This window comes from Oxyura jamaicensis, chromosome 4 (assembly GCF_011077185.1).
Source record: "Oxyura jamaicensis isolate SHBP4307 breed ruddy duck chromosome 4, BPBGC_Ojam_1.0, whole genome shotgun sequence".
In the NCBI taxonomy this organism is placed as follows: Eukaryota; Metazoa; Chordata; class Aves; order Anseriformes; family Anatidae; genus Oxyura; species Oxyura jamaicensis.
Window position 1 is genome coordinate 94,627,341 of NC_048896.1, and position 138,123 is coordinate 94,765,463.

At 55.1% G+C, this 138,123-nt stretch overlaps 4 protein-coding genes across 6 annotated transcripts in view; 2 read left to right on the forward strand and 2 right to left on the reverse strand.

Annotated features, from left to right (window-relative positions):
* Nucleotides 1-3,093, reverse strand: part of LOC118166899 (homeobox protein not2-like) — a 21,297-nt gene extending 18,204 nt beyond the window's left edge. Inside the window, 5 exon segments of the mRNA XM_035326079.1 lie at nucleotides 1,364-1,530; nucleotides 2,263-2,447; nucleotides 2,854-2,890; nucleotides 2,892-2,928; nucleotides 2,960-3,093. Of these exon segments, the coding sequence (XP_035181970.1) occupies nucleotides 1,364-1,530; nucleotides 2,263-2,447; nucleotides 2,854-2,890; nucleotides 2,892-2,928; nucleotides 2,960-3,093 (560 nt within the window).
* Nucleotides 3,094-11,628: 8,535 nt separating this feature from the next.
* RAB11FIP5 (RAB11 family interacting protein 5) lies at nucleotides 11,629-36,979 on the forward strand. Its single transcript, XM_035326081.1, has 6 exons — nucleotides 11,629-11,781; nucleotides 11,819-12,077; nucleotides 19,643-20,079; nucleotides 21,125-21,836; nucleotides 34,938-35,133; nucleotides 36,115-36,979. The coding sequence occupies exons 1-6, from the start codon at nucleotides 11,667-11,669 to the stop codon at nucleotides 36,322-36,324; spliced, it is 1,929 nt and encodes a 642-aa protein (XP_035181972.1). The 5' UTR covers nucleotides 11,629-11,666; the 3' UTR covers nucleotides 36,325-36,979.
* A 7,350-nt stretch (nucleotides 36,980-44,329) lies between these two features.
* Nucleotides 44,330-121,275, forward strand: SFXN5 (sideroflexin 5). Of its 3 annotated transcripts, none has more exons than XM_035326076.1 (14): nucleotides 44,330-44,478; nucleotides 52,252-52,320; nucleotides 62,493-62,570; nucleotides 77,575-77,601; nucleotides 78,382-78,436; nucleotides 80,196-80,221; nucleotides 84,815-84,868; nucleotides 86,077-86,133; nucleotides 87,038-87,103; nucleotides 98,501-98,591; nucleotides 102,224-102,339; nucleotides 104,115-104,200; nucleotides 112,562-112,703; nucleotides 112,971-113,193. In XM_035326076.1, exons 1-14 carry the CDS (start codon nucleotides 44,422-44,424, stop codon nucleotides 113,154-113,156), a joined length of 1,110 nt encoding a protein of 369 aa, XP_035181967.1. In that variant the 5' UTR covers nucleotides 44,330-44,421; the 3' UTR covers nucleotides 113,157-113,193. The 3 variants fall into 3 exon arrangements, with proteins under 3 accessions (XP_035181967.1, XP_035181968.1, XP_035181969.1); XM_035326077.1 differs by lacking the exon at nucleotides 112,971-113,193 and adding an exon at nucleotides 121,252-121,275 and having other exon boundaries at nucleotides 44,331-44,478; nucleotides 112,562-112,679; XM_035326078.1 differs by lacking the exons at nucleotides 112,562-112,703; nucleotides 112,971-113,193 and adding an exon at nucleotides 108,006-108,173 and having other exon boundaries at nucleotides 44,331-44,478.
* Nucleotides 121,276-136,863: 15,588 nt separating this feature from the next.
* The window catches only part of EMX1 (empty spiracles homeobox 1), a gene marked incomplete at its 5' end in the record, with an annotated part of 7,131 nt that continues 5,871 nt past the window's right edge, over nucleotides 136,864-138,123 (reverse strand). The window contains one exon of the mRNA XM_035326399.1: nucleotides 136,864-137,649. Within this exon, the coding sequence (XP_035182290.1) occupies nucleotides 137,482-137,649 (168 nt within the window). The remainder of the gene's footprint in view (nucleotides 137,650-138,123) is intronic.

A 138,123-nucleotide genomic window follows, 5' to 3' on the forward strand; every position in this document is an offset into this window, starting at 1 on the left:
CTCGGGGTCACAAGGAGCCAAAGGCTCTCTCCCAGGTGATTTTATCCAGCCCCAAAACCTTGTCAAGCTCTCGGAGCATTTGAAAAAGTCAGTCAAGCCCACCAGTTTTAATTAAAGCCGTTTCCCCAGTCGGATGCTGCCTGAGCTGCAGGGGCATCGCCTGGCACAGGGACGGGTCCATAGGGCCCCATCCTGCCTGATGCCGAGCACTGCCAGCTCCCAGGGGATTAAACGTGTCCTGAGAACAACTTAACTCTCTCAATCAGCTCGGCCCCCGGCTGGGCGATATTAAAACACCCCCGTAAGCCCTGTTGTCTCGGGGATGATTGCAATAAACCCACCGGCACGCCAGATTAGCGGGTCAAACCCGCCGGCGCGCCCTGGGCTCCCATCAGACATGTGAAGACATTAGCACAGTTTGGGCTCTTTGAGACACGCCGGCTAATCCCGGCTCTAAAAACAGCTGGAACAAAGGGCAGCTTCCGTCACGTCGTCCCCTTCTCCCTGCATCATCCCCTTCTCCCTGCGCTGCTCCTCTTCTCCTTGCGTTGTCTCCTCTCTGTTTCTCACCTGCCAGCAGAAGGGTCCCATCCTGCCCACCCCCAAGCCCCAGGGTTAACAAGGACCCATTGCCCTTCTCTGCAAAGTCCAGGGCCCCTGGAAGCCTCTTGCTTTATGCCCTTGCAGGGAGCACCCCAGGGAATCAGCCTTGGCTCATCTCCAGGCCAGCATTTTCCGTTTTTCCCCCATTTCTCCAATTTTCCATCACTGCAGCCCCAAGTCCGTGCTTGATGCGAGCTGTAGGCAGAGCAGGGCATTACAAGGGAACTCTGCTGGCAGGAAGGACAGACAGGTGGATGGACAGCGGGACAGAAGGGCTCTGCAAAGGTCCTGAGTGATTTTAGAGCCAAAGGAGGCATCTGAGCACCCCAATGCCTTTGGGATGAGCCCAGGTAAGGGGGCTGACAGTGGGTGGGGTGTGCGGGATGCCCCCAGAGCTCCAGGACTTGCTCCCATGGACAAACCCCTTTCACATCCCCCTACTCCAGGGAAGATGAGCCCCCACAGCCAGCAAGGGTTAACCATCCACCCCACAGCAGGGCAGGGCTCCCAGCCCCACAGGGAAACCCATAAACCACGACCACTTTATCCTCTAAACCCAGCCTCGCATAAATAATTTATTTTCGCACTGCAAAAATAACCGGTGCCCGGTATATATTAGATACGCTCCTTGCCAGCTATGATACAACAACATATAATACACGGAACAAAACCTCCCGACGGGGCGGCTCAGCAGCATTTCGCCACAGTCTGTGCATGGGGGGCCGCAGGTGGGCTCAGGGCAGAGGACGTGGCCTCCTCGAGGTCCTCGCCCCCCGCTGGGAAGTCCTGGTCCTCCTCGCCGCGGTGGCTTTGCGAGTCGGGGCTCCTCTGCAGGGCGGCCAGGCCCATCTTGGCCAGTTTGGCTTGCTGCTGCTCCAGGCTTTGCTTCCTCCACTTGATCCGCCGGTTTTGGAACCAGACTTTCACCTTAGGAAGAGACAGAAATTGGTGCACGAACCTGGCTTCGCCATGAACCAGCAACCAAAGGCAGCGCCCGGGCCCTACACAGCTCCCCCTGAGTGCCTGGGCCCTACACGGCTCCCCCGAGCCCTATACAGCTCCCCCTGAGTGCCTGGGCCCTATATGGCTCCCCCTGGGCCCTATACGGCTCCCCCTGAGTGTCTGGGCCCTATATGGCTCCCCCTGGGCCCTATATGGCTCCCCCTAAGTGCCTGGGCCCTACACGGCTCCCCCTGGGCCCTATATGGCTCCCCCTGGGCCCTATATGGCTCCCCCTGAGTGCCTGGGCCCTACACGGCTCCCCCTGAGCGCTATACGGCTCCCCCCAAGTGCCTGGGCCCTACATAGGTCCCTGGCTGTCCAGGACTTCTGTCCCCTGCCACGCTCTGTCCCTGAGGTGACAAAAAGCTGTCCCCCAGCATCTGATCCCACCCCGATGAGCTGGAACCCGCCAGCGGGGGATAAGACCCCAATCCTTAAATTTGACACGAATTCAACCCCTCCAGGCGGCCGCTTCGTGACTCAGTTTCCCCAACCCTCCACCCTTCTCGTGTAAATTTTAGGGAACGTCCCCCCCCACAAAAAAAACCCACACCCCGTGGATGAGATCCTGGTGGTTTGGGATCCCCCCAAGCCTGCCGAGGGGAAATTTATTTGAGGGGGGGGGCTTTTGGAGCTGGGTGGTGCCCGGACCCTTACCTGCTCCTCGGTGAGGTGCAGGGCGGAGGCCAGCAGGCCCCGCTCGGCGCCCACCAGGTACTGCTGCCGCGCAAACTCCTTCTCCAGCCGCGCCAGCTGCTCGCTGGTGAAGATGGTCCGCACCCGCTTGGCTTTGCCGGCCTTGGCCTTGAGGATGGGGAAGCAGCACTTGGAGAGGAAGAAACCTGGGGGGGGGGGGGTTAGGAAAGGAGAGGGGTGGGTTGGTGGGGGGGAATTGGAGATCCTGGAGGGTCCCCCCCTTGGAGCGAGGGGCTCCCTACGGAGGCAGAGGGGCTCCCATGGGAGGCAGGAGGGATCTCCCTGTGGGGAGCTGTCCCCTCTTGGGAGCAGAAGGGGTCTCTCCATATGTCGTCCCCCCCCCCATTTTGAGAGGATCTCCTCACACCCCGGTCCCCCCTGAAGACCTGGGGGGGGGGTCCCCTAGAAGAGACGGAAGGAGCTCCCCCACCCAGAGATGCCCCCAAGGGGAAGGCGGGCAGGGGTCCCCAGGGGGTTAAGGAAGGAGGTGGCCATTTGGGGACCCCCCCCTCCCAGCCTCCCCACAGCCCCCCGGGGGGGGTCAGACCCTACCTGTGGCTCCCAGGCGGGCGGCCCAGGCTGGGGGGGGGTCCGCAGCAGGCAGCGCAGAGCGGCCGGGGAGGGGTTGTGGGGCCGGGGGGGGGGTTCCTGGAGGGGTCCCCAGGGGGGCAAAAGCGGAGCTGGGGTCGGGATTGGGGTGGGGGTCGGGGGGGGCGAGGCTCGTCCCAGCAGGGCTGCGATGGTGAAGGCCTGGCCGGGCCGGGAGGGGGGCGACGAGGCCGGGGGCGGCATGGCGGGGGTTGCTGGGGCTGCAGAGCCAGCCTTTATAGGGCCGGGGGGTAGGGGATGGGATGGGGTGGGGTGGGACGGGATGGGTGGGATGCAATGGGATGGGATGGGATGGGATGGGATGGAGCGGGCGGGGACGGCCCCAGGACACCCCCCTGCGGCCATCCCCACCGTGTTCGTGCCCCCCCTGCCCCGCTTCAGGATGCGGCCCCCCGGGGTTTGGGGGGGGGGGACACCCCGAAGCCATCAGGACACTGAGGTGTGTGGTTGGGGGGGCAGATCTTGGCCCCCCTGTCATCCACAGCTGGCTGCCACCCCTGGTTTTGGGGGGGGCACAGCCATGCCCGGACCCTCCAGGTGAAGGGACTCGACCAGGGACACCCGGGGATGCGGTGGCAGAGGTGGGTGCCCCCCCCCCCACCCCCCCAGGCAGGGCCCCGCTGATGGGATTCAGATGGTCATTAGGGCCTGAGATGCTTAAAACCGAGCGGCTTTCCCTAATGAGCTGGGAAAAGTCACACCTCGGGCCCAGCCCGGCGGGGGAGCGGGTCCCGGTCAAAGGACGCCACCGGGTTTATTGGGGAGGAAATGGGGTGCGGGGGGAGCCGGGGGGGGGGGGCAGGACCCACATCTGTGGGGCACTTTGAGCCCCCCCCCTTTCCTCGGTGTTTCCAAGGGAGCCAGGATCCTGCTCTGGGATTAACGGGGTCATCACTGCGGCACGGAGGAAAAACCATTTTGGGGGCTCTGAGCATCAGGAAGCACCCCTGGATCTAAAGCTGCATGGGATGGGGACCGTGGGGTTGGGGTCACGGCTCTGTATGGGGCTGGGGACCGTGGGGACAGGATCACGGCTCCCTACGGGGCTGGCTGCTGAAGGCTCCCTGGGTGTTTTATAGCAAAAAAATAAAAAATAAAACCCACCATGAGGCCACGATCCCCCACGGCTTGCCCCACGGACACCACCCCGCAGCCCCTGCGGCCAGGGACAAATAAAGGCCCTGGGGGGTGGGGGGGGCAAATAAAGGCCCTGGGGGGGGGGGGGGGGGGGGGCAAATAAAGGCCCTGGGGAGGGGGACAGAGATGAAAGGGCGGCAGATTTGGTGTTATTAGTTCTTAATTACGGCCTTGAAAGGGCCGAGATAAAAAGGCAGGAGGCCCCCGCCAGGACGAGGTGCGTGTTTGGTTAGGAGGTGCTTTCCCTTTTTTTTTTTTATTTCCCTTTTTCCTCTCTCTCCTGGCAGTGCCGTGTGATGGCTCTGAGCAAACACCCCCCAGCCCCAAAAGTGGGGGTCCCCGGCCCCCCCGGGGCTTTTCTTTGCCTACAGGACTCAGAGCATCCGGGGGGGTGGGATGCAGGTGACAAGGGACCAAAATGGGGACACTGGATGGGACACACCGGTGGGAAAATCCTGGCCTGGAGAGAAGGGGGGAGGCTTTTAGGGCTTTTTGGGGGGGTCACTGCCTCCTTCAAGCGGGTCTGGACCCAGGAATGTGAGCAGGACGTGGGCGCTGCACCTGGCTGGCTCCTGCCTGATCCTGAGCCCCAAGGCCCTGCTGTCGGAGGGGGGAAGCTCCTGAGCTAATTAATATCAATGCTGGTCATTAACTCAGGCCCAGCTGTCTGGGCACGGTGTGGATTGCCCCGTCTGCCCACCGGGACGGGGGCCTCCAACCTCACCCCACCCCGGCCAGGGGACATCAGGAGTGGCCCTGCTGGAGGCCGGGGACACCCCATTTTTTAGGGAAAAGTGGAGTTTTAACCAGTGCAGCTGAAATTCCCAAAAAAAAACAGAGGAGAGCCAGGGTGCCCGCTGCCACCAGGTGCCCGAGGAGCTCTGCTTGCGGTGACAAGCCAGGATGTTTTAAAAATTGGAAGGAAAACCCTTTTTTTATATATATACCCCGCTAGTTCTAAGGGGGTCCCTTAGATGGGGGCCATCTAGACCTAAACCATCCGGAGCTATGATGCGGGCTAAAAGATAAGGGGAAATCACTGGGGGGAACGAATCACGCTCAGGGCATGGTGTTGGGGTCCCCGGCAGCAGGGGCTGGGGGGTTTGGTGCAGGGTGGTTAGAGGCACCCCCAGCGATGTGCCTGCCCGGCTCGTTTGTCCATAACCCCCCTCGATTTCTGTTTCAGGGCTTTTGTGGGGTTGGTGGCTCAGGATAAGTTAGTGGGCATCCCATTTGGGGGGCATCCCAGTTATTTGGCTTTCCGGTTGGTAAGCATCCCAATTAGCAGGATCTCCTTGAGTGGGGATGTGTGCTGATGAGCATCCCAGCTAACAAGCATCCCAGTTAAGAGCCATCCCAGTTAGTACAATCCCAGTTAGCACAATCCCAATCAGTAGGGTCGCAGTCAGTGAGGATCTTGGTTAGCAGGGATCCCAGTAAGCATCTGTCAGTGGGTGGGGATCCCAGTTACCGGGGATCCCAGTTTGCAGCTTCCTATTTATCGGGTTCCCAGTTAGGAAGCATCCCAGTTAGCAGACTCCTTAATTTGCAGGATGCCAATTAGTGGGGTCCCAGTTAGTGGGGTCCAGTTAGTGGACATCCCAGTTAGTGGGATCCCAATTAGTGAGCATCCCAGTTAGTGGGGTCCCAGTTAGTGGGGTCCAGTTAGTGGGGTCCCAGTTAGTGAGCATCCCAGTTAGTGGGGTTCCAGTTAGTGAACGTCCTGATTGGTGAGCATCCCAGTTAGTGGGGATTTTAATTACTGGGGATCCCAGTTAGTTGGGATCCTGGTTGGTGAGCATGCTGGTTAATGAGCATCCCAGTTAATGGGGATCTTAGTTACTGGGGATCCCAATTAAAGGGGGTCCTGGTTAGTGGGGATCTCAGTGAGCATCCCAGTTAGTGAGCATTCCAGTTAGGGGGGATCCCAGTTAGTGGGGATCCCAGTTCGCAGGATCCCAGTTCGCAGGAGGATCCCAGGAGCGGGGTCCCGCTGGGTGCCAGCGGCCGTTCCCCCGCTGTCCGCCAGAGGCCACTGCGACACCGCGCTGCGACACCGGGCTGCGACACGGGACGGCACGGGGGGGGACACTGCGGTGGCACCCAACGGGCCTGGGACACCCTGGGGTGGGACAAAACAGGAGGGGACATCCCGGGAGGGGACAGCGGGGTGGGACACTGCAGGGCTGGGACATCCTGGGGTGGGACACACCGAGATGGGACGCGCCAGGATGGGACACACCAGGATGGGACCTACCAGGATAGGACAACAATGGGATGGGACATCGGGATGGGATACATCGGGATGGGACACACCAGGTTGGGACACCCCCAAACCAGGCATTTTCTCCCAAGACACTTCATGGCTAGAGGGGGTCCCAGTGGTGGGTGACACCCAGCCTCTTCTCCACGCACGGGTGCCACCATCGGCCCCCTGCCCTCCGGCTGAACCCCGGGTGGCACCAGGAGGGTGAGGACCACCTCCAGGAGGAAGCTGGGTGCAGTCCCACCACGCACCACAGCAAGCCAAGGGTGACCCAGTGATTGTGGTTGTGGCACCCAGGGGTGCTGTCCCCCAGCGAGGCTGCTTTAGGGGCACGAATGGGGACTCTGACCCCTGTTTGGGCTGGAACCTGCCCCAGAGCCCACCTCGAGCTTTGTGGCTTCACAAACCACGTGGGGACAGTGCCCCACATGTCAGCAGCCCCCGCGGTGGCCACATTCAGCCCATCACTAGCCAGGACAACATCAGGGTTCCTGGCAGCTCTGAAAAAATCCCCAACCAGCCCTAAAAAGGGACACATCCTTGCTGCCCATGGGGGCAACATCAATTCAGGACCATGGGCTGATGGCGGGGTGCCTTCCTCCACCTGCGGGCTATGGGATATTGGGGCCAAAAGTGGCAAAATACACCCAGGATCCCGTTATTTATTCCTTGCTGGGGACCAGCGGGGTCTCTGCATCCTGGGGTCCCCCTGTGCAGCACCCCAAAAGAAGAAGGGCTGGTTCCCACCCCGTCCATCTGCCCGGAAAGTCAAAAGCAGTGTCACTGCCGGGCCCCGGAGGCGCAAGTAGAATTGATGGCGGGGGATTGCTGCCGAGCTTTGTCAACACAAGGGCAACCAAGAGCCCCGGCCCCCCGCGGCCCCCCGCTAATCCCCGCAGCGCTCGCAGCTCGCCGCGGCGGGGGCGGCGGCGCCGGGTCCCCGGGGACGGGCGGCAGCGCGCTGGGTAAGCCGGCGGGCGAAGGGCGGCATCGCTAACGGCGGATTGAGGCGGTTTCGAGGCGATTGCCCTTCGCTCGCCCTAATCCTCGGCCGTGAATGGGGTTTTCAGCTCGTTCCCGCATGATGAGCTATTGATTGACTTGTAGGAACGATGGAAGGAGATTTCGGCTCTCGTTCCGCGCAGCCCCCCCCCGCCCCCCGGGGGCGGCTGTAACGTTTCGGGGTCCTTCGGGAGATTCTGGGACCACTGAAGGATTTTTGGGGTCAGCCCTGTGGGTTTTGGGTCTCGCCTGCTGGGATGCGGCGGAGGACCCCCTCCGTGCCGTGCCTTGCCCCGGGGGGGGACAAGGACACGGAGGCAGCAGCGTCTCCAGAAAGGTCAACCCGAGCCGTGCCGCGCTGCAAAACCAGCACAATAAAACTGAATTATTTCTCCCATTTCCCTTGCCAGATTAACGATAAACCGTCCATCCCCTCCTGGCCCCGATAATGCCTCGAATTTCCCTCGCAGGCCTGGAAATGCCATTTCCAGGCAGCGCAGGGCCGGCCAGGTCCCCTCCCTGCCAGCCTTTGATAGTTTTTTTCCCCTCTCTCTCTCTTTTTTTTTTTTTTTTTTCTTGGCCTTTTTTTTTTTCTTTTTCTTTTTTTTGATATTTTTTTCCCCTTTTGGTTCGGAAATGCCCCCGGAGCTACAAACAATGCACAATAAAGCAAAATAATATTTTAGTCAAAATAGGCAGACGGCGCTCGCAGCCAACTTTCAAATTAGCATTTTGAGGGCAAATATGCAGACAATTTGAGATAATGAGGCCTGATTATTCAATCCAATGAATGTTAAATAGGGAGCGAGGGCGCCCGCGCCTTATCTCCCCCGCTTTCGATTTATTATTTTATTTTATTTTTAATCGTTCCACGTTTGAACTCTTTATTTGCCTTAGCTCCAGCCCCCCCCCCAACCCCCTACCCCGGGGGGCAGCCGGCGTTTTGCAGCTGGGTTTTGCGAGGGGGGACTCGCCGGCGCGGCCCGATAGCGGGGGGCACTTTGCAGTGTCCCCAAAACTGGGACCCGTGGGGGTCTGTGGCATGCCCTGGCCATCTGTCCCCAAAATTTGGGGCGGTTTGGGGGCATTTTCCAAGGCAGCAGGGCTATGGGAGGGGTGCGCATCCCATGGGCAGGGGATTTGGGGTGCTCCCCGTCCCTGGACGGAGATTTGGGGTCCTCCCCCGCACATCCCTTGCCCCCATTAATCCCAGGATGGATTAATTAATTAAATTCACATAAAGGCAATTTCTTTCCCCCCCCCCCCCCCCCCGCCGTGGAGACGTTCCCCTGGTGACCCCAGTGTCTCCGTGGGGCGAGCAGCACCCGTCACCCCGCTTTTCCCAGCAGCTTTCCCAGCTCAGGGGATGGATTAATAATAATTATAAAAAGCACTGATTCGGGGTAATTAAAAACCTCTTTATGCCCCAAATATGAAGCTGGTAGGATATTTTAAAATTTATTTATTTAAAGATGAATAAACGAGAGCTGCAAACCGGGCAGGGCAGGGGCTTGGGGGGCACAAACACAATTACGGGGCAATGACGGCGGAGGGGGCGCAGCGAGGGGAAAGATAATCAGCAGGGGAAAAAAAAAGAGGGGAAAAACAATCAAAGGAAGGAAAAATAAAAGGCAGATGCTGCGCAGGGATAAGAGGCGGCGGCGGAGCGGGGCCGGGCACCGGCACCGGAGGTATAATTGGATTTTGGTTCGTCTCGGCGGCGATAAGAAATTCCCTGAAAAAAAAAATCTATTTTTTTTTTGTTGCTGTCCCCGTTGCAAGCATATTTTAGTGGGAAATTTGCATGGGGGCCAGGGCAGAGAGAAAAATAAGCACAAGGCAGGGTTGGGGAGGGATCGGCCCCGTGCCCCACCGCTGGCCGAGCGGAACGGCGATGGGGCCGATAGAGCAGGGCCACGGCCCCGTCCCGCTGACCCGTGCCACCGCCGCCAGCCTTATCTCGGTGGCATCGGTGCCCTGGCCCCGGGGGGCTGCGATCGCCCCGCGATAGCGCCCCGAACACCCCAACCAGCACGGCGTGCAGGGTTTTTCGACGTGACCTTGCTTGAGGGGTCGGGGAGAGGCGGATTTTGCCGTGCGGTGAGGTTATTAGGCTCGCCGGGGAGGTTTTTAATTGCTTATTAGGAGCGGGGCCGGGTGCGCTCTCCCGTTTGCTGCGTGGGAAATGGCTCCGGGTGGTTTGAGGAAGGGGGAAGTGGTGCAGGGCCTGGTGGCACCCCGGCTGCGGAACAGTCCCGCGGGGCCACCGGGTGCTGCTGCCACCGGGGCTGTGTCCAAGGGCACGGCGCTGTGCAAGGCGCTGCGGAGGCTTTGCACCGCTTGGTCTGCTGGTCATGGGGTGCTCCTGCTGCAAACGGTGCACGCTCTCACAAGCACATGCATGCACAGACAAGCGGGTGCATGCTCACACATTAACAGGCATGCCTGTGCATGCACACACTTGCACGTGCATGTACACACGAGGAGGTGCATGCTCACACAAGCAGGTGCATGCTCACACAAATGTGCATGTGCACACACAGACAAGCAGATGCATGCTCACACAAGCAAGCACATGAATACACTTGCCTCTTCATGCCCATGCATGCACACACATGCATGTGCACACACAGACAAGCAGGTGCATGCTTACGCAAGAAAGTGCATGCTCGCACATGCCCATGCATGCACAAATATGCACGTGCACGCAGAGATGTGCAAGTGCATGCTCACACAAGCAAGTGTATGCACACACATGCCTGTGCATGCACTAATATGCACGTGCACACACAGACAAGCAGGTGCATGCGCACACAAGGTGTATGCTCACACATGCCTGTGCATGCACAAACAAGCACACAAATGCCCGTGCGTTCACACGCACCCGTGCATACACATGTCCACACATGCACAAGCAAGCCCATGCATGCAAACATATGCACGCCCACACGTGCACGCCCAGGCCTGTGCATGCCCACATGTGCACACACAAGTAGGTGCCTGTCACATATGCACACACAAGAAGATGCATGCTCATATACGCTGCACATTCACACACACACCCGTGCATGCCCACATGTGCCCACACTTGCACACCCAAGCATGCACGCACACGCACACACAAGCAGGTGCATGCTCACACATGCACACACAAGGTGCATGCTCACACACGCTGCACATTCACACACACACCCGTGCATGCCCACATGTGCTCACACTTGCACACCCATGCATGCACACGCACACACAAGCAGGGGCTTGCTCACACGTGCACACACATGCACACCCATGGCCGTGCATGCACAGAAGAGCACACACACGCAGGTGCATGCCCACCCATGCCCGTGCACGCACACATGTGCACACAGACGCACACCGTGCAGCAGGCAGCAGGCATGAGCACAGAGAACGCTGCCAGCAGCAGCCCGGGGGTGTGCAGGGGTGCACCGCAGGACGCAGGGACACATGTCGGGACCTCCCACCCTGTCGCGACAGATACCCGACAGCCGACACCCGCCCTGCGGCTGTGCCCTTGCAGCGCCTCCGTCCCTGTCCCCCTGCACCCAGCCCCGGGGCCCCGCCCCTTGCAGCCCCCTCCCGCCCGCGGGGGGCGTGGCCGCCGAGAGGGGGCGTGGCTTCTGCAATAGGCGCGGGGCTGCAGGGGCGTGGCTTTGTGATCGGGGGCGGGGCCGCGCGTTGGGGCGGGGCCGAAGCGTGGTTTAGGGATTGAGTGGGCGTGGCTTAGGTGGCGTGGGCGTGGTTTGGGGCAAGAATGGGCGTAGTTTGGGGGTGAATGGGCATGGGTTGGGCGACGTGGGCGTGGCCTATGGGTGTAAGGGTGTGGCTTAGGGATATGTGGGCGTGGCCTGGGGGCGAATGGGTATGGTTTGGGTGTATGGGCGGGGTATGGGGCGTGGTTTCAAATAAGAGGGCGTGGCCTTGGGCGAGACTGGGCGTGGTTTCGGGGGCCTGCGTTGAGCTTTGGCGATATGGGAGGGGCTTGGGGGACAAGTGGGCGTGGTTTAGGTGCATGGGCGGGGCCTGGGAGTTGGTTTTGGGGGCGTGGGTGTGGCTTTGGGCAAGGACGGGCGTGGCTTTGGGGCGTAAGAGGCGGCTTTGGCTATATGGGCGTGGCCTAGGGAACAACGGGGCGTGGCTTAGGGGGCGTCCGGGCGTGGCTTATTTGCATGGGCGTGGCTTGGGGGCGTGGCTTAGGGCGGCTCCCGCTGCGGCCCGGCTGCGGCAGCGGCAGCGGGGGCTCGGGGCCCGGCCCGGCCCAGCCCGTTCGTGCCGTACCGAGCCCGTTCGTGCCTCTCCGTGCCCGGCCGAGCCGAGCCGAGCCGTGCCGGCCATGGCGCTGCTGCGGGCCGCCGCTCTGCCCGCCGAGCCGGCGCCGTGCTGGCTGCCCACCCACGTCCAGGTGACGGCGGTGCGGGCCCGCGGCTTGCGCTGCAAGGGCGGCGGCGGCGGCGGGGGGGAGCGGCAGCGGGGGCAGCCCCGCAGCAGCGGGTCCCGGGGACGTGTACGCCGTGCTGGAGCTGGGCCGGCAGCGGCACCGCACGGCCGTGGCGGAGCGGAGCGGCGGCAGCGCCGAGTGGCAGGACGGCTGCGCCTTGGAGCTGCCCCCCGGGCCCGGTTCCTCCCCTGCCGTCCTCACGGTCACCGTGCTGCAGCGGGCGCTGCTCGGGGCCGATCGCTTCTTGGGGCGTTGCAGCCTGGCCCTGCCATGCCCGGTCCCCCCCGGCCGAGCTGCGGAGCTGGGGTGGGGCGGGGTGGGGGCTTCATGGGTCCCGAAATGGGGGTGGGAGGTAAGGAGGGGTCACCAGGTCTGTGTGGGCCCCAGAAGGGGAGTCAGAGGCAATAGGGTCTCCTGCGGTCTGTGTGGGCCCCCAAAAGTGGTTTGCAGGGAACGCCAGTTTGCAGGCTCCGTGTGTGCCCCCAAATGGGGGCTGCAGGCAACAAGGTGTCATCAGGTCCGTGCGTGTCCCCAAAAAGGGGGTTGCAGGCAATGAGGTGTCACCAGGCCCGTGTGCGGCCCTGGAAAGGTGTCCCAGGGGGGAGGGTGTCACGGGGTCTGTGTGTGCCCCCCAAAAAGGGGATTGCAGGAGGTGGGGTGTCACAGGGTCCGTCTGAGCCCCCAGAAAGGCATCACAGGGCATAGGGTGCCACGGGGTGGCTGCGTGCCCCAAAAGGGGGTTGCAGGCAAGGAGGTGTTAGGGGGTGCATGGGGACACCCAGAAGGGTGTCACAGGGGACAAGGAGTCATAGGGCCGTGGGTGCCCTGGGAAGGATGTGGCGGGGTCTGTGTGTGTCCTGGGAGGGGTGTCGCGGGATCAGGGCCCGTGGATGCTGCACGAGGGGCACGGCAGGGCACAGGGCATCCCATGTGCTCCATCACACAGCAGGGCACGGGGTGTCTGGGGGCTCCCCATCACCCCACACCTAGTCACAGGGCTGCAAATACCCCAGGATCCCTCCTCCCCCGGGAAGTGGGGTGCCACAAGGCCCCCCGCGGAAGCTGTGGCGGGGATCCATGCAGGGTCTGGTGGCTTTGCATCCCGTGGGGACATCGCTGCCATGCCCCAGTTTGTCCCAGTGCAGCTCCCCATCCCATGGTCCTGTTCCCAGCCCCGCCAGGCGCTGCCTCCAGCAGGGATCCCCCTGCGGGGGGGGAGGACTTGCCGTCCTTCCTCCTCCTCCCAGAAGGGTTTAAAAACAGCCTGACGCTTCCCAGCGCTCTGCCAGGCAGCAGAGAGGCAGGAATGCGGTTGGAATTCCTTCAGGGAAGAACTTTCTCAGCCTGGCTCCACGCACACCCAGCTCCCCCGTGCCCCAGACCCGAGGAACTCGTGAATCCCTCGCCCTCCTACCCGGGGCACGGCCTCGCTGCTGGGGGTGCAGCGGGGTCACGAGCGCTTTCCTGTGGCTCGTTTGTGTCTGCAGCCCGCTCCGGCTGGCCCTAAAATGGGCCAAAAAGGGACAAACCCCGATGCTGCTGTCTGAGCGCTGCCTCCCCGGCGTTTATTTTGCTTTTATTAGCGGGCGGTGCCGGGGAGAAGCTGGGCCTGGCTCCCTCGGCTCGGCCCTAATTCAAACCAGCGCGGCGGCGGCCGTGCGAGGAAAGGGGCCCGTGGCGGTCCCCCCAGGGTTGAAGGGGCCTGTGGCGGCCCCACCACGGTTTAAGGGGTCTTTGGACCCGGGAACGGGCTCGTGGCAAAGGTCTGGGCGTCAGGGATCGCTGCTCTGTGGGGCAACGTCCGCCCCGGGCAGACCCTGTGGGCCTTGGGATGTGAGGCCGTGGGGTGCAGGGCCGGGGGTGCCCAGTTTTTTTTTTTCTATTTTCTGCAGTTTGTCTCCCTCCCTTCCTGTAGCTCTGCTTGCATAAGGAGAACCGACTTCCCCTCGCAAGAGCTCTCGAGGCTTTTTATCTTCACCCGTGGCCTCCGGGATGGGAGCGAGCATAGAAAACATGGGGGGGGGGGGGGGGGGGCCCTCAGGCTGCACCCCGGGCATCTACATTCACGTGTACCCCCAAAGCGGAGCGTGGACATCGAAACCATTTGGTTTTTGGCAGATATTACAAAAATCATCTCCTCGCTGTCGGCCTCGCAGCGTTGGGGCTGTGAGGCCGGCCGGTTTGCACGCCGCCGGGGCTGCGTGTTTTTCACAGGGGGAACCAATTTCTGCCACCTCACCCGGCCCCGTCACCAACAGCTTGTTTAGGAGAAGATTTTTACCTAAAAAAAAAAAAAAAAAAGGAAAAAAAAAAGAACGCAAAATGAGCCCAGGCTCCCCACCTCCATACGCAGGCTGTGCCATGCAGATAACCCCGGCGGGGACGAGGTGGGGAAGTGGCAGGGAGGGAGCTGGTGAATGCCGTGGGGCTGAGCCCCGCTCCTGCCCCTCGTCCCCTGCACGTTTTCCTTTTTTTTTTTTTTTTTTCAGTGTTTGAGGCACCAGGAGCTCCCTCGGTGCCCCCTTGGTTTTAGGGCCCTTGCTCCGAGGCACGAAACTGCTGCGGGCTTGAAAAGGGCCCAAAAAAGAGGAGGGAAAAAATAAAAAACCAAACCAACAAACCCAAACAGGCCTTGATTGTCAGCGTGTTGACCTTGCTCTCGTTTCACTGCTGAGTTTTGTTGGGCGGAAACTTCCCCGGTGGTGATTTTTCCTCCTTGTTTTCAGCCCGATGGAAAAAGTGCCGTCAAACTTGGACCCGTGGCTCGCAGCGGGGCCGCGGGCCGGCGTCCGGTGGCATTTACGAGCTGCCTCGTTCAGCTCTGAACATCTCTGTTTTGTCTGGGGGGAAAATCTGCTCCCGGAGCCGCCCAGGAGCAGCCCGAGGGCTCCCGTGGCCTTTTCGGGTATCCCAGGGCTTAAACCAGGCTCCACGGCTCGGGGCTGGCGGCGCAGAGCATCGTTCCTCGCTTCTGACTCGTGCTTTTATTTTTAACCCCTGGCTTTAACCCTGTTAGCATCCTTGCTCCATCCCTGCCCGGAGCCCTGGTGCTAAGTCACCCGTGGAAGCATCCCTCGTGGAAGCAGCCCGAGGCCAGGGGCACAAATCCTTGCTGCGGTGCCTTTCCTCTGGGTGCCCACCCTTCCTTAGCTGAAGCCCTTGGGGCACCCTGGGGGACGCTGCCCTGAGCTCGATGTGGCCCCGGGGTGCTGGAGAAGACCTCGAGGAGGTCACGTCACCCTGCCGGTGGCCGTGACGGGGAGCTTGGGGGGGGGCGAGGAGCATCCTTGGGGTGAAGGGATGGGCCCCAGATCCCTGCGGGGCTCCCTGGCTGGCTGTTGGGCCTTCCCCGGCTGCTGGTCGTGTCCTTGGAGCGGGTCTGGGAGGTGAAACGTTGAAGCGGGGGTGGCCGAGAGCAATGGTGAGCACCTCGGATGCTGTGGGCTGTGACGAAATCCTCCTTTTGGGGCTGGAAGGGCAGCCCCGGGGGGTCATTGCATCCCCACAGCGGGGCTGAGCCAGGAAATGCTGCGCGGTGTCGAAACCCCACGGGGCAGGAGGAGAGGCCGGTCACTCCGTGAGCCCTTCCCCTTGGATTTACAGGAAAAACGTGCTGCTCCTGCCCACCCCCACCCTCATTTCCACCTCCAGCTCGGCGCCCCAGCATCTGCAGGTGCACTGGGGGAGCCTGCCCAGCAGCTCCTGGCTTTGGGATCCCTCAGAGTCGGCTCGGGGCTCGCTTCTTCCTCTTCTTGGTGCTTTTGGGGCCAGCAGAGCGGTCCCATCCCCTCCTGCCTGGCGTTTCGGGGCATCTGCAGGCACGGAGGATGCAAACCTTGGAAGCTCCGGAGCGTAAGCAGATAAATAGAGCCCGGTTGCCGTCTCCAGCTATTACCCTCTCCTCTCCACTCATAAATGTTTCACCCTCCTTTTTACAGCTCCTTCAATCTTCCCTGCCCTCCTCTTCCTCCCTGCCCATCCTGTGCTGGGGGAAGTCTCCGAGCTGCTCAGCATAAATTGATGTGAAGCTGTGCGTGGTTGCTCCTCTCCATCCCTGCTCTCTGTCCCGCTCCCTCCTCCAGCTCCTGAACGTGGCAGGCACAGATTTGGGGCCACCCCAGCCCCCCAAAACCAAGGGGAGGTGGTGAGGACGCTCAGGACCTTGCTGGGGCAGACCTCGTGCCCCGGGCGATGAGGATACGTGCTGGGCTGGTCTTGTCGGAGCTGGACCCGCGGGATGAGCAGGGCAGAGTCGCCTCGTTAGCATGCCCAATTACCTGATGAGAGTTTGTTGCAGCTTGTTTCCGAGCTCTCGGAGGAACAACACCCAGAGAGATGGACTTCCCCTTCCTTCCCCATCTGGGGGGGGATCAGCCTGGGTTTGTTTTCCGTCTGCGCTCTCGGCAGCTCGCAGGGATCACCTTGCAAAAAGAGGCCGTCCAAAACCACCACGAAACAAACCAACAGGAAACAAACCTACCCGGCCTGAAAGCTTCCCTGCGCCTGTGGGGGAAGCTGCATCGAAAACACAGGCCCAGACGGGGAGCCCAAACTCCCCGGGGCCGGCTGGGTCGTTTCCCACCCTCTGCTTCCCCTCTGGGCTTGGTGAGCTTCCTCCCCGTGGTCCCTCGGGAGAAGGAGAGGTGCCCCTTCTGCAGATGGGTGGGATTTTCCCCTGGGTCTCCCCTTCTGCACTCACCTTTCCCCCCCCTCGGGGCCCTGGGCTGCCCCCAGCCCCGTCCCAGTCATTAATTAAAGACGTGGGGCTCCTCTGGCAGCGGGGCTGACCTTGGTGCCGGGATGATTCAGCAGTAAATGCCGGGCTGGTGCGGCCGGGGACGAGGCTCTGGCTCCGTGCTGGGCTGTCTGGCTCCGTCCTGCGGCTCGGGCGGCGGAGCCCTGCGGGGCAGGAGCACTTCAGCTCGCTTCGAGGCAAACCTCGGCCACCCCGTCCACGCCAAACGAGCTTTGGGGAGGAGGCTGGCTGCTGGAGAGCTGCAGGAACCCCCTGTCCGTGCGGCTTTCCCTGTCTGCATCCCCACCCGTGCGGGTCTCCGAGTGACTTGGCCACCCAAGGAGGCTCTCAGGAACCCGCCGCTGGCGAAGCGCTGGGACCAGTCCGGCAGGGAGACTGGGGCACCGCTGCCGCAGGTACCCGGGGCGCGTGGGAGGGCTCTCAGATCGGATCTCTGCGGGAATTTGGGACGCCCACCCGCCAAGGTGTGCGGCGTGGTGCTGAACGAGCCGTGGGGGGACGTGGAAGGGACGAGGGACGGGAAGCCTGGGCTCGGTCTCCCCTGGGATCCCCTCTGCGTGGTTATTTCCATTAAGGCTTGGCTCCGTGCCCCCCGAGCCATCTTGGCAGCTGGGGGACAGCCCGATGCAGCCAGGTGTCTCTCAAACCCAAACACGATTTCTCCCTGATGGATCTGGGGGCGCCCGTGCTCCTTCCCCCTGGGGTTCGGATACCCACCGGGGCGTTTTTAGGAGCGCCGCCTTCGCGGGGCGCTCCCCGTGCCGCCTGTACGCGGTCACCCGTGGCCTGACGGAGGACCAGGAGCTTCCCCAGCCGTGGGGACAGCAGGCTTCGTGTGACATTTATCTGCTGGCTGCGAGGAGGGAAATTCTGGTCTGTGCCCCGCCGGCTCCCAGCCTCTTATCCGGGTCGCTCGTGCGTAGGAGCGGGGAGGGCACGGGCCAGGCGCTGACCCCGAGCTCAGCATCCTCGGTGTGGCCGCCTGCCCCCCTTCACCACCAGCTCCTCCGCTCCCTTTCCACAGCAGGAGAATTTATTTTATTTTTTTTCCCTTTGCTCAGCACTTTCTGATCCCAGACGCCGCTGGGAGGGAGGATGGGGGCAGCTCGTGCCTTTCGGGGGCAGCGCGCTGCTCTCCGCGCCTCCCGCTCGGCTCCGATCGATCCCAGCAGCAGCAGAAAATAGCTGCCGGGCTCTCCTCCCCGATCCTTTTGCCTCTCGCTGCTCTCCTTGGAGGAGGTGAGTGGGAGGAGAGCGGAGCCTCGGCACGGGGAAGGCTTCTGGATGCGCCGCAGAAGCGCGCCGACCTCCATGAGCGCACGTCGCTGCCAACGCGCGGCGATCCCGGAGCAGGAGGAGGGAACGTTTCGCGTCCCGAGAGCTCGACGGGTCCCCCGTCTGCTTCTCCTTTCCGGGGCGTCTGCAGGCAGCCAGTTCTCCGTTTGTGGTTTCCTCTGCTGGGCAGCTCGCTGCGCCCTCCCCCTGCGCCGCCCAACCCAGTGCCCAAGGGGCAAACGCGCTCCGTGGGGCCGGGGGACTCGCGGCCAGGCGCAGGGCGCGAGGGAAGGAGCGCGATGGGGTGCCGAGCGGGCCTCTCCAGCTCTCCTGCAGCCCCCTTTAGGCCTCTGGGGGGGGGGATTAAAAAACCCAACAAAGCCCCCAGAACAACCCCAGTGTGGAAAGGCTCGATCCTCCCAAAGGCGCAGCGTGTGCCACCCGCCGAGGTGTGTTCCCGACCGGCTGCTGCTTGGCTCTTGGGAGCCCAAAATAGCTCCGTGGTCCTGTGCCAACGCAAGCAGAGGTTTGCCTTGAGCCGATGGTGGTTTTTTTTTTTTTTGAAGCAGGTTTGAGGCTTGTTCTTTTTCAAGGCGTCGCCGGCGAGCAACCAAATGAGGTTTAATGACTGCAGCGTTAAAAGGGACGCACGGGGGATGCGGTGCAGGGCTTCACGGGCTGTTTCATCTCCTCCTCCTCGCCCTTCCTCGCGTTCCCCCACCCGGATTTTCTCTCTCGCCCTCTTATTTTTTCTCCGCGGGGTGATGTAAGGTATAAAAACGCCTCTCGGGATGTTTCCCGTCCGATGAGTCAGCCGCACGTCGCTCGTCCCCCGCTCCGAACCTCTCCCAGGCCTGGCTGCGGGCTCCGTGCGTCTTCCTGCAGCCCCGGGTGTTTCCAAGCCTAACGCTTTGGTGCTGAAACCTTCAAATGGGGCATCTCGTGGGGGTGGAGGGGAGGAGCTCTGGCACAGGGCTGGCCTCGGGGAGGATTTCACCCCGTGCCCCGTGCAGTGCTGGCTCCTGATTTGGGAATTCAGGAACATTTTGGGGCCGTGGTTTGAATTTCCTCCTCGCCCCGGTGGTTTCAGCAGGGTCACACCCGTCCCCGTCGCTTCACGTTTTTTTCCTGCCCTGTCTTTTTCCTTTTCCAGTCAACGCTAAGGGTGGAAAACTCGGCGGGGATTTTCAGCCGCTGGGAAGTCACCAGGACGGGGTTAACGCACCTCTAGGGATTTCATCCAGCTCCTGGAGGACCCTGCAAATCCCCGGGCTGGGTTTTGGGGCCAGCAAAGCCTCTGCCTTCTCGCCCTCCTCCGCCCGGGGGGGTTTGGGAGGAAATCTTTGCGGGGACAAACTCGGGACCGACCCGGTCTCGTTGCCTTCCTGCAGCCGTGTGATAAGCGGCGGCGGTGTCATCGGGTCCCCGTCCCGCGGCGCAGCCTTATCGTGTCCTTGGGGCACACGGGGGATGCCCCGGGTGCGGAGATCAGCCCGTCCTGCCCCAGGACGCTGCAGCGCCTGCGCTCCTGTGCCATGTCAGCGCCGACCCCGAACGGAAGGATTTGTTCTGAGGCACTGCCTCTAAGCGCCAAAAAGCCGGCACAAAGCTGCCTTTTTTTTTTTTTAACACGGGCTCACGGCAACCTTCCAGCTGGCAGAGGAGAAACTGGGCGCTGGTGACATCCCCCTGAGATGCCCGGGGGTGCCTGATGTCGGCCTGCGCCCGGCTGCGGGGACGGTGGCGGAGCTCTGCTGCCCTACGACCCCCCCCGTGCTGGGGTTCGCAGCGCTGGAAGACGATGGGGACACCTTTCCTTTTCTTCTCTCCTTGTCTCCAGGTGGCACAAGCTACACTCCAAGGCTGGGAAGAAGGAGAAGGAGCGGGGCGAGGTCGAAGTGAGCGTCCAGTTCACGCGCAACAACCTGACGGCCAGCATGTTCGACCTGTCCGTGAAGGACAAGCCGCGCTCGCCCTTCGGCAAGCTGAAGGACAAGGTGAAGGGCAAGAAGAAATACGACCTGGAGTCGGCCTCTGCCATCATCCCCAGCAGCGCGGGCGCCCTCGACGTGGAGGATGACTTCGACGGCGGGGCCAAGAAGTCCAAAATCAAGGGCTTCCTGAAGAGCAAGCTGCGCAAGTCGTCCCTGACGCAGTCCAACACCTCGCTGGGCTCCGACAGCACCATCTCTTCGGCCAGCCTGGGCCCGGCCGCCAGCGCTGCCGAGGTCACCAAATCCCCGAGCCGACACAGCAGCCTGTCCACGGAGCGCTCTGGTAAGAGGATCACGGGTTTAATTCTCCCCCCCTCCAGCATTTTTTCCCCCCTTTCTTTTCTTTCTCGCAGTCGCGGCTTTCCTGCACGCCTGTTAACTAATCGCTTACCTCAGGAGCAGCGTCCTGCACGAGCCCTCCGAGGTCACCTCCGTGCCTGCCGGATTGGGGGAAAACATCCCAAATTTGGTTTTAATGCCAAGCCTGCGTGCAGACGGCCTTGCTCTGGGGCTCGGACGTGCCACCAACCCTACAGGCAGCGGGGCGCGGGGGTGGCGTGGGGCCGTTTCTCCCCTGCCACCCCAAAACCGGTCGCAAACACGGGCTCGTGGCAGCGACCCTCGAGGAGGGAAGCAGCGAGGTGCTGCCTAACGAGGTGCTGCCTAACGAGGTGCTGCCTAACGAGGTGCTGCCGGCAGGGGGGCCAAGCAGCGACCGTGTCCCAGTGATTAAAGCAATCCCAGCTCCTGGTGCTGGGAGGGCGGCGATTTGCAAACAAAAAAGGCCCTTGTAGGGAGTTAATTCTTGCTGCCCCTTGACAATAAAACATATAATTAAGTGGCTTAACGGGCTGGAGACAGCGAGTTCCCGGACGGGGTGGGAGTCCCGGGGTACGTGCCGCTGGGTGACGTCCTGGGCACGGCTGGAGCCGGCGGAGGAGCAGGCGCTGCGGCGTCCTGGCTTGTGCCGCGCGGAGCTCGGGGGCTCGGCGACTTATATTCAGTGCAAACTCTTAAACCACGCCGCAGCGTGAGCCCCGTAAGGAGCTTTTGGGTGGTTTCTCGCGTTTATTATAGATCTCGGATCCTCTCAGAGGGTTTTGTCTTGCAAAGACCTGGATCCCGCAGCAGGAGGTCATGTGCGCGTGCCGTGTGGCCTGTGCAGCCTCGTGCTCGGGACCTGTGCTTTGTGTTTCCAGTAGCTGGCAGAGCCTGGGAGGGAGAAAAACCATACAGTTTTACAAACCCATCCGTGTTTGAAGTAGCAGATAAGGCTGCTCGTGCCCTTTACACGGGGGCCTCACCTGTTTTGTGTTTCCTCCCCGCAGTGAGGGACTTCCTGCCGTCCCCGAGGCTGACCCACAAGAGAGCGTTCAGCGACGACGTCTCCCAGGTCAGCCCGGTCCTGGAGCCGAAAGCCATCCAAAACCTGCAGCCAAAGAGCGACCCCGTGTCCCGCTCCTCCCTCTGCATCAACGGCAGCCACGTTTACGGCGACGAGGCTGCACCGCAGAGCCCCGTGCCTGCCCCGCGGAGCTCCGCGCCGCTGCCCGTGCCCGGCGGCCCCAGGAGGCCGGAGGAGGGCTTCGGCTTCGCCCCCCTGCACCCGGAGCCCCCCGAAGCTCCCTGGGGGGGCTTCGAGAGGACGCAGCAGAGAGACGAGCCCAGGTTCATCCCGTCTCCTCCCAGCTTAGTCCTGCAGGAAGAGCTGAAGGTGTCCACCAAAGCCGTGACCCTCAGCAACCACCTGGGCAGAGCCAGGCTGGAGGAGGGCGGCCGCTCGGAGAGCAAGCCCACCCAAGCCGCGGCGCCCTTGGTGTTCTCCGCGGAGGCGAGGCAGGAGAAGCAGGCGGAAGAATCGAGGAAGGAAGAGAAGAAACCCAAAGGCGGCTTCTTCCACCACGGGGGCACCAAGAGCGACGCGGGGGGCAGAGGCCAGGGAGAGAAAACGGGAGGCTCGCCCGCGGCAGGCGACGAGAGGAGCAGGGCCGGCGGCTGGTTCGCTTCCAAGGAGCCCAAAGAGAGCCCCCAGAAAGCCAGGTCAGTGCCACGCGGGTGCCGGTGCCCAGGCTGGGATCCTCCTGCCCCGGCCTCGTGGCTGTGCTGGGAAATGCTCTCCAGCGCCGCCGGAGGATCGGGATCGGCCCCCCTCGCTCAGATGGGATCGTAGTGGGGCGGGGGGGGATGCTCCCTTGGCATCGCGCCTCTCAAAGGGAGGGATTTTCTCCTGGATCCTCCCCTCTCCCGTGCCACAAAGCCCTGGCCGGGGAAGGGGAGGGGAATCCCCCTGCGGCGTGGTCGTGCCCGGTGTTTCCGTGGCCTGGAAGGCAGCTCAGCAATCCGTTCCCTTGTAATTAGCTCCCTGGCGTCCCGAGCAGGACGTGGGACGCAGCGCCCTGCAATCGCTTTTTTTCTTGACGTCCCACACCCTCTGCAGCGCTGCTCCGGCCCAGGCTGCGGAACTTTGTTAATCGGAGGTATTAATTAATCTTCCTCAAGTAACGAACCCCAGCCCTGCTCTTTCCTCTCCCTAACCCGCGCGGCCCCCCCCCCCACCGAGCCTTCCCTGCTCCCGACCACAAATCCCCGACTGTTCTCCCTCCCCGTGGAGATTCGTCCCCCCCAGGCCTTCCGTTCAGGGCACAGACGCGGTGCCCGTGCCCTTTCCGCGCTGGGTTTGTCACAGCGATGCCCACGTCCGTCCCCAAAGTCCCCCGCAGCTGAGCTGGGGGCCGGGGGCTGACCGAGGGCACGGTGCCGGGTTATCCTCGCTCGGCGGGGTTAGAAGCAGCTGGTGGAACGCAGAGGGCTGCTTCCTTGGCGGGATTTTCTGATCTGGGCTGATTTTAACCTCATTTGTTAAGCAGAGGGATTTTTCGTTCCGTCTGAGCCCCTAACGGGGAGGTTTCCTCCACCCAGCCAGCTGCACGGGGCTCTGAGCAGCTCCGGGCCAGGGACAGCCCCCAGATTTGTCACCTTCTCCACCCGCAGGAGGGTTTTGTAGCCGTCGTAGCCTTTGAGGCCAAGGGGCAGCAGGAGCCTGGTGCCAGCCCCTTCCCTCCCTCACATCCTCGTTGTCCTCCTCCCGGGAGGCTGCGGGTTCGCTTCTGGACGAGGCCAAACGAAGCTGGTGTCTGGGGAAGGACGGAATATCACCGCTCGGGACTGCTTTACTTTATTTATTTTGTAATTCCCAGCTGAGCTGGGGCTCGGTTTGCTGCGGCGTGCCCAAGCTCAGCTTTGCAGGTGTGTGACGAGGACTCCATCAATCAGCAAGGGGCTGTCTTCAAAGGAGAAACTCCTCCGGCTGCAGGTTTTGCTCCCCAGAACAGGAATCCCTCTGAAGCAGCCCGGGCTGGAGGGAACAGATTCACAGGGGGCCCCTCCTGGGACGTTCCCAAGCATCCGAACGGGCTCTAATTGCGCCTGGCAATTTTCAGAAGGGGAGCAACGAGCTTAAAGCGCAGCAGGGGAGGCTTACACGAGACACCAGGAGGTGGAGGGCCTTTAGCCCGGCTTTCCCGAATCTTCCTCTTCCTCAGGCACTAATTACAGCATCGTTACTCAGGAAGATCTCTCACTTTGCTCATTTTCTTCCCCTTCCTCTCACCGGGTGCCCTCGCGGGCCGTGCCGCCGCCTGGAGCCGAAGCTGTTGGAAGGTTTTTGAGGTCCCGGCAGTGTCGGGGTGACCACGGGCTGATGCCCTCCGCCTTTCAGTAATGAAACGCCTCTTCTCTCTCGGGCGTGCGATCCGAGAGCTGGCAGGGCTTTTCTGTGGGGGTTTTGGAGACGGCTGTTTGCATCTGGGGGGAGAAGGAAGCCTGCTACTCATTTACCAGGGTAACTCCTGCGGCTGGAGATGGATTAACCTTTGCTTCCTAGAGGGAGCCGTCCTCTGGATCGAGCTGTTTTATGCTCTAACTTTGTCTTAGCTGCAGCAAGGATTTTTCCCCCCCCCCCCCTTCCGCTCTCCTGATCTGGAAACTTCAGCTCTGCAGCTCCTGCTGGCTAAGCAAGCGGCCTCGGTGCCTCCCCGGTGCCCGCCGTGGCTCGGTCAGGTTTCACCCGCAGCGGGACGCGGGGGAAGAGGGCACCCGACGCCGTGGTGCTTGCGAGATGGGAAAGCTCACCCTGTCATTAGGGAAAAGGCCTGTAATTAGAAGGATGCCTTACGGCGGGGCCGGCACAGAGAGGGAGGCCTGAAATAAAAGAAGAGGCAGCTCGGTGTTTGTTGTGTTGGGCTGTATGTGAGGAAGAAGCTCAGCGGGTCGATTTGAGGCAAGGCCCGGGGCTACAACAATCGGCTGGGATATTTTTCAGCCTTTCCCACAATGTTATCAGAGCTCCACAGGTCCCGCTTCCTGCGGCGTGCGTCGGGATGATAAAACGGGGCTGCGCCTTGTGCCTGGCGGTAGGCAAGAGGAGAAGTCGCGCTCTCTTCTTTACAAATCGTCGCCGTTGCTGGGTTGAAGCCCTTTCCTTCTGCTTTCGGGGGAGGGCAACGTAAAATCGCTCCCCGCGTTGGTTGTCGCTCCTCTTCCCGTAGCAGAGCCCAAATGTTGACCCGAGTTCTTCGCTCCTCATCGCCCGCTCGTACAAAGCTTCGTTTCCGAAATGCTGGAAATGGGAAGGAGCTTTCGGGGCAGCACCGTGGAACCGGGGCTCGGCGGACCACGGCAGCGCTGCGGACGAATCCATCGCGGGAGCCACCAGGGTTGCGCCTCTGCTGCGTTGGAGCAAGCACGGGGGTAAAAACGACCGGGGCAAGAGCTGGATGTTTTCCCTTCTGGCCCCCAAAGGTGCTTTGGGTGCGCCCCCGGGGGTGCTGCTGCTCCCTGGCCTCACCCCATCGCCCTGTCTCCCGAATCCACGTGCGACACGCCGGTGCTGCTCCCTTCAGGGGTGGCTCTGAAGTGCCTGTGCCCGCCCCTTGCCTGCCGAGTGTGAGTTTTTCCGGGGACGGACGTGAAGCAGGATGGTGAATCGGACCCGAAGCTCTTGCACCAGCTCAGCCCTGGTGAGGCGCATCTGGGCTCTGCTGCCCGGATCCTACTTCTGCTTTTTGATGCTATTTTGTGCCTGTGGTTTTTGGGGACAAAGCTCGAGATTGGCTCTCCGTTTTCATCGGGGGCAGGGCGGTGCCGCGTTCCCGAGAGCGCATCCATCCATCCTGGGGTGAGGGTGGCAGGTTGGTGACGCTGGGAGCACTGCCCAGCCACCAAAACCCCGTCCCCAGGTACTGGGGGGGGGACACCTGTGTGCCTGAGGGGCTCCCACCCCCTCCCAGGACCCCAGGCAGGGGCGTACATCAGGTTCCCAGGCTGTTCGTGGAAATCCAGCCCCCGGGTGATGGGGCACGGCTCTCCTAGGCCCCACGGAGGGATTTGCCACCCCACCTTCGGCACAGCTCTTAACCTCGGTGCGTCACGGCTGGATTCGAGCCCTGCCCTCCCCCAAACCCTGCTTTTTTCAGCCCAAGCGTGGTTTTCCTTATCTGCAGGGCGCAGTTACCCCCCCCCTCCTGCCCGTGGGCTGGGCCGGTGCTCTGCAACCGCAGGGCTGGGGTGGCTGCACCAAGCCTCGAGCCCAGGCTGCGATCCGCGGGGGAGATCCTGCACCGAACGAGCTGTTTCCAGTAGACCTTCCCCCAGGCGGTTGCTCAGCAATATTTCCTTTTTCTCTTTTTTTTTTTTTTTTTCTTTTTCTGCCGGGAGGCTAAAATGCGCCGGGGGAAGTGCTGCCAAACAACTAAACGAGGGCAGAAAGGTACCCGCTATTTATTTTGGCTGGCGGAGCCGCGTGCTGGGGATGGGAGGAGGAGGGTGAGTCAGCAGAGATCTTCCGGCGCGCTTGCTGCAAGCGGAGGTTTCCCTCTAGAGGAGCGTGCCGTCCTCGGCGCCGCGCTGCCAGCGTCCTTCCTCCGGGAGAAGCAGGATTTCTGCAGGATTTCTGCTCCTGGGGAGGTACCCAGCCCCTGGGCTGGAGCCGCAGCTGCCAAACTGGCCGTGAGCATCCCCAGGGAAGGTGCAGGCGGGTGGTGTGGTGCTCTGCCCCGCACAGTGCCCCCGGCCCTGGGGGTGGAAGGGGAGCTTGGCTGCGTTTCCTTCGCTTCCACCCAGGCTCCCGCCGCAGATGGAGGCGGTCTGTGGATACCGTGCTCCTCCGGAGAGCCTCAGTTCGAGGGAGATCGCAGGAAAAGGACAAATTATAGCAAGTGGTGAAGGAGCCCACCACTAAGGTGTGCCCAGCTGAGGGGCTGGGAGCCACCAGGTGTTAGCACAGGTTTGGGGACGTTCCTGTGCCCACGCACACTTGGAGCTTTCAGAAAGCCAGGAGAGCGGCGGCGCTGCTCGGCGCCAGCAGGAGCCTTGGCGGTCTTCGGGGTGGCAAACGGCAAACAGGGAGAGTCTGGGACTGCTTGGTGGCCCCGTCTCCCTGTGCAGCCCCTGACGCGCCTCCTTGTGCTGCCTCGTGGCCGTGTTGGGGGTTTTGGAGGAGCACAGCGCAAGGGTGCTGCGGGCAGCGCCAGCCGAGAGGCTGCTGCTCTGCGTCCAAGGCTGCCTCCCCTTCTCCCATCGCTTCTCCTGGGGGGTTTTGTGTTCCCCATGAGCTTAAAGCCCTGCTCGGAGAGCTGTCCTCTGCAGTGGTGCACTCCTGGCTGCCCACGGTGGGTTGTCCGCCCCGTTACGTGCCAAGGAGAGACGCGGAGACACGACGGATGGACGGGGACGGGCACCTGTGCCACTGCCACCACTGCTGCTCAGTGACAGCAGGAGAGGGCACCCACGAGCTGTCCGTGCCCGCAGCGCTGAGGGAGATGCCGATTTGAGTGGAAAGGAAGGTTTTTTGGGGGGGCTTTTTGGTGCCTGGATGATTAGTCCTGTGAAGTAGCAGCTGGCAGAGTGCCTGGTGCGGGCCGGGGGCGGTTTGGTTGTGTGCGTGCGGGCAGATGCCCTTCAAATGCCATCTCCGAGCTGAGAACTGACGCCGGTTTCGGTGGCACGAGGGGTGCCGCCTCGTGTGCCCAACGCTTCCCAGCTGGGCAACGAGGGAGCTGAGGCAGGATGAAGATTCAGGGTAAGACCTGCCCGTGGTGGGAAGGAGGAGCGGGAGGTGCAGGAAGCGCTCTGCTAGAGCCTGGCCGCTCGGGGCTGCACGTGCCCCGCGCACGTTGCCAGGACAATTCCTTTATACAGTCCCTTTATTCACCCTCGATTAAACTTGGATGCGCCCGGTGCTGGCTGATCCATGTCCGTGTTTCTCCCAGGCTGAGAGCAGGGGGGCGTCTCTGAAGCTCCACGGGGAAAAGGAGCCGGTGCGGAGCTGCCCGAGGGGGGGGGGCAGACCTGCAGCAGCACCCCCAGCTCGTGGTGCTGAGCCTCACGCAGCTGGTGCCTGCCCGTCCTGTTTGTCTGAGCAGCCGGTGCCCACCTCCTGGTATCCCATCCCTGCGCTGCCCTTCGCTGGCTGGGTTGTCGCAGCAGAGCCCAGGGAGGGCTGGGATTAGGGTCGCTTCCACCTGCTCGTGGCCAGAGAAACCTTTCTAGAGCCCCCAGACCGCAATCCTCCTCTCCACGAGGACCGGTGGCTGCAAGGTAGAGAAGAAAACTCTGTTTATCCCCCTCCGTTAATCCTCCCACGAGGACTCCCCACTCCTCCCAGCCAGGCCTGGCTGTGCCGTGGCCGATGGAGCCCGAGGTGGCACCGCTGGCTCGGCTGCGGGTTGGCACAGCCCCAGGTAGCGCCTGGCCCCGTCCCAGCACGGGTAAGTCGGGGGGCTGGGGCTCAGGAGCGGGCAGCGTGGCAGTCACGGGGTGCCCACGCTGCACCCAGCACGGCGTGGAAACCTTCGGGACCCGAGGGAACGGCGCGGAGCTGGGACAGGGGAGGGCCAGGCTGGGTGTCAGGGAAAGGGTCTGCACCCGGAGGTGGTCGGGCACTGGGACGGGCTGCACAGGGCCGTGGGCATGGCACCGAGCCTGCCGTTGAAGGAGCATTTGGGTAGGCTGGGAAAGACTTGCTCGTGTGCTCTTAGCCCAGCCCGGCTCCTCGCCTGCACCAGCAGGGGATGGAAAACGAGCTGAGTTCTTGGGCTGCAGGAGGTGGGGAAACCTCCCCGGCTCGCTGAGGCAGAAGGGGGCAATCTGGAGGACCGCTGGAGAAGGGCTGCCCTTTCCTTGTCGTAGTGCATGCCCTGTCCACGCATTGACTCCATCACCATCGCTCTGCCTAACCGGAGACGAGCGTGCGTCCGGGCGTTGCGTTGCTTTTGAGCCGGAGCGTCTGTCGTGTGCGTGTGGTGTGTGTGCTCGCAGCCCTGTCACGGCATTAACCAGGAGGACTGTTCTGTCTTCCCTCCACAGCCTGGAAGTGTCTCCTCAGGTAGAAACCAGCTCAGCTGCTCCTGCTCCCTTTCCTCCCCGCTCCCCTGCCCGGTTTCCTCCCGCCGCCGCCGCTAGCATGCTCAACGCTAACCTCCCTCCCGCTGCTGGAGACAGCCAGCCCGGCTGCTTGTCCCCTACCAACCCCTTCCTCAGCTCCCTGCAGAGCAACCCCTTCTTTGAGGACCTCCTCGCTGACCAGGTACTAAATTCTCCTTCACCTACTCACTTTTTCTCTAGTTTCCCGCCTGGGCCGCATGCTTCAACGGAGGTCGCTGGGAGCTTGTGTTCCTCCGCGGATCGCAGTCCCTCCGCCTCCCTCAGCCTCACGGACCCGGAGAGGGATCCTCCAGCCCCAAACGTTGGCGTCCCCGTTCCAGAAACCACTCCAGACCTTCCTCCTCCCGACGAGCAAGCCGCCGCTCCTCCTCCCCTCTCGGAGTGGGACGCCACCTTCGACGCCTTTGCCACCAGCAGGCTCAACCCGGAGCCAAAGAAGGAAAACGTTTTGGCTTCGGTGGCGGCGGAGGGCATGGCCTTCATCGATGACCCTGACGTGGCGAGCCCCACGGACGGATCGGCCGAGAAGGGGGCGAAGGAGTTTGAAAAGGCCGAGCCGCAAATTGGCAGCCAAATGCCCCCGGCTCTACGGTCCTGGACAAATTTCTCCGGTTTGGACGTGGGGGCGAACTTGGTGAGCACAACGCAGGAAGCGACGGTGATAGAGGACGTGCTGAGCCCTGTGTCCGCCGGGTCGGGGGGGGAGGAGGAGGAAAAGCAGCACGCCGGTGGTTTGGGCGCCTGCGTTCTCGTCGGGAAACCCCGGGGAAAAGGAGGCTTCGGCGGCACGAACTGCTGAGAAACACGACGGGGAGGAAAGGGACGGCAACGAGGAGGAAGCCTCTAGCGTGGGGGAGAACGGGTGGATGACCATCGCCACCGAAACCGCTTCCGATCCGTCGGAGAGCACCCAAAGCATAGGCCAGGAGAGCGCGTTCGGGCAGCGGCCGTTCCTCAGCGAAGGCACCTTTGAAGCGAAAAGCGGTCCTCGCGCCGCCGCCTGCGTCCTGCCCAGAAGCAAATTCCCCCCCGAGAACCCCTCCGAAACGCTGCCGGGGGGCAACGTCGCTGCCGTGCCCCCGCGGGTGCTCCCGGAGGCGGCGGTGAGACGGTTCCCCGCGGCCCCCGAGCCGGGACGGGACCCCCAGGGCGCCGGCGGCCAGGAGGAGACGTTTGACATCAGGACGTCGGTGTACCGGCTGCAGGCGAGCATGAGGCTGGAGGCCGGCGAGGGCCGCGTGAGGCTCAGCTCCGACGTTCGCGAGAGGCACGTCGTCCTCTCCCCGTGGACGGGCGTGCGAGGGGAGCAGGAGGAGGTCGCGGTGCCCGGCTCGGACGTGCCGGTGGCCGCGCCACCCCCCAAACCTCCCAGGTGGTTCGCGGCCACGGGGGGCAGAGGGGATGGCGAGGAGGAGGTGCGCGAGCCGAAGGTGAGGCAGCAGGGCGCCGAGGAGCGAGGGGAAGGTGTGGAGGGTCTGCAGGGGGACGTGGAGCTGCCGAGGAGACGTCTGAGCGGCGAGACATTTGTCCCAGCTCCTCCCAGCCCGACTGCACCTGGAGCTGCCGCCGCTGAAGCTGCGCCTGAGATCCCAGCTTCCGGGGAGGCCGAGGGCGCTGCCGCGGACTCGGAGCCTGACGCAGGGGCAAAAGCTGCGGAGCTGGCCAAAAGGGGCACCTCTCCGGGGGAAGACCCATCGGAGATGAGTGGGGAGGATGTGGCCGAGCAATTTGAGACTTGCCTGTCGAAGCTCTCCCTGGAGAGCTGGAGCCAGCCAGCTTCATCCCCTCTGTTCCCGGGGCCGGCAGGCGGTGATGAGCTGCAGACGGCCCCGGAGCAGGAGCAGTTCCCCGAGGAGCTGAGTGTTTCAGGACTAACCCCGTCTTCCAGGCTAGACTCGGGGCAGCCTGAAGCCTTCTGGACGGCTCTGGAAGAGCAGGAGGCAGCGGGCTGTCCCCAAAGGTTAGCACGAGGGCACAGCCCGCCCCAGCCAGAGCCGCTGTTGGGGCACGCTGAGGGGCAGCACGGGCAGGCTCAGGGCCGGCCATCCGCTGGCGAGCCCGAGGGGCCGCGGCGCCGGTGCTCGGCCGACGGCAGGATGGACTTCAAGAAGGCCGATTTCTGGAAGCCAGAAGCGGAGGAGAGGAGCGAGCAGGATGCTTGGGTCCCGGGCAATCCCTTCGTTCCGGCAGTCAGCCCCATTGCCCCAGGCAACCCCTTTGTGCAAAAGCCACCAGACAGCCTCCCCGTGCAAGCCGTGCTGCCCGAAAGGCTCGCTCAGGGCTTCAGCTTCCCCCAGCTCCCCGAGGAAGCCCTTCAGCAAGGCTTCCAGCCCGCTAACCTCCCCAGGGAGCCGCTAGGCAAGCCTCCTTCCCTGCATGCCAGCCAGCCCTTGGCCTTCTCCACCCCTTTCCTCATGGCTGCGACTAACCCCGAGCCGTTTGATTTCCCCTCCCCTGCCGCGCGCCCCGCGAGCAGCGGGGTCCCTGCCGCCGCCAGCCGCGCAGCAGCAGCCCAGCCCTGCCCTTTGCTGCAGTCCGGCGACACACAAGCTTCAGCGCTCGTGGTTTTGCCCAGGGAGACACAGCCAGCTGAGAAGCCCTTTTGCCAGCAGACGACCAGGTGAGCACTCCGGGGAAGGCGAAGGGTGTGTATCTGGTAGAGGCGTAACCCCGTCTCCCTCCCGCTCTTATCGGGGACCCCGGCTCGCCGGCGGCAGCTCCCGGCCGTGCTGACGCCACGGAGGTGCCCTCCGTCTCCTTCCCCTGCCGAGCGATACCTGTGGTCCTCGAGAGTCCTCCCTGGGCAGCCCAAACCCTCGGCTCTCTCGGATCTCGGTGGGGAACGGCCACTGGTGTCCCCTCTTTGCTCTAATCTGGGGCAAAAAGGTTTGGCACGCCTGAGATCTGCCCCAGCTGGAAACGCAGCCACAAATTGCATCCGCATCTCGCTCGGTGCTGATTTTTGGCTCCATCATCTCCCCCCCCCTGCTTGCAAACCGGGTGCCTTTCCCGTGGGTGCCAGGAGAGCTTCCAGCCCTTAAAGCTCTCGTGAGCTCCTTCATGGCATGTGCACGGCTATTGCCCCTTCCATTCATTCAGCTTTGGTTTCCTTCCTTTCTGAACGACCTCCAGGTACTAAAAACTTCTCTCCGTAGCCAAAATAAAAATCAGTCTCACCGGGGCGGTGGCAAAATGCCCTTCCCTGCTCCCTTCTGCCAAGGTGCCCATCGGTGAGGAGCCACGCAGGGCTTAGCCTCAAGGCTACTGGGAGGGGGGTGGCGTGGCGGAGGAGGGAAAGCTCTCTTCCTCCTCCCAGGTCTTGTGCTGGTGGAAACGCTGTGAGGTGGAGGAAGGTGCTGAGTTGAGGGCACGGAGTCTTCGCTCTGTGTCCTTCTATATTTCTTCTGGCTTCCCTGGTGGCCCTTCCTCGGGTCCTTCCAGGCAGGAGAAGGTTGTCCCAGGCTCCGGCTGCCCGGAGCACCAAGGGTCAGGATCCCCGTGTTGGGAAACTCTTGTGCTTTCCCGGGGGACCCGGTTCTCCCAGCGGTGATCTGATCGGCCTTGCCTCTGTGACGGAAGGCAAATGGAGCGCTGTGGGGGTGCTGACACGACAAAAAATCCCTTCTGGCCCAAGAGTAACGCGGGTAGTGCTCCTGGGGAGAGAACCACCCTGAGCTCCAGTCCTCCTGCACGAGGACCCCTCCTTGGCGTGGGGCTGGTGTGCAGAATGCCGCTGGGAGCAAGGAGCAGCAAGAGATGGGTCTGTTAAGCCATCTTTTTATCGAGGCCCGGTCCTTCAATGCTTCTTAATTGGATCACTCATCCTCCATCAGATCTCCTTGTTCAAAACCTGCAGGCAGCAGACAGCCGGAGTTCCGCGAACGGAAAGAGAAGTGTCCTGCCGTCCCCACGGGTGAACTCGGGCAGGGAGAGAAGTGCAGGGCCAGGACCTCCTTGTCAGGACCTCAGCCGCTTTGGGGCACGACTGTGCAGCCACCCGAGGGAAGAAAGTGGGATCCAAAGAGTTGGTCATCGTGTCGGTGCTGGCTTCTGTCACCTTACGTGTCTCAGATGTCCTTGGGCATCTCCGATCTGGTTCCTCTGCCCGTGCAGGCGGGGATGGCTTGGATTTTTGGTGTTAGGGTTCAAGGACCTTGGGAGGGTTACCAGGGTCTCTGGGGGAGGCTCTGAGTGCGTTACAGGGCTGGGGGGACGGGTATGGGGGAGAGGTGAGGTCCCCGTGGTGGCACCTGCCTTTCCCAGAAGCCTCCGTTAGCACGGTCGAGGCGTGCAGAAAAAAAGGTAAGGTACAAAGGAGGTGGAAGGACGAAGGAAAAGCTTCAAACCTCGAGCAGGCAGAAAGGCTCAGCTGGGAAGAAGCCTCTTTGACCAGAGAGGGGATGCCGCGGCGCACGGTGTGGACGATGCAGGTGATGTCCCCCTCCTGGTGGCCGTAGCAGCTCTTGGCGATCTGCATGCAACTCCCGTGGAGCACTCGGTGCTCGGAGAGTGGTTTGCCACATCCGCGTGCAGATCCAGGGGGAGAGCTGCTGCTCCCAAGTTTTTTTCTGTCCCTTCCCTTCTGTAACCCCCGTCTGCAGGGAGGTCTGGCCCTGGGGTGCGGCGTGCTGCAGGCACAGCAGCCTACCCGAGGAGAGTCAGACCAGTTTCCTTGGATTTGTCCTTTGTTGCCTCGTTCTCTGTGAGGAGCATTTTAATGGGCAGATAAAGGATTTAATTCCTAAGCTGCTGCAGGGAAATCCCCCCAGACTTCCACCGCCCTCAGCAGCGACCTTGGGAGCGGCGCTGGGAGCTGTGCCGCGACCCGGCGAGGCTCGCTCAGGAGCCGGGGTCGTGCTGCCTTCATCTTGGGGTGCTTCATCTCAGAGGCATTGATTTTCATGTTATTCGTGGTCACCCGGAGACACGGCAGTGGGTTCGCAGGTGGGAACGGCTCCCAGATCTCAGCAGACCCCGCGGGACTTCGGACGGGGCTGGGAAGCGACCTGGCTGCTGCTGGCAGTGCTCCGGTGCCCGACCCCGTGGATCAGGCTGCTCCTGCCGCCAGGAAGCAATGGCAAAGAACGGGATCATGATTTTTTGTTTTTTAGTGTTTTCCAGCTCTGCAGAAGTTCCTGTGTTCCCACCGGCAACAGGAGTGAGAGCTGCCCGAGACCAGCCCCTGCTACCGAAGCACGTCCCGGTTATCCCGCTGCCATCCCGGGGCTGGTGCTGGTTTTCTTTGTGCCGAGTGGCCTTGGAGTTTGGCGCAGGAGAAAACACCCTTCGGGGGCTGACATGGTTCAGGTGTCTGACTGCCAGCAGGGTTTTTGTTACAGGCATGCCTCCGGCTTCTGCGGCCCTGCTCTGTGGTTCAAGCAAGCAAAATGGTTACTTCTGGTCCTTTTTTTTTAAAGGACCGGGGAGGAAAATCTTTCGGGATTTGTTCCTGGCCTCTGGTCCGCTCTGGTTCACCCTCCCCCATCTCGTGTAGTGAAAGGAGGACGCAGAAACCTGCAGGAAGGCACCGTGCTGCTTGCAGTTTGGGTGGAAGGAGTTAAGGCAGGGCAGCGAGTGCTTGAGGCTGGTGATTTCCCCAGCCCTGACATGTCAGGGGGCTCTCACCAGGGTTTGTGGGATCCCTCTCCGTCTTACCAAGCTGTGCGGGACCTGGCTGTGCACCTGGACAGCTCTGACATGGGGCCTTAACAGCTCGTCGGAGCTGGGCGGTGCTACCGCCGCTGTCCTCCCCTAGAACATGGGTGACAGGAGGCATCGTCGTGCTTGGAGAGCACGTTAGGTGCGAAGAGAACTTCTCCCCGTCGGCGCGACGGGGACGTTGGCAGCTCACGATGTGCCACGCACAAGGACACCCGCCCTGGGGACTTGGGGCGGACGCCTGATGTGATGCCACCTCCGTCCCAGCCTCACCTGCCAGCTCCGACCCGCGGCGGGGTTGAAAGCCGCCTGCTCCGCTTTGGAAGCTGAAATCAAGCACAGCCAGGCACTTCCAGCACAAGCTGGGCTGGAGAGGCGTCTGTCAGCCTGGCTGGCAGCTCGTGCAGTAACCGTGGGTGTTCTTCTGCCTCCCACACCTCGTCCCACCGACGCCTGAGGTCCCTGGTTGCGAAGACAGGCTGTGCTTCGCCTGCCTCGCTCGTGAGCTGAGGCCCTGTGAGCTCCTGCGAGCGCAACATCCCCCTTCCCCTGCAGAATTGTTTGGATTTTAACCCCTTTGTAGGGTGTCTGCTCCTCCCGAGGAGTGCAGAGGCTTCCTGGAGGTCCTGGGTAGGTTTTTAAGATCTTTTTAAGATCTTTTTATCCCAAGCAGGGTGCACGGGTCTGTGCGTTCCTTGCAGGGAGGTGCTGCCGGGTCACTTCTCTTTCCGTCGTGCTGAAAAGCAACGCAATTCATTCGATCTTCTGAATGAAGAGCGAAGCCAAAATGAAAGAAAAAATGTAGTTTTAGAGCTGACAAAGAAGGTTCAGACCCAGCCTCTTTGCCCTCCCTCGCGGCTAGTGGAAGGGGGCAGACTTTGCGGTGGAGCCTGGCTGTTGGGCTGGGGCAGTGCAGGAACTGAGGCACCGTGGTTCAGGATCATGCTGACACGTTAGTTGTGACTCCAGGCGCTCGCCTGGGGGCTCCTGGGTGACCAAGCTGCCAGGATGCTCAACACCCGATCTCCTTGTTCCCCTCAGCCCTCACCCGGTGAAGCCCATCAGCGCTGCGGTGCAGGAGGTGCCCGGCGAGAAGAAGCAGCAGCAGCAGCACAAGTCCAGCCTGACGGCGGCTCTGAGCAACGGCCTGGAGAAGCTGAAGACCGTCACCACGGGCAGCGTCCAGCCCGTGGCCCCGTCGTCTCACCCGGAGAAAGCGGACTCCAAGAAGTTAAAGGTAGGAATAAACCACCAGGGTGTGAGCTGCGTTCCCACCTGCTCTGCTCAGGGCGTTGTGGAGTTCCCCCGTTGCTTTGGTCCGGGTTTTTATTGTGCGGTACGTGAGCAAATCCCGGTTATGTGCAAGCCGGGGAAGGTGGGGGATGTCCTGGCAGCCGCCTGACGGGGGGGCATGAAGGTTTTTTTTTCCTCCTGGCAGAGGGAGGACGCTTCCTGGAGCCTCGTTCAGCTGCTGCTCGCCTGGCTGTGTTTCAGATGGTGCTGTGCTGAAAGCAAAATGCGTGTGTCTCACGGGGGGTGCCTTCCCTTGCCCTTTGTCTGCTGCTGCTCCGTTCGCCTCCCCAGCTCAACGAGTAAAATGCTGCTGCTGGGGTTCACGTGGGTGGAAAGAGAATTATGTCCCTGCTGTACCCAGGGAGCCCTCTGTGGTGCTGTGGGTACTCACGCCGTGAGTTACGAGCATCTCAGCTCCTCTGGGATGAGCTCTGGCTGGGTCCTGCTCCCCTGCGCTGCTTCTGCTGGGAGATCCGACTCCCCCGGGGCTTTCATCCCCTGGGAGCTCCCGAGGGCTCTTTCGGCCCTGAATTCTCTCCTTGTGCCGTCACCCAGGCCTGCTGCTGGGGACTGGGGAAGGAGGAAGCCTCAGAGCAGCTAATGCCAGCTCTCATTTTGCCAGGCTAACGGGCTCCGTTGTGCCCGTGCCTTTAGCTTTTATCTGTCTGGGAGGCGCATCCAGGCTGTACGGGCTGGCTGTCCGGGCAGTCCTTCCACCTCCCGTGGTTTTGCACAACGATGGCATGTGGGAAAGCTGGTTTTAGAAGATGAGACGTGGTAGCTGCTGGATGCCCCGTGCTCGTCAGGTCAGATTTGGAAACGAGACAGGAAAAACCACCCGCTTTGGGTGCTGCTAGACCTTGGAAATGCTAAAAGGGAGCGGTGGTGCTGACTCGCTGAACGTTCCTCTTGGTTTCTGCCGCAGGATCCCACCGTGCTGGACCAGTCCGCCAAGTATTACCACCTGACCCACGACGAACTCATCCAGCTCCTGCTGCAGAGGGAGAAGGAGCTGAGCAAGAAGGAGGAGCACATCCAGGAACTGGAGAATTACATTGACCAGCTGCTGGTGCGCATCATGGAGCAGTCTCCCACGCTCCTCCAGATCCCGCTGGGGGAAGCCAAGACCAAGTAACCTCCTCGCGGAGCCCAGCAGCACTTGCCTAGAGCACCAAGAAACGCGCTGCAAACGTCCCTGCACTCCCCCTTCCTCTTGCAAGAGGGCTCCAGTGGCTTCTGTTCGCAGAGTTTAGCAGGAAAGGTGGTCTGCTCCCCCGCCCAGCCCCAGCTTCACCCGGCTCCTGGGAACTATGGGGTGGGAGGCTGTTGTCCCCCACCCTATGGGGAGGAGCAGAGCCCTCCGCGGGAGGCGGGTGCCTCCCAAGGTTCCTGTCCAAGTGGCACCTTCTCAGGCCCTCATCCTGCCGATGCTTTAAGTGGCCCGTGGACATTTAGAGAGCTGGAAACCAGCCACCTCGCCCTCTTCTTTGTCACGCTGCCGCTGCTCTCCTGCCTACGCTCTTGCGCGGTCTCTTCTCTGAACTGGCGTGCCCAGGCCGATGGCCAGCGCTAAATTGGTCGAAGAAATCGGGGGTGCTGAAACTGGGTGGGGGTCCACCCGCGCGTCACCGTGCCCTGAGCGCGCTCAGCAGGGCAGCTAGGGCAAGGGGCTGCTGTTGGATGCTGTTGCGTGCACCGTCGGTGCTGGGGGAGAGCTCCTCGCACACACCGCCCGGCCCTTCACCTGTGTGTGCAAACCACAGGCGAAATTTCGGCTCAGTATTAACCCCCACCCCCGGTCCAGTTGCTTTCCACCAGCTGCCCCCCGCCAGCGACTTCGTGGCGTCGTTCTCCACAGGGAAACGCCGTACGGACCGAAGCTGGTGCGCAAAGGCTGCCTGGCTGCCCTGCCGCCTCTCTGCATGACATCCCCGCGGGCCAGGCAGCCGCCCGACACGCGCAAGCAGATGCTGTGCCAGCTAGCGCCCCGGTAAGCGCCGCAGATCACCTTCGAGCCAGTCTTAGTCCCAACGCAGCTAGAGTTGTATCACACCTACGCGCCCGTGTCAGGTCTCGGGCAGCTTGGGCCCACCCGTAGACGTGCTAGGCCAGCTCTCTCGGGAGCTGAATGCTTCTTGCTAACTCGGAGTGACCGTCTGAAGGCTCCCTGAACGCTCGGTGTCGTAGCTGTAGGTGGTGACAGTCTGGGGCTGGTGAGCAACGCTCCTGGCCGCGCCTTTTGGTGTGGAGATGCCGGGGAAGGGCACGGAAGAGGTGTTGCTCCCTCTCTTCTTGTGCCGGTGTTTTGGCCACGAGGTGCCCGTGCAGGCAGAGGATCGGTTGGTGTGGGACTTGAGCTGTCTCCACGTGCAGGGTATCTTTTCTGTTGATCTTAAAAAGTTCCTGGATTTTTTTAAACTTCATATTTTTTTTTTTTTTCCCCTGACTTGTTTCCGTGTAAACCAGGACTGAAAAATTGTGCCTTTCGCAAGAGAACAATGGCAGTTTCCTCCAAAAAAAAATAAAAAAAAAGGCTCTGAAATGCAGTTCCCAGCCGAGTGTAACACGGCTCGGCCAGCTTTTGCCTGCTAATTCGAACTGGGTGAGTTTCTTCCTAACAGCAACCAGCAGAGCCTTCCCGTCCCCGTGGGCTGCCTGGCAGGCTGCGTGGACGGCTCCGCAACGGGGAGATGCGGGTAGTACAGGATGATGCTGAGGGCAGAGCACAGCAGGTATTACAAGACAAAATTCAGCTGCGTGAAGACAGGATTGGGTCGCGCTCGCAGCCCGAGGCTGTTGGAAGGAGGAGGTATCAGCTTAAGGGGGATTTGGCGTCGCTGTCGGTGGCGATATTTGGTCACCTCCAGCTTGCACACCACCGTAATAAACGGAGGATTTGTGAGCCTGGACCTGCCCTTATCCCTAAGAGGGAAATCATCTGGGGTTTTGCACCTCTCTGCCTGCATCTTTCTGTTCCTCCGTGCACCTCAGACGCGGGGACGTGCATTTCTGGTGTAAGACGTGAGGGTCTGAGGGAAGGTGTTTCACTCTCTCTGTATAAAGAGATAAAGAAACTTCTCTTTGCCTATATAATCAAAATCTCCCGTGGCCTGGGAGCAGGGTTCCCTTTCTGGGTGCCCGTGCCCCGTAGAAAAGCCTTCCCTTTCGCCTGGAACCGGGCAGGGAGGAGTTGTGGACAGCCGCAACGGCGTCAGGAGAGCTGCGCCGCGAGGGGAGAGGGCAGGGAGAAGGGGCGGGGATGCCGAGCAGTAAAAGCTCACGTCAAAGGGACATGACTAGGGGACGGAAAATTAATTAGGGCAGACGTCCTGCAGTGTCCACGCTGGCTCTGCTGCTTCCTTGGACTTCTCCCCGCCGCCGATGCTCCCCACACACAAGTGCCGCTGGTTTTAAGGAGCTTGCTGCGCCTCCTCCCTGCCTCTCTCCTCTTCGCCGCCTCCGTACGCCCCTCTCTGCCTTAGTCAGCTCTGCCTTTTCTCCCAAAGCCCCAACGTTTTGCACTTTAGATCTTCAAGTCGATCTCAGAGCCACGGGGGCCGTCTCAGGTGCGTGGCCTCTGCAGCAATACGTGCTTCCTTCCGCCACCTGCCCGCTGTGCGCCGCGTGCTCGCGTGTAGGAGGCATCTGAGAGGTGCTCGTCTTGTTTCCCCACCCCACCATCCCGAGAACGTTCCCTCCCCGCAGTTTTTGTTCTCTGCATTAAGAGCAAGCAACTTGGCTACACCGTGCGCCGACGCTGAAGGCAGAGTCTGTGGGACTTGGTCGCTAAAACCTCTACGAAGTCACCCGAGGGCCCGGCTGCGGGGACCTCGATGTTTTCTCGTAGATGGGGGGGACACGAGAGAAATAAGCGGTGGAGCTGTTCTCAGGTTGCTCACGTCCCAAATCCATCTTCAGAGCTGCTCGGCGCGCAGGATAACACCCAGGGCTCCGTCGCTCTTTGCTGGAAGGAGCAGACAAAAGGATTTAACAAAGCCTCCCGGGCCAGCCGCAGCGTTTCACTGGTTCGGTTTCAGACACAGCCGTAGCAATAACTCCATATTTTGCCTTTTGCATCCTGGTCTGTCCTTTTTTTCCCCACATTCGAGCTGTTTTCACAGGTTTTCCGCAGGGTTTGCTCTCCTCCGCTCTGTTGTCAGCCCACAACCGGGCTTCTTGCTTTAAAAGACCTCCGGCCAAGCGAGCAATTTGTGTGTTTGCTGCCCCTCCTGGCCCGGAGTTACGGGACAGGAGAGCAGCTGGGTTACGTCCTTAAACTGGAACAGACCTGAAGGGACGTGGGTACCGAAGCGTCACGGAGACCCAGCCTCACGACTCGTCTGGGAAGAAACAGCCGCCTGTGTTTTGTGTTAGGAATGTGGGGTGGAGAAACATCCCAAAACAGGAGAGAGAAGTGTCGGGGTTCGGGGAGTTGTTGATTTCCCTGTACTTGGTGTACGTGGGAAGTGGGTTCTGTGCGTCTCATGTTTTAATAGTTGCAACTAATGTTTATAAAAGAGCTTGTTATTTACGTTTTAAGCACTTTAAAAAAAAATAAAAAATAAAAAGTTGTTCAAGCTGTTCCTAGATACTTCTGATTTATTGACAACAGCGTCTGTGCTGATAGCACTTGGACAGTGAGTGACATTTATCTGTTTATTTGCTGAAGGAGGAGGCTGGTGCCCAACTTCTCCGGCAGCTTTTCCACTCCGATGAGCATCATTAGCGGTCCCGAAGCACCCACTGCCGTGCGTGGCTCGGGGGGGGGGGGGGGGGTGTTGTTGCTGCAGGATTACCTTGAGTTCCTCTCCGAATATTGTCCCTGCGTGGCCCGATGGCTGCACCCAGAGGGATGCGAGCCCCCGTTACCTTTCTTCCGTGTGCCTTGCCGCTGTTTCTTGTGCTGAGAGACCGCAGGAGCTCGGCTTGGGTGGCCACGCTGCGCTGGGGGCTGGGATCTGCGGCTCCCTCGCTGCTGGCTTGGTGCAGAACGCAGAGGTTGTTACTGCATTCCTGAGGATCTGTGGAAAAACGGCGGCTGAGGAGGGGAGGGAGACCCTAACTTCACGGTGCTGGAGGGAGAAGGAGCTCGTGTTGCAGCACAGACACCAGAGTTCAGCCTCGGGGTGCTGGCTGAGGACACCCAGCTCTGTTTGTGCCACTGCTCGGGGGAGCACAGGGTTTTTACCCGCTCCTCCTGGGCACGAAGTGCTTGTTTCTCCCCTCTGTGCAGCAGCTGTGGCTGGGCAGAGGGCTTGATCTGCAGCCCAGACCTTTGCCTTCAGCTCCCCTGCCCTAATCCCACGCACCTGTTTTACCTCTCAGCAGTTTTCCTTCTCCAAGGCTGCCTTTTTTTCTTCATTCACGTCCTTTAAAAAAAAAAAACAAAACAAAAAGCCTCCCTTAAGCTGCAGTAAATGACTTGGCTGTAAGAGACAGAAGAGTTTCGTTAGCTCTAATCCCGGTTTGTTTTCCCACCCAGCTGGACCGCGGGCCCAGCGCCTGCCCCGGGGGGGGGGATCACGTTAGCCCCGAGAGCCGGGATCGGCTGGGGGAAATGTTCAGCACTCCGCCGAGCAGGATCAGGGCGCTGACCCGTGACCCTCCGAAAGCCTGTCCTAAATTAAGGCAGCCCGGGATGACGGGGCTGCTCGGGCTGTCCGCTGGTGGCAGGGGAGCGCGGGGTGGAGCAGAGCGGCAGTAATTAGCCAGCAGGATCGCTGGAGTCTGTTGAGGAAGAAAAAGAAAAAAAAAAAGGGTTTTAAGACGTTAGTCCTGCTGAAAGTGACAGGATTGCTTTGAATCGCTCTGCCGGCTTGGAAGCTCGCACGCACCGACTCGGGACTAAGGCAAATGGTTCCTGTCCCTGCGGGAAGAACTGGCGGCGTTTGTTGTTCGAAGCCTGAGTTTTGCAGCCCGCCGCAAGTTTGCTTCAAAATCTGGCTTTACAGATGGAAGCCGACAAGAAATGTTCCTGCGACTTTCTCCCAGAGCCAGCAGGCAGCCCGGCTCTGCACCCAGCTGTCACGGGCGGGGTGGCTGTCTGAGCCCCCCAAAATCGCTCTCTTTGCTTTCCAGACAAGTTTGCTCAGCAGCTGAGGGCTTGGTCGTGTGTGCGTGTCCCCCCCCCCGCGCCAAAACGGGAAGGAATGTCAATGTTGACTTAACAGCCACTGATCTAGGGAAGCAAATCCTTCCCCCCCTCCTTCCCCAAACCAGTGAGGCGCGAGTTGTCAGTCTAAATGGATCTGGTTAGATTGATATCAGCCAAAGAATTGATATTCTTTCTGGTATTTAACCAAAAAAGTGATAGTCTTATGTCACTCCAAATGGGGTTTTAGATAAACAGATTCTCTCCCCTCTGTTGTTATAAAACATTTAGTGTGTCAACATTAGGGATTGTATCAATTATCTGGCTCTCGCCGCGATAGGAGGGAGGGGGATTTCCCTGGTATAGAGGCTGGGAGATTTGGGTTACAATCCCTATTTACGGCAGAGCCCTAACGATTTCCCTGCGTTCACTTCTGTGAAGTGCGGAATAAAACCTTGAGAAAAAGAAGAGCTGGGTTATAAAACATCAGTCATAGCAACAGGATTTTCCCCCCCCCCCTTTTAAGACAGTGTTAGGGCTCCAAGCAGTGTTAGACCCTGCCTAGAAGAAAGCAAGCCCTCATTACACACTGTTCTTCGGGATTAGGACTGATACCGCATCACGAGGAGAGGGTAAGAAGGGCAGCAGGGTCCTGTGGGGTCAAAATGAGGTTTAAACCACGCGAAACCCTGTCCTGGTCGCACCGCTGGGCCAGCAGGCAGCGAGTGCTCGCTTAATTAGAGGAAGCAAACCATTAACTCCGAGGACAAGGTACAAGGGCAGCACTGGGTACGCAGCAGGAAGCAGAATTTGTTGTGGGAGCAGGTCTTTGCTCACCGTTTATCCATTCCTGGGGGGGGGGGGGGGGTCACGTTTTTGTACTTTCACACAGCTATGCAGAGAAAGAGCAAAAGGGAGGCGATGTGGGATGCCTCAGGCTCGTTGTGGGGGCAGGTTGGTGCAGAGCAGGGTGTCCAGAGAGGCCGTGGAGTCTCCTTCCCTGCAGATATTTGAAAGCTATTTAGGCACAGTCCTGGGTACTGCTCTAGCGGACGATGCCTGAGCAACAATTTGGACCCGATGACCTCCGGAGGTGCCTTCCAACCTCAGCCAGTCTGGGGTTCTGTGAAGGAATGGGTTGGACAGTATCTAATGGGAAAGGAACAAGAAATGGGAAAACGCCCCTTCTCTGTTCCAGTCCAATCCTTTCTCGTGCTGGTACAGAGGGTAGGTGCACTTTGGTGTGCCGTTTTGGGCTGTGTATCTCATTTTCTGCTCCCGCTGTGGATTAAGGCTCGGGTAAAGCAAGGTTCACCTCTTCCCTTCCCACATAAACTGAGCGAAACCATGGGACTCCCTCAAACAAACACGGCCAAAGGTCTGTGGCCACAAAGTGAGACCAGACAGAGTGGTGATGAGACAGCACGGGGCCTCTGGGCTGGCACGAGCTTCAGCAGAGCCTCTGACCCCCCGGTACGGCCAGCTGTGATGGTTTATATGCTGGGAGGAATCGCCCTTGCGGCAGGCGCAGTGCTGGGTCCCTTTTCTGCCTGGAGCTGCAAGAGAGATTTGAGATTCAGTGAACGGGTTCAGTGCCGAATTAGCCTGAAAAATGAAAAATGAAACTGGTTTTGCAGGTGAAAAGAGAGCACCAAACAGCAGCAGCCACAGCCATGAAGCAGAGCAGCAGCACCCCCACAGCAAAACGTTCTGTTTTTTTCCCTTTATAGCTAAATAAATAAATAAGTATATTGTTTAATTTCTCTTTAGCTGGAGATCCCGCTTCTGACCTGCTCTATAATCCGCTGCTGCACCAAGCCTCCCTCTCATACCCTGACCGCATTCCCTGCTTCATCTGCATCTTCAGGGTCGTCACTGGCTCTCTGCTCTTCCTCGGAGAATTGATTCTAATCCTCTAAACAATTTCAGCGGCATTTGAAGGGCCGGGCATTTCTTATTCCACTAATCTAGAGAAGAGGATTCCGGAGATTGCTTCATACGCAGCCCTTCTGCTCCCAGCCCCACACGAGCCTCGCCTTTATCTCCACAAATCATAATACTGATGAAGCGGATAAGTACGCCTGCATCAAAGTCAACTTATTACTCGCAGGTTTCCTATTCTTTATTTTTAATCGTATACTTTAGAGGTCAATAGCAATTGTTAGGCTCCCGTCAGAGTAAGAGTATTATTTTCACGTATGATGAAAACCGAGTTATTTGTTTTTTAGAGGCTTTTGAGCTTTCACCTTGCTGCGTGCAATTACTTTCCCAATTTCGGAGTTAAGGCAGGGGCCTGCTGTCCCTGTCACGTTCCTGCGCATCCTCTGTCACCGTGCATGTTGTGTCCCTGCCGCTGTGTCCCCGGCATCCGAGTGTAAATAACGCTTTGGAGCGTGGAACTGGGCTGAGATGCGAGGTGTACGTGCTTTTGGGGAAGGAAGAGCTTCATTCTGGCACCCGGGCGTGGTGCGTTGCCTCAGACTGATTTCAGTGGGTTGCTAAATTCAACAGCTCTCCCTCAGAAAGGAGAACGGGGCGGGAGACGGTGAGAAGGGGCAGCTGAAGCAGGGGAAAGCCCGAAACCTCCTGTACGTGGCCCTTGGAGCGCTGCTTCCTCCGTCCAGCTCTGACCGGGCAGACTGGGACCTCTCCAGCGCCGAGGGTGCGCGGGCGGACAGCTGAGGGGTTTGTGACACAGCTGCTCCCCCAAAACCCCTCGGCTGCTCCCCCAGGACCTCTCGCTGCCCCAAAAACCGCGGCTTTCACGGCGGTTTGGGCAGGGGGAGCCTCGCGGCTGAGGAGAGCCCGCTCCGAGCGCCCCCCCGCCCCCCCACCGCCCTCCTCCCTCGCCCCTCAGGGCTCCCCTCAGCTTCCCGCCCAAACCCCGCTTCCCGCCGCGGACTACATCTCCCATGCTGCCCCGCGCCGCCGCGCCCTCCCCCTTGGCTGGCAGCCGCGGGCCGCCGCGTCCCAGCGCCCCATTCGCCCGGCCGGGGGAGGGGAGGGGGGCAGGACTACATTTCCCGTCGTGCCTCGCGGGGGCTGCGGTGGGCCGCGGCCAATCAGAGCGACGACGCCGCAAGGGGCGGGCCCGGCGGCGGGGGAGGCTGTTTAAAGTGGCGCCCGCAGCGCGCGAAGGGAATGGCGGAGCCGGCGGACTATCCCCCCTTCCAGCTGGGGAAGCCCCGCTTCGAGCAGGTACCGTCACCGGGCGGCGGGACAGGGACCGGCACAGCGGCGGGTGCGGCCCCTCATGGCCCCCCCCCTCCCCGGGGGGGCAGAGCCCCCTCCTCTCCCCCCCTCGCCTCAGGCTGCGCGCTGATTGGTCAGCGGGACGCCTTCCATTGGCTGGCGCAGCTGTCACTCAGCCGCGGCGCCCCGCCCCTGACGCGTCCCGCCGTGCCCCTGTGGCGCGGGGGGGGTGGGCGCGCGGTTGGAGGCGCTGGGGTCGCGGGTTCGAGACCCGGCCGGGGAGGGGGGGAAATCGGGGCGGGGGTCCCCTGGTGTCACCCTTCGGTGTCACTCGCGTGTCCCATGAGGGGCCCCAGCGTGGCCGCCTGTCCCCGGGTGTGGCGCTGTGAAGCTGGGCCCGGCCCCGGTAGGGGTGGCTGAGAGCCCAAGGTTGTGTGGAGGTGAGGGGCGAGATGGTGCCCGAAACCCTGAGGGGTGGGCGCTGGACCCCCCCCCCCCCCCCCGCCGGCGTGAGGCGGTCCTGAGTGGGGCGATGAGTCCGTTAAAATTAAAAACATGAAGCGTGAGGGAAATGTGGAGTTCTTGTTAATTATTTATGGCTGATTTCTGCGAGGGAAGGGGCTGCCGTGAGGGGAGGCCGGGCCTGTGTGGGGCTTGGGGGGGGGTCCCTGGGGAGCTGTGCCGCCAGGATCCTGTGGAGCTTGGTGGCGTTTCTGCCACCCCAGGTCCTGTGGGATAAAAGGCCCGAAACAGCCTGCGCCAATAAACGTGATGAGGAAAGCTGGTGCGGGTTTCGGGGCGGTTCGGCTCCCTCACACACCCTGAGGTACCATCAGGGGCCCTGCCGCGGTGAGGCTCCCACTTTGCTTTTGTGGAGCCGTATCAGACATCTGACGTGGCTCCTGAAGTTCACACAACCCATTTCACGTGTTCCCGATTCCTCTCTGCAGCAGGGTGAGGCTGCCACGAGAAGGAAGGAGACCTTGTGGTTAGCAAACTGCTCGCTAATACGTCCCCCCCAGATTGTGGGGAGACCTCCAAGGAGACTTCCTCCCCACCAGCCACACGAAATCTCCTCAGGACCGCTCTTTGCCAACCCTCTGACTCGCTAATTGCAGGTCCCAAAGCTCGGCTTGACCGAAACCACCCGTTTGGGTGGTGAAGAAGAAGTCCAGTTGCTGCTTTCCCCCGTGGGGCCAGCGCTCGGCAGGTCTGCGTGCCCATCCCGGCCGCCTTACCCCTGGGATCTCCCTTGGGTGCAGGACACGAGGTGGTGCAGGGACCCCCATGGAGCCCCAGATGCCCTGCAGCAAGCCAAGGGTCTGTTTCTTCTCGGCTCCACAAACCCAGGGATGCTCAGGCTGGGGAGACGGAGCCTCTTAATAAGGAGAGGAGGAGGAGGAGGAGACACTACTCCCTTCTAGACACCACAGATGATTCGAGGCACACTTGGCAGCGCGTCAGGCACAGAGTCGGTGCATTCTGTTCATTAAGGAGTGACTGTCACTTGTAGCAACATTTAGAAAATGTTTCGAGGGGTATGGCAGGATGTTAATGATCGCGTTTGAGCGGAGCTGTCCTCTCTCCCCACCGCCACGCCGGGGAGACGAGCTGGGTGCATTTCCACCGGAGGGAACGTGTCCACAAGGCGTCCAGGCAGCCCGATTTGGGGTCTGGCAGCTTTGTGGGGTCGTAGAGCGAGAGAGAGGGTGCCTGGTTGGGTTCTGTGGTCAAATCTGCTCCCGTCGGGCTCCCTGACTGCAGCATCCCGACCCGTCCTCGGAGCGAGCTGGTATTTATTTATTTCCCCACAGGGAACCTCAGTCTCCAGGGCTGCGGGATGGTGCTGTGGAAGAATGCCCGTGTGAGACGCAGGGAGCTGTGTTAGGCAGCTTTGTCCTTGCGAGGGTAAAAAAAAAAAAAAAAAAAAAAAAAAAAAAAACAAGGAAAAGTTGTGTGCTAGGAACAAAAGCCTCGGAGAGCAAACTCGGTGTTCTGGGGATGTGGTTCGGAGGAGAGGAGGCGATTTCCTTCCCTCGCTGAGAGCCCTGGTTAGGGACTGGAGCAGCATGTAGGGCAGCTGATGGGAGGCACACATCCCCAGCGTCGCCCTGGCACTTGTTTCCCCTTCTCCCACCTCTTGCTTTGCAGCTCACTTGTTTTTCCTGCTCTTCAGGCAAGTCGCATCTGTCAAGTCACATTTGTGGTTCCTTTGCTGGGAGCAGCTTTTGCCTCCCAAGGGAAGCAGGTTATTTTTAGGTGAAAGAAGAAATAAGGACATTAGGCTTGAGAATGTGTGATAAGGGCTTAGTTTTCTGACAAGTCGTTTTAATTTGTTAATCGTACTCTTTTTTTTTTTTCTTTTAAAAAAAAAGGATTTGCTAAGAGCTCCCTGTCTTGGAGCCAAAACATCAAACGCAAATTCCCAAAGCTCCAGCCCGTAGCCCAGGGCTCCTGCTTCTTCCCAGCAGAATAAAAGCCTTCTTCCCCAGCAGAAGAGCTGAGGAAACCTTTCCAGCAGAGCCCTCCGTAAGGTCTGGGCGCAGCGGTTCGCCAGACAGCGGTGTTAACTCATGCAGGCAGGTAGTGCACGTTCAGCCTGGGGGTTTTTATTGGGGTCAGCCCCCTATAAAGCGTCACGAGGCTGTCCTGGCTGGTGCGGGGAGGGCTGCAAACTGCACACAGGGAGCCGGGCAGGAGGTGAGCTGACTTCCCGGCTGAGGTGAGCGTCCTCGACGAGTCAGACGTGTGTCATCCTCGTTGCAGAGCGATCCTGAGATCCTTTAGGGGAAGGAGAGGGAAATGAAGAGGTGTAAACTTGTGGTGCTGCCATGTCAGCGGCGCGCTGCTGTCAGAGCCTGAACCTCGCAGATATTTCACGTGTTGGGCCTCGCCACGTGCTCATCTCGGAAACATCTCGTAAGGGTGTCAGTGCTGAAAGTCATCCTCTCCTCCCGCAGGCAGCGGGAGGACCTCGTAGGATCTTCCGCTGGCTTTTCTACATCTCTGTCAGCCAGGACTGGATTTTCAAGAGGGAGTTTGCTTGTCTGTGTCCTGTGCTGCAGGGTGTACACCCCGCTGGGCTCCCAGCACCCTGAAACCCCTCGTTGAGACCCCCTGGATGAGCGAGCACCTGTGGGTTGGGTAGGGTTGGGCAGAGTGCCCCCTTCTTTAAAGCAAGGTGATGAGACGGGTGCTTGCTGGGGGTCACTTCCACTTCTCTCCAAATTTCTAGAGCCTGCAGGAAGTGTTTTGCTTCTTCTAGCGTTTGTCCTGGAGTCAGCTGGATGCAGCACGGCGCCTTCGTGGAGCCGGAGCTGTAAGGCGCTGCCGTGCCGTGGCAGGGAATTAATATTCCCAGAACTTCATCTTGCGCGCGGGCCGCTGAGAAGCGGTACCAAAATAGCCCCGGTTAATCCCAGGAAGTTTGTGTTAGGCGGTTTCCCTCCCGATGACAGCTTACTACGACAGACGTTGCAGGAATAAAACGGCGAGCGAGGCGCTGGGGGTAGCCGGGAGCTGAAGGTCAAGCTTCTGCAAGCTCCGTCCCTGGAAATAATCGTGTTGGGGAGCAACCATCCCGAGCTGTCGTTGAAAGGCAAGGCGTGGAGGGAGATGGAAATTCCCTGCTGTCCCTCGTCGGATGATGGCAGGCACAACGTGGCACGGGGTGATGGAAAAAGGGTCAGGTAGGGGAGAGGAAACGAAGCGGTCCACGGAAAAAGAAGCAGTCCAAGGCAAAAGAAGGCACGGTGGAGCAGGGAATGGCGCTGAGCGCTCCGGCGTGCAAATAAATTGAATTCCCTCCTCTTAGACCTTGCGATAATTAATGAGCAAGTGTTTGCCGGAGCCTGGTACCGGGTCGTAGCTGGGGGGAGAAGGGCTGAGCCGTGGCTTGGCCACCTGAGCTGCAGGAATAACAGGGTTAGAGAAGTGTGATGACTAGGAACTGAAACCCTCTGCTTCTCCAGACATCGGGCTCCTGTTTTCCCAAGGCCGGGGCTTTCGGTGAGGCATCCCTGCTGCAGGAGCCCCAGGGTGGTGTGGCGGTGTCTGCCCTGAGCTAAGTTTACACTAAATGTTGCAGAGATCTTAAAAAAAAAAATAATAACTAGAAAAGAATAAGAAAAATATCTCCCTAAAACGTTTCTGAATTGATTTCTTCCAAGTGTTTTAAATCAGCTCGCTTTCCCGGTAGGGGCTTCGCCTCTCCTCTTAGCTGAGCCAGGCTTTTATTCGCAATTAAACTCGATGCTGCTACTGTAGGAAGGCAGGGAGCGAGCAGGCAGTGGAGAACATCAGGGTGTCCGTGGAAGTTAAGGTGCTCAGGAGGTCTCTGGGCTGGGTGCTCGTAGCCCTACCGTGAAAAGCAATTCTTTGTCTCCGCTGGAACCCAGCCGTTCGTGAAGGCTTCTTGTCTGTGCTCAACCTGCAGGGCGGTCTGCTGTGGTTTTGGCTCTTCGTGTCCTGCTCATCCTGCAGAAGCTTGGTGTCTGGAGGAAAGGGTTTCAGATTAGGGCTGCAGTTTGTGCTGCTTTTCACCCAGCAAGGCACAGAGCAGCGACCCCGAGGTGTCAGGTCTGGGACCTCCAGCCCTGGTGCTCCCTGTCCGAGGCTGAGCTTTTTTTTTTGTCTTCTTTTTTGCATTTTTCCTCCCCAAGTGAAGCGTTGTGATTGTGACAGAGCCCTCCTTGCGCACGCATGTGAGGGGGAGAAGCAGCAAAGTGCTTTTTACACCAATTAAATTCTATTTTTTGTTGTTGTTGTTGATTAACAGAGCTGCTCTTTAAAATCCTGGCCCGGACGTGGGAGTAGCTGAGGTTTAACGCAGAATCGCCTCCTTTGAAAGGACTCGGATGAGAGACAGCGGGGCGAGACGTCTGTAAATGCCTCCCTTTGTGTGTGTTTGGGGGACGTGGAGCACCCAGACCCGGCGGGGACACCGCAGGGCCCCCCCCAGCAGGGTGCCCAGCCCCACGTCCCGGCGGCTGCTGCAGCTCCCCCAGGAGGAGCCCCCCCAAGCTCTGGGCAGCCTGTGCCAGGGCTCCGGCACCCGCCCGGCCCAGCAGTGCTGCCTGAGGGGCAGGGGGAGCCGCCGGGGCATCCTCCCCCTGCTGCAGGGCTCCTGCTGGTTGGGGGCAGGAGAACAGGGCTGGGAGGGTTTGCCTTGAATTGCTGTGCTGGACAGTGCCAGAATTCCCCTTGCAGGAGATTTTTTAAGAGTGGTTTTTGCTTGCAAGCAGCTCAGGAATAGGGAGGAGGAGACACAAGCTCACCGTGAGCTCTTACACATGCAATTGCACAATTCAGGAGGAAAGCGGAGGCTGGGGTGACCGGTCGGGTCTTGTTGCCTGCCGTGGGGCAGGGAGGAAGGGCTGCAGGGCAGGGAGGATGGGGGGCTGTGTCTCAGCGGGACTCTTTTTGCATCCCTGGTGATCAGAGGTGTTCCCGAGAGCTGGTTTCTGCCTTGAGCTCAGCTCAGGGTAGAAGCACCTCTGCCTTCCCACCGCCCCTTCTTCGCAGTAACAGTGGGGCGAGGAGAATTTCTTCATTTTTCCACTTCTTTTACAAGTGGGGGTGAGGAAGCACGTGCTGAACAGCCCTGTTTGCCAGCGGGAAAGGAGCTGCTCCTGGGTGAGCTCGCACTATGAGGAGCTTTGGGATATCTGAGGAAGGGCCACGGTGGCCAAACTCTCCCAGCAAGTCCGCAGCACGACACCCGCGGCTTGCAGCGATCACTTGTCGGGTCCCAGTCTGTCCTTCCAGAGCTTTTCAGGAAGAAGCCAGGAGGGTAACACAATTTTCCTTCAGAGAAAGCCCCGCAAAGCCAACCAGGAGCCTGCAGTGGGAAGACGGGAGGAAAAGGACCTGACTGTGCCATCCGCGGACCCTTCCCTTGCTTTGGGGCTTGTCTGACCACAGAGCAAACTGGTTCAGGCACCACCTGGAGAGGGATCCCTCATTTCGGGGTGAGACCTGAGGCATTTTGGGCTCCCCCGTGAGACCACCGAGCGCAGAAGGACGGGGCAGTGGGAGAGGGGAGAGGAGCCGTGGCAGCGCTCGGCCCCGCACCGCTGCGAGGTTTTTGTGCTGAAAAATCAAAGCAAGGTAGCGAAATGCCAAGCTCAAAAAGCTGGAAAGTACCAGAATTAGCGTTAATTAAATCAACGCTAATTAAAAACCACTAGGCTTTTTTTTTTTTTTAATTTCCTGAAGTTCTGTGAAGCTGTTTGTGCTCAGTTGCAGGTTTTTTTCTTTTTTTTTTTAGTGCAGGACACGGGAAGACAAACGGCGCAGAGCTCTGAGAGCGGGGGGCTGCAGCAGGGCCGGGGGGAGCTGCCTGTAGGGAGGGATTCCTGCCCGAATCAGTCAGCAGCGTCACCGGTGTGCCTCTGTGCTCGACGGTTTCAGCGGAGGAGAACCAGCAGGCTTCTTAAAATGCTGCCGGGCTGTGCCCGAACGCCATTCCCACACCGCGTCCACGTCCCAGCCCTTTATTTACAGCAGCTCCTGCACTGCACACGCAGAGAGGTTTGTCTCCCCGCGGCCGTCGTGCAGAGGCATCCCGAAGCTCAAGCGCGTGGAGCTCCACGTGGCCCTTCTGTGGACATGCCGAGTGCAAATCCTGCTCGGGAGGAGCTGGGGGAAGACGACCGGCCCCCAAACCGAGCTGTTTGTCTGTCCTTGCCCACGCCCGGGCTGCTTGGATGAGGGTTTGGGCTGCGGAGAGGCAGCCCCGGCACCCAGCCCACGTCTGCCTGCGTCTGTAGGAGTGAACCCGGACCCAAGTGATGCTGCCCTCCGGGTGTGAATTCAGTGCAAGCTGCTGGAACCCGGCTCGATCCCTGGGGCCTGGACCTGCACCCGGGCTCAGCACCGGGCTCTCGCCCTCCCCTTGTCTCTGCAGCAGCTGCCTTGCTTTGGAGAACATTTCCCATTCATTTTTTACCCTTTATCAACTTTATTCCACCCGGTCATCAGTTATTCTTCTCCCTAGACCGTGGGGATGCTGGGAGCAGGGAGGATCGCCTGACATGAGCGTGGCGGGGTTGAATGCAGGTTTTTTCCTCTCGTTCTGTAAAACCCCACCAATTATTTTGTTCTGTATGTGGTTCAGTGTGGTGTCTGCAACGCCTGAACGTTCTGCAGGTTGGAAACATATTTAATTGGATTTTCTCCAAGCACGCAAATGGGAAGGAGCCCAAACCATAAAGCTTTGATTGTTTTTAAAATCGTTAAGGTTCGCAGCCCGTCTCTTGCTCTGCGTTTGTGCAGGTTGGCACCGTGAAACCCAGCCCTAATTTAGCACCTGGCCAGTTCTGTAACGAACCTGAGGCGTGGAACTGGCTTTGTGCTCAGTCCCGTCGCTCACCTGTCCCGTGAGGAGTGGGATGAGGAGGAGCAGCTCACGGCGGCGCTGAAGACCCCACGGGCTGGGGCTTCCTTCGGCAGCACCGCCAGGTCTGGAGCCTTGCCTGGACGCTCCCTGGGCACGAAGTGTGGTCCCACGGGGAAGGCCAAGCAGGCAGTGCTTCTTTTTGGGAAAGAGCAGAGGTATTTGAGCAGCTTGCTAGCATCCCTTCATTAAAGCATCTGTAGCCTCTTCGGAGCAACCCCGGGCTGAAGTCTCCTCCTTCCAGACCTATCGTTATAGTGAACAGCTTTTCTGCCATTGCTGTTCAGTTTCTACTTAGTTGTGCGGAGGAAATAAGTTATTTTTGCGCAGCAGATGAAAGGCAGTTTCTAACGGAACACATTTTGTTTGTTCTTCTCTTCCAGACGTCGTTCTATGGCAGATTCAGGCACTTCTTGGACATCATCGATCCGCGCACTCTCTTTGTTACTGAGGTAAGGTGTACGCTCCTTGCTTTCTCAAAAGCACTCTTTATTGGACAGGTTTGGATTAAAAACAATTTCCCCCGTGAGCAGCAGCGGGAAGGAAGCCGGGTTTCCCGTGGCTTTGTGGCCGATTGATTGCCCGGCCGAGCCCTGATAGGGCTGAGCAGCAGCTTGCTGTAATCAGCCCCTGGTGAATCCACACCGCTCCGTCTGCCCCCCTCCCTCTGTGTCTGCTGAGCCCCTGAGCTGATCTGACCCAGTGCCACTCCTACAAATGTTAATGGGAAAAAAAATACAGGTGTGCAGAGGAGAGAGCAAATCCTAGGGCTTGGTGCAGGACGTGAGCTGGGTGGGCACAAGCCGTGGGCTTCCAGTGGCTGCTCAAGAAGACCTTTTCTGAGCAGGGTGTAGTAGTTTTTCCTTAGTGATGATCCTGTTTGTACCAAGCTTTAGAGTTCCTGGCCTGTTTATATTTCTCTTAGTGCTGTCCAGCGTTATTGCATTTCTCCGCTTTCATAAAATCACGAGCTAGTTGTCAGAAATCCCTTAAAGACCTGTTTCTGCCGGACATTTGAAATCCTGCCTGTTGGCCAGAATTTTTTCTTCTCTTTCTCTTTATTTTGCCTAGTTCTCAGAAGCTGGGAGCTGATCTGTCCACTACAGCCAGTGATGGACTGAGTCCAGTTCCTTACACACTGGAGGGGGGGGGGAAGAGATCTGCTGTAACCTTAAATAATTATTTTTTTCCCCAAATCAGCTAGCTTTTTTTTTTATTATTATTATTTTTTTCAAAACCACAAGGCTAAAATGCGTTGTGTAGTTCTGAGTACCTTTGGGATGGGTGCTCAGGAGAACTGCAGACGATAGAACCGCTGTTTTACACCACCAGGCTGAGGATTATACTGCCGTTTGTAAAAGCCCGGGCTCAGATCAAACAGGAAATCAGTTTTCAAAAGCCCCCATCCTTGATACAGAGCTCAGCCTGGGGAGGTGGCCTCTTTGAAAAGAACACTGTGATCTCGGAAAGATGCAGTCAGCCCTCGTGTGTCATGAAAGGAGTGAACGAAAATCCCAAGCTGAGGATCCAGAGCGCTTTGCAGGTGCTAAGGCTCCTGTTTCGGGAGGGTGTGAGCGCACAGGACAGAATCCCAACCCGTTAACTGCCCGTTGAAGGCTTGGTGCTGCTGTTCCCGTAGCAGAAACTCCGTGTTAAGAGCAAGGCGGTGGGTGGGGGAGGCGTGAGGGCCTGGGAATCCTGCCCTTGGGGGGAGGCAGAGGCTGCTGGGTGTAACTTGTCAGCCTTCTCTCTCCGTTTCCATGCTTTTGATTCTGAAATTCAAAGCCGATGCAGAGAGCCTGCGCTACCGAGTGCTGCTCGTCGGAGTGACGAAGCGCGCATGCGAAAGGGAAGCGGAGGTTGGAGAAGGGAGAGAAGCTTTGACCATTTCTGTAATCTGCTGGGGATGCTAATTAAGCGCCTAAAGCCGGTGGGGAAACAGGCTCAGAAATACCTGGGTCTGGAGAAACAAACACCGCTCTCTGCCCGGGTTAGCATGCGCTGGAAAGCTTTGCGGAGCTGTGAGCTTGCAGCACGAGGTGAGCACTCTGCTCCCCAGCCGGCTGCCCCGGGGCACACAGCGTGGGGCAGGACGTGCTGCGGCTTTTCTGGGAGGAACACAGGTCGTGGGGCTGCACCAGGAGGTCTGGTGGAAGAGAGGTTCTTCTGGCGGGATGAAAGATGCACGTGGTCCTGCCCACCTTTCTCCCCGGCATCTTTTTGGTGTATTTTATTATACAACAGGTTGTTTTGGTGCTCTCTTTTTGGAGGGTAGTTCTGCCGGGTGAAGATAATCCATCCGCTGCTGCTTGGATAAATCTCTCTTAGTTGAGGAATGTTTACGCGTTCTAATAATCCTCATTCTCCAATCTCCATCTGAATCTATGTGTTTCTCATTATCTTTAAGGTGGGTAACCCACGACACCCAAACCAAGCCCAAACTCTCAGTTTTTACACGGACAAAACGCAGAATTCTCAAACCTCCCCTCTTGGGTGTCCCTGAAGAGGGGAGATCCGTTTGAACTCGATCGAGTTAGCGCTTCTGCTCCTTGCGGTTACACTATAGGTTGGAGAAAATCTCGTGTGTTCCCATTCGGGGTGGATTTTACGCTGTAGCTGTGGTGGTGGGATGAAAAAGCTCTAGTAGTCTGAGCACTGGAACTTGGTCTGGCCCCAAACCATGTCCCTGTGCTTCACTATCAGTTCTGCTCCCGGAATGAAAGCAGCTCGGCCTGGATCCTGGCAGGCTAACCTTTTCCCGTGGTTTCACAAGAAATCATGATTTTCTTACTCTCAAAGGGCTGAAGCTCTTCCGCATTTGAGGGCGATTGCCTCTGTTCAATATAAAGGGGGTCGTAAACTCGGGTAAGCGATCTGCGAGCTCGATAACGGCTCTGGGCTTAAACAAGATGGGCCCTCCCTTAGCTCAGCTGCCTGCTTTTCTACCTTCCCCCTGGTCCCTTTTCAAACTGTTGGAAGTTTTTTGAAGGGATTGGTGAGGTTGCAGGTGGAGGGCCATCGGGTGGCATAACTTAATTTTTCCAGATATTCTCTCGGCACGATTCTTCTTAAGAAGGTGAGACGCGAGGAAAAAAAAAGAGGAAAATCGGAGTGGTCCTTTTTCACCCTGGAGACAACTACAAAAATCCCAGTGCCTCAAGGAGTCCCAGACCCCAACCAGAACCCCAGCAAACAAGGGAGGTTTGGTTTCCTTCTCTGGGGTCCAAAAATCACGGCTTTGACATCCGTGGTCTTCAGGAATGGCTTGGTGGCTGCCCAAGGAACGGAATACCCTTGTTTTTTTTCCCTTGAGGGTTTGGGTTAATAACAGCAGTGCTTCCTGAGACCCTCTGCAGTGCATTTTGTGAGGTCTACGCAAGCCCTTCCTTCCCTGGGGAAGCGCCTCGGCCAAGCAGACGTCAACAGCTGGGGCGCGGGAAGCACCTCTCCGAACACGCAGGCTGCCTTGCCGGGCTCCGAGTGTCTGATCGCGTGCTCCAAAACGCTTCGCGTGTGTCCGCGGGGAGCGGAAAGCTGTTTGGTTTCACTCCATGATTTGAGTGGCAAATTAAAATCTACAAGGGTTTGATGAAGAAGCAGCCGCTGACGGAGAGCTCCTTCCCCTGACAGATGGCTGCATCGCTCAGGCCCGGGGTTCTCGGGGAACAAATCAGTTGCTGTTTGTCTTGGAGGAGCTCGCTGCCGAACGGGGATAAAAAAGTAGCTAAATGAGTCTCTAATGAGAAGGGAGGTTAATCCCAGGGAAAAGGCCGGGAAATGTAATAATATTTTTTTTTCCCCGTGTCCTTTCTTTAATTGCTGCGTGTTGCATCATCGCATCCTACTGGTGGCTGCGCCCTGGGGAAGGATACGGCGATTCCGCGGGGTGGGAGAAACCCAGCACGGCGATATCACGTATAATTAGTCTCAGTGACAGTCCTCTCTTACTCACGTGTTTCTTTCTAATAAAGCAAATTCTTATCTCGGTTAAAAACTTCCCCGTCTTTTAGAGGTTCTTAAGCATCCATCCTCAAGGGACGCGTGCCAAATATCGGGGTATTGAAGTCTGAGCTGACAAAAAGCGGGGCAGGGGCAGTTGAACACCAGTTCCCTTGGGTTTATATTTAGGGGTTTCTGGTAGAACTGTCTGTAACTCACCTACCCATTCCACTCGCTTTCTAACCCCGTAGGATGTTGCAGCGGGGCACCAACCCTGTGTCAGCACGGCCTGTGCTCTGTAAAGAGGACGTCTCGTGCGCGAACCCATCTCCTGGCCAGCTTTCTAATGAAATCATTTATTTTGCAGCTGCAGATCTGCAGGCAGAAAATGTGGCAGTGCCGAGGTCAAGCCCCACAAGGCCTCGTTGCTGCGACCACGAGAAACCCCTCGGTGGGTGCGACGCCCGCTCCCCAAACGTGTGAGGTTAAAACGATTGGAGTCGTGCTTTTAATTGCTCCGTAATTAAGGTCCATCGGGAGAAGCAGTAGGGACCGGCAGATATTTTTACAAGGCCAGCTTATCCCATCTGACATCAGCCCGGACAGCCTGTTAACGCTCGGCGGGAAGCCCGCGGTGGGGAAAGCTGCGGATCTGATAACGATTCAAAGCCAAAGCGAAATGAGAATGAAACCGGGCCGCGTGTTATCTGCTCTTACTTCATCTCATTGTTCAGAGCATAAATCTACAGAGCGCCGAGCATCTTGCATTCCCATATTTGGGTTTAAAATGGAAGCAGGATTAGATGTATGTTATTTATACGAACGATACCTTCTTACTCAGCAGATTGACTGTCTGTGTTTATTCAGTGTCACATCTGCTGGCTCTACTTGAACAAAAAGTTTCTGGCTCCTGTTGTCTGTCACTGTAGATCCAATACAATAGGGCCAGCTGGAGTCAAGTCTGCCGTATGTATCATCCGCAGAGCAGTGAGACGGAGCCGGGAGCTGAGCTGCTGATGGCAGAGCACAGCTGGATTCCCGAATCCCGCCTTGAGTTTGTGGCGCTGGTGGCCAGGAGCCTCTCTTGCTTTGGATCGAGTGCCAAGTAAGTCACGGCTGGTCGGATCCTGAGCTCGTGGGTAGGCAGCGGTCAGCGCGGGGCTGGCACCAGCAGCAGCCCTGGCCAAGCAGAGCGAGGCGCCAGCTGTCCCGGCGAGCCCTGTCCCATCGCCGCGTTGTGTCTTGAAAGGCTGGAGTGCAAAACTCGCCTCTCCCTCTGTTGATTCTGTAACAGCAATGTTGTAGTGCTTCTGGCATAATGACTGTTATTCTGGTCTCTCTGTGCACATATGGGGTTCTGGAGGCAGCTCTGAGCCATGTGTAGGCATCAGCTGAGATCCAAGAGGAGAGGAGGCGCAGATCTTGGAGACGGAATGAGCGTGCCCTCGCGCACAGGGGGCAAGGTGAAAAAACAGGAGAAGAGCTCACGCGCTGGAAGGAGGGACCCAATGCACTTGTCCTCTATGTCACCACAGCGCTGAAGCCATGGCCACGAGGGACTTGGGGATGCCACCGACGGATTGCTGGCGGTGGCCGTCTGCTCAGCATGGTGGGGGGCTACGGTCCCGCTGGCACCTTCGGGTTGGTTCTTTCTCCTCCTTTCTTTGGAGCACCGAAGTAAGCCCCTGATGATGTGATCCTTCAGCAACTCGCTCTGCAAAGACCGATTCTTCTCCCGATGGAGTCCTGCGAGTGTGTTGTGGGCAGTGACCTGCTGGGTCAATGCCTGGTGCCCTGAGTCAGGGCAGCATGGGTTGCATTTGTTCTTTGCTCTGAAACCTCGGGGTTACAGCGGAGCTAGTTTAGCCAGCCTGAGCCAGGGACTGGATTTTGGCCCTGCAGCCAGCTGGTGAGGCTTGTGCCGTGCAGCTAAGTTCTCTTACTCCCCCAGAGGAGCCTGCTGGCAGCTCTCCTGGCCCGTGGTAACTCCCAGACCGCTGCTGGGGATTGCTTGGGAGAGGGATGGTTGGTCTGAATCAAAGCCATGCTAGAGATGGTGCCGACATCCGACCAGGACTGGTGTTTGTTGGCAGCCTCACGCCTGAGCTCTGGCTTCTCTAGAAACGCAGCTGTAACCATAAAACCCAGGCTTGTGGGAGCCCAGGGCACGCTTATCAGGGACCTGAGCTGTAGCTCCCAAGACTTTTTGGGGCTGTTCCCATGTGAGGCAAAGACTGAGCCCTTCCGCAACGAGGTGCTGTGCTGGGTGGTGTCCCCCAGGTGGGTGGACGGGGCTGCGGCGGCGGGGCACGAAGAGGGGAGTTCGTGCGCGGCTGAATCGCTGAACCCGGCGGATCCCTGGCACCGCTTCTGGGCTGGGGTTTGTGAGAAGGCTCCCCGGGTGCAGATGGTGCGTCTGGCACCCTATTGTGAGAGCTGAGACCCCGTAATCCACCACTAGCAGTGCTCTAGTTTTTACGAGGACAGGGGTATGAAGGCAGCGATACATCCGAGTAAAAACTGTGGTTGCACTTTTTTTTTTTTTGAAGCGATGCTGTAAAAATCCCAGTAACACTTCTTCCTACAGATATCAGGAGAAGAAGCAAGCAACAATAAATATTGAACCGGGAGCGTGACCTTGTAGGCAGACCTCGTTTTGCCCTTGTTAAAAGGGAAAAGCAGTGCCGTCCTAGGCACTACCAACTCTCTTAACAACGATTCCTCGTGCTAAAAGCCAGGGAGGGGAGCTGCTTGGCATCCTGCACGCAGAAAAGTCCCCGGGTTTTTGTTGGTGTTGGGTTTTGTCGCTGTTGGTTTTTGGAGGCTTTAGTCAGAAGAGCGTATTTGGCTTTTCTAGAAGGGGAACGAGGCAACCGTGCGTTTTTCCCTAACGGAACTTTGAGGCTGAGTTGTTTGCTGAAAGTATCCCCAGACCTCTAAGCTGCGTGGAAGGCAGCTCCTTCGCGGGGTCCTTGCGTTTAACGTTTTTGCTCGCTTTCTGCACCGATTTTTTTTTTTTTGGTAAGCCTCGGGAGCCGTCAGCAGCGCTGGCCTGGGACTTGTCTTTGAGAAAGTTCCCCTGAGCTGAAAGGGGAAATTCATGAAGACGGCGATTTATTTTTTTTTTTGAAAGCGAAATCGGGCTTTTTTGTTTTCTGTTTGTTACCACACCAAACAAGATGGGATCTGGCCAGGGTTGTTATAGTAACTACGAAGATTTCCTCAAGAGAAGGAGAGAAAAAAATAGAACCCAGACCCATTCATCTCGTACTCCCAGTTTTTCATTCAGAGCTACATGCTGTTCTGTGTAGATAATTTGCAAGACACACAGCGTAGGTAATTTCAGCGGCGGAAAACCGTACCGATAATGAGCCCAAATGGCTCTCCAGAACGCGGGGCTGGCATCGCTGCTTGTTCTCCCAGCTTTGGAGGCGAGGAGGGTTGTCTTCCCCGGGTCTGCAGTCGTTAGGCAGGCAGGTGGCTCTGGCTTTTCACCTCTGGATTGTCGGAATATCTAAAATCCGATGTTCAGTTGTGTTTTATTGGTGTTGGGTGAGGTAATGGCTTTTCCTACGTGAGCTAATGTGGGATAACAGCCATGGGGCTGGTAAGACGAGGAGCTACCAAGAGCTAGAGGAGGCTAGCGTCCTGTTATGGCCTTGTATAGCTGTTGCTCTTCCTACAAATAGCCTAAAAGCCCTATTTATTTTTCACGGTACTACTTTGCTTCGCAGTTTCATGGTGACCAGCCCGTGCTCTTGCCTCTCATGGTTCATTTCCAGCTCCCAAGGACCTGGCAGGACTTGGGGCCAGCCCAGAAGTGCTCGGCCACGCGGTCATGCCGTTGGATCTCATCCCAGGTGTTCATTTCTCAAGGCCAGCTCCTCCTGTACGAGATCCCCGTCCTTCTGCAAGAACAGCGCATCCAAGCGCTGCCTCCGTGGGAAATGCCATCTTAATTCATAACCCTTCCTTTCTTCCCGATGTTGAGCATTTGCCTTAAATCCTCTTAAAAGGGAAGAGGGGGCTGAGGGATGCTGAACGAGCAGCTGGAAGAGAAATGCCCTGAAGATGGCTGGGTCCACAGAAAGCTCGTCTGCCTTGGCTGAAGGCAGCAGGAGGCTGGGAGGGTGGCTGCTGCTTCTGTGCCAATGGTGAAGCTTTTATATTTAAAATCGTTCTTTGTTGGGGCGAGGCAGAGGGTTTCTGCTCTTTTTAGGTGAACTGGGTGACTGCCTAGCCTTTGAAGAACAGGGAGGTTCTCGAACTCGCTCACTACTCATCTCCAGTACCCTTTGTGAAAGCTGGAGGAAAAAACCCACGGCCACCACAACCCCCCTGGCAGTTTTCTGACTTTAATGCCCCGAGAAAATGGGAATAGAAGAGCAAAAGAAGCTCTTGTGCCTGCTACTGAAACACAGTCCGCATTTGGTCTTTGCTGTCTTCCCTGGACGTCCTTTGTGCTCTCCGGGTGACCTGGAGCCCCTCGGGGTGTGATACAAGTCGAGGATGACGCCAGGACGTGAGTGGATCCACGTCGTGCCTGGTGAGAGCAGCCCAGGTCACCTCCTGAAGGGCACGTGGCGTGGTGGAGAGCAAGGAGGACGAGCAGCAGCTCTTCCCACGGGGCATCTCAGGCACGGCATGGCTGAGGGAGCCTGCTCAGGCTGAAAACACAGAAATCAGGCAGAAAACGGGGAAACTGTCACTTGTTACATGTGTGGAGTGACACCGGAGAGCCTCGGGTGGTAGCACTCAAACCTCCAAGCCCCATCTCTGAGGCCAGGAGCAGGTAGGAATGAACTCTGTAGGGCTGGACCCGTGTGATGCTGAGGCTGCGAGCTCAGCCCGTGTGAGATAGACACGGATCCAGGGGCAACGCGCTCGCCCCGGGACGTGAAGGAATCACCACTTTTTCCCTGGTGTGCCAGGAGTTTTAAAGACAACAGTCACTCACGAGTCGCCGCTTCCAGGCTGCTGTGACTGCTGGCGCTTCCAAGGAGACCACAAAGGAGCCTTTGAAGTTTGGATGAAAGGCAGAGCAGGAGTCTCCTGCAGCCCTCCCGTGCACGGCGCCACGTACGGAGCCGGAGGATGCTCGCCTTGCGCCGTGGCACCGCTGCGCCGAAACCAGGGGGCTCCGGGGGAGCTGCAGTCCGGCTGCACGCTGCCAGATGTGCCGGAGGACACTTGATAAATACAGAACGAGCACTGTAAGAGGTGCCAAACCAACAGCCAGTGCAGAAACATCAAACTGAAGGCGGTGTTGTGCAGCTGGGTGACGGGTAACCTGCAGGAGTCCTTTGAAAACGCTCGGCTGAGTGATTTGTTTGGCTTCAGACATCTGGGAGGCACTGCTCGGTGATCTGGTGCCTTCTGCAGGCTTGGACGAGCAGATTTAACCCCGGCGAAGCAGCTCTGTGTGCCCTGCCTTGTTCCTCTGTAATTTGGGGTAAAGAACCTCTACTTCTGCCCCGTGGCTTTTTACTTCGAGAGCTCTGTATATATAAAGGAATTAAAAAAATAGAATGTATGCTCAGACATGGTTTTATATAAACTTATGTAAATCCTACATAATTTATATAGGTACATATTAAGTAGACAAACTTTGCTTCAACGGCAGAAAACTCTTTATATAGGTATGAGTGACTGTCCTGGAAGTACAGGGATGATTCTGCCAGGCTGGTAGCGAGGCTTGGCGCTGCTGCGATCACTCGAACACACGAAATGCATTTATCCTTCTATTGTATCACAGCGTGAAGACCTTCACTTACACATCCATTTATTTGCTAGGGTATTTCAGAGGCACGCTCGCCGATGGTCAGGTTTTCACTTTAATTGCACGGGTGACTTCTTTCAGAGAGAAGAAGGCTGGTTGCACAAACCCCGTCTGCACGAACGTGTGAGAGCCCCGTGGAAAAGCAGCGCGGCTCGGTGCTGTGGCACCCTGAGGTCCGCCTGAAGCACAGGGAAGTGCCACAGAACTTAGGATAAAGTGACTCGAACTTCAGCGGGCAGGTACGAAGCGGTGCTGGGGCATCGCCTTGCGAGGTGCTCAAGGCAGTACAGCTGCTGGTCTTGGCACAGCTCTGCTGAGATCGGGCCGAAACTCGCTGCGGTGCCGCTTCTCTGCGGGCGCCGAGTCCCCAGGGGTGGTGCTCAGCGTGTGCCAGCACCTGCCTTGCTCGGCCCTCTGGAGACGTGTGCTGGGCGAGGGCAGGGGGGCAAAGCAGCAGCTGTGTTGGGGGGGTTTTCCTGTCAATATCACCAGGAAATACTCATATTTCCGTGGGGTGATTTCCTAGTTAGGGCAAGGTGGACACGTTAGGGCATAACGTGGAGTAACCCATCCGTTTTCTACCTTCAAGACCTCATTCTGCTGCGAAATGATCAGGTCTCGGTGAAGACCGTCAGGTTTGTATGACGCCTCCTACAGAGGCATTGCAAAGGGGACTTTTTGTGTTTTCTCTTGTTTTCCTTTTATTTCCTCCGTGCTACATACACGGTTAGATACAAAACAGCAAGGCTGTGCCAACCAACGAAGCAAATGTCCGCGCGTCTCTTCTCTGTTATATCCTGAGTAAATTTATACAAGGACCCATCGTAAGGTTTTCATGGAAGGAGTTCCGATTTTAGAACTCCAGCCCGTTGCCAGATGTTTAGCCCATGCTCCTTGTGTTCGCAGAGTCGCCTGAAGGAGGCTGTGCAGCTGCTGGAGGATTACAAGCACGGGACTTTGCCCCCGGGAGTCACCAACAAAGAGGTGAGAGGAAAAAGCCTTTCTTACGTTGCTACTGCTTCGCGCAGCCTGGAGAGGGGGGGAACGAGGTGGTGCTTCGAGCTGTGTCTGCAGTGAATGCACTGCTGCAGAACGTTTTTGGTGTTCCCTGGTAAAATCCCAGTGCTGAGCTGATTGCTGCCTGCTGCGGTGGTTCCTCGGGTCCTTTGCAGCTCAAGTGCCAGCACACTGGAGTGAATTCGGGTTGTCTGGAAGTTCCCCCGGTGTAAATGTTGCTGAACAGAAACGACAGCAAGGGGTCTGCAAAACGAGCGCACAAGAATTGTCTTTAGAACAAGTCGAAATCTTGGCCTTTCTGACTCGCACAACTGTTGGCTGCCTTTGGCCAGCACTATCACTTCCCTTCCCCTTGCAAAATGGGGACCTGAAAAGTTGTAGGACTGAAGAAAAAAAACAAATAAATAAATGGAGTTTTCATTTTAAGCGAGGGAAACCTCGTGGTCCGGTTTGTAGGTTCGCGCGCCAGCAGCGGCGATGCATCCACACCCTCTCCTACTGCACTCGTGTTGGTTATAATAATTACCATTTCTTCCCTGGAATAACTTGCTTGGGCTACGTGTCACCCTCTGGATATCCTCACGTTGTCGGTTACACGTCCAGTACCTTTTACTGGGTAATGTTCCTGCTGCTGGGATGGAGGGGTGGATTTAGGCTCAAGGAAGTTGCAAAAGCCACGCTGATGCCGAGACCTTAGCACGGTTTAGACAGCTGCTGAGAAAAGGGTCGTTTTTGGTGAAACCTGATTCTGCTTTGGGACAGAGGGATGGGTTGGGTGGTCGCTCCGTGACCCTGTCAGTCCTGTTTTCTGAACGTTTATCAAATCTTTATCAACACAGAAAACTTGTGAAAGCACGGATAAGTACTGCAGAAGAGCCAGGGTGTTTCCTCAGCCTTTTTCTTGGGGATGCAGGTATTTATATCTCGTACTCTTTTCCTTATGCGTCCATGTGTGGGCACCCGACCACAACACCAAGCCAGGGGCTTTATTGCGGTGCGTGTTTGTGCATCTAGCACAGAAGCCTTGAGCCCTACGTAGTGAAATGTAACCCAGAGAGCTGCGCAGGCTGGCAGACGGGAGCTGTACGAAGCGGCCGTGGCAAAGGACCCATGCACCTCCCGTGCAGGCAGCGATGGAAATGGTACTGTGCTCTTGTCAAATAACCCCTTTATTTCTTTTCATGCTCATGTGTAATGGCTTATTCTCAGGAAAGACGCCCATAGCAGATAAAAAAAAAAAAGACATCTGAATTCATTCTAAAGCGTGGCTGCGTACGTGGTAGGTGCTGTTTTGGGAAAAAAGCATGGCTTTAGCAAAAAATAAACAGGAGACATCCCCTCCCTGTGCAACGTGCGAGACGAGGCACTGCTCTCCTGGTCTTTTGCTAGCACTGCCTGCATCCACCCGTAATCCGACGGTAAGAAAAAAGCAACCAGGACCGAGGGAAGCAGCAAAGCAAAGAATGATGCAGCAGCAGATGACTCAGTTCCCATCTGCCTCCAGGCAGATGAAGTGAAGTCATTTGCTGAGGCGAACCACGCAGACTTTTGACCTACATTTTGGGTCTGCGTAGTGACAAGCCTCGGATGTACCCAGAGTTCATTCAGAATTGCACTGAGAGAGAGCAAGCAGAAGCCTCTCGCTTCTTGTCTCCTTCAGTCAGGGCAGCGTAAGCAGGAGGTGAAGCTTGGTATGCAAGCCGGAGGGTTTCAGGTAGAAAATAAAGGCGTGGGGCAGGGGAGGAAAGAGAAAATGATGCCAGAAATGCCTTTCCTAGACAAATGTTAGCACATCCGCTTAAAAAATAATATTTTTTTGTAGTAAAATCTTGACACAGTTTGCTTTGATGGCAGTGTTGAGTATGTTGGAGGGGTTTAAGTAGCTTCTGCTGCCTGTGGGATAAAGTCGCTCTCCCAGGAGGAGCCTGGCATGGGGTTGCAGCACGTGCTTGTTGCTGTGTTTTACTGTTCTCTGCTGCGTTAATTAAAGGAAACCGCAGGGAAAGGTGAGCAAGCCGTGGGTAGGTCCCAGTGAGGCTGAGAAACTGGACTGCTCGCTTCTGGTGTCGAAACCGCTCTGATAGGGGTCAGCTGGAAGGACCTGAAGGGGATGAGGGATCGGTGTGGCGTGACACGATGGGCTGGCCAGCTTTCAGGCTGTGCTGCTCCGCCGGGGACACCCGAAAAACCTCAGCCCTGCGTGTCTGAGCGCTCTTCTCCTCCTCAGCACGCTTCTGGGTGGCTTGAACGAGCTACTTGCAGGCTTTTCCTTGCAGCAAAAGCAGGGGAAAATCCTCCAGATCTGGCTGTAGGTCATCTCTGAGAGCATTGTAGCTAAAGGGGGGGGGAATATCTTCATCACCTCGAGCAGAGCCACCAGTTCAGAAATAATCCCTTCCCGGAGGCACCCGCTGGTTTGTCTCAGAAGCTGGAGGGGAGCATGCGGGGGGAGCTGGGGAGCTGGAAGCGTGCCGGTGCTGAGCCGAGTACGAGTGTGCCAGATATACACAGCTGGACGTGTCTCATTAATTACTGGTGCCTTTGCAGAACATACGACGTGCTGGCTGATCGCTCGGGGGGAGGGGAAACACCTCGCTTGCATGGATTTCACCCCAGATTTCCCCCTTGGGAACCGAAGGTGCTCGGAGAGTCCTATTTTGCTTCCCCCGAGCTCAGTTCTACCATTTCTGTGCCATCCCCGTGTACCACGAGCCGCAGGATGGACTCGGGCATCAGGGCATTATCAGTTTTGCACGCTAATTTGGGAAATTAGCCCATTTTGCAGCGGGGGGCTCACGTGCATGAGTTGAGGTTGGAATAAAAGAGGGAACCACCTGCTTTTACACGACCAAGGCGGTCTCGCGTGCCTCTGAGGCACTGGCGGAGTTGCCACGTGCTGGCAGAAGACCAGCAGATGAGAGGTAACCTGATTCTTTTGAGGGAAAGGTTGTTTGTTTGTTTATTTATCTATTTTCAAGCCCCTTTGACTATGAACAGGAGTTTGCTGTCGGCAGGATGCGCGTGCTTGGGTACCTGCTTGGCCCACCTGACGTCGTGATGTGGTTGCGTCTGAGGGAGGCTGATTCCCAATTTTAGCTGTACAGGTCAGAAAGGCTGGGCGGAACCTCACGTGAAGCTCCAGAGAGGAGCTTTACCTTCTTCATCAACTTCATCTTCTTTGTTTAAGAGCTCATCCAGAGGGTTTGGTTGCTGGAGCCCCTTAGAGGTGGAATCTCTACCCTTGTAATGGGGATGGACTGGGTAAGGTGTGTGGGTAGACGAGATGGCTTCACAATCACCATTAAAATCAGAATCGCCTTGGGAGCCTTTAAAATACGGCTTTGGGCAGAGTTTTCATGTATTAGCTTCCTGAACAACCCACCAGCCCCCCTCGAAGATCAGCTTCGAGATGGAGAAGACGAGTTGTTTTGACAGAGCCGCTTCGCTAATCTCCCGACTGATCCGCTTTTGTGGTGCAGCGCGTTTGACAGTGTTCAAACTCCTTCTTTTTTTTTTTTTCCCCCCTCATTCAGAAGCTCATGGTTCTCAGGAAGGATGGCAGGCAGTAGCTGAAAGCATAACAACAGCTCAGCACAATCTCTATTGCTCGCTGGAATGGTTTTACTGCACGAGGAATGGGAAATGTAGAAGCCTAAAGCTATGTAACGCCAAGTGTCTCCTCAACGCTTATCTTCTTGACAGGGCTCTTGGAGGACTAGGCTTTCTCTTCGGCGCTTCCAGAGCAGGTTTTTCAAAATGAGCTGAAGTGGGACATTTATGGACCGTCTAAAGGAAAAAAAAATCATCTCCGAAGAGCCATAATCTTACTTTGCTTCAGTTCCCCGTGGCCATCTCTAAGCCAGATTCCAGAAGAAACGCGGCTTCGCTCCAGCTCTCTGTGAAATGATTCAAGGCACCACCACTCTCAGGTCAGATCCCAGGGTCCCAGAGCAGGGTGCCCAGCCCCACGTCCCGGCGGCTGCTGAAGCTCTCCAAGGAGGAGCCCCCCGAGCTCTTTAGGCAGCCTAAAATCCCGCAGCTCTTGCGCTCGCTCTTGATCTGGAGCGATTTCACTGCCTGGGAGCGTGACCGTTAACTGGCGGTGGTTAAATCCTGTTTCTTGGGCATCATTAGCAAAAATGAAGAATCTCTCTCTTAACTCTCGACAGCCGCCGGACTGCTGATAGCTTTTTATTGAGGGCAAACAGAGCTTTTCTTCCATATTGGAAAAAAATGTTTTTTAAAAGACGGCTTTTGCCGTGGCTGCTCTGTGCTATGCACTCGGCCGAACGGAGGATGAATAGCTGCCTGATGATTATTTATTCCGTGCTGCACACTTGGGCAAGAAGACACGCTGCAAACTCCTCCTCCTCAGCTCAGCTTATTTACCCAAGTTTCTCTCCGAACGTTTGACAGCCGGACTCGGTTTGGCTGAGCTAGGTAGCTGGGTTCTAACTTCTGCTTATTAAAATCCCATCAACCCAAACCGTTCCGTGTAGTGGCAATACCCCACGCTGTAATTAAGCCTCCTCCCTGACAGGCTTTCATGACTTCATGCTTTTTTCTCTTAAAAACATATATATTTTTGGTAATGCCACCATTTGGAGCGTATTTCTGTTCTTTTGGTCGTTTGGGTTAGATATTTCATCCAGATGGTGAGAACTGTAAAACATGCAGGGAGAACAAATTCCCTGGAGGCTTTGGGGAGGTTTGGTCTTTTGCTGGGGGGGGGGGTTGGGAGTGCTGCGTGTCTGTGTTGGATGTTTGGATCCCATGGCTTCACAAGTGTTTGATGGAAGAAGCAGCTGTTCCTCGTACCGGAATGAGAACCTTCCAGTACGAAGATTCTTCTGCCTAGAAATAAAAATTCCTGCTTGGAAAACTTCAAGAGCGCTCGTGGGTTTAGTAAATTTCCAGGTTTGGGTTCTGTTTGGCAGCCACGTGCGTCAGTGCCCTTTGTTCAGCTCCTTCCGCAGGGCTCAGGCGCACTGGAAGGGCTGGCACGGCCCCACTGCTGTCCCCTGCTATCCCGCTTCTCCTCTTTCGGATGGGACCAGCTGAGAAGTTGTAGGATCCACGAAGAGGGCAAGAAGGGAGGTGTGGGGGCTTCGTGTTAACGGGAGAAAGCGGTTCAGTTGTCCTGCCTTTCCCAGCCCCGTAGGTACCGCTGTGTTGGTGCTCTCCTGTTGGGATTTCTTCATCTCCCCGGTACGTTCTCCGGCACTTGGTGCTCCTCGTTAGGCGAGCTCTCGTTACACTGAAGTGACCTTTTGAGCCTGCGTTCCTTACAGGCCGGAGGGAGCAGGATGTGTTAAAAGGCCGCTGCTGCAAGCCGGTTTTAGTGCCGGTTTCCACCGGCAGCTGACGGGGCTGGCAGGATCCGGCCCTTCGCACGGAGCTCCGGTGGCTGGTGCGATCTGCGAGTGGGTAGGTGAAAATGACACACACAAGTGCACCGGGAGCCAATTTGCAGCAGAAGGTATAGACTGTAACATATCCAATTCTAAACAGGGCAGGCAATTCCCCCAACTGCCTCCTGGAGGGAATCTCCGCTGGAGTAAAAAGGTTTCATTCGAGGGAGTGCTGTCTCCTCTAAAAACAGTGGCTGTCAAATATCAGCCCGATAAACGCGGGTGAAGAGCCACCGAGCTTAAAAGGGGCCGTTTTCTCCAGCTCAGGAGCGTCGGTGCTGAGGTTTATCCTCAAAACCAAAAGGCTGTACCAACTGCAGGCATAATGATGTGGCTTTTGTCCTTTATCCTCAGGCTTCTTTCGCTAATTTGTAGGATTGCATCTGTGTCCCCTGTGTGTGTGAGTCCCTTTCCCAACCTGTCCAACAGACCAGCACAGATTGGAGGAACAGATTGATGCTGGCATGTCAGCAGTGGTAAAAGTTCCGAGAAGCAGCACTCGGCGGCTATCAGATAAAGAGAGGGATTTAAAGCATGCCTGGTTTATGACACAGCTGCTTTTCACTGTGTGGTTCTCGCGCTTGGTGCTGCGGAAACGAGCACAGTAAAGCCCTGGGAACGGTTGGCAAACATGGGATGTGGGCAAAGGTGTTCTGGCACAGCAGTGCACCAGCTGAAGGTCTGCATCAGTGCTGGGGAGATTTTCTTACGAACTTCTGCTCGTTTCTTCTAGCTTTCTCCCCAGAATGCCCTATACGTTCGTTTCCTTTGCTAAAATTCCCTGCAGTAGTGTCATGTTTGAGCTACGCTGCTAGCAAGCGCAGCAAAACGTGTCCTTGCTGTTGTGTGCTGAGCCCTGAGGTCTCCTTCTGCCTTTGAAACTGGTGCAGAAATAGCTGCCGAGCTGTTTGTAAGTCTGTGCTGCTGCTGGTCAGTATTTGGTGTGATACCAGGCTGGGTCCAGCTGGGATCAGAGCCCCGATTTGCCCCGTTTGTACGCTCATACCGCTCTGTCCTAAAAACCTGTGTTAACCAGGAACTAGAATAGAGCCTAAGAGATACGGCAATGAAGATTCGCCATCCTCCTCCACCTCCCCTGCGTCCCTTTGGTCCCGGTCTCCGGCTGCGCCCCAGCTTTTCCCCTTGGTCCTGCCAGCAGAGAGAGGCAAAGAGCCACAGAATAGCGCCGTGCCAGCGGGAGCCTCGGAGGGTGCTTCGTGTGCACGGAACGAGGGCTCACAAGTGCAAGATCTTGATTTGTTTAACGCCAGCTCAGCACCAGTAAGAGGTTTAAAAACTTGTGCAATTAACTGATGCAGCCCTTGTGCTGCTGCTCGTCTCATGGAGACGGCTTTATCTTTTATTTGCACCCCCAGTGGAGGCAGCACCTATTGAATTTCTTGTTCCCTGAACTTCACCCGCAAACTGCTACAAATTTGTTCTGTGCCCAGAATATTGCAAGGGAAAGTGCGATGCCATGGCAGCGTGAGCTGATCTGAGGCGGCACTGCCATGTCTCTGCCTCCTCTCCTCCTGGCCATGTGTTCCCACCTCCTTGCTCGCTTGCACTGGCACAGCTGGTTCAGAGAGCTGATCTTAATAAAAACGAAAGCTCCCTTCCACCCCCCCGCCCAAAATGCTTCATTTGTCGAGCTGAGCAGCTCCCTGTGTTTTCTGGCTGCTCTGCATCGATGCCTGTGTGCCTAGAAGAGGGGGGCACGGAGGGGCTGTGGGGCCACTGCCACGCATCAGCTCCAGCTGCTGAGGGTCAGGCAAGTCTGCGGTGGAGGTAGGACACGTGTCTGAGTTTCTTCAGACCCGAATTAAACATCCTGAGATCGTTTGCTACAAATCCTCTGAGCTCTGAGACGCCAGATATTTAGATTTTGATCCATCCACACCTTCCTCTTTGTCTGCCTTCAGATCACAGGCTGGTTCATGGGGACCTCAGGACGTAGGTCCCTAAATTTGCTGCGGGAAATCTCCGTGTTCATTTGACTGTGTGTTTATTTATGCCTACACGTTAAGATGCACGAATATCTACTTGTTAGAAATCAAGGTAACAGCGAGACAGCAATATTACATGATTTTTACCCTTAGCAACTCTGGTCTGAAAGCTTCAGCATAAGAGGGGTGCTTGGAGGGGGGAAAAAACCACCAACAAAGCACCCCAAAGTGAATGATCTGTCATGAGAGGAAAGATGCAGCTTTTTGAAATGGTCCCTTGGAGACAGACACTCTCTATTCTCCAGCCAGCCCCTTCCTGCGAGCGTTGGCGGAGCATGAACTGTGGTGTGTCAGTTGTGACTTCTCACTCCTCAGCCTTTCCAAATGCAGCTTTGGCAACTTGCTGTTTTGAAACTGTTTCATTTCTTCCCCATTAGTATCAGTGAAGTGAAAAGAGACTCACCAGCTTAATGGGCATATATTTATTACTGTGTTCTTCCTTCAATCATGTTAGCAGCGGGAAGAGCTGCTCACGCTGTCCCAGACACAGCAGAGAACAATGAATCTATCAGAGGCTAAACAGCATCCCTTTTGCAGAATAATAGCTTTTCTTAACAGTGTTGATGAAGAGCGAAGAGGTCCATTTGCAGTAAACTGTACTTTTTTTTCCCCTCTGGTCTCTTGCAGGATACAATAAAGCGCAGACAGATCGGTTGTCCTGCTGCTTCCTTGTCTCTGCGAGCGAGCAGCCTGCTCGGTGCTCCAAGGGCAGAGCTTGGACCTTCTCTCTTCTGCGGTCTAAATGTTCCCTGTGGCCTGGTTTATGCTGGCTCAAACATTTAGGGCATCGTTCCCGGGCTATCCGAGGGCAGCAGGCACCCGGGGAGCTCGTGCTGGAGGTTAATGCCCATTAAATAAACTGTTGTAAATTCTACCCCTGATGCTCTTACTCAGTTACAAACTGGCTTGGCTTCATCTCATCATCTGGGGATTAGGAGAGTTTATCTCGATTCACATCCAGATTACGAATCAGATTAGATTTGCAAGCTCCATATGGCTAAACTGAGCTGAAACAAATCTGATATCGAGCAACCTAGCTGCATTAGCAAGCCTGCTTTCCAAAGCTGTGCTTTAAACCATGTAATGGCATCCAAGTCCTTCCCCAGCCCTGGTGTAAGCGATGCTTTTCTGCAAGTGCTGCTTCTTCTGTTTCAATCTTTCCAGTAGAATGCTGCAAGGATTAATTAGTTAATGTTTATCGAGTGCTGCAAAGCTGCAAAGTGTTATTTAAGTGCTATCTTTTTTTATCGGTTAGGACTTGATTCTGTTTCCACCTACACTGGGTTTGTATCTGTGTAAATCTGTGTATTTCATGGGCATTGCTCGCGGTTTCCGATCTGGTTCCCAACGCCTGCGGTGCAGGCAGGTGTCTCAGCCTCAACTCCTGCATTTTCTCAAAGGTTTTGTGGCTCTGCAGACGGGCAGCAGCTCCTGGCGTTGGGACTTAGTGGTGCTTAGGATGGGGAAGGAGATTGCTGTTGGAATCCAAGAAGGGCGGTAGCTTCTGGTGCCTCTTTTGCTGATTTATTTCAATGCCAGGTGCAGGAAATGCGTAGATACACGTTGTGATTTATCCACGTGTAGATAAGCTTTGTGACTTATCCCATGCATGTGTTATTTAAGCTTTGTCCCACTAAAACTAAAACCTTTCTAAGGTAAATAGCACCAGGAGCGGGGCTGTGAAGGGTCCCTTGGTGAGAGTTCCTCCGGAGGAGCAATTGCAGGCAGCGGGGTATGTTACTCTGTTTTTCATGTTTATTAATAAAGCCAGACATCAGATTTCCATAAATATTATCCGGTGGGGTTAAGCACAGCACCAGGTTTGCAGACATTTCAGCCATGTCAAATGCAGAGCCCAAGAGTCTGGGATTCCACCGCCGTAAATCCCTCCATTTGCAGCCCTAACTGAACGCTTGGGCTGGAGATGGTGCTGTGCATTTGTCTCTGTAAAATATCACTTTTCAAGAAGTGGGAATGTGGGTTTTGGGACTGGAGCTGGAGAGAAGTGGGAGAAAGCCATGCAAAGCATGCGTGATTGCTCTCATGGGAAAGGCAGCAGGGGTGGGGAGCGGAGCAGCACACGATTTAGCAGGAGGCGCTGTCGGGCTGCACCCAACTGCCTCGGGTTTGGCACTGGCGTTTGGGTTAGTGAAACACTGAAAATAGGTGTTTCCTTTCCTTTAACAGCAGAGAGGTTCTGGGGGCGCTTTCTGGAGCGGGCTGACCACCATAAATGCTTTTAATAATTAGGAAGGCAATAGGAAAAAACGTGGTGCTGGCAGCGAGGGTGACGTGTTGGAGAGCGCAGTGCAGCGGGCACTTGGGAGGTCTTGGTCTGTAACAAAAAAAAGCTCAGAAAACAATAAAAACTGTCAGAAGCATAGTGAAATACAAGCAAAATAATGTCAACGAGAACACTTCTTGTTTAGAATGGGCGTCCTATTTAAGCCAATGGGGCTTCAGTGGTGGGGTGGTGGGTGGCTGTTCCCCTCCAGCTGCACGTGCTACAGATGTGACTTTCTTCCCCAAAACACTGCAAGAAGCAGTTTCAGGTGGAAACATCCCAAAGCACCACTGGCCAAAAGGCTTGTGCGACTTTACCAGTGTGTTTAACCTTGCAGGGAAGGTGAAGGTGAGCAAACCCTGCTGGCTTCGTAGTGGAGCTGCTGGTGAGCGGTCCTGGCTCAAGCTGGTGGCCCTGGTGAAAGACTGGATCTGCTTGGTTACATCTGTGGGAGATCTGTTTGGAAAAGGTGCAGTGGTTAAGTCTGGGATTCCTGAATGTGCTAACCTAAAATCTCCAACTTTCGTCAGGCTCCCGTTGGAATCCAAAAGGTGCCGTATCTTCGCAAGCTGTGCTGATGTCGGTACGAGCTGCAGGTGCTTGGTGCTTCGGGGCTGTTTCACATTTTGGGCCCATCTGAGCCAGAAGTTATCGTGTAGGGACCATCCTAAAGTCGGCGGAGGGAAGCAAGCCCTGCTGGAGTGCAGCCAGGACTGCTCCTCAGCTGGGGGTGAGAGGAGCTGCCCGATTTCTGCCTGCTGACACAAAGGGCGTCCAGAGGATGTGCTGCAGAAGGTATTCTGGATGTTGTAGGTGTCTGTTAGAGGGGATGAGTCTCACCCCTGGCGTTTTATTCTGACCATATATGACTACCAGTTAAGGGATGTAGAATGAAGTAAAGTTTATTCAGTCACTACTACCAGTTAGACGATGCCCGATCCATGTCTTTGGACTGAAGTATTCCTCAGTGAACTGCATGTTATGCCTTTTGAGAAGTATTTTCTCTTTTTCCCCCCTGGTTTTGTGTCATTTAAACAATTGGGATGGGTGAAAATCACCTCTGGTTTTGGAGGCTGTCCCTCACATCAAAGCAGCTCGCTCTTGTTCTTCAGCTTTGCTGCATCACACGTTCCGGTCCCGACACCCAATATTTGGAATTCAGTGTGGGATAGATAATCTGAGCTTCGCTTTAATAAAACCTGCAGCTGCAGGAGTGTGAAACTCCTGGCACTTTGTGATGGGGTGCCAACTCCGGCCTGTTACCTCGTTAAAATCGAGACCCCGTGGGTGCAGGCAGGGCCTAGAGGGGCACAAGCCTCCCTACCAGAGCCAGACAGGGCTGGCAGGTGTCGAGAGGGAGCTCTGCCTCTGACCGAGGGACAAAATCATCCTTTTCAGAGGAATCTTTCTACTTTGCCTTCACTAGGGAAATTCTGCAAGCTGCTGTGAGCGATGGTGCAGATTAACACAAGTAGGCCGCTTTGTCCTGCAGCGCTTAGGCCGCTGTGGTTTCCCTTGCACATAGGCCCATCGAACGTGGGACATTAACTCCTTGAAAATAGTTGTGTCTTGTCATTAAAGTGTGACTAATCAGTAAGGGATTTGTTTTCCTGCATAGAGTTGCTGCTGACGTGGCGTTGCTCTAGGATTTCAGATCACTGGATGCCTACTGCCACGTTGTGCAAGACACCCGAGCCCCGTCAGCGCGTGCAGGTGAAGGAGGGAAGCATCATAGCAGCTTCTGTGGGTTCCTGACACAAATCTCACAAGTCTGCCACGTCTCACAGCCTGCAGGGAGGCCTTTCTGGCAGCACGGTGGTGGTGTGAACCTGTCGGAGCTCTCCTGACCTCAGCCTGCGGGGTCCGAGCTCGCGGAGGAGCAGTTGGGCAGGGTCCACCTTGGGTGGAGGTGGCTGCTCGTTTTAGCGGTGCTGGAGCCTGCTGCAGTCGAGGGTGAACAGTTTGCAAACACAGCTTTCTAACCTAAGTGAAACTTGCACTGTGGAGAGGGGAAAAAATCCCGTCTTTGACTCCAGGACCATGAAATTTCCCTGCTTTTGATAAGAAGATAGTTAATTTCTTAAGAATAGCTGGTACCCTGCATGCTGTTTTTGTAGTGGCAGGTGTTAGCTAATAGATTTGGGCTGGGTATAGTCTTTAAATAAATACTTTTTTGAAAGCTGTGTCTTAGCTGCGATTTTGCTGCTAAGTAAGGAATGCTATTGAACGTCCTGTCAACCAAAGACCACATCTATTCACCAAGAGTTGTTCCCCTCTTTATTTCCTTGCTGCAGCTTTGGATCTCTTTAGGTCATGGCAGTCTTTGATACCCTTCCTTCAACCCCACAAGCACTAAACATTTCTGTGTAACTGAGCTCAGTTCCTGAGTTCATGCCTTTTAAAGCTGTAGGCGGTGAACAAAGAGGTGCAAATCCCTTCCTTGAAAAATTAGAGAAAAATCAGAACCCTGGGAAGGATGGATGGAGACCTCCTCCATGAGTTCAGCATCCTAAAATGCTGGTGCTGGGAGCATTTTTGTGAATGATCCTGGAGTTCTTCACAGCCACAAAGGATGTCTCCATGAAGCAGAGGCTGATTGATCCTGCTGGTAGCTTCCACTGGCCTCAGGCTGGTGCAACTTATCCTTTGCTGCCTGCTCCAACTCTCCTGCACCCTTATCCTTGTGGTTTTTGGTGTAAATCTGTGTGTGAGCAGGTTTGTTTCTTGCTTCTGAATTAGAAAGATGGCAAAATCCTGTATAGCTTTGAGTCAGTAATATAGAGTAAGATGTAAAGGAGGAACATCTGCTAGAGGAGACCCACCCTGTACAGGCTATATTTAGAGATGATGGACCCAATTCTGACATAAATTGAACAGAAATCTGGAGCTGTTCCACGTGCTCCGGTGAAGATGCTGTGGATTCATGCTGGTGTAAATGAGATCAAAATCTGGCTGCTTCTCGAAAATGGCCGGAGAGAGCGTGAATGAAATCCCCAGCAAAAGCAGAGCCTTGCTCTCAGAAACGAGCTCCCCAGCTGGCAAGACTCCTCGGAGTACTGGAGCTATTGAAAGATGCTGCAGGCAGAAAATGAATTAGAGGATAAAGAAGTGAAAATGAGCTGGCAGAATCTTTAGGTGACTCATCAGGTGCATCTTGTAAAGTCTCTTTCTGAGAAGTAATGAAATCACATGTTCTAACAATATTTGCACTGCAGCAGGAAAATGCATAAATATTGGGATCAATTAATGAAATTAGATAACTTGACCAAAAAAGCCATAGCGCTGGCTCAGAAACCATCCCTCTTCCTTTTTGCTGGTCTTGGTGCTTGCAGTCGGAGAGGAAAATCCCGTGGCTTGGTTTCACAGCTCAGATGCACGAGACCTGAGCAGCCACGGGATGGCTGGGACCCCCTGAGCAGGCACCTGCAGCGTGCTCGTCCCCTCAAAACCCTCGAGCTGATGGGTGGCACGTGGAGAAAAGCCCTGGTCGATGCCTTGGCACGCGGCCTCCCACCCTCTGGATTTTGGGGTTAATGAGAGCAGATCCAGCTGCGTGCCTGCTGACCACAAAGATTGCCTCGTTGTGTCTTCATCTGTAAAATGGGGAATAGCCATTTTCCTTAAAAAGGGAGGTTTTCCCCAGGAAAGAGCCCTGGGGATGCGTGCATCAGCCCGTGACATTTAGATGCTCCAGTAACTCATCGCACGCGGTGGCGTTCGGCACGGAGTTCCAGCTCTGGAGCGAGAGCTGGATTTGGAACGAAATCCTGGGGCTGCTGGTATCAGTGGGTCAACTCGTGCTATGTAAAACCGAATAATTACCTTGCTCCAGCAGCATTTCCATGGCTTCTTATCTGGGGAAAGAGCGAGTCAGTGCTTAGGTGAAGAGGAATGGCAGAGCTGCGCTTAATTTATCCCGTAACAATAACGAAATCCAAGTGTGAGTGCCTGGACTGCAGAATGAGCCCGCGGCGCTTGGGTAGGTAAGCTGGTGGGTAGTCAGACAAACACGAGCTCTCCGAGCGAAAAGAGCTATCACTATCTTTGGATTTATCAACAGCAAGAGCAGAAATCATCAGGTTAGCCTACCCTTGGTTTGGCACCCGTACAACTGTTGTTGGAATAATTTGTCTGCTTTCTGGCGTCCTCGATTCAAGAGGATGTTGACAAATTGGAAAGATGTAAAAGAGCCACGAGGGTGGTTAAGAGATTGGCAAATGTGCCTTGCCAAGGAAACAGCCAGTCTCCTGGCTCTGCCGTTCTCTGTTATTTTTTTTCTTGAAGCGAAGGTTACAGGGGGGATTTAGCAGCTCCGAGTACCTGTGTGAAGAACAAAAATAGACGGCTCTGAAGGCTGTCAGACAGAGGTGCAGCACAGGCTGGTGGCTGGGAGACAAAGCCAGACCTGAGCTGAAGAGGTAGAACGGTTTTTTAATAGCAAAGGCAATTTAACTGTTGGGAGTCATGGTTTATTTGCCCGTCCCTAGAAATGTATACATCAAAATGGGGATTTTTTTTTCCAGATTTATCATTTGCATTGAAGCCGTGCGGAGTGTGCCAGGTGTCTCTTGGTAGCGGTCCCCTACTCATCAGCTGGATCTGCATCTCCTGTACAGCTTCTGTTATTTCTCCTGTATTTCTTCCGCTATTTCTCGTGGATCTCTGCTGTCTGAGCCAGATTTTGGGGTGTTTTGATGCTGCTAACTTGCAATCAGTAAATAACAGTAGGCACCCGCGAGAGTTTTAAATGAGATTTTTTCCCCTTTACGAGTATTTTTCTGCAAAAGCGTTTCCCTCGTAAAAACAAAACAAAACAAAAACTCGTGGTGGCTTGTTCTGAGTCCAGGGTTTGTGTGAAGAGATGCCTGGTTTTATTTCCCTGCATTGCTTCCTCCACCTTTGTTCGCCGGCAGGCTCTGGTTTCCGCAGGAAGCTCCTTCGGGGGGGAGGCTGGGCTAAATGTACCTTGGGATCTATGCGCAGCAGAGTTTCGAAGACAATTCCTTATCTGTAAAGCCTGTGGTGGTTGTTCTTTCTCATCACTGAGTATACGAAAGAATGACTTCTCTGCCGGGTGTCTTGCTGGCCGCATGAATTGGAAGGAGCTGGGTCTGTGTAAAAGCTTTAAACACGAGCGTGAGGTCCGGGAGGATGCAGCAAATGAATGCAGCAGCTACACGATGAATATCTGGGGGTTGGCGAGAACCTCGGGACGGGGAAAGCTCTCGCTGCTGCTTTTCTAAATGTCACTTTCTCTGTTGTTTTTCTAGCTGTGGGCCGCTCAGAAAATCAAGCAGGTAATGCCTTTTTTTTTTTGGATTTCCTTCCCGTTGCTGCTTTTTCCCTTTTTGCTGAGTGATGCTGTCCTCTCTCCGTCAGTGACTCTGCCAGTTGCTGTTTTGCCTTGCCACAGACATGTAAATGCAGCGAGCACTGTTTGCCACCCAAGAGTCTGATTCTTTTTTCCTTTTTTCCTTTTTTTTTTTTTTTTTTTGCTTTGTATTTATATATTTTGATGTCTTCATCTTCTCCTTCCTGTCTTGTCAAGAGATTTCTTGTCTCCAGCCTTTCAAAAATAGTTTGGCAGCTCTTTGGTGAGGCTCGTGGCTGCGCGGCGCCTCCCTCCGCCGCGCTCCCGGATCACGGCGGGAAGGAGGCTTTCATCCCCTGCCCCTTAATGCAGCCTCCTTGTAAAACTCTTTTTTTTTTTTTTAAAAGTGGGCCAGGTGAGTTCTGTTGTTGTTCATCAGCAGACCACAATCAGGGTTTCCGTGGAGGCTGCGCTGCCCACGGCACACGAGGATTTTGTCTGGGTGACCCTCACGGTGCCAGCCACGCCGGCAGGCTTTGCTCCAAGCCCAGCCATGTTCTGAAGCAACATTTCTGTACATCACACAAAATTATTTCCTTATCAATCTGGAGTTGATGCTAAATTACTCAAGGCAGCAGCAGGAGGAGGCCTCGGGACAGCGGGTGCCTCCGGCAGAGCCACGGGCATGGCGAGGCCGGCGGCGTCCTCGGCAGCTCATCTTTGGTTTCTGTGCCTTCACCGAGGCTGTTTGCTGACTGTTTTGCAGGCCATCATCCACCCCGACACAAACGAGACCATCTTCATGCCTTTCAGAATGTCAGGTAGAGTATAGCCCAACCAGGCACTCATTGATTTCACTGGGACTTGGTACAAAATGCTGTCGTTTGCCCCTCTGGTTTTGCAGTGCATCTTGTATATATTTAGGCTAGGACCAGAAAGTCATTTAAATGCCTCAATCCCTTGGAAATCGAGGTGAGTTAGGATCCGAAAGTCCCACCTGAGATCAGAGTTTTCCTCTCCTTACCAGGCTGATGTCCTTTCTGGCATCCATCCTGTAGCGTCATTTTAGCTTCGTAGTAAACGCTGGAGCTTGCTGCCCAGCCTGTGGCGTGGTGTTTTACCCTCCAGGATCGAGCAGGATGAGCCCTGGTTCTCCCCGGGCACGACAGAACAGAGCACTTCAGTTGGAAGGGACCCGCAAAGATCGAGTCCACCTGCCTGACCGCTGCAGGGCTGCCCGAAAATTAAAGCATATTTATGGGGGCAGCATCCAAATGCCTCAAAGAGCGACAGGCACTGGGCACAACCACCCCTCTGGGAAGCCTGGGCCCGTGTCTGACCACCCTCACGGTTAAGAAATTTTTCCTAATCCCCAGTCTGATCCTCCCCTGGTGCAGCTTCTATTTTTAAAAATAAACACTGAAAAATAAACGTACGTAATAGCTGTAGCAGCGGGAAGCCCGGGAAGGATCAGCTGTGTTTGTTCCTGGCTTAGGCGGCTGCTTCATCATTAAATCCTCACCTCCTCCTTCCCGTTTTGGGGTGTCCCTGTGCTGCGCACGGATCCGCAGCTACCTCCGCTGGGTCACTGCTCGCCGGAGGGTGCGAGTGCGCCTTGGTCCTTTCTGGTCCTTTCCCAAAGGGACGGAGAGCGTCCCCCCTGATAGCACCTGCTCCGTATTTCCACGGGGAAAAATATTGGGGCTGAGGGGTTTTGTTCTCCAGTTCTGTGAAGAGGGTTGAGATGGAGGTGACGTGCAGGGATGAAAAGCCAGGACCTCTGCTGCCTTGTTCTGGACTTTTGGAAAAATCTTTCATCCTCTCGGGTCATTGCCCTTCCTGGCTGAAGTTGGACCCGTGAGGCTTAGATCAGTAATGCTGGTGAAATGTTGGTGGTTTCTGGTGGAAGCCATTGAGATAAATTATAATTAGCACAAAAATTGGCAGTCCTCGTAGGGGAAAAACATGAAGCGTTTGATTTTTGTGGTGCTCAACAAGATTTGAGGTAAAGCCTTCTCCATAACAGAGAGCTTTAACTTCTACCTATGATTGAAATTGCCCAGACCTCCTCCACTCCTGAGCGTGTAAATGTGCTTTCTTCAGGGTCCTTATACCCTGTTCCTTTTTCAAGTGACCCAGAAATAAATCAGCTCCCTGCTGGGAAGTTTTTACCAGAGAGACAGGAGGGGGAGGACCCACCATGGTCCTGCTCCTTAACGGACGTTGTCCCCTCCAAAGCGCTCCCGCTACGCGCTGGCACACACCGGCTTCACTGCGGTAAGTTTTAGGGTCTAGATGAGGCTTTATAAGTTTCGGGGAAACTCTTAGACCCCGACCCAAGGAAAAAAAGAGGATGGGAAGGAGAATTCGATAGCACCTGGGGCCTGCTCTTGTTGATGCTCGCTGCTGACATCTCCGTGCCCGCGGTGGCGCGGGCTGGTAGACACGAGAGCAGGCTGCCGTGCCGGGTGTGACTTGTACCCTAAAATGGTAGCGCTGGTAGATTTCTTAGGTGTGATGTTTGCCCAGCCCCAAGGTACCTATTAAAATGCCTGCCTCTCTCTCTCTTTTTTTTAATAGGTTACATTCCCTTCGGAACGCCCATCGTAAGTACTTCAGCATCCCTCCCCGCTTTGTTTGCGAGTAACACGAAATGCATTTTTTAGCACCCGCACGCAATTCTCCGAACTCCGCCGTGCTGATTCACGCGGGGTTCGCACCTTTCCCCTCGCACGCTCGCGAGGGCTTGGTGGTGCAAAACGTGCCCCGTGGCCGCAGCTCGGCGGGCTCCGGGCTCCTTGTCTGCCTCCCACCGCTCCGGCTGGTCTCTCCGCAACGTCTCCAGCTCCGTGCTTCCCTTTTGGAAAGGGAAGACCGGGATGAGCTCATTGCCTGCAACTTCTGCAACTCGTGGATTCATCTTTGGAGGCGTTGTTTTTTTTTTCCCCGTTATTATTTGCATGTTTTGCAAGTCGCTTCCCGGCCGTGAGAAACGCGGGGAGCCGCAGCGCGGCGAGGCCAGCGCCGTGGCTCCTCATCTCGGTTAATTAAAGCTGCGAGCGCTTTACGTGGGGTTACTGCTGAGGCCGTTTGTGGTCGGTACTTGTTACTGGGAAATCTGCAAGCGTTTGGGCGCTCTTGACAGCGAAAGCCGGAACGGAGACAATCCCGTGCTCCTCCTGCTGAAACCCCAGCTCATCTTCAGAGCCGTAGCTATTAATTAACCTCCTTTTGTGAACGGGCCAGCTGGGGCGCAGAGTTTTGCCCCAAACCACCCAAGTTGGTGCCAGAAGGCTGAATGGAATGAAGCCTGCTCTGGGCAGCCTCCAACTCTTCTCCCAGCCTATGAGGTCAAGTGCATTAAAACAGTCGAAGGAGCAAAATCTGCTCAATTTCACCCTCCTAAACCTAAGGGACGGTGGCACGAAGCTCGCTGAAAGGCTCCGATCCCTTCCCGACCGGTGGTAGCAGGGTGGCTGGAAGCTGGAGGCAGAGCCCGGCCCTGCGGGTGCTATTTGTTGTCGCGCGTAACGTCGCGGCGGCAACTTTGTAGGGGGCATTTTAAAAGAAAAGGTTAAACAAAAACGAGTTAACGATCAAATTGACAATGAAATCGGCCCAAATCCAGAGCTGTCAGAGGAGCCGAGAGCTGTCAGATGAGCCCAATTTCGCTAGCTGTAAAGGATAAACTGGAACCTCTTGTCATTTAAAAAAAAAAAAAAAAAAGGAAAAAAAGAAAACCAAACGTTTCAAATGTTAAAATTAAAATGTAACATTTATGCCAATCGATCTGTGAAATTTAGTGACAAAATTGGCAGCCTGCTCTAGCATAAAAACAGTTTGAGTCTTGCATTTAGCATAGGGGGATGGGATTTCCTCAAGAGAGGCTCGGTGTGCCTGCGGCGAGCTCTCGCGTGGGATCTGCGCCGGTGAAGCCGTGGCGGCGTGCCGCTGCTCCGGGGCTGCCTGTCCCGGTGTGCCGGGGTCACTTAAGCACCCCGAACCAGAACGGGGTCAGTTTATGCGTTACCAGGTTTGCTGCCCACCACTCGATACGCAGCACAGCCTCGATACGCGGGGTTTTGTCCCCCCCACCCCATAGCTAATGCAAAATACGGTACGGTTTGGCTCCTTGTGGAAGAGATTAAAGTCTGCCCAAGAATAATCGCCTCTCTTCTGGCTTAAGCGGCCACTCCCCTGCCACCGCCAAGTCCCGTGGCTGCGTGTTCTCTGCCCGTTTCAGTCCCCTGGGCAGAGGGACCCGGCTCAGAGAGCTGCCATCGTTGGCTTTTTGATGGCCTCTGTCCTTGGCTCAGCCCCCAAAGGGCTGCGGGGCCACGGCGGGACTGGAGCGAGCAGGATGGGGTAAGGGCAGGGTCACTTTGTCTCTGCCCCCCTGGATTTCAGCCCACGAGGCACAAAACCAAGCTGCTCGCATTACTTGCCTTCGGTGCAGGGGTGCGACGTGCCAGCGGTCACGGCAGGGCAGCTGCTGGGCGCCCTTTTACTCTCCCTGTGTTTCCCCCCGCCTTGGTTGGGGTTCCCAGCCCAGCAGGAGGCATTCACCCAAGGAAGAGGCTCTTCTGTGCTTAGGAAACCCAGCCCGGGACCCTTTGGGCATGTCGTTTTCCCCAGCCATATACAACCAGAGCAGAACACTTCACTTTTTCCTTTTTATTTCCCTTTTCGAAGTGCCAGCACAGCCGGCCCCTTGGGCAGCTTCGCTTTTTTTGGCTCTCCGACAGCTCCCGGCCCGGCACCCGGCCGCAGTGCCTGCAGTTCCAAACAACCCCGGCGACAAAGGGCCCGAAGGAATTTGCAGCCCCGCTCCTTTGTCCTCTGAGAGGCAGACGGGAGGCTCGGGAGGCCTCGCTGCCACTTGGAAACGCTTGGAGAAGTCCCACGTGTCCATCGCAGGAGCCTGACGAGCGAGGCAGGGCACGGCGCTCGCTTTTGGGAGCCCGTAACGCAACGTGCAAAGCGCCAGCAGACGTCCGGGAAGCGTCTGCAGCCCTGGCTTTGCAGCCACAGAGGGCTGTTCACACCTGATAGGCAATTAAATTCTGTAGTTGGTACTTTTCTGGTGTTTAGAACCTTTTTTATTTTTTTTTTCCCCGTATATTTTGTTTTCCTTCTTAGTTATTTTTTCCCCTGACAGTAATTAAAAGTGAAACTGTACATTTCTTGACAGACTCTTGCACATATGGAGAGTTTGCATTTAAACGTGCCTCTTTCAGTCATACAGATTTTGGGTGCTCTTTTTTATTTATTTATTTTCCCTTCCCTTCCTCTCGCGCCGAGCCTGCGGCTGACAATGCGGGAGCCGCTTGCCGCCTTCCCTCTCCTCCGTAGCCTCATTAGCCCGATGACTTTTGGGGTGAGCGTCGGTCCCGGGGACGAGGAGGTTGAGCGCCTGTTGAATTCGCTCGGCTCCGACCGGCGGCTCCGTAATTAAGGACGAGATCCCCAGATTGAACGGGAGCAGCAAATTAGTGGGAACTCGCACGGCTTGGCCTTCAGCCAGCGCACCGAGTAGCTGCAACTTCCAGAAAGGCTGGAGGAGGAAAAGCTGGAGGAGGAGGAGAAAGGAAAGAAGATGTAAATGAAATCAGGCCTCCCAACCCCGGTGCCCTTTGGTTTGTTGTTGTTTTTCATGTCCACGAGCGTCGGAGTTGCCTCCTCTTCAACTGCTGCAGATGTGCAGAGGCAGCTCGAGCTCGTCCCGCTGTGCGGCAGGCTCCCCGTGCCGCGGCAGGGAACTTTTCTGTCTTCTGGGCTTCTGCGGGAGCAAGCCTAAAGAAAACGGTGCCGGAGAGGGTCTGCGAGTGCTTGACCTCGGAGCCTTCTTGCCCAGGTGCGTGGATGCCTCGGAGATGTTTGAGCATCCTGAAAGTCAACGCGTTGGGAGCTGAAAGGAGTCGGTTGGTCTTCAGACCTTTCACAAAGTTGCAAGTGTGATTGTGTGCCACGAGGACCGCCGTCAGAAGCTATCAGGCGGCTCAGGCTCAGGCAGGGAGAAAAGGACAGTGTTCGAAGTATCATTTCTTGGCTGTTTGTTACCCAAGAGCTCGCCTTCTTGTCCCTCTTGGCTGGGTTCCTTGCTGGGAGCCTCCCAGCTTTCAATTTCCTCTTCCTCCTCTTCCTCTTTCCTCCCCTTCAGCTTCTTACACTTCCTCTTTCCCCTCTGCTTCCCTCTTCAGCTTCTTACACTCGAAGAGGAAAGGTTGCCACCAAACAAGGTAGGAAGGAGTCCGGGAGAGACTATTTTATATCACGGTATTTTGAGACATCTCGGGGATGCTCTCAGGACCCTGTGGGCGGCGCACGCGTGTCTGCGCCCAGATGCTGCTCAGGGTGACTTCGCAAAGCCCACGGCATCGCGCATCCGCGCGACGGGTCGCAGAATCACAGCATCATCTCGGTTGGAAGAGACCTCGCCAGATGTGCGGGGCCAGGCTGCCTCGAGCCGTCGTCAGCCACAGCTCAGAACCCAGGCAGGAGTTTTCGCAGCTCCCGACTATGCCACATCAACAATCCCCTTCTCTTCAAACAAAATTCAGGGCTCCCAAACGGGAGCACATGTGCTTCCAGGTGGCACTCCTGTCTTCAGATGTTCAGATCTCATTCCTTCCCCGTGCTTGAAACAGAGAATGTGCCAAAGGAAAATAGAAAAAAAAAAAACCCTCGCTGCCAATAGTAACAATTTTGAACTCTTGTATTCCTGCAACTTTTGGGTTATACTCCAGAAATACTTGGATAAAACCAATCGCTGACTTTTAGTGAACTCATCTTTGGACGGTTTGTGCTGCCAGGCTCTCAGAGGTGCGTTGCAAGCAATAATTAACGTTGGGGAGCTCTCGGGGCAGCTGTGTTACCCGGTTTCCCTATTGGAAAATTGAGAGACGATGGGCCGAGGGGAAGTTCAGAGGGGAAAAGGCAGGTCCTAAATCTAGTTCCCTTTTAGCCTTTAGCACTTGTTACTGGAATGGGCGCTTTTAGAAGAACTGGAGGCACGGGTCTGTTCCCTCACCCATTTGCTCTTGGTTTGTACTCCGGCCACTCACCATGAAATAAATACAGAAGTGAAGAGAACTTCTTAAAGTCAATCAAAATGCTCTTGCTGCTTTCGTGCCTACCAGAGCACCAACAAACCCAAACCAACCACACATTTATTAACACGAAAACCTCTTCTCTTGCAGGTTGTTGGTCTTCTCTTGCCCAACCAGACGCTGGCATCCACTGTTTTTTGGCAGGTAACGTTCGTCTGCTTCCGTGCTCTGAATGGGTGGAGAATGTAATGGAAAGGAAAGCGGCCCCGGACTTTGTTAAGAGGGAGGTGATGTGGCAGGGTATGATCCGGGAAGGGTTTGGCAGGTCTGGAGGGGGCTGTAAGCAGAGCGTTGGGTCTGCTTTGCAATGCCCAGCAATTTATGCCATCATAAGGGAGAAGTAACTAAGAGTAAGGGGAGGGAGCGTGCGCATGAATGAGTAACCGAGTAAACACCCCAGTTAAGTAATAACTGCACAAAAAAAGGCTGCACAACTGAGAATATAGAGGGGCATCGCAGTAACTTAGGATTTGGTGTATTTAGCTCTGAGTTCATGTTTCTGGAGGGCAATTTGCCTCCCTGGCTTTGGGCTAAGATGGCAAGAGTTGACTTTGGGTAGGTCGGCTCTGTGGAGATCGCTGCTGCAGGGTGTCTTGTAAATGGCTCAGGTTGGGAGCTCCTGCTCCCCCGTCTCTGCGGCTGGTCAGGGGAAGCCTTCAGCTTTAAAAGGAGGGGGGATCCTTTTAAAACTAGATGGAATATTTCCGACACAAAACTGAAACAAGCCCTGAAACGAGAGGGAGGTCACAGCAGGCCAGCCAGTGAGTGTAGTCTGCCCGAGGCACTGGGTTTATGGGTGGGTCTCAACTCTTCCAGCTCGTAGCCTGCTGGATTGGTATCAAACCAGATAGACCCAAATTGGAGTGATATTTCAGAGGTTCTTCCTTGAGTTTCCTCTTCTTTTTTGCTTCAGTAATATACAAGCATCAAACTCCTGAGCCAGAGAGCATCCATGCTTCCCCTCCACTATTTTCTGCAAGAGTTTCATGTCAAAGTCATTCCCCGCAGAGCCCCACGCTGACGCTGCCCAAGGTCTTAGGTGAAGATCATGCCTTTTAGCCTCTAAATTGCTCTGCACCGTGATCCTGAAATTTGTCTTTAGATCTAGTTTAGTTTCGTGAACCAGAGCTTGTGCACGTGCTTCTGCATGGGAGCAGAGCTGGTGAAAACTGCGTGTGTTGGTTTTTCTGTCCCGCTTTGAAGGGCATCAGATCAGAACTGGTGCGTGCACAAGCCTTTGAAAAGATGTGGCAAGCCACAGGCAGGCCCAAACGAAGATGTCGCTCCCGTGTTCGTAGATCTTATTTTTGTGAAGTTATATTTATCTCTTTCTCTTTTTGTTTCCTCTTCAGTGGTTGAATCAGAGCCACAATGCATGCGTCAACTATGCAAACCGCAACGCGACAAAGGTGAGGAGACCCAACATATGCAGCGCGTGCTGCACGTTAGCTCTGTTTTGACACGGAAACAGAAGTCTTGTCTCTTTGCTGTTAATAGAAACTGCGGAGTAGGCACTGTGACGAATTTATAGATTGCCCATTCTCCTGAATACACTTCCATTTTAAACTTCAGCTGTAAACGGCAGGAGGATCTCAAAAGCACTCGAGGCTCGCGAGCGATGCTCAACGCCTTCGTGCTGATCCAGTATATAGTCTAACTGGTGTGAAATGGTCTAATTTGGTACGTAAATGAACACAAAGCCAGATGATGTGTATTTGGGTGTTTGGATGGCAAAAGAAGGGGCCACGATCACACCTTTGTGTCGTAAGGACTTGCTACGTGTTCCTAGCAGCGCTCCGGTCTCACAGACGTGGTGGTGGCGTTCCTGCTTTCTTCCCATTACTCTGGTGTCGATCATCTCTTGTTGGGATGCGGGACCTCAAGACAGAGAGCTAAACTGGAAAGAATCCAACTCGTTGAGATAACATTTCGAGGACAAATATTTTATGTGGAGAGTTTGGGGTTCACCACTAGTGATTAGAATGCTAATTTATTGTCCTTTTTTCTTTTTTTTTTTTTTTTTTTTTTTTTACCATTTGTTAAATTCCATTCACATACTTCCTTTTAGCTGCTGCTATTATAATTTTCTGATGCCAATTAATTTTCCGTTCCCTTTAACCTCGCTCATGAGGTCGGAATGTTCCTTGGTTTTGCCGCTGCTAGATGACAGCCCATGTGTCACCGAACAATATGACAAAACGAAACCTGTCTCTGGTCTAAAACAAATACAGAAAAAAAAAAAAAAGAGCTTGGTTGTATTTTAATAACCAGAAGTTTGTTTATTGAAAATATGTTTTGTTTTTCTTTCCAAAGCCTTCTCCGACGTCCAAGTTCATCCAGGGCTACTTGGGAGCTGTCATAAGTGCTGTCTCAATAGCAGTGGGTAACGCTTTATATCTGTATCCTTCCCTACCCATAACTGCTCCCTTACAGTAGTACTGCAGTGCTTGTGAGATGTTTCTTTGAATTGCCAAGCATGTTTACATTTTAATTGACATAATTCAGTCCAAATAACAAGAAAATATTTGAACCGTGAGGCGTCTCCGTCCATGCATGCCCAAACTTTTCAGCAGAAGGAGACTTCTACCAGCGATTGCTTCCAGCATGTCCTGCACTGTGCTCTGCTTGGGTCTCTGTGGCTTTGCTGCTGGGTGACTCAAATTATCCACGTGTGCATTAAGTTCTGGTGAATTAGCCTAGTCCAAGTTAAAATGCCGGACCCTGAGTGACCCTGAGGCTGCAGAGAGGCGGTGTGAGAGCTGATGTGCTGGCCTTTTGGAGGTAGTCCCCTGGTGGCTCCGCACCTTGATCTAAAGGAGCAGCAGAGCTCCAAGTGATGTCTTTTACCTGCGGGCAGCGTTCAAGCTGGAGCCCGGTGTTCAAGTCACAGTTAAAGTAATCTGCAGTAGGAGGGCTTTTAAATGATGACATCTAAAATCCTGGTCTGGTGGCGTAATCGTGTGTGATGCTCCAGGAGCACAAGTTCACATCTCTGGCAGCTAATTCCCAAGGAGGCAGGTACATTTTTCAGGAGCAACTTAAACAGGTTCTTTCCTTTGGTGGCTTTTCAAATAAGCCTCTGAAATGTATGCTTGTGTTTCCTGCTGGAACATTAAAGTTCCCATGGCAAGCTTTTATTTTTTCCCCCCACTTCTCCACGCGTTCTTTCCCGAACAGACTGAGCCATGGGAAGAGTCAGCGCTCAGCCTGCTCAACACCCTGTTTGTAGCCAGGTTCCCTCATTCACCCTGGGGAAGAGGCTGCATGGGCTTGTTTAGATTTCTTTACAAGGTGCAGTTCATAAAGTCATAGAATGGTTTGGGTTGGAAGGGACCTCAGAGCCCCCCAGCCCCCTGCCATGGGCTGCCCCCAGCCCTGTTCAACCTGTCCTTGGGCACTGCCAGGGATGGGGAGTAAAGAATTTCTTCCTTACATCCGTTATAAAACTATTCTCTTTTGTTTTAAAACTGTCACCCCTTTTTCTTCTCTAGAGCGGGCTGGGGATCGATAGCAGAGTTACAGAGGCAGGAGCTTTACCAGATGCACTTCTTCCCGGTAGCTTTCCGTGTTTCTGGCTTGGCTTGCTCGCTGCCTGCCGCTCGGCTCCCTTACTAGAATTAACCCAGCCCCGTTGTGCGTTGAGCAGCCTTGCGTTGATGTGAGCTCCCACACTTCGTAACCTCGTGTAGATGCGTGCGCACCAGCCCCGTGCTTTTTGCAGCTGAAATACCAAGATGTCCAGGTCCCTACTGCACCACCCTCAGCGCTTCAGTTAGCAGCAGCTCTCTGTGAGCTGTTCCCTGGTGTAGCACAGGAGAGCTTCGCTATCCCTTCTGGCCCTTACTTCAGATTTTTATCCACCTTGTGAAGTCGGTAAAGCGCTCCAGCTTGATGTGCTGCTGCTGCTCACCACCTCCTTCCAGCCACCAGCAAGCACAGCTGCAGCAGAGGGATGATAATAGATAATTTCCCCTTGCTGGCATTAATGCTCCTCTCCGTTTTGGCAACAGGAGCAGATAGAGGGCAGGAGGCATGGAGAAGTGATGTTGGCAGTTCTGTCACCCCGAGGAGCTGACAGGCTCTGGTAAGGAATCCACCGTCCCGTGGTGGGACAGCTGATGCAGGTTTCTGGTATCCCTGGTCCCTCCTGTGCTGCCTGCGGAGGAGCTGAAGCAGAAAGATAGGCTCACAGTGCAAAGGGGCTTTTGTGGGCCCACCGGCGGTGGTGGGAGAAACACATTCTCAGAAGCAGTGTCAAAACCAAGACCTGGGGATCAAAGAAGTCGTTGCAAGCCTGCAGCGACCTGCTGTAACTGCGGGGTGGCTGTCACCACCGGTGGCATGCACGAGGGTGGCTCGTCAGTCTGCTGATGGTAGGTACCACGCCACGATGGGCACGCCGAGCTGGGCTGCCCCGGGGATGCCAGAGTGTCGTGCACGATGACAGCAGCTGTTTGGAGCTCTGCGGGGCAGAAGCGTTGTTGTGGGGGGCTGCAGCCCTCCTGAAACCTGCTGAGGTGCCCGGGGCGCAGCGGGTGTTATGGATGCTTCGCCGTTCCTGATGTTTGGAGGAGGTCTGTGTCAGCGTGGAGCACTTCAGGCGTGCTCCCTGTGGACACCTGCAAAGCCAAGGTGAAGCCTGCCCACCCCGCTGTCCCCGTGCAGAGGAGCTGTTAGGGACACGACCGACGCATGAGCTGCCGCAGAGGAGCCCTGTTGATCCCTATTGCATGCTCGATTCCCCACACGGAGCAGCCTAGAGCAAATCCTGCAGGCAGGGAGCAGTTTTTATGTTGTAAATATCTGGATTAATAACCAGCGTCTCCTCAAGCGGTTTTATTTTTTTTTTTTTTTCTTTAATGATGAAGACAAATAATTTAGCGCTAGCCTCAAGTTTCATTACGCTGGATTCTGAGGCCTCAGCCCTCATTAACTGATCTCTGCTGTCAGTTAGCAACAGATCACCTCCCAGTGTGAGCCTATTAGGACCAGATGACCTGAAAACAAGTGCCACTGCCTCCAGTGGTCTGCTGAGACCCGGTATTAATTAAAGCGAGCCCCTTCCATGTTTGCAGTTGGCAAGCGACGCAGGGAAAAGGCTGGTGGAGTGACAGATCGGTCGAGTTGTGATCGTGCCTCCCGTCGGCTTAACCCTCTGTGGCTTCATCTAGAGCGAGGGACAAACAAATGGCTTTCTCACGTGGAGGGAAGAGCGGATTTTGGCTTTACGCTTCTCGCAATTAAACTAGGAGCCTCGGCGAATCTTTGCAGATGACCTGGTTATTTTCCCATTTCCGAGAGAGGAGAGGGAAATTGCTGTCACGGAGAAGCAGCACGGACCCAGCTCTAGATCCGGGTCCCCGGGTTTGCAGTCCTTCAGGATGAGATTTTAGAGGAATTAATGTGCTTTTTTAGAAATATTCCTTTTCAATATTTGTATTTCTTTTTTTCAATATTTTTTTCCCCTTTTTTTCCCACCTACTCCCAACCCAGTTCATGGTTCAGCTTTGGCTAAAGAAAGCTCTGCCAGGATTGTGTTTCTCCCCCAGCTGATCACTTGTAAGGAGGTTAGAGAAGACATCAGGAGGAGTAACCTTAAGAATGGCTGCAGGTAAAGAGGTGGAAGAGCCGACGTAGCAGCTTTCCTCCCCCTCTGACCCCCGTGCTCTTCATACACGGCACTTGCACTCTGTTTTCCGAAGGCACCACGTCTGCAGGCAGCGCTCACCGCTCCTGGTGTCTCAGCGCTGTGCTTTTGGGATGCCCTACCGTTTGTTATTTCTGATTACCCTTAGGTAACCTAGATCTGTGTTCCTCCTCCTGCGATTTGAGTTTATTTTTGTCGTGTTCTCCATGCACAAGCCTCCCTCCTGCCTTTTGTTTTGATCGTTCCAGATTTACAGCTTTTCTGAGCATGGAGTGGTAATTGTTGTTTTTTTTTAACAGTTGAGTGGATTCCTGGGATTAGGCCTCTGTTTCTGATATCTGGCTGCTGTTCCTGATGCACAATTAATACCAGCTGGTTTTCCCGAGGAAGGCAAGCAAAGGCAGAGAGCAGTAATAAGAACTGAGAAAGACCAAGAATATTTTATTTTTTCCCCAAATATTCTCGCTCCAAGGGCTACACTAATCAGAGGGTTTGTAATTATACAGAAAATCCTTCCAGCAGGGAGAGACACACACACACTCTGCTAATTTTGTCAAGCTTTAAAAAGGTTAAAAAAGCTACATATTCAAAACCAACTTTATTATTAATGCTGCTGATAACTTTTGGGGGGAGCATATTTTATGGTTCTTGATTCCTGACTCAGATTTGATCTGCTCTCCTATTGCTGATCCTTTTTGCTTCTGCCTCAGCTGTTTGGCATTAGGGCCTTAAAGTCTGACTTCAGCCCGAGGTGGTTCTTGCAGCTGCAGTTAAATGCATGCAAATCAAACCCGATCAGGCCAAGAGCTGGGAGCAGGTGCTCTGCTTGCTGGGATGTTGCTGGTGCTGAGAGCTGCAGGTTGGGGGCCACGAGACCATGGTGGTGAGTTGCTGGGTTTCTCACTTTCCCACTCGTTATGTCTTGGATGTGGAAAGACCGACTCCAAAACCCGCTCTTTTGGATGCTGAAAACCCCGTGCAGGTCCTCCGAGGGAGTTTTCTTCTTCCAGCGTTGCTTGGCCACGTTTGTGACGTCCCCCAGTAAGCGGTGTGGTGCTGCTCAGCTTGTTGCCCAGTCGGCAGCTCGCTGCCCATCTGTTGCCCACTCCGTGCACCCTGGAGGTGCCACGGACGCTGCTGTCCTCTCCTGTCCACAGGATGGGCCATGACTAGACCCCAGTAAACCTGGCAGGCAGGCAGGATGTATTTTATGTGTATAGGAGCGTGCGGCTTAACCAGGAGACATCTATCGGGACTGCCTAGGTAGGGCAGCCCCCAGATGCCAGGAGGGGCTCAGCTCTCCCCCGATAAAGAGGGAAACGCAAGCACGTGTATGAGCTCGGGTACCTTCAGGCTGCAGAGACAGGGGTATGCCCTATCTTAGAAGCAGCCAGGCTCCCTCCTTCAAATATTCTAGCTTTTGGGACCCTTGGAGTTGTTCGTTTGTGGGCTCAGGTTTCGTTGTTACAGAGAGAAGCAAGCGTGTGGTCCTGGCTCAGCGCCCTGCGCTGGATTCTGCACAAAAGGAGGAGTTTTGTCCTTTTTTTGGTACGCAGGACGGAGCTGCAGGGCTGCGTAACCATGCCTCCAGCCAGGCTGCGCAGTTTGTATTGCTCCGTATCCTTAAGGCTTGAACCTTTCCTCCTGGCTTACCCTACTGGCTAACTTTGGGTTAAAACACCAGGGGATTACTGCTGCTATAACCTCGGTGCCCGGCGCTGGCAGCTACTGATGAAGATATCCTGGAAGAACACGGGGGGGAAAAAAAAGGCAATAGTGGTAGCGTAGGGCTTTGTACAAATGGGTTTTAGGACACCCGATCCTCATGATGTTGGTTTGTGGGTTTGGACACGCTTTCATCCAGCCAACAGCTGCAGCAGTTGGAGATGTTGTGTCCCTCGGGCTGCGTGGCACCCCTTTTGTCCCCGCAGTGGCTCAGCAGAAATGCAGTGGGTGAGTGCTGCTTGGCTTTGGGCAAAAAAAAAAGATGGTTTAAGTGAACCTGAGGCTGCAGGCAGCTGAGCCAAGGAGCAGGTCTTTATTCCCAGCTGCTCCTACCTACCTGCCCACTGAAGGGCCCTGCTTGCAGCATGAAATCCCTCCTCTCCTTGCAGATGTCTCGTAGGTCATCCTGGGGCAACCTTCTCCTGTACGGAAGCCTCGGTGACGTTATTTCCAAGAAAATACAAGTCGCTTGTCAGAAAAGGATAAGCAGCTTCCTGCAGAGGTGTCTGCGTGAGGATGCCCTGCTGTCTGCCCAGGCTGCACATCTAAATCTGCACAAAAATATCAGAGCTGGTGAATGTGTGGAGCTGCTGTGCAGAGCTTTTGTCGCTCCTGGAAATGCGGCTTCTGGGGCCTCTCGTAGTTTCTGTAGGGTTTCTGCTTAGCCTCTGACTTCTTGAAACATGGTCGTTCGTCCTGGAGCTTTTTTATTGTATTTCCACGGGGTTCGTGGATTATAATTCATGCAGGAATCTCAGCTGCAGTCAGAAGGGGTTGAGCACAGAGGTTACACAAAATGTGGATCTGCTAACTTTATAGTTAGTTGTAAAAAACACCACCAACCAAAAAAACCCACAACAGTGCAGGAGTCTAATCAGCAAAGCCCAGGGTGTGTCTCAGATTAAAGCAGAGTTTGCTTCAAGACAAATGGACCCTGCAAAAATGATATTTTCAGACCAGGCTGTCTTTTTTTCCACCCTAGAAGAAGTGAATATCTTGTAAAGCCAAAATGTGCTTTGTCTTAGAAACACCCCTTATAACCCAAGACGTTCTTGCAACCACGTAGGATTTCAGCAGGCAGATTTATTTACCTTCTCCTGAGGAAGCTGAGAGGTGAAGACTGCTCGAGCCTAAGGTTATAGCTGTAAAATAATACCAGCGGTGTGCTGGTTGTGTCCCAGACAGCTTTTGGCAATACCTGGCCTCGCGGTCCCGCCTCCCGCGGCTCAGCGAGCTGTGTAGCTGATGCCGTTCACAGGGGATATGTGTGCTTCAGGGTGCGGGTCTGAAAATCTGCCACCAGGGAGTGAGAATAATAAAACAATTACATTTAAATACTGCAGCTCTGTCCTTTAAAAAAAAATAAAGCTATGCGATGCTTGAGGACAGGGCATTTATACAATTCTAGAGGAGGATCTAAGACAGCAGTGAGATAAATTAGAGTGGGGCTGGCTCGTTGCACTTGGAAATTTCAAGAGCAGAAAAAAAACAGCATCTTAACTTCGTGTCCTCGTTCAGGAAGGACAGGAACAGTTGTTGGACCTAGGAGGTGCTCACTCTCTGCACATCGCTGCCTGGGACCGTGAGCTCTCACACTGTGGTTCAGAGCCCTCTGCCCTCTCTCTCCCTCCTCCCCGTGGCACTGAACTCACACGCACACACCATTTCTCGCTCTCCTCCCTAGGTGAAGGCGCCCCTGTGGATTTTTCTAATCCCAGCTCCCTCTTCCCGATAATTGTTTGTGAGCCGCGCGGCGCGGCCGCATCGACAGCCTGCGGCTGTGGTGTGATGCCCGTAATCAGGTCGTGAGCCTCCCACTGCCCGGGGCTGCCACGGGACGGGAGCGGGACCAGGGCCGGGGCCTCCTTGGGGACAAACCTTTATGGGAGAAGGGGGGGAGGTCGCAGGCGGTTGGAGGAGTGGGTGATAAACTTTGGTGTGCTGCATAAACTTCTTTAAATGAAGCGGTGCGGTCGGTACCTGTGCTCACAGGCTCCCCTTGCTGCACCTCCCTGTGTGATTTGCACCTACGAGGTCCAGAAGAGATTTCTGTGGTCCCCAGCAGCTCCTGCACGTAGCCCATAAGCTGCTGGAGCTGCCGTAGCCGTTCTCCCAAGGCTCATCTTCAAGCCTCACACTCCACTGAGGCCGCTTTGATGCAGCAGGGGGGCAAAGACACCCACAGGATGGGGTGTGCTGGGGGGGCACCCGGTGCCCTTCACCCTGCCTCTGGGCTTGGGTTCGTAGCAGCCTCAGGGTCCTCGCCTGCTGCCTTCTTGTTCGCAGGGCCCCAGAACATGGGGGTGGGCAGGGCCCAGAGGGTCCCCCCCTGCCCCAGCAGGGTCCCCTCAGCAGGGTGCCCAGCCCCACGTCCCGGCGGCTGCTGCAGCTCCCCCAGGAGGAGCCCCCCAAGCTCTGGGCAGCCTGTGCCAGGGCTCCGGCACCCGCCCGGCCCAGCAGTGCTGCCTGAGGGGCAGGGGGAGCCGCCGGGGCTCCGGGCTGGGCCCGCGGCCTCTGGGCCTGGCCCTGGGCACCGCTGAGCAGAGCCTGGCTCCGGCCTCTCCGCACCCCTTGCACATTGGCCCCTTCAGCAGCATTTGCTCCCTAGTTTCATCTCACTGGTGTGGCTTTGGCTCCTTTCTTTTCCTCCTGCCCCACTCGGGCCTACCGAGGCTCAGCTGCGTTGTTTGCGGCTGAACAGGACCTGGATGTGTGGAAAACTCCACATTAAACCAAATTCTGGTTTTGGGCACGGGACCTGCCATCCTCCTCTTTGTTCCCCATCATCTGCCACGTCCAGTTTCTCTCATTATCCCTGTTAACCCTCTCTTCTGCTCAAACCTCTCCTGTATTCCCACCTCTTTCTCCAAACTGTGCCATTTTCTTCCATTAAAGCGTCCAGCTGCGGGGCTGCTGCTCTTAGCCCTTCTGCCGTCGTTTTGGGTCTGACCAACGTTACCTCCTTCCCTACTCTTGCTCCTCTCCACGTTCTCCCTCCACCCGGTTCATTATTGCTTTCCCTTCCCTGTGCTCCTCCATTCTGTTCTCCTTGCCTTGGTAAAGCTCCAGTTGGTAAGCGGCCCAGTTTCCCATCTCTCTGCCTCCATCTTCACCTCTCAGCCCTAATGAATGATTTTTTTCCTTCCTTCTCCTAATGCTCTTTTCTTTAGTTCAGCTGGATGGGGCTCATCAGATCCAATTAGTGCTGTGGTGTTGTAATTCTGCAATCTGCTGGTTTGGGGGCTGAAGGATAAGCTTCCTTAGAGCCATTCGCTCCTTCCCCATTGACTCTCCAAGTCACTTGGAGCAGCTCGTGCCGTGGCGTTCCCTTTTGCCCAAAAGCTGCTGAAACCTGGGGAAGCCAAATCCCTTAAATCAGCAGAGACCCAACGTGGTGAGCGGAGCGTGGAGAGCTGCCCAGCAGTGTCCACCTTGTTTGTGGCCTCCTATTTTATAAATATTGTCAAAATTAAGTGAAATAACTTCTTGACAAGCCAACTGCCGATGTATGTACCACCATGGAACTGGTTTAAGAGCAGTGGGGTTGGATCTCTAGCAAGTGACTCAGTAGTTGCCAGCCTTAGGCATGGAAATCCCATTTCTCAGGCTTCAAAAATGTTAATAATCATAGAGGGGGGAAAAAAGTTAGTTTTAGTTAATTTTCAAAATAAAAAGGGATTTTTTTTTTTTTTTGTCGTGTGGTTTCCATGCTTCTTAAATTCACGTCTTAGGGGACGTGAAATCAGAACTTTTAAGGACAGGAAGGAAAAGAAAAGGAAAGGGAAATGGTGGGTGATTATCACACACTCAGCACCAGCAGCGTGCAGCCCTGGTTTTGTGGTGCAGGATTTCAGCAGCAATCGTGCTGTAACGTAGCCCAAAACCGAGCTTTCCCCAGCTTGTCGGGATGCTCCATCAACCAAATTGAGCAAAGGCTTTGTTGGAAGAACTCCCCCCAGAGAAAAAATAAGCAATTTAAAAGGGTTGGATCTGTCCCGTAGGCTGGGCTGCAGCCTGGGAATATCCTGAAGCAGTTCTGCACTGAAATCGTTATTTAAAACGCATTGTCCTGCCAGAAATTAGACATCACCAGCGTGGATATCTTCATCCGAGCTCAGTCCCTGGGCTCCTTTCACAGTCAGCAGAGCTGAATGGGCACCGCTGGGGGTGCTTCATGGGAGCGCACGTAAATGTCTATCTTGGGAGGAGAATAAACACCCTTAAAAAGGCACATTTCCCCGGGCTGGGCTGCAAAGCGAGCCCATCTGGAGGCACCACGTCTGCTCTGATGAATCCCACCTGATGCCGTTACGTGGCTGCGCAGTGCCAGCGTGGCGGATCCCGGAGCTGTGACTCAGGCTGTAGGCAGCGTGATGATAATAATCCTCCCGCGGCTGTTTTCTCGGCTCTGGGGATGAATTCGACTCCGTAGTCGGTGTTCTTTGGGCCAGCCCCTAGGAATGAAACCCCTTAGCCCTGCCTGTTGCTGGTGGAGGGCTGGCACCGGGGAGCACCCGCCTGTGGCCAGGCGCTGTCGTGGGGGTGCTGCCATCCCCTTGGTGGCCTGGAGGAAGGGGATCATGGAAATCAATTTCCAAACTGTTAAAAACAAAGCCTCATTAGTCTCCTAAATGTAGTCCTCGTGTTGGGGATTTGGGAGACGGGGTTTCAATCCGCAGCAAGGTTTAATTTCATATGCATGGCGGGGTCGCTGCTGGAAGTGGAGGAGCTCCCAGGCTCTGCTGCATCTTATCTGCTTCCAGAGCTGCTGCTCTTCCACTTCCCGTTCGAATCCTTCCATCAAACCTACAAGCAGAGGCTGGAAACCCAACAAAATTTGCCATCTACACAGATTAGCTGTCTCCGGGCTATAAATACCCGAATCCACGGGGCAGCACCGGCGACGCCAGCTGAGAACTGTTGTAGCTTTACTTTTCCAGGCACGTTTTTTAGGCTGGTGTCTGGAAGCGTTCAGATTCTGCAAATCCCAGTACTCGGAAAACTGTAAGAAAATAGCATTCGGTCAGTTTTGAGTGGGAAGAAGAAGGAGACAAAACCCTTATTCGTGCCGGGAATAAGAAGAAGCACCGCGGGGACGCCACTCTCTTGGGATCAGCCAACGTGGCAAAGGACAGGTGGAAGGGTTCCTTTTGGGGTCTTGGTGAAGGCCTTGTGGGCTTCTGGAAACGCTCCATGGGTGTTGAAAACCAGAAATGTGCTTATGCAGGGCTTGCCCAGCAGTTGTGCTTCTCCACATCTTCCTCGCAGCCTACAAAGAGACGAGATGCGCTGCGGATGCATGTATAATGTAGCAGCTTGCAAAATATGTTCTCCCATGCTTTGCTTTTTTTTTAAAAAAAAAAAAAAAAAGGAAAAAAAAAAACCCCCCAAACAATATTTGGGGGGAGGTTTTTTGGTTTGGGTTTGATTTTTTTTTTTTTTTTTTTTTTTTTTTTTTTTTTTGAGTTTTGCTGCATTTTTGGCTGAAAACGTTTTGGCCAGGCGCTGCGAGCAACTTCCATTTTCGGCCGAAAATTCCCACTTAGGGGCCGTCGGGTTTCGTTCGCGTGTTTGTTTTTCGGCTGAGAAAGAATAAATATTGGGGGGGGGGGGGGGGGGGTGGTGTGAAGGCAGAAGCTGTTCCTTGCGAATAGGTTGGCTTAGTTAACAACCCCGTTTCTGGGGTTGGTTTAATTAATAACCCCGTTTCTGCTGGAAGCAATTGCTGGTGGAGGTTCTCCAATTCTTACCGATACCCAACGGCATGGCTGCGAAGGCAGGGAGTCTCCTCCGCACTGCCTGCAGCACGTCTGCCGTGACTTAGATCCCCGCAAAGCCGTAGAAATCTGCATTATTCAAGTGCTGGAGGAGGCAACAAAAAAAAGATCAGCGGTTACAATAAGCTGCCTGCCATCTCTTGCCTCTTAATAGCTCCGTTATGGCCCAAATGCTCGCGTTGGAGCGGGGCGCAGGGGTTTGCATGGCCCCACGAGGAGGCACGAGTTGTGTTGGAGCAACCACCACCAGGGGTGTTGGGTGTTTTTGGGGTGAGGACCCCCCCCCAGCCCCAGCGATTTTGTGCTGGGAGGGAAAGCCAGCAAGGAGCAGCTGGGAAAATGCTGGTGGAAGGGGTAAAAACGCAGCGGGGGGCATTCCCCTAAGGGCGTCGCAGCCGTTTGTAGCCTGCTTTTTGGCTGGAAATGGCTTCAATTTCATCAAGGGTTGAGCCCAACGCAGTGAAAACCTGTGGCACCGGGGATTTAGTCCTCAAAAGGAGCATGGAGAGAGACCCCAGTGTGTCACGGCAAAGGGTGCTGCTGCTGTCTGCAAGCTGTGGCACCTGTCCCGTTCCTGCTGGCTAAACGTTGCCCTTTCTCTGTGTGTTTTTTTTTTCCTGTTCAAAGGTGGGCCTTAATGTTCTGGTTCAGAGAGCGAACAAGTTTACCCCCGCCACGCGTCTCTTGATCCAGAGGTTTGTGCCGTTCCCTGCAGTCGGTAAGAAATCCTCCCTTTTCTCTGTATTCACCTCGCCCTACGGCGACGCAAAGCACCGAAACGCGTCCCGGGCTCCTGCTGTGCCCACGTGGGGATGCGGCCGGGATGCTGCCGAGCCACGGGGCCACAGGAAAACTCACCCAGAGGCGTTGTGGCAGCTTGCAGAGCCCTGTCCGGCTGCACCTTCCTCTCCCAGGCAGCTGGAATAACCACCAAAAACTATTTTTCCCCATAGAAAAGGAGGGAAATGCTCCCGCCCTGAATGCGCGGATTTCTAAGAGCCGCTGATTAAAAAAAAAAGACCGATGTGCGTGGAGAACTGAGGCTGCAGCGGGCTTGGTAGGGCACAAAATAAGGTTCTGTGGTTTGTCAGCGGACTGCCAGGGTCTGGGGACACGGGGGGGGACTCAGGCTCTGCTAAATCCAGCGGCTGCAGCATTCAGCAAATTGTGAGCTGGTTTCGTTGTGAAGAAATCTTCGGTGGTGCCAGGGTTATTTTATGCCTATACCTATATATATATTTTTTTCATAAAGACAGTGCAAGCACATTTTTGTCCAAGCAGGAAGGAAATCAGTTGCCCAAGGGTTTTGCTCGCGGGTGCGGGTCCCTTTTCAGACTCCTTAATCCAAAACTTCCCTTGGAGCTTCTCCCTTTGCAGCCCAAGGGCCGCGTTCTCAGAGCTTCTTCCAAGCGTGACCGAGTCTCCTCCTCTGGTCCTTCTCCTTATTTTTTTGCACAGAGCCCGTTGCTCTGCCCTCCAGCCCCTCCTGCCTGCAGTTCCCAGGTTTTGGGGGCTTTATTTTTCCTCTTTTTCTGCTAGAAAACCAACTGCTTGCTCTTCATGCAGAGCAGGGACAACAGGGATTAGGGTCTCAGTCGCGTTTCTGAGTGCTCAGCTTTTACGCAGGGCATCTGTGGATGTTGTTGTTGCTTCCCTGGAGCCTATTTTCAGAGCTTCTCAGCTTCCTTTTGCTTTTTGGAGCCAGGAGGGCACCGGAGGTGAGCACCAGCCCCGAGAGGCTGCTCGGAGGCTGGGTTTGAGTCAGAGATGCACGCGGAGAGCCTTTGCCACCGGGCTCTTCTGTTTGTGTCCCAAGGTGTCGGGAGCAGGAGGTTACGCCTGTGTCAGTGTTGATTGAGGGCCCGTAATTAATTTGTTTAGCCCGTAATTAATTCTCCCGTTCTTCTTTTATTTGTGTACTGTCATGCTTCATTATGTGCCAGGACATCAGGAATCCTCCTACTAATTGCTGTTTTGCGGCTCTGAAGGCTGCAAGTCGCTGCTTTGCAGACCTGGACAAACCGTTTAATTAAGACGTGCCTTCCCCTCGCTTCTGAGCTGCCAGCCCTCAGCAGGAGGGCAGGATTCAACATTTTCGAGGCGAAAAGCCAGAAGCTGGTGCTAGCCTCTCACTCCACCACCATGCGCAGGATTGAGCAGGTTCCCCTTGCATCTTCTTTCCTCCCTCTCCCCATCCCACCGACCCGGGTTGAGATGCTCTCAGCAGCGTGTCCGTCTCCTCAGGGCCCCGAAACTGTTGCCCTCACCCAGCAAACGGAGCAGAAATGCTGGCTGCAGGATGTATTTAACCACCCTGCAGGCGGGGCAGCTCCCGGAGGTGGCCAAAGCTCCGTGTGTGCAGCTGGGTCGGCACAAAAGGCTTTGTGCTCGCCCTGGCACGTCATCTCTTCACCAGGAGGGTTTTTGGTGCAGGGGGCAAACCTGGAGGAATTTCACCAGGCAGGAGCGTAGCGGGGCTGTGTTCTGGAGCCTGGCTGCTCCCGGGGCTGAGCAAGAAGGGGCTGGAGCCTTTTTCAGAAGTTTAGGTGGCAAAGGGCATCAAAAAGGGTTATAAAAGAGCCACGTACCCAAAAGAGCCACGTACCCAAAACCCCAAACGTTGCTTCCCAGGCCTGCTCCAGAGGAAGTCACAGCAGATGGCACAATGCCCCTTGGAGGGAAGGGAGGTGAGGAGGAGGACGGTTTTCTTCTCCCGGGAAACATTTCCTTGGTTTGGTTATTTTTTGGTTTTGTTCTGTTGTAAATGGGGTCAAATGTGTGAATTTTGTAAATATGCACATGGGCATATTTAGAGAGTTCAGCAGTGGATTGCTTTGTACCCAAACCCAGTTTCAAATAAGTGTTTTCAGAAGCCTAATTTCTATGCTGTTAGCATTTTTTCCCCCCCAAATTCTGGAAATCCAATCGTCTACGCACGTATTTATGCATTTCCCATTTCCCTTTGCATCTGATGCCCTCAGAAAGCCAAAGCTGACCTGCAGCAGTATTGCCTGCTTTCTGTGCATGTTTCTGAAACAAGCCAGGGCTTACCTCGGAAAAACCATGCTGGAATCAGGTCTTGAGTTTGGGATCTGGACACCGAAGCCCTGGTGGGATGCAAAGACTCGGAGACACGTTTTGGTGTGCGGTGAGCTTCGGGTCTGGAAACCTCACCGCGAGCCTTGCAACCTGTGCAGCACAGAGCATCGCTGCTGGCACGTTCTGGCTGCCAGCTGCAAGTCCGGGGCATGGGAGCGTTCAAAAAAAAAAGGGACTAAAGTTGCTTAAATTAAATGCTTGTTTTCCTTTTTATCGCAGGTTAGTGAGCTGAAGGGTTGATGGCACAGGGAGTTTGATAGATGGGAAGAGGGGTCCAGTAGTTAGAATATTAAAGGGAGAGACAGAGTGTGCGTGTGTGTATGTTCCTCTTATTCTTGGGTGTAAGGAGCATTTGTCACCACAAATCATCCTTGATTGCAGGGAGCTGCATTCATATAGGGCTCACCCACCCACCACCCGCAAAAAATTAGACATTTGTTATATGACATGAGTTGAGATTAATTAGCGAATATTAACCCGTCAAGCAGCACAGAAACACATTTTTGGAAGCAGCGGTACCGCAGCAACAGTGGGCTTGCAGTAGTTCTGGGTGGAAAAACAAAACGCGGGGCGGGGGGTGGGGGGTTGCTGGAAAATGCCAGTTTTCATCAGAAAGAAAAGTTTTGCAGGAATTATTGGCTCTCCTTTGGAAAATTTTAAGAATTCCCTGCAGGGATCTGGAGACCTCTGCGACGACCCCGGAGGAGAGCTGCTCGTGGGGAGGATGTTTGCGAAGCACAAGCCCCACGTGGCGCTGTAGGAGCAGGATTTGGGGCGATTCTGAGAAGGCACCAGCGCAGAAAGCTGGGCGGGGGGGGTGTTTGGAGAAGGGGACAGGACCCGTGCCCACCTGAGCCACAGGACCTGAGCTGTCCTTCGTAGCTCAGTGCAATCCCTTGCCGTGTATTTCCCTCACGCCTGCTAAAATCCATTATTTCGGAAGAGTTTGGTGCCGGAGGCCCACCGCAAGGACCTGGTTTGGCGTGGCAGACCAAAACATCAGGTGTAGAAATGCTGCTATTTCTTTGTGTCAGTGTGCTTCTGATCGTGGCACAGCAAAGGAAACGGTCTTGGTTATTATTCACGCTTCAGAATCACATTTCACTCGCAGTACGAGAGTGAGTCCTTGACTTTAAGAAACTTCTTGGCAGACTGAAATCAGAGCTGAAGGGACGTCGTGGAGAACAGAAGCTTGCCATTTGGTATTGACCAGGGCTGCGCTGCTAATCATCATGCTTCTCTCATCCTCAGCTAGTGCCAATATCTGCAATGTTGTCCTGATGAGGCACACGGAGCTGGAAGAAGGAATTGATGTCCTGGACGGTAACGGCAACATCGTTGGGTCTTCCAGAATCGCTGCAAAACACGTACGTACCTGCGGTGCACGGGGTGAACGCTTACGTGGGCACGTACACAGCTCGCCTTCAGGCTCAGCAGCTCCCACCGCTGCAGGAACTGATGGCTTGGAAGAGCTGGAAATTACCTGTGCTCATCACGCACGAAGAATGAAGCTGCAGAACTCAATGCCTCGTTGCAGCCACACAGTGCAGTAGGGTAACCACGGCACTGAGCGTGCTGGGGGACGTGAGCACGGCACAGCGGGGGGCTGCTGCCATGGCTTGCAGGGGAGCAGGCTGACATCAGGAAGGTCCCGTACCGCCCCGCTGCATTCACAGCCTTAGGATTTCTTTGTGGAAACTTGTAAGCAGTTCATGTTGAATACGAAGCAAAGATAACTTACACCTTTTTCGAAATGAGGAAGACTTCATTTGCGAGCTGAGGAGCTTTTTAACCCTTGCCATGTTCAAGCTGCATTAACAACTGCCAGCCCAAGCTCTGTGGGGGTAGCCAGATGTTTTTAGCCTCGTGCTAACACCTGGTTTGTTTTCCCCTGTAACCTTCCACGCTCTACCATCTGCTTGCAATTATTCCCTTTTCTTCCCTTCTTACATAGTTTTGTCTTCTGAGCATCATCTGATTGTCTGAGGCATGTTGTTTCCAAGTGGGCTTTAATCTGAAATGTAAAGCATGTACAGAAGCACACGCCCAGGCAGAGGAGTTAATAATATAATGCTTGGCATTTCTCTCGCTCCTTCTGTCCAAGGCTCTTAAGGCACTTCATAGACAGCAATTAATGTACAGATTTACAGTCTTCAGCGAGAAATGGGAGATCTCTAATATTTCTCCATATTGATGTTTAACAGGGAGCTTAAAACAATCTGCTGAAGGGCTCAGAGATACTTGTTGGAGCCAGTTTTCCTCACTTAACACTGCTGGCTTCAAGACCCTGCTTCCCCTCTCCATCCTAATGGTCTAGGGGAAGGCAGACAACATGGAACAGAAGTATTGAAGCTGAAGGTACTGAATTAAGTGGAGTTTAGGCATCAGACTTCTGAGGACTTTTGCTCAGATGCCATCTTGTCCTGAATAGCGCAGCGCTGGGTTCTGTAGTGTAAAATTTGGCAGATCCCTGGCGTTACATCTGCGCCTCTCTAAAACCTCCTGGTTTGGAAGGATTGGGTGCTCCCAAGCTTGGTCGGATGTATAAGTTTCAGCGTTCCCATCCCAAACCTACGGTAACCTCTGCCCAAATCTGCCAAAGCCCCACGCACGGGCGCAGTGCTTGGGGCATCCCAAGTGGATGCTGCCAAAAGTGGTTGGAAGAGGTCAGTGAAGGAGGCCCAGGGATGTTTATACGCCTTCCTAGAGCACCGATGGTGATGTTTAGGTGATTTATTGCGTCATGCTGCCAAGCTGTTCTGTTTGGCGCTTCCTGGTGAATCTTGCCAGGGAGAAAGCACCCTTGGAGGGTCGATGATAGCTCTGCAGTTGGGCATCCTGCTGCAAAAGGGAGCCCTGCCTGTTACAGTGCTTTTCAGTAAACCGCTGCAGGTTACGGCACAGAAACTGCTCTCAGACCAAACAATAAGGCACTTTATTGAAGTTTGTAGCAACAGAGCAAAAATCAGTTCCGTACAAAGCGCTGACAGCAAAGTTGAAAATGGGTGTCGATACATTTGTTCACATATGCAACACCAGAAGGCCAGCCTCTTCTGTGCCTGTGCATTGATTGTGCAGCTCAGGTACCTCCTGGGACTTGTTTTAAATGTCTTGGGTCTGCTTGTTTGTTTTTCCTTTCCAGGCACTGCTAGAAACAGCCCTGACTAGAGTGGTCCTGCCAATGCCTATACTGGTTCTACCTCCAATTATTATGTCCATACTGGAAAAGTAAGTGGGGGGTACTCTGAAGGGGGGGGTTCTTTTCAAAGGGAAGGGAGGAAAGATCCTCAGCAGGCATTATGATGTGATATTTCTTAGAATTTGTTCGTCAAAGATATTTTTTGGCTTATTCAAGTTTTCATGTTCCAGCATTTTTGGCCATTGTAGGCTGGCAAAGTGTTACATTGATGTGGTTATTTTAAATCATCGTTCTGAGACTCTAGCAGTTTGCATAACCGTGTTGTGTGGGTCAGCGTGAGCCCAAACTCTCTGAATTCAGTGGAAAAGTGTTCAGAAGTTCTTGGTCTCCGTGCAGCAAACACTGGAGCTGCCACGTGGGGTTAGAGGAAAGGTGCTCAGGCAGCGCCGGGGACCAAGTGCTGTAATCCTGGCCAATCTGGGGCTCGTTTATGCCCTGGCTGAACTCGCTTCTGCTCTCTTGCAATAACCCCCTGAGGCCCGGGGGCACGGAAGGGTAAAAAGACTTTATTTAGTTTGTTTTAAACTCATCTTTGATCAAACTTCTTCCTTCGTCTCACGTTGTGGGGGACTGCAAATACGAGGTTTCTATTCACCGCCTCCATTTCACTCATGACCACAGGACTTCTGCTGTGCTTCCCTCCTCCCTGCCTGTCGCTGTGCCCCTGTGCTGCCAGAGCAGAGAGGCAGAGCACAAACCATCACAGCTTTCAGCAGAAATTTGCTTCCCACCCCTGTTTAAGATGGAATCTCTCCTGCTAGATGTCGCCACGGAGCACCGGTGCTAGGAGGGTGGGTAGGGTTATTAATTTCAAGCCTAAGCATCTCTCACGTTTCTTACCACCAAAAAACCCCAACAACCTGCCCTGTCCATTGGATGTTCTCCCCACCTTGCTTCCCAACACCTCTGCTTTTAATTCTGCCCGGAGATGTTTGGAGCCCAGCCTTTTTTGTCCTTTGGGGCTCCTCGGGATCTGCCTGCCCATCCCATGGAGGCTCAGGCGGCGGGAATGGCCCGCGCTGGGTGGGGATCGCCTTGCCTTCAGGTTGGAGACTGATGAGTGCATTGAAAGATGGGGGTGCTAAAGGGCTTGCTGCCTTTGTCCGGACAGCCAAGCTGGAAGCACTCTTTAAACAAATTTGTTGATAATGGCTGCTCTAAAGCACTCCACTGACAAAGTAAATAGCAATTAGCACGATTAGGGATTGACCCATAGCTTTGGTTAGCCTTGTGTGCCCTTGTGGAAACACCCCTGGGCAATTTTCTCTCCTTAACGGAAGGCTGGGTCTGCTTCTGTAAATCCTGAGTGTGATTTTTAGCACCCGAATTTTAAAAGATATTTATTGTCTGCACCCCTACAGCACTCAGAGGCTCACACCAGGATCACTTCTTCCCATGACCTGGGTGTGGGGAGAAATACAGCAACAAACGCTGTTTGGGGAACTCTGAAGTGAGTTTTCAGCCCTTTGCTGGCCAACACATTCTGTTTTTATCTCTTTTTTCCCAAGGGACCGTGGTGGCTCCCTGCAGCAGGGCACAGCCTTGGTAGCCTCTGGCTGGGGGTGGCTGCTGGAGACCCACAAGGCCTGGGCGTAGATTCCAGCCCTTTTCCAGCTGATTTCGTGCAGAGTGTTTGATGCCTGATTCCAGCCTTTATAATCCCATCAAAACCGCTTTGCTGTTGTCGGCCTAAAGGATTCCTGTTTTCATCTGTCCACATGCCAGGCACTTAAGAATTATTGCAGATCTGTGGTATTCTTGCCCCAGGGCTCTTTCTTGTTGTCTTTCTGTAGCCCTGAGGCTTTGCACCAAGGTGGCTGTGGCTGTTACTGCTGACTTAGTGCGGTCACTTGTTCCTCCCTGGCTCTCCCCTGGTGACCAGCTCGTCCAAGCAGGATCACCCAGAGGACAAACTTCTGTCCCTGCCATTCAGAGGATCTCCATTTATCATGAACAGACAAAAATCTTTATGCTCAAAACCTCAAAGTTTCACAGAAACCTGGGCAAAGAATGATCGTCTGCAACAGGAGACACTGAGGACCATCGTGGACCCAAACCTTAAATAAAAGTAATGGCAAGACTTGTTTGCTCTTGGGCATCACCACCTCCTGCACTGATACTGCGTGGGTTACTAAAGGCACCCAAGGCAAGACTTACTGAAACTGGCTTTATCTGTCAAGCAAATGTGGACATACACGAGGTTCTCATCCAAAAGTCATCGTTTTATCTGATAGATTTCATCCAGGTTTGTAAGAGAGTGGTTTGCTTCTCCCCCCCCCCCCCGAGTGATACAAGATGTATGGGCACTGATTTTGCCTAAATTCTACGTAGAGCTTTGTGGCTACAGTTTCATTTCCCTTTGTATTTGGATTGCTGGAAGTCTGAGTGAGAAACAACAGGGACAGGGACTGTGGATGGCCACACAGGTTGTGGGATGTGAAAGCATCCCCCTGGCACGGAAGGCATCCCTTTCCATGTCCGAGGGGTTTGCAGTCCAGGTGTTGACTCTCAGATCTTTTAAATGAAGGACACGGTCGGAGGTGAAGCCTCATGTTGGGAAAAAAAAAATAGAGCATTTGGTGAAAAGTTCAACTTTTTAATTTAGTAAAACTTTAGTTAGACTTTTCATTGGCAGCCACATCCAGGCGTGTATTCTCAGTTTATTTGCAGAAGTCCTTGCGGAGTCCATAAATGAGAAGGACAGGAGTGACCGTGCTGCAGCTGCCTGGGGGTCGCACCACCCCAGGAGCAAGCCGCCTTCTCCCAGCAGCGGTTTTTGAATCCAAACCTGCTCCCTCCTTTTTGTCTCGGCATTCAGAAAGTTTATTTTAAGTGGCCAGTTCCTGGTCGTCGTCTTTCCACTTGGATCCAGGTCTTTCCTCTCTCTCAGCCATCTCTCCATCTGCATGTTTTAACTCCCCCAGCTGCCTCTCTCGTCTCTTGTGCCATTTTTTTCAGCTCTCTTGGCTTCTCTCATCTCTTTGCCTGCTGTGTATTTTAACTCCCGGGGCCGCCTTCTCTGCTCTCCAAGTAATTCAATGTTACCTCCCACTGCCGAGCGCCGCAGCGCTCCATTCTTTCCCCATGTTTCATGCATTTCCTGCTGCTTGGACGCTCTGTTGAGGCAGCTAACATATAGAATCAATGTTTATTTTGAGACCGCATATGCCATGCGGGGAACACGGTGTCAGTTATTTTGTGCAGATGTATTCTCATTTAAGTTTTATAAATAATATCTGTGCTGGCAACTTTAATACGGAAAAATATTGGTTTCATATTGTGAGATGGGGAAGAGTCATCTGTGGGATCTCACGTCAGCTGACTTCAGATCAGAAGAGAAAACTTCGGTAGTACCCCTGTGTCACAGAGATGTGGGGACCACTACTTCTACTGCATCAAGTTGGATTTCTTGCACGTGAGACATCTTCCTTTATTCATACTCTTCTGTGAATCCTTTTATGTGATGGAATTTGAGAACCTGCACGGCTTTCTCCCAGAAAGGACCAGTAACAGAGCCATCAGCCAGAGCTTCTCCAGAAGTCTTTGTCAGGTCTCTGACTCCTTGCAGAACTCAAGCCCGCCGTGCGGACGGTCAGTGTGTAGAGCATCCAGACCTGTGTACGTCCAGCCTCGGGTTCCCCTGAGCTCCGTGGTGGGAAAACTGAGATTTGGTGTTATTTCCTTCACGTGCTCTGGACAAGTGATGGACAAGCAGACCGCAGCTCAGCCCACCAGCAATGTCTGCTGTGGACACTTTGAGGCAGTGGAGATAGAAGAATGTGAGTCCTTCTCTTCCTTATCTCCTTAGCCTAAAGTCTCTCCTCCACCTCGCAGTACAGGCAACCTCAGAGGGTCTGAAGCACAGAAGATGGCCTGAGGACGGGCTCCAGGAGCTCACGTATGTCAGGCTAAGCAAGAGAAGTCCCCAGAGCTGCTGTGCAGAGCTTATGGGGGGGGGAGGTAAAGCTGGAGCTGTTGGGAATGGGCAGGAATTGAGAGAGAGCAGGGAGCAGAAGAGTTGTGTCCCTGAAAGAGGAACACTTCAACGCTTCCTTCACCATCACATCACCCTGATCTTGGGGCTTGCAGAGCTGCTGGCAGCGCAGCATAGCAGCATCCTCACACGGCAGCTGTCAGGGCTGTTTTCCTGTAAATCTCATCAAATGCGGACGTTCTCAGGCTGGATCAACTTGCAGAGCTGCTCAGGCTTAGCTAAGCCAGACTAAAGTGGGGAAAATGGATTGTCTTGAGGGATGCTTGGTGCTCAGACCATGGCTCTGTGGTGGGGGCTTTCTTAGCCTTAAACCACGGTTTTCACTGCAGAAATGAGAGAGGTAGGAGGTCCTCCTGGACCTCGTGCTCATGGCCTTTTGCTGGAGATACCGTCCTTTAGATCTGCTTGCAGAACGATTCCTGCAGGCGCTCTTCTCCCTCTTTGAGTGCAAAGTCTCTCCATCCAGCTAAACCCTCGGTGAAGTTGGTTTGAACCAAACAGCTGCCAGCAGTGACACCTTAAACTGCCGTGGCTGTTTCCAAAGTAAACATTGAAACTGCTCCTTTAATTATGTCAATCAAGCAAAAAAAAAAAAAAATCCCCCAGCATGGCTCCCTTTGCATCTGCTGTGTCCCCTGGAGCAGGCTCTGAGTCCCCAGCTGGAGCAGGAGATGCTCTTGAGCGTGGACAAAGCCCTGGTGGCCCGGCCAGACAGAATGGCAGACAGAGCCCCCCACTTGTTAGAGGAGCCCTATTTTCCTGAAATGACCCCAAACGAGTGAGAAAAGCTCAAACACCCTCTGCAGAGAGCAGCAAAGGTCTCTCCGAAGCAAGACGTGGCACGGTGCTGGCTCCAGCAGCTTCTGAGCACAACAGGGATTTGGGGTGCACCATCTGGGCTGGGACAGTCACCCCCAGCTTTGTGGTCGTGTCGGATGGGTCGCCGAGCCCTGGGCTCCGAGGAGCCTGCATGCCTCGGGATACCCAGAGCCTCCTGTGTTTTTCTTACCCCGCCGGCATCCTCGGCGTCTTGCAGTGTATGCAATAGCTCTGAACCTGTTTATACCAAACACTACAGCAACCCCACAGAATCTGTCAGCTGGGAGACTTTGGTTAACTCCTGTCATATTTAGTTTAGCATCTGACACCTCCTTCTAGACAAATACAGCCCTGGTTCACTGAACCTGATAACTCCTTTTTAGTACAGCGCCTGACTTCCATATGGAATAAATTACAGTACCTCTTGAAAAACGCCAGAGGCAGCTGCCAAATTATGCAAAATTTAAACCACTAATGAACAATGTGATGAAAGTTGAATGAAGGTGTATTTACAAGAGCTACAACACACTGTCTCTGCGGAGCAGATGTACTGTCTGTACAAGTATGCGTGTGGCTGTGGCTGTACCTACGTGCACGCACGCTCATGCATATTGAACTTACCCGTGAGGGCTCGCTGGTTTGGGTACATCCGTTCACGCTAAGTGCTACCTGGAATTATCAAGCCAGAAGCTCCCCGGCACGTTGCTGCCTTTTTTTCTGGCCACCAGGCAAATTTTTACGGAAGCAAATTGCAGAAAGAAGAAGCGTTAGGGGGCTCTGAAGGGGGCTAAAGAAACAAATCTTTTAAAAAAAGAAGAAGGAGAGAGAGGCGTGGAGGAAAGTATCGCAAAAATAGACCTTCTTTTTTCATCCAAAGGCAAACGCATAAACAAATTGGCTTCTAAAGCAGGAACAATAGAGCACATTACTGTGTCTCTGCAGATTTCCAGCATGACACCTTCTCTTGGTGCAGACTTCAGTCTCTTGGAGTTTAATCCGAGTGCCAAGGTTTGGTTCAGCAGAGCCTTGCCAACCCTGTCCCGCGTACGGGGCAGCACATAAAGCTGCTGGTCTCGTCCAAGAACAGCTTCGTGTGCTTTTTCACCATTAAGGCAATATTCACTCTTGTGACTGTAGTGATCTGCTTAAGGAGATGCCAGGGGCAAAGCTGGGCTGTCAGGAGCATCACAAGGTCCAGACCTCCATGATCTAGGCAGAGCACGCAGGACAATGCCGTAAACTAATTCCCTCAACAAATGAGTATCAATTTTATTGATTTTTACTCTGCTATAAAACTCTGCAGTGAAACCATCGGGAAACATCTCATCATTCACTTCCTGAGGGGGGGAAGGTTGAAAAGAGGGGCTCTGCTTGCATTTGGCAGCTACCAAAATGCAGCAGGCAATATTTAGCTTCGTATTCTTCTGAGATCTGTGTCGAGAGCAACGATCCTAGGGACGGAAGAAAAGTGACCTCTCAACTAATTATGAGTCATTTATTCTGAACTACGCAAATTTTAGAATCCGAATCCCAATTAAGACATTACACTACATGTGTTAATTAGTCCCCTCTCCTTTTCAAATCAAGCCATAACTCTTCTTAATTGGGAGGTTAGCCATTGTAATTTGAACTGGCCTGGGTCTGAAGCACTTTTGGAAATCACACCTGGGGGCTGTGCTGGGGATCACTTTAAATTGGTTGAGTTCTTTACTTGGGTGATTATAAGGTCCCCAGCAGGGCAGTAATTAAAGAGGGTGCAGCTTCCAAACTGAGGTGTCAGGGTGGCACAAGCAGTGATGTCTTGCTTCTAAACCCTGCTCCAGGGAAGCTCGGGGGAGGCTGGTCTTCGGATTTTCTCCGTGAGGGCTCTCGTGGATCACGGCAGCTTTAGCAGATGAATAAATCGCTTCCAGCAGTTGTCCGTCCGCGTCTCAGGGACTCGTTATCACAACTCATCGCCTCCAATTCCCAAATGTCTCATTTACAGAACCGTAGCCGGTGAATGCAGGTAGGGCACGGAGCAAGGTAGGGAGCGGGTACTTCCCTGGCTCACACAAACACTTGTGGACTTCAGCAGGAGTCTTTTAGTTTAGACCACGTTCTGTGCAAAGCAAAGTAGCCAAGTACTGGAGAAGAGAAGCCTGGCTTTCACAAACCAACAGGATCGATTCTGTCTCATTAGCTTATTAGGGAGCAGCTGAGATATCGGAGGAGTTACCTCGGATCTTGTTTTCCTTCCCCACTTTCCCCAAGCCTTTTTACGATGAAGACAGCTTTCAGCAAGCGTTGCTAGCAAAGGGCACGGAGTCTGAATGTTCAGCCACACAGACAACCTACGGCAGGGTAACAAGTTCCCACACATCAGCTGCTCCGTTAGAATTCATCAGGTGCGTGCCTGCAGCCTGCAGGAATCTGGTATCCTGCATGGGCTGCAGGCACGGGCTGCGCAGGGAGATGCACCTGCAAGGTAACGTGTGTGTGTGTGTGTGCCAGAGCACTCATATCCCAGGCTAGCGGCATGTCCTGATGTGGGAAGGGTTCTTTGCTTTGATTTTGTGTTCTCGTCCCAGTGGAAGGGCGTTAACTAGCAGATTGCTGCCCATGTTTGATGGCATCAAACCATCAGTGTCCTCAGGGATGGTCAGAGGAGGTACGGACACCGGGACCAAGGGACCAAGGCCATAGCTGATGACCCTGTGGCAAATCTGGCTGCCCCTCTACGTTGTTAACATCCACTGAATACCCAAGCAGAACTCACCATCTACTTGTCTTACTTCCATTTGTTTTGGATTGGTAGAAAAAAGTTAATGACAGGCGTCATTTTGGTGCAGATAGCTTCCGACCAAACCCCTCAAGAGTTATATTTTATCCCCTAACCTTTGTAAACCATCCAAGGTCCTGTATCCTGGAATATACTTGAAATGCCATCTTCTGTTAGCAAGATGCTGTCTCTGTCATTCGGCGTTAATTGCCTCGGAAGGGTCACTTAATGGGTCATTATCAGAACCTGACCCTGCAGGTAGCTTCACAAGTTCGCTGTTAACGAATCCATACCTCTGACGAGCTCAGACGTATCCCCTGGGGACAGCCGGTGTTAAAGCATCCTTATCACCCCCTCGGCAGAAGTTCCATTTCTAACAGATTAAGGCCTTGTCAAATTTACTCCTTTTTACCCCATTAACGAAGCCTTTCTGTGCGGTGCAGCTGCCAAAGTTCCCAGTGTCTCTCGAGAGCCTGATTTCCTTCTGCTCGCGGACAGCCTCCCAAGCCTTGAAGCAAGCAGCACCTGCGTGTGGCCGGATCACCTCGCGTGCAGTTTACTCGCATGTGATATGGTTTGAAATGGGGAGAGCACGCGTGAAGTGGTCCTGTTTAACGTGGGGAAGTGAGCGCTTTAAGTGACCCTGGGCTCTGTAACCCCAGCAGGGACAGAAGCTCAGTGCAGGACTCGGGATCTTTGCGGGTGAAGGTGTTCTCCTCAGCTGGGATGACCCACCAGGAGGAACCTGCACCGGCTGTGGTGGAGGCTGGTGGGTCTGCTCCATGAAATGTTCTTAACAGAGCTTTTCCTTTCCAGGACGTCCCTCCTGAGGTCCCGTCCCCGGATGATTCTCCCCGTGCAAAGCCTTGTGTGCCTCGCGGCCTTCGGCCTGGCCCTCCCCTTGGCCATCAGCCTCTTCCCGCAGATGTCCGAGGTCAGTACCTGTCTGGTCCCTGCAGTGGGATGACACAGAACGGCTTACAATGCCATGGCTTGTTTTGCCCAGATAATGGTCTCCTTCCTCCAATTTATTTTTGATGAAGTTGGTTGCTGTCTCTTTGCACTTGACAAGTCACCGGTCAGCTGATGGCTGTGTTGCTCCCTCCTGTTAGCACAGATTAATGGCACGTGGCTTTGCCCCAGCTTCTACCAGTGGTCGGGTCGTGTGGTGGGATGTACTTTCCAAGAGGAAGCCTCATGCCACCCAGCAAACACGCCTTTCAAAGACCAGGGGGGACAATGCGTGGTCCTCCTTTCCATCACATCTGTTGTACCCCCCCGCGGTCATCTGCTTCTGTACGGAGGATGTTTGGACTGCAGAGCCATCAAAGCACCAGGGAGCAGTGGGGCAAGCAGGCTGGAGCGTTTTGGGGAGTGTATGAGGCTGATGTTCTGCCTGCTTGGTGTCTGAGAAGCATCTTGGCCATCACTGTGGGTGTTTGGTTCCTCTTCCAGTGGTACCGAGGTCTGGTGGGGTCAGATCACGTCAAGAAGTTTTTTTTGTTTCTGGTTGATGCCTTCTGCCCCGAGGCTCCAGTGGGGTTTGTCCTGTCCTGTGGGTGGACCTGAGCTTAGTCAGAGCCGAGCTGCACCAGGGAGAACATGGCTCAGCTCTCTGTCCCTGTGGCAGCGGCGTTTCTGTGGTATTCACATGGTGAAAACAAGTATATATCCCATTACACAGAGCCAGCACTGGGACACAGGTTTGATGTGGATGCACTTCCCCAAAGCTTCTTTGAGGGTTCCTGGCTGCTTGTCTTCTAGACTGGCTCCCGGAAGACACAACCTCAGGGGCAAGGCTTCTCCCCGCTTTGCAGTCTCCGCTACTTTCTTGGCATTTCGGAATAACGTTTACTCTGAGCCGGGGTGGTTTTCAGGGGAAAAAATACAAAACACTTCCCTGGATGGGTGCTGCATCTTGTGGGCACGAAAATGCAAGAGGAGAAGGTAGGGTGGGAGTTTTGTAAGGGAAGCGAACAGAGGAAAAGTAGCCAAGGAAGCAGGCAGAACGGCTAATGAAATCACTGGTACCTAAATTGGTTGGGCAAACTGTGAAGGTGTATTGTTTTGTGAGTCATGAATTTTCACTCTTCGGTGTTTGGAGCTTGTAGATTTGCAGATGATAAAATCGTAGCTTTGCAGCTGGGTCACTTACAAAGGGGTAAAACCTCTGTCAAACAAAGCAAAGGGCTTTGCTGAAGTTCTTTTTGTTTCAAGTAGAGCACACTTGATCAGAAATACGTACCACAGTCTCTAGCACAGTCTCTACTGGTTACTTCCCCTTTTTTTTTGTCTGGATGGGTTTATCCACAACTTCTAGCCAGGGAATCTTGTTGTACACTTGTCTGCAAGACTGAAAAACACGTTACCAATGTTCTGTTGTTCTTCTAGCTGTTTACAGACTGAGATAAAACTGTCCTTTAATCTTCTGCGTTAGAAACGGAGTGTGTCTGAATCTTGGAGTCTCTTGCTAAAAGACATGTTTTCTGCTGCTTTAATGATTCGTGTGGCTCTTTCTTAAACTTCTTCTAATTAGTCAACATCCTTTTTGGAGCATTTCCACAAGAACCAGACGTGGTATTCCAGTAAGGAATTGCATAAGTTCCAGTTACAGGGGCTGTGTGATTTGCCTGCTTCTGCTTGCGGTCGTACATCCACCGAGCACGTTAGTCGTTTGGGCATGAGCTCAGCCAAAGCTCCTTGTCCATCAGTTATTTGCCACGATCCCAAGTTCTGCTCAGAAGTTTTGGTTAGGAAAGATTGAGAAGGTATTTCCGGGCCTAGCACCTGTCTGAGGAACATATCATTCACCCCAAAGGCAGCATTGACACCGTTCCCCCAAAATGACGTCCCACACGTTCATTGCTTCCAGAGGCAGCTTCGTTATTGACCGTAGTACAATGCACGTTGGCTTCCTTTCCGCCGATGCCCATGTGAGCTAGAGGCCTCTGGATCTCGGGCCCTTGATTATTTACCCCTTTCTCAGTCTTTGTGTCATCTCTAACCTTTATCAGCAGTCATTGTATGTTTTCCCCCTTCTCACTGAGGACGCATGTTTAACAGTATTGGCCAAACCCAACCTTTCTTTCAACACGGACAGGAAACTTTGAAATCTATTTGAAATCTATTGTTTAGTACATGTTGGGTATTTTCTGTAAGCATCATTTAACACCCGATTCTTTGAAATAATAAGAGCCAGCTAAGGTCAGTGGGAACGAAAGTTTTGGGACCTGTATCCGAGGCATTCAGAGGTATTTGAGCTCTAAAAATATTCATTGTCTTAGTTTCCTTATCTAATAATGAAGCTCACAAAGGTCTTTTTACCTTTTCTATTTAGTCTGAACTTTATGGGTGACAGATACTCTATAACATGTCATATCTGATATTGCAGCTTGAAAAACTGTGTTGATGCTAACAGCTGAATGAATTCTAGCCCACAAGAAAAATTAAGGTCTCTCTTCCTTCAGAGGATAGACAAATTGCAGGCATCAGTCAATACGGAAAACCATACAGCATCACTTGAGAATGACCTTCTAAAAGCAGATGAAATGTTATCCGCAGTGTAAACATGAATCAGCGCTGATTAGTAGATCAAACAGAATGACGTGCTCCCTGCCCACGCATCGTGTCAACGAAGAGACACCGTTACAGCTGGTGGTGAGGCTCGTTACCCACTGAGGGCTTGTCGTTGCTCAACTGGCGTGAGCTCCACTCGCACAGCTGGACCTCGGATCTCTTGACACCAAGGAGTCAGGTTTATCCGAAGCAGCCCAGGCTGATCAGCCTCCCAGTTAGTTCTCCATTCGTTATAAATGTGTGTGTCTAAGGGCGTTCCTCCCATTCATCAGTCCCACTGAGACACCCTCAGTGGTCAGTGGCTTTGGGGATGCTCAGGGGAGCAGAGCAAGTGATTTACTTGAAACTATCTTTATCAAGAGTTATTTATTGACAATCTTGGAAATGAAATCTGAGTTCCCTTGCAGAGAGTATTTCTCAGAATGTGTGGCTTCTTGGTTACTCACTTCTGGTCCATCAGTTCACCAGGTAACTAAGTTAACAGTCTCTGAACACTGACCTCTCACTCTCTGTAGGTATACGTGTGTATGTGTACGTGTGTTTGCTTTCTCTTAGAGCTGCAGCAGGTGAAGCAGCCCTGAGCATAACACAGCAGAGATGATGCTGTTGTAATGAGCTCTACCCAGGGAGTAAATTATTAACGACAAGATGTAATAGGCGTGTTCTGTTCCAAAAATATGATTATGGTCTGAGCAGCAACCCTTACAGGAATTGTAAATGAGCCAAATTCTGCCCTTAATCACACATTCACAGTCCTTTTTCTTTAGTCAGAGAGCAAACACAGAAGCTGATGTGTTATTAAGCTCTTGTTTTAGCATGGGAGCTTCTGATCCTCTCTGCAAAAGGGGCTTTTGAGCATGTTTCAAACTCGCAGTTAGTTTCCAAGCAGAATTGAAGCCTTGTGATGTATTTAATAAGTGTCCCATATCAATGCAGCCACTTTATCATGTGTCAGCTAAATGCCCCTTCCCTGTCTTCCCAAATACCTTCTTCTGGAGTGGCAGCCCCTGTGGGTTTGCTGCCACTCACAGCTGGGGAGCAACCTGGGACCAGCGTGGTCCTGTTCTGGTTACGTGGTGCCTTGGCATCCATGCCCTGGTTAAATGGCTGGCCTCAGCAGGTCAGATTCTGCTTCAGTACCCCAGCTGCAGCTGCTTCAGTTAGTCCTGTTTTAAAGTAGCATAAGAGAAATCAAAATTCAGCTCTGCTTGCATACAGAAACATCAGCATCAGCTAAATGGAAATTGTGGAGCTGAGCAGCCTTCACGCCCTGGGAGGAATAATGCATCCAGACTTTCTTTCGGGTCTAACTAAGACCTCAAACCTTCCTTCAGTTTGTACAGATGGAATCCCCTGTGCTGCCTGCTGTGGTGCTCCAGAATGAGAGCTTTTTTCTAGGTGTTATGGTTTTTGAAGATCACCTTATAAAAATAAAACCTTAGTGTGAACCATGAAGACAGGTCCTTGAGATAGAGCACACTTCAGACACCGAGAACAACACTTCTCATCCCAGCACAGCGTTAACTCCAGTACCCAAATACATCAATATGCATTAAATAATTCACTTCTGTTAAGTTTGGGAGAAACGTGTAGTTAATGCGTTTAGCCCACAACCTCGAACTGCCTCCCATGCCCCCCGGGGAATCTCTTTTCTAGCCGCCTATCCTACAGCATCCCCACTGACAACTCCTACTCAGCTATGCACTGCCAATAGAAACAGCTGTGACAGTTCCAAACTGAAAATGGGACTTGTGCAAATGAAATTCAGTGTAGCAGCAAAAGAAGTAACCATGGGGTTGCTCCACCGATTTTCTTCCCTTTGGGCTCTGCTCAGCCAGATCATTTGTTTTTCAGCACCCGAGAGGATGCTCTCGAGCTTCCAGAGGGCTGCAGGCCCACAGGAGCTTGCCTTATCCCGTGGTCCACATGTTGGGTCGTGCTGCTAAAAGAAGGATAAAGGCAGGTGAGAAACGGAGCCGAGGCAAGAGCTGAGAAACCCTTCCACCAGGAAGGGTTATACGCATGTATAATACACGTGCCCTCACCAGAGGTTAAGTTCAAGGGCTTTGGTAGCTGGTTGGGGCACAAGAAGCCATCTTCTGGAATTAGGCTGGTTGCAGCTGAAAGCCTTTTCTTCAAAATAATCTTCCTTTTGGATCTCCAGGACAAGGGGAATAAACAGCCTAAAAACCAAGGCTGAGCTATTGTTTTCCAATCTGTTTTAGCCTTCATCTTGTTGGCAGGCTGCTTTAGAAAAGCAAAAGGTTAATGAGCCAATGTGCAGTGGGATTATTGCAGTAAAGATGACAGTGAACCAGTAATTACTAATTAGATGCAGTTTAACAGGAGGAACAAGTGAAATCTCCTCTTCACCAACTGTCAATAATTAGCAGATTTGGTGAGGTTGAAATGTGTCCACAGTTAAAAGGCTGATTTTTTAATGAAATGGCACTTGACAAAAGAGCTGTATGGAGGTCACCGCCATAGCCCTCGAGACGCTTCCCTATACCATACTTAGGAGGGAAATCAGATGCAAGACAGCAGGGGGTCCCCATGAAACCATTTCTCCCTTGGGATTGCATGGTGCAGGGGGAGGGGAGCCGGAGGGATTCTCTGCAGTAATTTTGTCCAACTTGGACGAGAAGCAAAGGGAAGGATTTTGCCAGCTGCCACGGGGGAAAAAAAAAAAAAAATGTTTGAGAAGTGAGAAGTTCTGTGGGGTTTCTTTGCTTCTGGGTCTGAGGAACCGTTCCCTGAGGGTCCGGCAGCCTGGGCGTGCTGCTGGCCGAAGCCTACCCTTGGGTGGAGGTTGCTCTTGGAAGGAAGGAGGTTGATCTTAGAGAAGAAGCCACGAGGTCCTTAAGGACTGGCAGGAGGCTAGGAGCTCAGCTCTGTGCGTCTGCCAAAGACTGAAGAGGATTCAAGCCGTACCCTGCGGCTTCGGTTCCATGCTGCCACGCAGATGATGCTCCATTGTTGACTTCTGAAGCGTTCAGAAGTTCCTCTGAGGTTTCTCTACGTACAATTTCTATTCCAGCAAAGCATCTAGTGACACAGATGAGTGTCTTCATTCTCCATGTGCGCTATAAACGTGGAGGTGATCGTTGGAGCCCATTAGTGCCCATTGTGAGCTGCTAGCTTGTCTTTTCAAAGAAATAACAGCCTACAGAGGTCATAAAGCAGGTTTATACTCATAAACCCAGCAGGGTTTACAGGTGTACAAGGTATACAGTGGCCCGTGGTGGCCAGCCTGGTTGGCTGTCTGCATCCCCTTGGGTCCGTTTTGGTTTCCCAGCTGATGCTGGGGGTAACATTCCCACAGATGGGCAGCAGCGATAAATCCTCCCTCTGGGGGAAGAGGTCAGCCATATGGGTGGAAGCTGGGCCCTGCCAGGGAGACCGTGCTCTGGTTCAGCAGCTGTAGCCCTGCGTGTCCCGTGGTCAGAGACCATTTGCAAGTATTCAGGGAGTTAGTTCTAGTCCGGGACCTCTAGTTTATTTTGCTTTGTGACTCACGGGGCTTATCTGAGCTGATTTTTGGAATTACGGGACCATAGCCTTAACCTCGCACTGCAGAAGAGCCGCGTCTTCCTGCAGCACCACAGGGCCATGCCTCAGCTGAGCAGCGGAAAGCAAAGATCTCTCCAGCCTTTGCTTTAATAGTCAGAGAGAGGTGTACACAAAGCAAGGAGTGCATCTGTCCTCCTGTGCTTCTGGGGCAGCTTGCCCTCGCTGTCAATGAGGACCTGGGCCTGAAGTCTGGAGGTGGAAGTGACTGTCACCAGCTCGTTTCGTGACAAATTATTCCCTGCCTCAAACCAGATCACAGCCGTGACCAGGAATCTTCACCAGAGCAGCGTGAAGCCCTGTGAGACCCTATACTCAGTTATTCCATGAGTTCAGCCCTCGTCTCAGTAGCTGGTGCAGGGCTGGGACCTTTGTCACGCAGCACCACAGAAGTCCTCGCCCGTGCATCCCAAGAAGGCGACGTGCAATGTTTGCAGTCTGCTGAGCCCAAAAAGCAGCCACTGGCCTGAGGCTGCACCTTACAGGGTGAGCACTAAGAGTGAACTTGAGGCTAAACAGCCAGTTTTTTGGAAAGTTTCAATATCCCTTGACTTGGAACAGGAGCGCTTCTACCATTTGCTTGTCTGACGTCTGCATCCCTTCTCTGCTCCCCCCGAGCCCTGTGTCACTGAGAGCATGGAGCACAGGAGAAGGTGATGTGCTCCCAGCGTAGCCCTCCTCGTGTTTAGGTTTTCTTCACCCACCCGGCTGTTGGGCAAGGTTTACAAACCCGGCGTGTGCTTCCCGAGGAGCCAGACTGCACACACTGCTTCTCCCTTGGCCTTGGCTTTCTCTTTACGCCTCCAGCCTGGCGTCTGCAGAACACCTCTCCCGTAAGAGCAGCCAGGAACAAAAACATCCCAGCAGCTCACCTGCTGTGCTGCAGGATCTCTCAGCAACTTCAGGTTTCCTTCTAACTGTGTCGCTCAGGAACGCCCACGTCAGAGCGGCAGCAGGGCTTCGGGGGGAGCTCAGGTCACGCAGACGGGCTGGAAGGACACAGCTTTAAAACGTGCCTTCAACGCTGTTCTTGAGCACGTCTCCCACTGAAGGTGTTCCTAAATGCTTGGAGGCTTCAAGGTTACTTGTCCTCCCCTCCCAGCCGTGCTTTAGCCGGAGCTGCTGAGCCATCACCCGCGCTTCTACAAACAAACAAACCCAAAAAAGCCCAGATTCCATGACCGCGACATCCTTTCCCTGCTCCCCTGCTCCCAACTCCCAGCAAAAAGCCCCAGATTCACAGAATCGTGGCTGAGGCTGGGAGGGACCTCGGGGTCCACCTGTTCCAGCGCCCTGCTCGAGCAGGGACACCGAGAGCAGGGTGCCCGAGGATAATTTCTCATTGTTGTAACTCCCCATCTCTTCTGTTGGATGCCGCTTCCTTTATTATTATTTTTTTTCAGGGACTGTAGCAGGGGGAGACACGCGGTGTAGTGCTTTCCTTCTGCACTTGTCCGGCTGGCTGCAGCAGCGCTTCCAGGTGCACGCGGGCACCGCAGCCCTTATCCCCCTTATCCCTGCCTGCACCCCTGCTGCTGCCTCGGTTTAGCAGGAGGGAGAGGGAAGGTTTGGTCTGAAGCTTTGGGAAGAGCTCAGGAAGGGGAAGGATCCGGTCTCCGGGGGCATCGGCTCCACCAGCTGCCTTTGAACGCCCGCAGGAAGCGTTGCGGTGGTGAGATTTACAACCGCTCGGCCTGCTTGCACCTTGCGGTGTAATTATTGGGCTCAATGACATCTCTCACCTGGGGAAGGTCACGAGTGAGCAGCGCTCTGATTGATCCGGAGCCGGTGCCTTTGTTCTCCCCTTCCCTTGTCCGAGGGGCTTTGATTTGTGACGGGGCTGATTCCTGGAGTTTCACTACCCTTTGTTTCACTGCCAATGTTTGGAGCTAAGGGTGCTGCAAACCTGTCAGGGGCCAGCCCTAAAATCACGACCTGGACCAGCAGAGCTTATTCTTAGCGGGGAGCGAGGGCTCGAAGCGAGCTGTTATTTGTGGTCACTGGAGGTGGGTGTGGGAGAAAGGACCCCTTTGTACTGCCCAGGGGCTTCAACGGCACCGTCGGATGGGATCTGGTTTCATGTTTATATCTCTGTCCCTGGGATACAGGTTCAAGTATGTAAACTATCTGTCCTGCAAGCACAGGCTCCTGCAGGTGTGTGGGTGCTAGTGGGCATAAAAAAACATTCCTGACACCATCTCTTTTGAGGAGTCTTCACCTCCTGATGGCTATAAGCCATTAGGAGTCAAAAGAAAGAGCTGACATCCGACAACTCCGGATAAACAGCTAAACATTAACCCTTAAAGTGGCTCGAAAAACACACTTAAAAGGCTCTTTGTGGAAAGAAGCCATTTTTTTTCCAGGCCTGTTAATTGCTGTCTTTCTTCGGGACACCTTTCAGCAGCACCTACTGTAAACAGAGCAGCTCCTGCGAAGCACTTCCCTGGGATTCCTGCCCTGGTTGCAGGGCAGCGCGCGGAGATGGCAGTCCGAGAAGCACAAGATTGAAAATCCTGCAGGATCATCCAGTCCAATCTCATCCCGCTCTCCTCCTGCCCCGTGCAACCCTCTGAGCTCCAGCAGGTCTTTGGTTTTCCTTGTTTCTTCCCGGCCTGAAAGCCGAGACCTTTCCTTTCTTTCCTCCAGCCCAGCCCGATAATTTGTTCCCCTTTCTTTTCCATCCGCAGCTTCTGTATTTGGTGCAGCTGGGTTCATCCCCGGCTCTTCCCTGGCTGTCGCCTGCCTTACCCCTGTCTCACGGCTTTCTGCGTGCCCTCAGACACTTGTTTTAGCTCCTCGGAAGCAGCCGTACCTCAGATTACTCCAAGTGAGACATCAAGGATCCGAGCGAAGGAAGGCAGCCAGTTGTCCAGACTTGCCTGCTGTAAGCGTGCTCGCTGACTGCGGAGAACGAGCTATTAATCACATTTCCCCCGTCTATATAATTATCTGTAATTGCTTCTTAAATCAGTCGCATCTAACAGCCTGTTTCTAATTGGGGCTGTTGGTCCTTCAAGGGAAGGAAATGCGTCGAAGGCTTGGGGGTCCCGAGGAACTTGCTCAGCTTCTTTAAAGCAGCAAGGCCCTCCCTAAATCCTGCAGTACCCATCGCGGTCCTTCTTAACAGCCAGGGAATCGCAGGGCTTGACGTTGTCGCCAAGCCAGCAGCAAATGGTCTCTTCCTCAACAGAAGTGCTTGAGGGACAACGACGAGAAGGGACCGAAATGCTCCTTTTCATCAAAAGGAAACTTGCCGAATTTGTAATGCCCGCATCCAAAAGCGGGGTTTTGTTTCTTCCAGAAGAAGGGAGACAACTCTAACTCTCTTTAGAAAGACCTTCCGTTCTGGCAAGGCACCGTGACTTGAGCTAGCCAGTTTTGGACATTCTCCGGATTGTGTTTTAGATGGGCTGATGGCTCTTGCATTCATCAGTTGCCTTGAATGTTCCCCAACAAAGTCTGCGTCCTGTAAGGTGAAGCTTCTTCCCTGGGCCAGGAGGAAGGTTCTTTTGCTTTACCCACGTGGATGTCACTCTGGGGACGTTGGCCTCTCCTTACCCTATGGCCAGCCATGGGCAGAACCCGCGCTGCTGCTGTGGCACCAGCCTCTGGGGCCTACCTCGGGAGCTGCTCCTGCAGAAATTCATGTAGAGAGTTCACCTCGTGAGCATTTACCTTACCCGTGAGGAAACCTTGTCCATCAGAAAGAAGAGGCATCTTAGCTCCTGTGAAGCCCTTTGGTGTGGTTCCTCACCGTAAGGAAGATGCATCGTGCCTTTGTCTTGGCTTCTCTCTCCAGCTCAGAAAGAACTCTTTTTTGGTCTTGCTACTTAAAGCTTGATGGTTTCAAAACCTTTGTTTCTTTGTTTGTTTTAACACATGGGGTTTCTGGTGCTGTAGGCAGCACTCTCCTTCCCCAGAAGACCAAAACCCCCAATTTTGCAGGGACTTGGATGTGAGGTTATTCAGGGGACTGGGTCTCGGGGCAATGTGAGCCCAGTGCTGGCCATGGGCCCAGCTCCTGCGAGAGGCTTTCCTTCATCTCAGCAGCCTGCTCATCACCGATGTCACCTTGAGACACCAGAAGGCTTCCCACGGGGACCTGGGTCAGCCTTGCCGCTGACCTGGCTGTGGGACGGAGCTCAGGAGTGAAGGGACCTGCTGGACCGCCGAGCTACAGGCAGGGGCATGGCCAGCACTGAAGCTGCCCCGCTGCCTTAGGTGCCTGCTGCCGTGTATTTCGTCCCACCTGCTGCCTTGTTACCATCCGTCATTCCTGCAGCACCGATAGACGTGTGCCGCTGGGCACGGGGAGCTCAGCGCCCCGTGGGAGTGGTGCTCTGCTCCAGCCCGGATGGGCAGGAGCCTAAAATGCCACGTTTTCCTTCCTTCCCTTCAGATTGCTGTGTTGTTTTCTAATGGAGAAGCGATGCATATTATTTTTCTTCTAGAAGCTGTGATACGCTCATTTGCAACTCCATGCACAGGCAGCTGCGTGCTCACAGATCCGCAGAGCTGAAGGTAAAAACTCCCCCCCCGTGATAAAGGTGCTATCCCATAACTGACCCATAAATCCTGCAAACTCTCCCGTTCTGCTTCGGGGCAGGGTCAGTTGTTCCCGTTTAAGGTGAGGGCGGTAACATCCGAAGCCTTGTAGCTGTCTCCGAAGCAATTGCACGTCTCTATCCAAACAGCTGTTGAGCGTGAGGAATATTCCTGCTCGTCGCCGTGCAGAAACCTGATGGCACCCAAGGTGCCGCTGACACTTTGCATTTCGTGCTCTGCTAAAAGCAGTGACGTGTTCAGGGGACGGTGCAGAGGTGTCAGCAGATGTGATAGAGTGTGAAGAGCTCGTGGCACCGGCACCGGCACTGACATACTTTATACCTAACAGATGTCGTAGCAGGGTACGCGTGTGGCTGCGTTGCGACCCTTTCCAGTCGGGTCTGGAAAGAGTCTCTGTTCTCTGCCTTGTCCTACAGGCAGCAGGATTTGGCTGCTGGTGGTCACAGCATCCCTGACAGAAACCAGAGCAACTTTCTGAAATCGATAGCCCTCCAGAGCCAGCACAGCCAAATACTCCGGTTTTCCTCCTTATTATTTCAAGGAGGGTGAAGAAAAGAGAGATAAAATTAATCCCAAGCAACGGCACTTCTTAATGCCCGTTCCAGGCTCGGCGAGAGGTTTGGGGGCAGCACCAGCATGCACTGGTGGCCTGGCAGCTGCCAATGGTGCAGGGGCAGAGGCTGCAGCACCTCTGTTCCTCACCTCTCAGCCAGATCTGAATGGTTGCCTGCCCCACGGACAGTCAGGAGAGTTTGTGTGAGCTCTGGAGCGGCCATGGGTCCTTCCAGAGGCAACGCGTTTCCACCTTGCACAGTCTAAGCCTGGTCTACTGCAGAGCCATGACACATCCCTAAAAGCACTGTTTGCAAACAGGGCTCTGGATGCAGTCTCTGGACATCGCGGGGAGCTGACGGTGCCCACGTGCCAGGCACAGCTCGGGGGCTCCAGATCTGCAGCCGAACAATCAGCCTTGCAAGTTACACGGCTTGCCTCATTGTTCCTAACTTTACATATAGATATCTGTGAATCCACCTACATGGCAGTGACAGGGTGGTGCAAATCAAAGGCACTCCGAGCTGCCTGTCTACTTTGTTCAGCTTTGTCTGCTACTGACTTGGTTTTACAAAGCATGCGAGTAACAGAGGGAAACTTGTGGGCAGAGACCGAACCTGCTCAACCTGAGTGCGGTTGAGTTGTACGCATAGTTTCTGAGCTGTATTTACAGTTGTTGAGTTGTACTTACAGTTGTTGACCTGTATTTACAGTCGTTGAGCTGTATTTACAGTCGTTGAGCCGTATTTACAATGGTTTAATTGTAGTTACAGTCACTGGGTTGTATTTGCAGTCATTTACTTGTTTTTACAGCCCGAGGCTGCTCTGATGCCTGGGTTGAGGCTGTGCCTGACTTCTTTAGAAGCGGCAAGCCCACACTAACGCTGATGGTTACAGGAGTACATCACAAATATTCACCTTTCTCCTAAATAGACAGGTTCAGAGCACCAGAGGCTTACTCTATTTGCTAGTACAGCAGCTCCCGGCTGTCCTGGAGCTGGACGCTGCCTCCCAGGACAGCCCAGCCTGAAGAAGCCCACCTCACGTGGGTCGGTGGCTGCGGAGCTTCGTGAGCTCTCAGGGGATGTCAGTGCCTTGAGGTGTCAGCCAAAAGGAGGAGATCAAAGCTGGGACGGCAAGAGGGGAGGCTCTAAACCCTCACCGGGGAAGAGATGGGTGCTCCACGCCGGCAGCTATGCAGCTCCCTTTGATCCCTGCCTTTTGGGGGACCAGCCCTGGGACCCTTGTATCAGTGCTCGGCTGGGATGGGGACGGGGATGGTGTCAAAGACACGGCCGGGCTCCTGCACCAAGATGGGACCAGATCCAGACATGCTGTGGCCGGGGACAACCCTACGGGGTGCTGGCACGGGGCACCTGACTGCTGACCCCAGCTGCGCCTGTCCAGGCTCTGCTGCAATTTCCTTGGTATCCCAGCCAGCACCAGGGGTGCAAAGGGAGCCGAATAGCTTCCGTGCTTTCGAGGAAAACATTTTGACTAGAGATGTTTTATCTTTTCTCTTCTGAAAGCTGTGAAAGTTTCTTTAAAAGGGGGGAGCCTAAAAGACTTGAGAGAAACAAGCAATTAGACATTTTCTAGTCAACTCTGTTTGATTTGTATTATTAATTTCAGGGAAAACCTAACAAAAATGTTTGCTTGAAAATCCTTTTCTCCCGGGTTGTGACTTAGCCAGCAAACTGAGCCTCGGTTACTGGCACGGTTATTTATTACTGTGCACATCAGTCACGAGGCAACCGGTGTGTCCAGCTAGGAAAACTGTAAAGCGCTCAGGAAGAGCTTTAGTATCAGTATTGCAAACAATAAATTGAAATAAAGGAGAAGGACTTAACAAAGAGGCGATTTGATAATCTTTGGAGACTTTAATGGGTCAAAACTTCTGGCAGGGGAGAGCTCCTTGGTGCAGCAGATCAATAAATGCCAAGGTGGAAGTGAGAAGTTAGACAAAAGCGAAGCAGGAGGCTGGCTGAAGCAGGACGCCGAGGCCTTGAAGCTGGCCTGGATATCTTCTGAAAAACATCTTCTGTGATTTAACCAGCAGGTTTTGGGGTGAGGTGGATCATTTCCCAGATCTCTCACCTTGGGTTGACCGTAGGTCTGTGGCATTTCCAAGTGGTGCTCTTTGGCAAACGCTTTCTTCAACTTTATCCTTAGCAAGTGGGTCCATGTGGAGCACTTTGTTGCTTGACAGCTGGGAAAAGTTTTGGAAAGAAGTTATCTGAGCAAAAGAGAGAAAAACCTTATGGTCTTTAACTTACTCTTTATACATTTTTTAAATTTTGGAAAGCCTTTTAAAATTGAGCACAGGTTCCAGGACAGATTTGTGATTTTGGTCCTAGTAGCGTTCCTTCAGCTACTGTCAATTAAAAGAAGAAAAGAAGGTCCGAAATATCTGAAAGAACACTATTTAGGCAGCTTTACTGTGGGAACAAAACCTCAAAATCCCAGGCAGGCTGGTTTTGACCCCGAGGAAGCACGTTAAGCCAGCTCGATGAGGTTCTGCCTCCTGGCTAGGTGGCCGTGTGGCGGCGGTGGCTTGCCATGAGGCGCCACGAAGGAGCTCGGTCAGCCCTCACGGAGGTGCTTTCACACCGTGAGCTGCGAGCAGAGGTGTCTGGTGGCCACGGTGCACCTCACCTCATTTTTCCCTGGGTCTGTGGAGAGCTGATGGAGCAGAGCCTGTGAGCGGTGCTGGCAGCGCCCCAGGCTCTCCTGGGCAGCGCGCTGGGCCCAGCACCACCAAGCAGCAGCCGCTGGGCCCTGTTGGCGCCCCGTGTTGCCTTCATTTACAGAAATCCTCGCTTGACATCGCCTCAGCCACTGCCCTGCTGCTTGGTGGAGGACAGAGGGCAGCTGGCGGGGCCTGCAGAGCCCCTCGGCCTCCAAACCACCTCCAGGCCTCCTCGGCGGCCCGGCAGGAGACGCGGTGACCAGGCTGCTCGTCCCTTCCCCCTCCTCCCGGTGCAGCATCCGTCAGGCCGCACGACCCTCCCCCTACCAAAATTGGCTGCTTTCTTCCTTCTTTTCTCTCCCCCCCCCCCTTTTTGGCTGAGTGATGAGCTGTATGCCAAATCCATCTGCTCCTGTCTCCCCTAGCTGCCTTCCATATCGTCGCAGGATCCCTGGCAGAGCGCCTAGACCTATCTCTCTCCCTGCGCTCGTCGGAGCACATTCCTTTCTACACCTTTTCCTGAGCTGGGATAGAAATGAGTATCAACCCCAAACAAAAAGCATCTGCTTTCTGCCTGCTTCTGCCTCACCGGCCGCGCATGTACGTTACACCCGTGTCAGCAGCGAATGCAAAACACACACAGCCCCCCACCTCGCAGCCCCGCATCCAGCATGGGCTGAGGGAACTTCGGGCGCCGGGAGCCTGCCTCGCGCTCGCTCCCTCGCTGTCTCCGCAGCACCAGCTGTGACCACCGCACCATTTGTTCCTCCAGCCCACGCCAGCACTCGGAGCCAGTTCTTTATCACCCCAATTAGCCTTGTCTGTGCTGATGAGGGGGTTCCGGCCCCCCTGCAAAGGCAGGGATGGGGGGGGGGGGGAAGAGGAATCACGCGCGGCGGGCGCCGCGAGAGGCGATTCCCTTCCCGGCGGCTTTGTTCCCCCGGCGGGGATGGGTTTCACCGGGTCAGGAGTGCCACCAAAATGCCAGCAGTGCTGTACCTCCTCAGTTGCTTGGAGGGGTCTGGAGGTCAGGGGACACCTTTTTTGTTCTTGGTTATCTGCTAGGGGAGCTCCCGGGCGCTGCGATGCTCTGCAGCTAGCACCGGCCCCTTCCTGTGCCACTCTTCTTTTTGTACCTTGGCCTTGTCCCCAGCGAGGATCTCCTTGCTCCAATACAAAGCTTTCAGTAACCCCTGGAGGATGCAGCAATTCCCCTTCTCCTGCTCTCTCATCATAGCATCTCCCACGCTGGTATGTCAGGACAGTGGCGGTCAACGCTGTGCTGGTCATGCAGCCTTCATCCTGAAAGGCTGTGTTTTCCCCCCAAACAAGCTCCTTCTCAGCACCCTTTCGCAGTGGTGTTTTTACACCATGGTTCCCTGCGTGCTGTTTGTGAGCCTGTGTCCTTCTTCTCTTGGTGTCACTGCTGAAGACCCATTTCTGTAAGGGACCTCGGTGCTGTCCTGCCAGAGCCAGGAAGGGGATCCCTCCTTTGAGCCAGCACAACAAGATCTTCCTCACTGAGAGGAAGAGGATGGGCACAACTCAAGCCCAGTCCCATAGTGGGTGCTCAGTTTGGAAGGACACAGTTGCCCCATATGGGGTGGGACGGGTCCCATCGTGTACTGTGGAACCCGTTCCTCAGAGCACCCTCTGTGGCAGCCGTTCCCTATTCGCGGGGTTCCCGGCATGGCCACCACCAAGAAGGACCCCGCCAGGGGTTTTCTTTGAAGCATGGACACAAGAAACATGACACAAGAAACGGGGGTCTCCAGGTCCGTTGCACAATGCCAGGTCCTGTCCAGGACTCTGGGCAGCTAGACCAGCAGTCTGCACCAAAATAGGTGAATTTCCAGTTTCCACTCCAAAACCCTGATGGATCAAAAGAATGAATCAGGGCATGCAAGGTCAACTAGTGAACGTCACCTCAATATCTGTAACCCACCATCTGAACACATCTCCTCATTCTTCTGCATTCGGTTTCACAGGGAGAAGAATCAGTAGTTCCCAGCGCCCTTCTGAACAGCTTTGCCAGTGCTGCTGGGGGTCCGTCCCTCCCGTGCTTGCCTCCTTGGTGGGGATGCCCCAGGGTTTTAATATCTTTGTATCTGCCTTAATAAAGTCAACCAAAAGTGGATCTGCAGTTTGCTCCGGATCAACCAATCTCCCTCCAGCAAATTTATTTCACATCTTCCCAGGCTTCAGCAAGGGGGTTGGGTGTGCTCAGTAACACTCATCCCCAAGCCAATGCCCACGATTGGTTTTATCTCCTTTGGACATCTTTTAGAGTCCCCAGCTGAGTAGACGTGTCCCGTTAGGCATCCATTCCCTTGTCGCTCTGCTCTGACCCCACAACCTGTCTCTGAGCTCCCACCTCAATCCTGCCCTCCTAAGGCCATCCCACCCGGCCCCCAGCACGGAGCCTTGCCGTGATGGAGGGGCTCAGCCACACGCTGGAAGGAGGCCGTTTCCCTCCTAGACCCCCAGGAAAAAAGCCAAGAGGACCTACGAGCAGTTCTCCCATCTCTCTCCTTCCACCGAGACAGGCTCGACTGCGCTTAAAAAAATTCTTGATGGGTTTTGTCTGAGTTGTGCTTGAAGCTTCCCACCGCGGAGACAGCGCACCTTCCCCAAACATTTGGTTGCAGTACTTTGCTCCTTCCCGCTAGGATGCTCTTCCTGCTGTTCAGCTGGAGTCGTACTCGCCGCTTTTTGAATTGTGTCCCAAGAGAGCACGAACAAAACATCCCTCCTTCTCTCCTCGCCGCAGCCTCTTGCAAGCACGGTGGTGCCTCTCCTGAACTTCTCTCTCCTACCCTCAACATTCCCAACTCGCTCTACGAGCTGCACCACGTCCCCAAGCCCTGCCGACGCCAGCATCCAGCCGCTTGGGTTGGGTCAACCCAACCCAAGTGGGTTGATGGGTGCCGGGTCATTCTCCAGCTCTTCTCACCTCCGTGTCTCCATGCCCGGGGGTGAAGCCACCCCATCTCCACGTCTAGAAGCTTTTCTCTCCGTATCTGGAAGAAGAAAAGGAAAACAACGGGCAGAAAAGCTGCGTCAGAGCCGGGCAGACCGGAGTTAATCCTCGCTCAAAATGGATCCCCGGGTGCCGGTGCGCGTGCGAGCAGCCTCCCCTCTACCTTTGCCGGGTGCTCTCCCAGCACAATGCTTCACTTTGTGGTGCAGCACAGAAAGAAATGGTGAAGTTGCTAATAATGGCACTAAAAGAAAATATGCTACATCTGTTATGGATAGCAGTACAAAATTAGCTGATCACACCTCTGACACCCAAGATGTCTTCACTTAAAATACTCGTTGGCTTACTTTACATAATTTGCTGATTATATTTAAAAGAAATACAATTTTGCAATTACTGTTCTTTCTGGTGTGCTATCTATGCATCATTTTCTTTTTATGTTTATATATTTCTCCTTCATTAGTGCAGTCTGAAGGGTGATTAGATCCCTTCAAACATTTTACAGAGGTTAAACGTTGATTAAGATTTAATTATTACTGTAAATAGCTTGGAATGACATATGGTGCAAAAACCTGACATATGTGCATTTGAATAAATGAAGTGCTATTTCCCATGATGCTCCAGTAGCTGTTTAACAGCTTTGCTGAAGGGTTATGTTGCACCTCATGTTAAGATTGCTTTGATGTTATATTTTGTTGGGTTTTTGCAGCTGAAAGCTAAGAACAGTTTTTCCAGTTTTTAAAAACATTGAATATTTTAAATACCTAAATTGTTTTGCACAAATTTTTGCTAATTTGTCTAACTAGGTTAAACATTTTCAAAAGCATCTCGATTTTAACGTGGGTTCCGTAGCATTGTGGCAGCGGCGGCACCCATTCGACGGCGACGGTTTCCAAAAGTCTGGTCCCGCGCGCGGCCCCGTCCCGCTCGGGCGCGGGGAGCACCCGGCTCCCCGGCGGGGATGCGGCGGGCTCGGCGAGAGCTCAGCGCGCTGGAAAGCGTCGTGCAGATCTGGCTGGGGATAAAAAATAAAATAAAATAAGAAAAAAAAAAAAAAAACAGGCGAGGGCTGGTGCTTTCGCGGAGACAGAAAAAGGAGCAGGGACAAAACAGCGCAGTTTCTAAATTGTGCATCGGAGCGCTTCCCAGAGACGCCGAGCGTGGTGTCTAGTCTGCTCCAGGCGAGTGCCTGCTGGGGGAACGGCGGCGGGTGCCGGGAGGAAGGGTGTAGGGGCACCACGCCGGGGTTTAGCTGCCATGCCCTCCCTGGGGCAGGGCTGGCCGGGCTCTGCTGTCCCTTGTCCCCTCCGGGTCCCATGGGTGCCGACCGCAGCGCCGGGGCTGGCTCCGTTCCTGCACGGCGCGAGGGACCCGCCTGGGAGAAGGATGTCTGCTGGGGAACGGTGGACGGGGATCCCCCGAGGAGCGCTGCGATTCTCTGGGGACTGAGGCAGAGAGCGGGCATCGCTTCCTGTGATGCACATCCATCTACCCAGGGGTGTTTCGAGGCTCGGAGTACAGGACTTCGTGTCCTTAATGGCACGGAAGGGCACAAATGACGCGCCAGGTAGCGGCACGCTCTCTCTATGCATCCTTCGCGCGCATTTACAACCCTGCGTGAGTCCAGAGGGCCGGACTGCGGGCACAAACCCCCTCCCAGGGGGGACACGGCCCTGCCGAGCACAGCAGCTCTGACCTCTCCTCTTTGTTCCCGCAGATCGAGACAGCCCGGCTGGAGCCGGAGATCGCGATGGCCACCGCCAGCAAGACTGTGGTGTACAACAAGGGGCTGTAAGTGGGAGCTGAGCGCCTTCCCGGCCCAGGAGAGCTGGGGAGGGCCGGGGGAAGCTCGAGATCACGACTGGGATAAAACACAGCAAGGAGACGAAAGGAGCGTGGAGCTCAGCCGTAGTAACGCACTGCCCCTCCCGGAGATGGGGGAGCGAACTAACACTTGGGGAGAACTGACACCTCACACCACTCAAAAAGATTAACCCAAATCGTTTTAACGTAGCCACCGCGAGGAATCGCATTCAAACACTTTAGAGAACTAGCTAAGGAATAATCTCTGAACTTCTAGCACTGCATGGAGGGGAGCGTCCGGGGCGTTTTCCTGGCTATACCTAACTACACGAGAGTAGGCTTCGCCGAGCAAATTCTGTTCTCAATGCCAATTAAACCCCGGCCCTGACGCTGCACAGAAGTAACGCCGCAGAGCCCAGCGGGTGCATGAATTTCGAGTGCTTCATAGGGCGTTTGATGAGTGTCCCGTACCGATTTCGTGGCCGTGCCCCGGTGATCGTGCACGAAAGCAGCTCTGGTGCTGAGTCGGGGGGCTCTTGGTGAGCACCGTGGGAGCGCAGCCCATGGCCCCCGTCCCTACTCCTCCTGCTGGCAGTGCTGGTGGCCGTGAGGGGTCGAGGGGTTGGAAAGCCAACGTGCCCAGCGTGGGAAGGGTGAAAATGTACTCAATTCCTTCTTTTCTTGGCACAGAGGTAAGAGATGGGGTTTGTCCCACCTAGTGCAGGCTCTCTGGAGGTAAGGCAGTCACTCCAAGCTACTTGGTGCCTCGTGTGTGAGGGGTTCCTGATGCCACAGCCTCGGGCAGAGGGGCTAACTGTGCCCTGCAGGTGTCCATCCGCCTGTCCATCTCGCTCTTTGCCTGCTCCACTTTGAGGTGCTGCACATCAGGTGGGACAAACCCCTGGCAGGGCATCGGTTCCTGCTCCCCTGTGCATGGACGTGGCTTTGGGGGCGCATCCTGGGTATGGGAGCCACGTCCCACGTGGGTGCCTGGTCCTGTGGCCCAGCAAAACTCCCCTGGCCGCCCTTGGTTGGGTTTGGGGACGTAATTTGGCTTTCCGGTATCTTTTGCCTGAGGGAAAACCCCAAAGCGACTCCCTGAGGGTCAGAGGAGCGGATTTTTGGTCGTGGTCCCCTGGGCGGTTGCAGGGATGGAGGCGTGTTGGCGATGGCACAGCCGGACGCGCACGCTGCCATCGTGCCAACGCCACCTTGTTGGGTCGGGGGGGGGGGGTCCGGGGGGGGGGGGGGGGGGCGGGGGGGAACCAAATTGCCCCCGAACAAAATGTACGCGCCAGGATGGGGTGCAATGTCTGGGGGCGGGAGGGCTCAGCCCCTCGTTCGCTGCTCTCCCTGGAGCCAGCTTCCCTTCGTTCCCTGGCGCTGGTGGGGGCGCGGAGCTCGTGGAGCTCTCCGCGTTTCCAGCGGGGTAAGGGACAGCCGGAGCTGACCCAGCGGAGTTCTTCCGATGCACTAGATGAGATGAATGTATGCCCAGCACCAGGCGAGGCCACCCCTCGGCTCCCTGCGGGGTTTGGGGGGGGCTGGCGCGATGGCACCGACAGCGCTGCCGCTCCCCGTGCGAAACCAGCTGCTGAGCAGCACCCTGGGGAACACGGCCCTCCGGCACGCGGCTGGAGCGCGCTTTCCCCGGACCAAATATTTGGGGAGGTGGCTTCTGCCCTCCCGCATCGCCCCGTGATCCCGAAAAAGGGGCTGAGGTGTGGGGAGGCGCAGAGCGCCCTGGGGCGCTGTGAGATGTGCCTGAAGTGGGGAAGGAGCTGGTCTTAAACACGCACGGGGGGCTGGCGGCGTAGCTGAGCCCAGAGCTGAGCTCCCCAGAAGCCCCCACGGAGGGTTTTGTGCCGGAGCCGTTCCGCTGAGATGCTGCGAAGCTTTTTTATCTCGGGCTTTGGGTTGTGTTGGTTTTTGGTTTGTTTTTTGAAGGGGGGGGGAGTGACGGACACTTCCCTTTGTAGTGGGGTGGTTTCTGAGGGGTGGAGCGAGGAGGGAGACGGTGATTTGGTTTTTACATCGTAATTACTGATCAAAGATTTCACGGCTGTGAACTCCGCTACCTGCCGGGCCTGCAGATGGAGTGAGTAATTTGCAGCGCGCACGGCTAATTACGGAGCCGCGCAGGGAAATAGCCGCGGCCCCGCTCGCTGCACTTCTTTAGGAGAGATACCAGGAGAAAAAAAGCACGAATCGAGCAGGTTTTTGCCTAGGAAAGGAGCCGGGTCCTGGTTTGTGAGAGGGAAGGGGGCGCACGGAGGCTTTTTCCCTGCGCGCGCTTCACCTGCGGAGCGTTTCGGCTCGCCGCTGAGTTAATTAGCAGAGGGCTGATCCCGCGGCGCACAACGAGGGCTGCGCTGCCTCAGAGGAAAGGCGTCGGGTTTACTGCTACCCCCTGCTCTGTAAATCAAAGTCAGGAGGGCCGGGTTCTGCTCCAGGGGGTAAAAAGAGCGGTGCCGCTCCCCGACCCGGCCCATCTCCAGCTTTTGTTCCTTCCAGGTCAGCCGGGCACCCGGAAAGCAAAGAGGGGTCCCACACAGTTTCCAAACTCTGCCAAAATCACTGTGGTTGTTGCACCGCAAGGTATCGCTTGTGCCAGCGGTGCCCGTGGGGTGAGGGCTGTGCCGGGGGGGCTGCGGGCCCGGGGGCTTGGCCCTGCACCCCCCAAAATCACCGTGCGTCCGGCTGTGTGCGCGTCTGGGAGAGCGGGAGCTGAAACCCAACGCGGGGCTTGGGTCTCCCCTCTGCTGCCCTTCCTCGGGCTGGCCCCCGGGCTGGCCCCTCACCTGGGGAGCAGGACAAGGTGTGTGCAAGAGGAGCATGTTTGGTTCCCCCCCGGGGAACGGCAGAGAGGCAGCATCCCCCAGCACAAGGGCACCAGGACGTGAAAACAGCGAGACCATGCGGCACCGCCTGGCTCCTGGCCACGCACCGGACCCCAAATCCCCCAAATCCCCATAAAATCCCCAAATCCAGGGCCGGGATGCTCCGCAGCAGGACCCGCTGGGGCCACATGGGGTGACCGGTGTCACTTTTGGGAACTGCCAGGCTCACCCTCGGTGCACCCCACGCGGCAGCTGGCAGGGTTGGCGCTGGGGCTGCGGTCGGGGAGCGGGCTCGGCGTCGCGCTCAGCTCGTGGTGCCGTCTGAGGAACGGAAAGCATGGCACTGGGGAAGTGGTAGCACATTAGTGCTGTTTATTAGGACAGCGAATCGTGCCAAAAAAGAATACACACAACAGCTAATGATAACATTATGCACACTCACTTAATAGCTAATTAATCTCTCCGACTTTCCTAATGTACAAAAGGAGCCTTCGGTTTGTGAGAACAACCCAACCATTTGCATTTATTATTTCCTATAATTGGGGAAGTGGAAGAAATGGGAAGGGGAAAAAAAAAAAAAAAACCACAACCCACCGCACACATCAAGTTGTTCACCTCAGCAGATAATAATAATGAGATGATCATCTCCTGTAGTATTTAATTAGAAATGTCGCAGTTAATTGATTTCTTGGATATGTTAATTAAGAAATAATGAGGACCAGGTTGCAGCAAAAGGTGCCAGCAAGGAGTTAAGGTTCCCTCCTGGAAGGGGGGGACTGGCGGCTGCTCCCCGAGCCGGCCGGGGACAGCCACGGGGCTCAGGTGCCGGTGCCCTGGAGCCTGCAGTGGGAAATGGGAAATGGCTCAGCCCTGCCCTCCTCCTAGAGCTGCGGGTATCAAACATCAGCTCTGAGCTCTGCCGGCCTCATCGCCTCGGATTTCCCTTCCTGGGGATGGGGGGAGCGAGCGGCAGCACCTGGCACCGCAGCCACCCCACACAGCGTCCATGTCCCGTGCACGCCTGCTGCCCAAACCTACTTCTTGTGTTTTTTTTGGGGGGTGTTCCGGGCTGCTTCTCCCTTTTTCTCAGTTTCTTTGCTTCCCCTCACTCACAGCTCCTTTGCTTTTTACCCCTCGCTCATTTTTTTTTTTGCTCTCCATCCCCACGTGCGGCGAGGTAAGGGCACCCTGGTGCCGGGACGGCCGGCGCGGCACCCACGTGGCCGGAGCAGGCACGGGGCCACGCAGTGCCCGCAGCCCTCGGGTGACACCGGTGCCACGTGCCAGGGCTGGGCTTGGTCCCTCGCTCCCTGTGAAAGCTCTGCCACGGGGACCCAGCACCCTGACGACCAGGGACGAGCAGCGAACAAATCCTTCCAGCCTAGAAATCGGCTCGGAACGCTCCCGGCACTGCCGGGTACCCGCAGCCTGGCACCTCCCTGCGTCCTTTTAGGAGCCGTCCCCTTCCTCCGTGGGATTTTTGTTGGTGGGGCTGCTCCGTGGCGGCCTCCTGCACCCCGCAGCCCGCGGGCATCGCCGCCCGGCCACGTCTTCCAGCCGCTGCCACGCGGACCCCCCCCCAGCTGTGCCCGGGGGCCTCTTTTTAACCTCCTCGGTGGATTTATCGACCGCGGCGCTTTATGTAACACTTCGACATGTCTGGAATAAAAGCGTTTAAAGACTTTGCCGCCTGTCGCGGGCGTCCTTTGCAGCGTGGGGGCAGGTGGGGAGGAACGAAGGGGACCGTGGGGCCGTGGGACCCTTGGGGCTGTGCCACGGAGCGCAGGGCACGGCGCGGGCTTGGCCTTCAAACTCCTGGAAAACACACAAAACCCACAAATTCTCCTTGAAAACACAAATTCTCATCGTGCTGCTTGTCCGACGAGCTGCTCCGGGGACGGGGCTTCTCTCTGCAGGTGGGGAGGCGGCTGCCCCGTCCCAAGGAGCAGCAATTTAAATTTACCTTTTAAATATATATATATATAAACGTGTATGCATCAAATAATATTTGTATGTAAGTTGTCCGTATGATATATACACGTATTTATGTATATATAGCATAAAACTACTGCATTTGCACACGATACACCTATAATTATTCTAAACATCCTTCCCCCAGACCCTGGTGGGATGCAGGAGGGTGCCCGACCCCTGTCCCCCCACCCCAAATCCCTCCTCGCTGGGGGTCCACGAGCGCCCGGTGCCCGGGGGGGGGTCCCCGGGCAGCCCCCAGCGCCCCGTTTCCCGTCGGACCGGGGGGATTCCTGCCGTCTCTGGGGCTGCCTCTCCCTCGACATTCAATCCCCGGCGCAGGTGCGAGGGGGCTGCCGGCCCCGAAGCCGCCGCATACCTGGCATACCTGCGGCCCCCCCCCGGGAGCAGCCCCCTTCTGCTGCTGCTTTCCCACCACTGTCCTCACCCCGCGGCGATGCCACCGCGGCGGGGACGCCACCCGTGGCCGGTGACACCGGTGTCCCCGTGGCCACGTCCTCGTGGGACGCTCCTCGGGTGGGCGAGGGGGCCCGGCCGAGGCAAGGAGACGCGGTTGGAGCGCATTTTGCTTTTTATTTCCACGCAGTAACACACACGCTACAGCTGCTGGCTACCTACGACGGTGAATGCACGCACACGGGCACGAAAATAAAAGAATAAATTAAAACGAAACCGTGTAAAAACGAAACGGAACGGAAAAAAAAATAAAACAAACAAAAACGACGACGGAGGAAGGAGGAAGGGGGAGAGGGAGGCAAAAAAAAAAAGGGGGGGGGGGAAAAGGAAAAACAAACAAAAACCAGGGCTGGGCACATTGAGCTTCTAGGTAGGACGTTTTGATTTGATCTCATGGCTGACGGGCGGCTTCCAGCACGGAGGAGGATGCGCGGTCGCGTCCCGGGGCGCGGGGCCCTGGCAGCCTCCTCTTCCTCCTCCTCGGCTCGGGCGGGGGCTTCCCAAAAAAAGCACCCCCGAGGGATGCCCCGGGCACCGCGGGACCGGGCGGCGGGGGGGAACGGGGTGCGGGCCCCCGGCGGGGCCCCGGAGGACCGGCGGCGGTGGCTTGGGCGGTGGCGTCCCTAGAGTTCGCGTGGTGGTGCCGCCGCGCGTGTCCCCCCTTCGTCCCCCGGGTTCCTCTCCATGGTGGCTGCACCAGGAGCCTGTCCCTGCCTTAGTCGTTGGAGGTGACGTCGATGTCTTCTCCGCTCGACTGCTTGGTGGCGAGGCGCCATCGGTTGATGTGGTGGGAGCCTTTCTTCTTCTGGTCCGAGTCCGGCCCTTCCTCCTCCAGCTTCTGCCGTTTGTATTTCGTCCGCCGGTTCTGGAACCACACTTTCACCTGGGGGAGAGCGAGGAGAGGACAGGCGCTCGCTGGGGTCCCGGCACCGTGGGACCCCAGCGGTTCCCATTTCCCCATTTCCCCCGAGAGTGGCCACAAAGAGCTCCCAGCCCTGCCTCAGTTTCCCTTCCCGGCCCTTCGCCTGCTGAGGTTCGCAGGATGGGAGTGGGTGCCCAGCACCCTGGTGCCTGGTGCCGTGGGGGTCACGCAGAGCCATCCCCGCACGTCGTGCCCTGGGGTTGGGGAGGCATCGCCAAATCCTGGCCCTGCTTCATCTGCAGGTGTAGCCCGACCAAGCCCCTCGCCTCCCCAGGCCAATAAAATGGGGCAATAACCGGCATTTTGGGGCTTGGCCCATCGCACCGATCCGTCGCTTTGTGCCCCTCGTGCGCAAAGCCCGAGGGCAGGGTCTGAGGCTCTCAGCCGCTCGGGCTGGACTGCAGAGAACCAGGGAGCTAACCCAGAGGATGAATT

Coding starts and splice junctions, on each gene's coding strand:
- RAB11FIP5 (XM_035326081.1), top strand. CDS start 11,667: ATGGCGCTGCTGCGGGCCGCCGCTCTGCCCGCCGAGCCGGCGCCGTGC. Junction 11,782..11,818: donor GCGCTGCAAGGGCGGCGGCG/GCGGCGGGGGGG, acceptor GCAGCCCCGCAG/CAGCGGGTCCCGGGGACGTG. Junction 12,078..19,642: donor GGCCGAGCTGCGGAGCTGGG/GTGGGGCGGGGT, acceptor CCTTGTCTCCAG/GTGGCACAAGCTACACTCCA.
- SFXN5 (XM_035326076.1), top strand. CDS start 44,422: ATGGCGGAGCCGGCGGACTATCCCCCCTTCCAGCTGGGGAAGCCCCGC. Junction 84,869..86,076: donor CATCCACTGTTTTTTGGCAG/GTAACGTTCGTC, acceptor TTTCCTCTTCAG/TGGTTGAATCAGAGCCACAA. Junction 112,704..112,970: donor GTACCTGTCTGGTCCCTGCA/GTGGGATGACAC, acceptor ACGCCTTTCAAA/GACCAGGGGGGACAATGCGT.